Below are 144,179 nucleotides of genomic sequence, written 5' to 3'. Positions count from 1 at the left end.
CCAGGGTTTTTCTTTCTCCAAAAAAGGTTGGAAGCTGTATTTGATTCCTTTAATGCTCTCCATTAACTACACCTAATTTTACAAATACTAATTTCTCATGAATGGCGGACTGCTTATCGCTCAGAGTCATATCCTTATGAAGAAATATTAAAAAGTGAGTGGACCCCTAGCTGTCTGGCATTTCGGTCATATAGGAAATGAAAGACTCATGACACTTGAGTGTTAGAACAAAAAGGGCATTTGCTTATTTGTAATACCCAGGGCACCGCTCTGACCAGCCAAGCTGGAAGGACGAGAGCTTGGCAATAAAACACAAGGGCATTGGGCACCCTCCCCGCCGTCCCCGCCACCGCTCACCCACCTATCATCCTGCTCTCCCTCCCCGCTCACAATGAGGAGGGAAATGATGCGTTAAACACAGTGGAGCCACTCATTCTATAAAACAGCCCCATGAAGGAGAGGAGATATTGCCCGTAAAAAAAAGAGGCAGATATGACAACTTGTTATTCACAGTTCTCAGACACTGCGCCTGTTGTTTTACGACATGAAGCTCCACAACTTGACACAATGATGAAGCTGCACACAAAGCACACCTTCACAAAGCAGGTGGAGGCTAAAATCAAGTAAGTGTCTGGTCATTATTCTGACAAAATGGACACAAGGAGGGCCCTACAAGTGACATCCTGGGATAACATTTCAGAATATGTAGCTTTCTGCTCGGCCTGCAACACCATTTCGGAGCTTTTTTGGATTAAACTGTGTAAACAAGCTAATGAATCTTCTTCAGATAGCTTCTCTCAAGGCTAAATGGACACAGAAACAGTAGCGCCATGAAATGAGTCTGTTTCTGTTGATATGAGAATTTCCAAGGTGCCAATTCCTTCTGGAAGAAATCTCGGAATCAGTTGAGGAAACGGCCTTATGTGGTGAAGTAAATATGTCTGTAAATAGTGGACTTAAGTGGGAGTGGCCTGCGGTGCTGTGCATTCTGGGAGTTGGTGTCTTTCATCCACATGAGCCAAAAAGACACTTTCTGCCTTTTTACGGCCAAAAAGGCACCAACTTCAAAATGTATTTCACTTTTCTACTACACATATGACCCAATGTCAATACAGATTCATGTTTCAACAGGTGAAGTTTCCCTTTAACTTTATAGAGGTAGGTCTCTGCCAGTGGGGGGGGGGGGGGGGGGGCACTATAATTAAATGTTTTTTTGTAATTACATTAAACTGGCTGTGGTGGCTAGACTAACCTTGTTAGCTGGATTTAGCTGTGCTACAAGCTTTCTCGTATCATCAGAAATGGTATGAATGTATGACATACTTTACCGTCGTCACAGAGATACCAGACAATTAAACATTTAATTTCGCTTATGAAAAGGGGACATTATAAGTATTAAATCATTGAATAGTTCACTCACGTTGTCAACAAAAATAATGACATCAGTACATTTAACTGCCGTAAAGCAAGTCCACCGGTAATAATCTTACATTTTTACAGCCTATGGTAATTATGAATGAATCATGGTGGTGGAAAATTGGTGATTCTGGAGTCAATTATGAGTAGTAAATGGCGGTGGCCTGGCACAACGCTACTCCTGAACCAACACTTCCTTATGCCGCGGCATTAAAGTGTGGTACGCTGCTGTTTCTGAAGGGGCACTTCCATGTGCCACGGCATGTAAAATGTGTTATTATTATGTGTTAGGTGCCGCTTTTCGATCTCGGCGTCACTCCATGAAATGAAAGAGCATCAAGTAACAGTGTTTGCTACTACAGTTTTTATCTTTTTGCTCTGTGGATTCTGTAGAAGGCTCTCAGAGAGAAGCAGGTATATAATGCAGAAATGTCTTGCATACAAAAAAACAATATAAACACGCACAATACCAACACTGTAGAGGAAGCACAACTCAAACCGAAGAGTTGAAGCAAGAGCTGAATCACTAAACCTTACTTGAAAGTGTGAAAAGAACAGAGTAGGTGGAAGTAGAGTGTCTGAGAGACACTGCAGTTCTTCTTCTTGTCTTATTATAATCGTTTCTTCTTCCTTTTATTCCACCCACTGCTGGATAGCAGTCACTTCTACTACTTTAAAAATTGTTACGAAATCTGTGTCTCTATAAAATGTCTTTCACAGTATAAAACTGTGGTATGGCTAGATGTCATTGAAACTTGATCCATTTGCATTAAAAAATCACGGCAATCGTGGTGAATTCATGTCTTCATCAAAGCCAATCAAACCTGATCTTTAATTTCATGAGTAACTTGGTTTCAGAACAAAAATCAAACTTCTATTCCCCTACTCAATGTCACCTGAAGCCAGTCGGGGTCTGCTTTCAGCCAGAGATCTTTGGTGAGGCAGGACTGTAGCTCCATCAACTTCATCAGAGTGCTACATCGTCTCTTTAGCATATCACGTCACTTACAGGCGTCATATTCTTCCAGTTAAATTTTTATTATAACCATATCAATAATTCAATCTCATCATCTTAATAGTTTTGTGCCAGGACCTTCAGGATTTAGATCAAGCTGCTCATGAAAAATAAGGTGCGCTGGATTTAAAAAGGGTACAGCCGCTATTCAGTGTGACAGATAGACATTTAATCAACATTTAAATAGATGTAACTTCAGATTGAATCTCTGCAGAGTCCCAAAGTCCAACTTTGAAACAGGACATGGAACAATACTATAGCACCATCACAGCACACCTGGTTTGAAGAAAATGGACTCTTCTGAAATCCAGACCTTTGGCGTAGGACTAGGATACCTGAGCAAGCGCCATACCCGGAAGAACCCAAGCCAGCTTGCCTGTCAGGCCTGTCCATGTTGAATAAAACAACGAAGATTTTGCTGGAGTCCGTGTAAAAAATACACTTCATATCCAAACTAATTGGAAGGCATAGTGTTCATTCAATTTGCTACATAGAAAATGGAGAAACATTGCAATTCCAGTTTCATTAAGCTGCAGGGCCACTTCTCACTACATGCAGAAGAACAGGCTGTTCATAGAGCCTCATCATCTATAGCGCAGACTCATGTTTGGACACGTTTCATCAGGTCTGCAATATGATAAGTAATATGATAAATTATTGTGTAATAATGATAAATAATATGACCACTGTAATAAACATGCAGCATTCAGTACATATAGATTTACATGTGGGTCAAACGCAGGTATATCACGGTCGCCCAAGGGGGGGCCTCCTAAAGATTATGCTCCAGGCCCCACTCTAGCCAGGTGCAGCCCTGTATAGCTGGGTCTCACCGTTTCTATCAGAGCAGGTTATGGGTAGAGCATCTGAAGTAATTGCTAGCAAGAGGGGAAAAGGTATGCCTACGCAGTGCGGGACTAATGTGAGCTCAATGATTTGTCCTCCTCTAAATTGCTTCATGCTAAAGAGTTTGTGCCTTCTTAGACATTTTTTAGGGACAGAGTTTTTCTTTTCTTTGCCTTGTTTTGAAGTTCCTAGAAGTTCCAAAGGCGTGAGTCTTGATCTACGTGCTGTCCTGTCACAATTAGCTTGTTTTGCCTTATTTTATGTTGTTATTGTTTTGTCTTGTGGCTTTATGTTGTTGCTGTTGTGCACTTTAAGAAATAATAAAAAAAGAAGAAATCTCAAATATATGTCCCCCTACTAAACACTTTTAGTCATTGCTGTCTGCTTTAAGAAGCCATGTTACCATCCGTACTAGTAATACACACTACACAGCTTAAAGAGCTTCAGCTTCATTGAGGACAAGTTTATTTTAGTTCAAGCATGTCAGATGTAGAAACAGAAATTATTGGGGGCTATCTTGGGATTGTCATTAGCTTGATGGCTATAATGTAAGGATAAGTTAAAAATGAATGGGGGGAAAATACAATAAAGGACCAGATTTGAAAAAAAAAAATTCTATTTAAAAATATCTGCTTTATATATTTTTTTTAAGCAGAAAAGGTTTCCATTTTTTTCCAGCCATTATTCGGTTATCTTTTGTCTTTTTTATGTTCTCTGTCAGACGCACATATTCAACCAAGAAAATGAAAAAGATATTGACTATTTCTAATTGCCCTGAGGATAAAGTTATAAAGATGTGTGCCATTCTGATATGCTGTAGTCTTCACCGTTTTGCCCAAGGGGTCCCTAAAGTCGTCACCCAACAGTGAACAGACAGCAATATTAAATTTTGTTCTCACACACACCGGGGCAGCTAATGAACCTGGTCACGGCTGAACGCCCGTGCAGAATCACGGCACATTTAAAGTCTGTTCCCGACATTTGTGCATCCTCCACTTCAGTAGGTGCGACATTCAAGATGAAAACGACCTGGTTACCAGCTGCTCGTGCCAAACCGCTCATACCGAACCCTACTCCTGAACAGTGGTCTTAATGACGAGACTCTATCACTCAGAGAACTATGAGTCAGTTGGAGCAGATTGTCTGCAGCCTCCAGACAAGACAGTTACATGAAAGCTGGGCTGTTTGTTGTGCAGACAGCGATAGCGTCAGGCTCTATTGATTTAGCAGCCAGCTCCTGGCATAATCAAAGCCCATCCCAGAGGCGGCTCCGTCACTGCTCCACTGCACTCCAATCATATTTGCGCTTGATCACATCCCAAAGAGCTTGTCACCTCGGTGTTTTGTGACACTTAAACCCGATATATACACCCCCGACTTGTAAAATGGAAGTTGACCTTCTTCTCCTCGGTAAACTGCAGGCGCCAGTGGACTCTGAATGAGATGTTGTTTCAGCGTACTTCTTACTGCTTTGTATTATTCCACTATAACCCACCAAAAGTCAGCGTGGGACAAACCCTGCCAGGTGTGGTAAATTTAAGTTAAACAAAGGCTTGTGGATAAGCAGCCCTGAGGGAGATCATCTGGCATGCTTTTATACTGACTGCACATGGCGTTTCACGCTATTTCAAAGCACAAGCAAAGGAAGTAATCAGCGGCACGTTTGCAGCTGTGTTGAGCAAACAAGACCATGTTAGGCACATCCAGCCAGCGAGGAGTGGATGCAGAGGATGTTTGCTTTGCAGCGTTGTTGGCTGAGACAGGCCTGTAAATAAGCAAGAGCCTTGTTTAGAGAAGAGATTCCCTACCTTATGGTGTAAACACACAGATGTTCAAGTTGTTTTGCTATAGAGGAAAGCATGGTGGACCTACTGCAAAGATAAAGGCAGACAGTCATGCGATATCTTCTTTTCAGCCCCCACCCCATCCTCTAATAATCATACTGTGACTTTCTGGCTAGTATGACCATCATAAGAAAACAACTTGTTTATTGTGTGGGATAAAAAAAACAAGTATGCAGACACAGTGCTCAAGGGAATGAAGCTTTGATGTGCTCTGCAGTGAAGTGAAGTAGGTCTAAACTATATGATTAATTATTGAACCTTGTTTTCTGGATGTTCCATGATATTAAAATGCTCAATTATGAATGTTTTCCATGGAGCTTTGCATTATGCTGCACAGTGCAGGCCCCCGTATGTAATATTCTGATGCCCTGGATGCATTTATTTCATTGCTGTGTTTGCCAGACTGTAAACATTGAATGCACGTCGTCTGGGGAAATGGAAAGAATTACCTATATAGAGCAGGCAGCGAAAACAAGATTTGCTCAGCGTTAGTTGAAGCTGTCGGGAGTGTTCAGCATCAGTGAGTTTGAACCAATGGAAACTCCTCAAGAGACAAAGCAGGAATCTCTCTCCTGTCCATCCAACCGCCCCAGACGGGCATTATTTAGCTTCTGGTCGTCTCAGTCTATCCTTTCTCAACTCTTCACCTGCCTTTGCAATCCTTTTCTTTCACGTTTCTGCTGCCTTGTCTTCGAATTCACAAAGTAAGGGCTTGAGGATAGTTTTCAAAGTTGTGAAAGTTGTGTACATCTTAAAGAAAAGGTAAGCTAATGCTTTTTTTTTTTTCCCTTTTGCTGCAAATTCTACAGCGATGTGTGTTGGACATTTGCAGTTTTTTTTTTCTTCCTTTGGGCAAATACAGCCTGTTGGCTCAGAAAATTTCAATGAAGCGGCGCCACAGCTCCGTAACATCGCTGTGAAATGGAGCATGTCACATCCAAGCTTGACCCTGGAAGAGGAACTGATTGATAGATGGTCGGCTGGATTAATGACAGACAGCATTTCACTGGAGACTGGCTGGCAAGGAGACATCTCCGGTAAACTGTGTACGGACCGCCATTCCAGCCGGCGTGCCCCCTCCCGTCATCCTGCATCTGGCTGCTGGGGCAAGTGATTGATGGCAGCTGTCACTCTGCTATCCGCTCCACCTCGTCACCCCCTGCCGGCTGCAACTTCTGCCGTGGTTAGAGTCCATCTCCCTCTCCTGGCAGGTCTGACAGAGTGGAGCCACTTTGAATCTAGGTCTCATCCAGCCAATAAACGACGGCAGCTGCCCTGTCTTTGCCTTCAAACCCGTGCTAGAAAACTAACAAGGGGGGGGGGGGGGGGGGGTGTACACGAATCTTACATTCTGAGAGAAGTGTCTTTGATTTCTTAGAGTGAGTATGACATTTGCACATTGAGATAGACACATGAGGGCACTGATTTCATAAGGGTAGGCCATAACCCCTGGTGGGCCTTGATGTTACTGCCAGTGGGCCAGAAGAAGTTATTAAGAAGAAAAAAAATCAATCTTGAGTCCATAGACATTATAAAACATGATCTTAGTGTCTGTGACCCATTGTTCTCTGAAGAAGCGTTTTGAAGCCGGATGATTGGTTGTCACTATATTGGAAATCTATCACCTATCTTATGATCAGTCCACATAAAGGAAAAGAGGAGGCTGTGAGGAGAGCCATAAGCCAACTGGCAAATGGCTACAACGCACCGTCCTGTAAAAAAGTAAAAAAAAAATATATGCATAACTCTTAGCCTTGATCTAATAAGAGCAGAAGAGTAACAATTTACCCATCTGTATAGTTTATACCAATAAAGAAATGATCCACAGTAGAGACCAAAACCATTTTAAGAACAAGGTCGTTTCAGCCAGCCTCAAGTGGACACTCCAGCAACTGCAGTTTTTGCAGTTTGCTTGAAATCGATCATCATTTATTGTTGAACAACAATAAGCTATGAGCAACTTTTCAAGTCTTCCATCAGGTCAGCTGTTAGCCATGAAGAACTTCAGCCACAGACTTCTTATATCTGTGTGATGCCTTTGTTCACAGTCTCACTAACAACTGGAGAAGTGAAGCTGAGCTGGAGTTGAGCGACAACAGAGCGGGTTATTTGCTTCCACGCAAGTGTCTGTTTATAGTCATCAATTAAATCAAAGGGCAGAGTGCATGAGATGAAGTGGCGCAATAAAAAAAATTACTGATGTGTCCCTTTTGCTCCCCACAAGGACTGTTTTCCTGCATCCAGCCAATGCCCATTGAAACATTAGTAACCATTATTGTTCAGTTAGTACTACTCTGACTCAAACCAGAAACCTAAACATTTCTGATACCAACATATTGTCTTGCATCTACAGATTCTGCATTTTTATGTCGAACAGGGATTAAGAAATTGCTGATCATTCCACACAGAACATGGTCTTTCTCAAGCAAACCTGCCTGTCTGGAGACTGAAAGGCTTTAAATGTCATTAATTAATTAGTCTAAGTATTGTAAGATCACAGGCCTCTACATCTACTTCAAAGGAAGCATAAAGTACTTTCAATTTGCTGGCAGGGTGGAGAAGCAGAGGAGAGGAGTGGAGAAGACTTACACTTACTTTGTAAAGAAAGTCTAAACAGGTGCCCACTGAAACATTTAAGCTCACACGTATTAAAGTGAACTCCAGACAGACATGGCAATCAGCTGCTTTGGCTGTATATCAAGGCACATGGGTTGTCATATAGACTGCAAATGCATCCCAGTGCATCTTTAATCAGACACCAGAGGCTAGTGAAATCAATCCTGACCTGGATGGTAAACATAAAAAAAAAACCCATCTGTTTGGGTATAAAATGAGGGTAGATTTTGGTTCATTTATTTGCCTCGGGAGGTCTTTGCTTATTTTGCATTTTTCTTGGTTTTATGGAAAATGCGTGATTTGCTCAAAATTTGCATCCCCCAGTAGGAAATGACATATGCTGTTTCTAATAACAATCTTTATCACACACCTTTAAAAATGGTGCTGGTTTGAATCATGGCGCTTGGTTTGCCATCTGTTTTCGACCTCATCAGCCACACGCCTCTTCTGGATGCCAGATGCCCATTGGCTGAGAGCCACAGATGCACACTAAACACATGACATCTTCACTGAAGGACAACATACATGATACAGTATACGGACGCAACAACGCACCTTAAAACAACAAAAGGAAAGGCAGTAAAATATGACTGGATATGAGCAACGTTAAGCGACGGTGCAGTGTCACTCTGAAGTGTATTTGCTCGTAACCATGAGGCTCCAGTGAACTTGATGATTCATGAAATTGATGATTGATGATTGTCCATAAAGTATCTCCATATACCCCATCAGACAGGGCCAGACTGTATAATGATTAATCTACCAGTCTGTCAATAACTCACAACCTTCTGCCTGTGTGCACACTCGTTCTACAGAGAAGTTTTACATGTTCATGTGACATAAAGCAAACCTAACATGATAAAGATTTGTAAGGCTTGCTCATTTGTCTGAGTCTAGGTGGACAAATTCAGAGGAATTTGTGATTAGCTATTTAGATTCAGCATTTAATTGCGATTTTAACAAATACTGGTTTGACAGCCCAAATTAAAGACACATTATTTTCAGGAACAAGCGGCAACCTCCCGTGTTTAAAAATTAAGCCAACACGGGAGTGCAAAGTGGACGCTTGAGGAACTGCACGTTTTTTGTGCTTCCACACTGACTTAATTTTTCACCACTGTAGATGTAGAAGTTCCATACACACCCAGTGTCAAAATGTCCAGATTGACAGAAGATACTAAGATGATTTCAGGCTGTAAAAAAATGACTTGTGTCTGATAGCTCAATATCAGCTCACACTGCAGGGGGGTGAATTTTTCACATACGTCTCACATTCGTTTTGATTTCTTGGGGTCTGACTGATTTGACTGCATTCGGGTGCGCTGTAGCTGTTTTTTTCAGGAGGCTTCAGGTCCGCCCTCAGCTTCAGCTCTTTGCCTGTTCTGTGGAATCAAAATGTTCTACACTAGGTACTGACAGAATCTTCAATCTCCCATTGAAGAGAGATATCAACATGAAAAACAGAACACTATTATCAGCACAGAAACACTGCAACAGTGAATAGTGTCTAATCCCTTTTGATCAGACTGGATTGGCTCTATTTTTCCACATTTAAGTTCATGGATCCTGGCAGGAAAAATAAATTATGTGCACATAAATGAATGAAACTTGAAAGCAGGATGAATAAATAACAAGTTGTTTCTCCTGGAAAAACAGCTGGACCCCTGTGTGTGCCTTGAAATTCATTTAACAAAGAAAGTAAGGGTATTTGATTTGTGAAGCTTTAAATTGGTCAATAATTGTTTGAATTATCAGCATGAACAGATGTGTTTTTAGGACTTGATTATGAACATCTGGTCAGCCCCATTGCAGTTATCAACACACCTTAAGAGCCAAAGCTTGCCTGGTAAGAAACAAGTGCATCCCCCAGAGGAGGAAAAATAGGCTTTGAATTTGTAGATGAGTGATTTTCTAAAATCTTCCCACTTTAAGTCAGTTGCTGCGTCAAGTGCAGGTAAAGACAGTGACAGTTATACTTCCTGTGAGGAGTGACAATCCTCCAAGCCATTTGGAATTAACTGAGAATTCATCTACTTTTCAAAAAGTCAAAACAAAGTGAGAGTTTGTTTATCCAATGGCCTCCAGTCGCAATGCGCCGTATATCTGAGGGTGAAATGATGCCTATTCTCACCAGACTCAGTTGTTTGCAGCCGATATTGCAGGTTACATGCGCGCATTCCCTCTGGTGACTTTCGTCGCAGGGGGATTAAAAACATAAATATGGTCGGGGAATCCAATAACCATGTGCAGTGAAGAGAGAATATGCATCATCTACACCTCGCAAACACAAAATGTCAGCAAGCAGAGCTGCAGCTGTAACCTTGGCAATGACAATAATGGCTATTAAAATGGAAATTATGACTGCTTCCCCCTGCAGGATTACCATGTCTGATCTGTCTGTGCAACCCCATACTGGAGTCATCACTGGCTTGAATCATAAACACTATAATAGTGTGATCATAACGCCAGCGCAGCCTGAGATTGATCACCTCGTAAACCTGGTTTACAGAGTGCCATATTCAGTTTCAACAAAGGCTAGCCATGCTAAAACAATGATGCTACATTACAGTAATTTACAGAGCAGGATTAGCTTTTGTAGCGATGAGTTGCTTCTTTTCAAATGGAAGCCGTATTGTTTTTCTTCAAGCTATATCATTGGTATCAAAAAACATAAACAGGGACTGTCTCTGTCTTTGAAAGCCTGAACAAAGGTTAATTTTTGTTTATTTGGATCCGCATTAGCCGCGACCTAAGTAGCAACTACTCTTCCTGGTGTCCACTCATACAAACACAATCCACACAAATGAAATGATTACAAGTCCAAGTTATCTGATTTAGATTGTACCGTGAGAGTTATCATTCATTGTTGTTTTAATGGGCATTGGCTGCACACAGCTACAGTCCACTTGGACGCATCCCAACCAGCTGTAATGCAACCCAAGAACTCATCTACGGTCAACTGATGACTTATGTAGCTACCATTTTCATATCTTTGCACAGAAATCTGCATGGAAGTGCAGCTAACAACCTGCTCTTCGGCGATGTCTGTTAACTCGAATGTTATTTTCTCTTCTCAAATTTGTAGTCAGACTTTAAACAACAGAAAACACTATCAAGGAAGTCTTTGCTGGTAGTCCTTCATTTCTTAAAGCTGACTACACCAGAAACCACTAAAAGTTGGCCATGGCTCCCTGAGGCTATCCTCAGACAAAAGCCATAGGTTCTCAGATTGGTGACTGTTTATTGTTTTACCAGTGACAATGCTGACGTCTTATGTTAACTCTATGGAAATAACCAATCATCTTGATGGCCTCGTTTACTTTTGTAGCACACATAGGTGTCAGTAGTAATTTCAGTCTGTTTCATAACCAGTAAATAATGCCTTGCTGTAGGCTTCATTCAATGTTATGCTATTCCAAAACAAAGGGTTGACCTTTAGATGTAGAGCTGATCCTTTTGATTTAAACTTTCCTGGTTAATTTGGCCTCTAGGTCTGCTCAATATTCAAATAAAAATGTTGACCACATTCCTGCACAACAAGTATGAATAAAAATGGCTGCAGTGTGAATAAAAGGGACACCACTACTTCTCATTTAGATGAACTGCTTAATGTCTTCAGGAGTCAAATGTTTGTTTTGGGATCGTGCTACTTGTTCAGCCATCGACGGGCATTTTCTGCTATTGGATAAATGGAAATTGTATTTGACAATTGGTGCATGTACATTATGTCTCTGTGAGGAGCCATCTGCTAACAAAGCAACCACTGAGCATCTGAGTGGCAAGAAGGATGAAATTCCTGCATCCATCTCTGTGGTTACACAACTGCTGATCACTGAGAAGTGCGCGCTTAAGCATGCAATAAAGCGCCCGGTGGCTGAATGCAGGTCTGCTGAGGACAAGAGCAAGAATGCATGACACGGGGGATACGGAGCGCTGCTGGCAGACTCTCCAGTCAAATCAATACAAATGAAGATGTCTTTTTGAAATAGGGTGATGCCCCCCCCTCGTCCTGTTTTGGCTCACATAACGGATCAATTGGACGTGGTCGTGTGTGCGGCAGGTCCACAAACACAAGTCACTTAAGCATAAAAACTGACGCTCCCAGTGTTCTTAGAGATTTGTCCATTTCATATCGTCTTCCCCTCCATATACGGGGTGATTGGACATAAAGCTTTCCCTCTTATACCTTGTTATTTACACTCAGTAATTCTACAGGATCTCTAGAGGCACAGAGAAAAGAGGTGTGTGTGTGTGTGTGTGTGTGTGTGTGTGTGTGTGTGTGTGTGTGTGTGTGTGTGAGTGTGAGGATTTGTGTAAAGGGATTTAAGTGCCACCAGAACAAACAAAGCCCGAACACAGCGCACGTTTAATAAGGTGCATCAGCTTTAATGGTGGTAAATATTAACGCTGATATCAGTTTGGATTTGGATTAGACGTATTATCATGAGAGGGCGCAGCGCCGTAATCAATGGGAGAATCAGTGTTGGAGGTAATTACAACTGCTACATATCACAGAGTTTATTCTGTTAGCTGGGAGAACTGCAGTGCTTTCACCCCGTTTACAGCTTTTCATTATCTCAGTTACCATATTGTCCAATTCTAAGACTAAGAACACCTCTACTGACACTCGTTGTACAATGCATGGATAACACATGCCGGCAGATCATTCGTTAGCTTTTTAGTGGATCATGTTTGTTGTTGTGGGTATGTGTGGGTGCTTTTAGTTTCCACTGAAATGTCCCTGCAGGGAACAATAAAGTAAATGTTAACTCGTTTCATTTTCAAATCTGAGTGAATTAAAACATCCAAGGAAAATTAACAAAATAGGAAATTGATATGGAATTAAAAATTAGATTATAATGTGTTGAAAGTTGTGTTTCCAGCCAAAAAGTGAATGAATGGAACTTAATATGTTGGTGCTGGTTTCCTGAAAATAGATGCAGCGCAAGCTTAAATCCTGATAATAAGATCATTATTGTTGTATTCTGGGGCTAAATAGAAGCATTTTACAATGCAAATATGTATTAATGTTGAGCTAATCTTCTAAAGAAAAACAGTGTTGTACAGCCCCAGACATCAGGAGAAGGTGTCACATCACAGCTCAGGAGGTAGGGCTAGCTTTGTTCTTGTTTGTGTCTTTAAGAGGCTGCAGAAAATACTCACCAATACAGACAGTTTTCTCACAGTTAAAAATCACTATTATCCCCTTTAAAGCTGTTGTCAGCTAGGGACAAGGAATACTCCATCAAGCTTCAGGGAATTGTAATACTCCCACACAGACAGTGCAGTATTGAATAACAGGCTGATTTAAGTGCCCATCACGGTTCTAATTGGTTTCCTCTGGCTCCGTGTCTGCTCTGCTTTCTCAATCTCCCGCTGAGGTTCTGACCATCTCTCTTTATCTGCCTCCCTCCCCGAGGCATCAGGCCCATCGCTCCTGCTCTGCTCGCCCTTACAGTACTGCCCTGCCTGCCCTTATATCTTCCGGCCTCCTTCCCTCCTCCACAATGACTCTGATTAAAGTAGAGCCAGGTAGCTTACATTGACTGCAGCCCTCGTTCAGCACCTTTTTGACCACAGATCAGCATTAACCAACCGTTTCAGGGACATGTTGTTTTTCCATGGCTGGGTTAATCACCACAGTGGACGTCTTGATTAAGTCCTATATTGATTGAGTTGAAACGGCAAAGTAAATCTTCAAAACTGTGCTGCCAACACCAAAGAAAGAAAGTGCTTTCTTTGTATTACAGATTTGACTCTTGTTACCAAATCGGTGCGTGGAAAGACTTGCGTCAACTTTGTGTTGGTAGGAAAGGGGACTATGATGCGTTACAAAAATGCATATGGGATAACATGCAGGAAGGATTTCTACTATGCATTCCTTGCGTTCCTTTTGTCCACACTTCCCAGTGGCTGAGGTGGAGGTCGGAGCAGGAATGAGGACGGCGGTGGTTGTGGGAAAATGAACATTTCTGGTGCGCACCATCTAGTGCTAACGACATCTGGTGCACACCAGATGTTGCCTTGTTGTGTCGGGGCGCTGGTGTCCTGGTGGTTGGTGTCTGTGCCCATACAATGTGCCGAAGCTATAGTCCACCAGATGGGCAGCTCAGGTTCGGGTCTGACCTGTGGCACCTTTCCTGCATTTAATTCCCTACTTTCTCTCTCACATTTCGGACTCTATCTGCTGTTGTGTCTCTAAACAAAAGCCTTAAAATCCCCCCCCCACAAAAAAAAAAAACAAACAAAAAAAAAACATCTTGTGTGCACCAGAAACTATCACAAGTTGGTATTGCGCACAAGACACTTTCTGGGGCTCACAAGAAAATATTGCATGTACACTTTTTTGTCGGCATGACAATGAGATAGTTTCTGGTGCGAACACTCTTAAATTTTTCTGCCCATGTCCCCTTGGAGGCTCCATAAATAAAAGATTTTAGGAAATTTTTTTATTTATTTTCTCGTTGAAGCTCATCGAGGATTTTCTGCTTTTTTTGTCGCATTACATCAATGAAAATTCCTTGGAAGTTGATCTGTTGGTGTGACAAAAACATAAATTCCAAGACGTCAGCTTGAGCATTTGAACAGTTGACTTTTCATGGACTGAACCAAAACCAAACAAATTATCAGCAGATTAATCCACAACACAAATCATCTTTAGTTGCACCACTTTTCTGAATAGATGTCACCGGTCACATCTGCTTTCCCCTGAGGAAATAAGAAACATTCTCATATTTTACATATAAATATGAAAATGCCTGGGTTATAATATGCATGATGGTGCATGGAACATTGGTGCATAACAGCAGACAGGGCAACCTGGGCCCCGCGTTCGGTTCAAAAGGACAATATCTGACTCACAATGGACAGTAGACACCACAACGCCACCACTGTGTGTACCGAGGCAGCATGACACACGATGTGGAACAAGGAAATAAAGCTCATTCAAGTGGAACAAACCTCAAATCAACCGTCTGTGTGTCCCAAAAGTCAGACTGCCTTTCATTGTCGCTGGAGCAGCTGCAGGCCGAGCAAAAATAACTACAGCAGCCAAAGTCATAATAACCTGACGTACACTGTAAATGTTAACATACATCGAAAAGTGCTTATAAATAAAAATGTATTATTATTATTACATATCTCTGTCATTACGTGTTTCTTTATATCAGTTGCTGTTTTTTTAAAGGAGGAGGTATCCTAAGGGACTTCACCTGTAGCAGACTTTTCAGCACTTAAATGTTGCTATTGCATCCTCATTTTGTTGTTTGTTGCATGTTTTAAAATGCTCCAGCCAATGATTATTATCTATGTTCATGAAAACTCTACTTAACTCCATTTAAGACACTGAAATGTAGGAAACTGGCAGAAAAGTCCTCTCACAATTCCCTGGAGTTCTTCTTCAAATGTGTCATTTTTTCCATTAAACAACAAAATCACAATATTGGTGCAAGGTCAGAAATGAGAACATTTTGGAGAAATATAAAAGTTCCTATATGGACCTAAGGACTAGACAAATTTCAACCCCAATGTGTATTGTAAAATGAATGCAAAATGCAAGCACATATAAATATTTTTGCACTTTTTTCACATTGATTGTTATACGACCCGGCTCTTAAGCCCTGAAAAAAAGGTTTTTAACCAAACGGTGGAAGGTTTAATACCAAAATACCACCAAGATACCACAACAATACAACAAAAACATGGTGCAGGTCAGGAGCTGTGGTGATGGAGTGACGCTCAGGAGAGAGTTGGAGGTTGACAGCCCGATCTTAAATAACTGGACATGTCTGCCCAGGTGTGGCGGAACACAGCACTTATGTCTCTTGTTTCATAACTTGGAAAACTATATTGTTTGAACAATGTCCCATCTAGTAACATGGAGGAGGTGGGGTTTATTAACTATACTGCAGCCAGTCAGCAGGAGGGGCTCTGAATTTGTATTGGCCTCACTTCCAGGCTGCTGATGCTCCGTTCATCTTAATATACAGTCTATGCTTTTCTACTTTGTGTTATACTACTATCGGGGGTTTGTTCCCCAGCTCCTGCAGGTGCATGTCTGATGTGTCCTTGGGCAAGACACTTAACCCCAAATTGCTCCTGTTGCTTCTACAGCAGTGTGTGAATGGATTAGTTAATACTGATGGTCACTTTACATAGTCGCGGTGTAAAAGTTGTGTAGTTAAGAATTCACAGCTGCCTCAGCTAACAACTGTGTCCCAGATAAGAAAACATGAGTGGTTTAATAAAGTGTGTTAAGTCCACATGCTTACAAAGGCTTCCTCGTCTTCCGTTGGGTATCAGGTGATTGACAGGAAGTAGAGCGTGACATATTGTGTGCACTGATGTAAAAAACACTCTGCAGTGAAGAAAAACACACACACACACAAACAGCAACAAACCCGAATTTAGGCTCAGAGTTTGCTCTGAGGAATTATTTCACACAGTTGAAAGCTGTTTTTGTTACTGTGTATATACTGTACAAGATGGAATGGCAGCAGACCAAGAGGAAAATAAGATCTGTTATAAATGCTGGTTGAATATTTGAAGAAGAGGAGGAGCACTTTATGACAATGAGTATCATACCAGTCACATTAATAATGATTTAAGTTTTCCTCAGTTTTGGGATCACTATTCGGTACAAGTTCGGTTCAACAGAAGAAAGTAATAAAAAGTCCCAGATGTATTTTTCTGGTTTCCCAAAACTATTTTTAATTGAAAGTGTTAAGAGTGGTTTTACCCTCCCCGATCAGGAGATGATCGATGCCCCCTGATTCAATATCGTACAGGTTTTAATATTTACGATCAGAAATTCTTTTGTGTGAGGAGAACATCTAGGATGGCCAAGCACACACTCTGTGAATTGTCACTTGAAACACAACAATAGCCAATCAGGAAGCAAGCTGACCGAAGCAGGAAGCACAACAAACACAGCCATGGCAATGACAGCAAACGCAAAGCATAAAGTTTTAGCATTAGAAATGGAGGACCAACATAATGTAACGTATTATTTTTTCAAGTTTGTCGTCCACCATGTTTGTCTACTCCTAAATCACCTTTGACCTCGCAAGATTACAAGGTTTGAGAGTCAATTACCCGTTATACAAGGAGAGAGGCGGTGACGTTTTCAGAAGTTTGACCTCTGGAACCCAGTTTCCAAACCTTACGTTTTCAGACATCCAAAATGCTGTTTTCGGCTGAAATCACTGGGCCTTAGTTTTCCCCTCCTTATTCGTGCCCAGTCTCCTTCACTCTCTGCCCACCTGCCTTGGATGACCAATCAAAAGCCCAACTTGCCACCTACAAAGCCTGCCAGCCAGCAAACTTCCCCGTGGATCACTCTGTCACTCCCCAGTTCTGGACCCCCACCAGCTACCCCTTCGATATCCACTACAAGCCTTTTTTTAATAAAACACATTTAATAACTTTTGTTATAACTTTTTGTTTTGTGTACCAGGCTGTAAACATCAACAACGTTTTTTTTGCCAGTAATGTGTTTGTGACTTCTGGTGTTCCTGGAGCCAGACTCAAGCGGACACTTGATGGCTTCATTTTTCAAGAATGGAGGTTGCCGCTTGCGTGCAAAACAGTAGACAAACTATTATAGGATTGAAACAAATCAATTAAGGAAAAAGCTGTATGTGTTCGGGACCAAAACCAAAGTTTTGTGAAGCCAAAAATAAAAAAGTTGGGAACCACTGTTCTACTGGCTTCAGTGTTGTCATCTGTCAATGATTATTTGTTGGTTTTTCTCGTAAAGTTGTATAGATAATTCATTCTTCAACTCTTATTGCACTTTATTTATTTATTAAACCTGATTTCCCAAAGTAAGGTGCCAAGGCTGCTTGTTGAAGTAAATGCACATTTATGATGGAAATGTGTATGAAATGTGTTTGCCTCTGTTTTTCTGCAGAGATGAATATGGAGATGCAGCACGTCATTGCTGTTCACACTGTTGTTTTTCTTACTAGAATAAGGCTTTGACTCAGAAGGACAATCTCCTTGAGACTAAAAGACAGCAGTTCCAGTTTCTCGCTCGTTCTTTCAGTCTCTTTTGAGCTGTGAAAGAAAAGTGCAATCTGTTTCAGTGATTACAACAAACCCACAACACTGAAGGGCTGGTAGCGTCTTACCTCCATTTTACAGGAGCCGTTTCTCCAAAATGCCTAGTGGCATCTGCAAACTGGAAAAAAGAGAAACAATTCTGAGTCAGCCTTGGTCTGCTTTGTGGTATTTTGTCTATTACAGAACATAAAGATATCAGTGAAAAACTCTTATCTCCAAAGCATGAAGCAGCTCAATGATGTTCACGAGCTGCAGAAATGCCACACACAATACCCAGTTTTGATGTTTTCTACCTTAAAGCTCCTGTGAGGGGTTTATGTTGGATTTGAAACAGACTGAAATCAATACTAATACCTATTTATGATCTTCAAAAGCAAAAGAGACGATCAGCAAGTTGGACTATTTTTATCTTGTAATTTTCTCGTTCGAGTCTGCACATCAGAGAACAACGTAGAGGACATGGCTGCAACTTTACTTCTTTTGTAGATTATTTTAAGTCATTTTAGTCACATACAGCCATAACACTGTGTGTTTTCTCGATAATGGAGACGAGGATCGACTATACTCCATGTCCACACTGGTGTCTGTGCTTGTGCGTGTCCATGAACTGTAACCTGCCAAGCGTCACCTCTTCCAACCATGCCAGGGCCAAGGACGTGTACCGAACAAAGCCATCACGCTGGTCAAATGAACTGGGCTTTGAGGGTGAAGTGTGAGTATGAGCTAAGAAAACAATCTTAGAATAATGGAAAACAGCTGTTCTAACCTTATTGCTTCTTAAATGGCCAGTGTCATGTAGCAAAAGTCACTCGTCATGCTTTGGGACCAGATATTAAATTCAGCTGATGTGAGGCTGGAAAATTGTGTCATTTCCATATTCATTTGCATGTCACAGTGGATCTGTTTCAGTGCGATTCTGCTCAGCTCTGCATACATTGCTAAATATGAATGTCAATGCCTGTAAAGGTTCACTTCAGGACTCATGTTGAGTCGCTTTGTCCTGTTTATTGTTCTTTCGGTTTACAGAACTGACCCGTTAAGAAATGTTGTTTTAAGGTTCATATGAAGGTCAAAGGATAACTGAGCTACAGAACAGCATCTGGGGAGCTGAAAGGGATTCAGTATCTTTCTTTCAAGGACACTTGAGGAGAGCAGATGCTTGCTGTCAGTCAGGCTTCATCCTAACGACGTGTTAGAGCTTAAACTTATGTGTACGATATTCCACTATTGAGAACAGTCAATAATGTGTTATTGTTGTTACAGAATGGATATTTTGTCATGTAATTTGTTTGTTATAAATATTTAACCCATTGCAACTTAAACATTTTCTGCATTGCAAGTGATAGTTGTTTTTTCTTCTGTGGTGGGGGGGGGGGGGGGTGCTTTTTATGTCTTTATGTTAGAGGTCGGACAATGGAGTCAGAAACAGGGGAGAGAGAGTTGGGGAATGACATGCGGGAAAAGAGCCACATGTCGGATTCGAACCTGGGACGCCCGCTCTTAACACTAACCACTAGGCTACCGTCATCGAAGTGGGATTGTATGAACTTGTCAATAAAAGTGTATTAACCACCGGTAATGCCAGTCAGCGTGACCACTTTAAGAAGAGGCCGGCTTGAGCCTAGACACAGAAGCCAGGCTTTCTGCAGGCAGGGTCATGTGCACCACGTAATTTAGTTAATTTCTTGAAAACATGTTGCTCCACCTCTCCACCTCCTACTGTGTGTGTGTGTGTGTGCTTTTTTTTCTGTGTGTGTGCGTCAGAGTCGCTGTCAGAGGACTGGATCCAGTGTGTGATGAAAGAAGAAGGGGTTTAGATTTAAAATGAAAATGAAATAACAAACAATAAAAAGTACAACTGTTTGATTTAAAGAAAAAAATATAGTCAGTTTCATCCAAATTTGTTCAGCCGTACAATCTGCTTTAACTAGACTCAGCTTGAAGTGAAGAACAATCAGAGTTACAGGCTGCTGTACTGGATATCATCATCCACAAGACGTCTCATGCATTAAAGTTCCCGAGTATGCCATTTAGAAATGTTCCCAAAATACGTTCCTCATTCTTTCAGATAATTTGTAACAATAAATACATGTTAGTGTATTTGGGACATTCTTCTTTTACACCCTTTATATTTCATTCTAATTATTACATGTCCAATCAGGGTTATTTGGGAACCATAAGTTGCCATTTCATCTTTTGAGATAATGTCCAAATGTTTTTCCTGCTGAGCTCGCCCTACAGCTGCTGATGTGTTCTTTGATATGCGATAAATCTCTGGAAGTTTAGAAAATGTCACAGTTGTCAAAGGACTTAGCATTCCTGCGAGCGACATGGCTATGTGTGGATTCTGAAATGCCATGAAAGTGTGAATCCTGTGCTGCATATAGACTCCATTATAATGACACTACGCAACCTTTTTAATGAAACTAAATAAATGATTTCAGAGAAGTTGGAGCCTGTCTGTTTTACTATCATGCAAATGGTGATAACTAATGGAAACAGTGAGCCCTGGAGATTAAAACAATTACTATTATTGTTAGAGACGGGCACACATGAAATTGGCGAGCCTGCCGCTTTGACGAGGTGACAGAGAGAGAGAGAGAGAGAGAGAGAGAGAGAGAGAGAGAGAGAGAGAGAGAGAGAGAGAGAGAGAAGTTAGGAAAGCAGAGGGGGAGAACAGGCCAAAGGCGAGCTGTTGAACCATCTCCATCAGGTTAAGTGCTTAAACTCCTGACAGTCTGATTGCAAATGAGGTCCTGTGAGCTCCCATGAGCTGTTCTGTGACAAGCTGTCTCTCAGCAGACCACCAGCAGTCTCCCATGCCGCCTGATGATCAGCTGATTGTGAGATCGACAAGTGTGGCGCTCTAAGCAGCAGCTCCCTCCTTTCCAAAAATGGTCGGCTCTGAAGATTTGTGTCACATGGAGTATAATAGGAACTCTACGGTCCAGATGTACCCTGAGGGGGTGAAATCTGGACCATCTCTCCTCTTCTCCGTCTTTCTCCTGGAATGAAGCAGACAGCCGTGGAGATCTGGGAAGAGGAGCAACCTCTAAAAGCCTGCAGCGATTTTATCATTTTGTCTGTCTGACATTAGATTTTTTTTTTGTCAACCTCACCGGTCTGCTCGTAAGATGACTGGGGCCGCCCCGATCTGAAATCGAAAATATAAAACGTGTTCAATATTTACGTTTCAAAATCCTGTTGTGTGGGGAGAACACCGAGGACGGCCGTTCACTGACTCTGTGAATTGCCACATGGAACCGAACAACAGCCAACAGGGAAGCAAGCTGACTGAAGCAGGAAGCACAACAAACATTACCATGGCGACAACACGAAACGCAAAGCATGGAAAGCAAAGCAAGTTAAATGGACGTAATGAATTCAGGAACAACTTGTTGATTTGTGGCAACAACACGATTGTTTATACGTGTTGTCTAAAACAAACCACAATCCAACTGACAAGGACAGAAGAGGGACCAAAATGTTTACTGTAATGGATGTACCAGCTAACAGCTAGCTTGACCATCATGATAGTTGACCACGCAAGATTACACGTTTAGAAAGTCGAGACTCTGGTTGTCGGCAAATGAATCGGTTAGTGTGTGGTTTAAGAGTTAAACAGTTTTGAAATTGAGAGAGAGCTTTGCATAAATGTGTCTGCTAGATGAGTTGTAGAATTACTTACCTTCGGCGGGCACAAGGCGCACCAAAAACAGTTCCTTTTCCTTTTGAACAGCAGGTGAGTGAGTATATTTGACTAGTATAAGAAAGAAGTATGAGTATTATTTGTATAAAAAAACCACTTGTTCAGCATGTACATGACAAGATCAGCAGACATAAAAGGTGTGCCACTTTGTCCACAAGGGGGCGCCAAAACTGACACAAAGTGAAAGGTCCTCACAGGAGATTTAAACTATAAAATCTGAACCCCAAAAAAAGTAATTAGCTCTAGAATATACTTTCAAGTGAGAAGCTACATATTATACCCACAGAACATTGAAACAATCAAAAGAAAAGAATTAAAGCTATTCTGTGAAAGTACACAATATACATCTGTTATGATGCATTTGAAATAAATGGCATTGTATGTGCACCATGTTTTATTGATTTTTTTTATCTATGCATGAAGAGATGTCTTGGAAAAATATCAGTATATTGAAATATTCATTTGTTTCATGAAAAATAACAAACATCATTATTTCATGCTCTGGTAAGTTCAAACTAAGCCTGTGTCATGTCGTCTATCTATGCTCTCCTATCTGAACTTTAAAGCATGTACAAGAAATTATTTCAGCGTTTTACGAGTATGGGAACCAAAAATAGCTCCGTTTAATATTGAACTACAAAAAAATCCCTTAACATTTTATTCAAGATTAGCAAAGCTCTTCAGTGGGCTGCATTTTTATATTTTAGACTACACATAAAAAAAATAGAGTATGCTAAACATTTAATCTCCGCTCTCATTGTTTTCATCCTTAATGAGCCGAGGCAGACCCAAATGGATTTTACATCCCAGCAGCTGTAATTATCAAACCAGCGTTTCGCTTCCTAATATCAGAGCAGTTCAGAGACGTGAGCTGCTCCTCCAGAGATACTTGTTATGCTCCGTCTGCCAGCTCGGCATGCCCTCATACGTCCTCTTATTCCTTCTGTCTCTTGGTGTCTCTCCTCCTTTCACTCTCTGTCTCTCTCTAGTTTATAGCCCAGAATATTTTGTGACTCTCTGAACACCTTTCTAGCATAATTCCCCTCACACATCTCTGAGAGCTTGTTCTTATTTTATCTTTTTCCCTTAACGGGTCTGAAACGTAGACACCTCGACGCAGAACATCAGAATCTCATTCAAAATATCAGAATGTCCTTACTGGGGATTGGTATTTATCCACTCTTTGCCCGCACCGTTACGCAAATGGATTTATCTGTCATATAGCTGCATGCTTCATAAGTACCAAAGATGTAGCCTCAGTTTTACCTTGTGCATGAATACTAAGTTGCTGATGTTGTAACTGCAGGTCAGCTCAGGTGCTCCTGTCACAGGTGGAGGCGATGCACTGCAGAGAGGTCCTACCACAAGTTTGTAGGGCTGAGGAGCCCTGAAGGCACAGGGGCATGTGCCTGCATGAATGTGTTTCAGAGAGGCAGACAAGTATTTAGAAAAAACTAACTTTCTTAAAAGTCTGGTTCTTCAAAGATATACTTTTTTCAGAGCAGACATTTTTGCAGGACACGCACTGTGACTGTATTTGCCACAGTCTATGAACATGATAAATGTAGCACTTAAATTTGCCATTCATTTTTCAACTGTGGAAATGAAGCCTCGAGTTGTGCGTACCAGCCGCCGACATGTTGGCTTACTGTAGCAAATGTTTGGAGGAGAGGGTGGAGCTTGAGAGCCACAATGGGTTAGCATAAAAGTTATCATAGTAGTTAACACCCAAAGGCTAATAAACTAGCTAGTGAATGAGCTATAGTTTACCCTCATGTGTCCCTCAGAGAAGAAGCCGTGAGAGCTTATGAAATCTAATAACCTTTCAAGTCACTTACCCGAATCCATGGTGAAAGTGACCGAGGCAGACCACGTAATACTTACGACATGAAAGGTATTCTTTATTCAGTCTAGATGATAACACTCATTTTGAGCAAAATGATTTGAGCCTGAAGTAAAACTAATTAAACCATAAAAAACAGTACAGCACAATAACAAAATTGGGGTACAAGAAAGTAGCCACATCCCCTTTCAGAGAGGGGCGTGGTCAGACACAGATCACTTTCATTTACAGGTTCCGACACAGGAACAGCCTGTTCTGAGCAGGACTGTAATAGAGGGTATGCTACTGGAAAATACAGGATTCACTGATTTTTAGCAAGAAACTTCAACAAAATGTTCTGTCAAACTCTGAGGCTTATTTTAACTTGTTGAAAAGCAGTTTTACATGTGATGTGACCTTAAGCATAGTACATTTTAAGTACAGCAGTCGACTCATTACTGACATTCCACCAATAATAAAAATAGACTTGTTAAAAAAGACTACTTGCTGTCTTCAAAACCCAGTGTACAATTGTATTGTATCTGTTTTCTTATTGTTTATTTTCTCACTCTGTGATCTGAACATACAGCCAGCTGTCAGCTGCTAAGTAGTCCACTTAGTAAGCAGCTGACAGCTGGCTGTGTGTTCAGATCACATGTATATACAGAGTATAAAACTGATGTGCTGAATAAAGAGTTTATAGCTAATGTTGATTTTCAACCTTACATACAGCATGCTGACACTAGTGAGCCGTCAGTATGCTGTTTGCCTGCTCATGTTGCAGGTGAAATCTAACGGGCAGAGTGAAAGATGAACACACACAGCCCTTGTTTAGCAGAGCCTTATGCAAGTGAAGATGAAACTTTCACTCCACACTCCTGAGGTTCACACCAGTGTTTCACTGATAGATATTTGATGAGTTGCCTTGGAAAGAGCATATTCTTTCCATTGTTTTGGTTTTCCGAGTGCATGTGTGCATTGGATTTTTGATGAGGTGAGGTTTGTTTGGTCGGGGGAGTGAAGTGAAGAACTGAACACTTCTGTTTAGTTTCTTAGTTTGTAGACATTAAATACTGCGGCTTGGTCGGCAGTCTTACCTTTCAAACTCTGCAGTGTAGGTTGCCCTTTAGCTCATTTTTAGAGGCATCAATCTAATGTAACATTTTTGGTTGGCTGTCAAGTTCAAAAGATAAATTGTAAAGAGGAGGAAAAGTCTACTTAGTAAAGACATTGTAATGGTTGGAAGCGAAGAACAAACTTCCAGGAGACATGGGTTTTTTTCCAGTTTGGAGTTACGGAGAGATTCACCACTTATCTCTTTGCTGATCTTGTCATGTACGAGTGCATAGTGTGACAGCCGTCTGGCATGTGTTGTTGTGCATTTTTTTCCTCTTGTATTACATGAACATGTAATTGGTAGGCGTGGCTATACAACTGACATCCCTATCCATCCCTTTACTTTGCCACGCTCCTTTGAGTCTGTCATGATCTCCATGAGTGGGGTTTCCTGAATCTCATGCTACCGCCATTAAAGGGTAACTAAACCCCACATTTTCAGTTGTACTGCTCTACCCTGGAATTTAAAAAAATGCCTTTAGAAGGTCAATGTATCAACTTCGAGAGGGAGGGGGGCAGGGGGGTAAGACACTCACTCCTTCTGCCGCAACATGATACAATGTTTGCCCCTCTCACACAAGTAAACCCCTATGTGCTGCAGGCTGTGTAAGGGACATACTGTACATGCAGCTCTGAAGTGAAATGCAGACACCAGATCTCAATAGATCAGTTTTACAAAATATATACACGGAAATATTTTTATTCATAACATGTAGTTTACAAAGTCACAAAGTATTATCAGAAGTGTTGAGACACCTGTGTGACTCATGATCCTTGCTGTATGAGTATGTCAAATTATTCTCATTTAGGACAAAGCACTGCAAAAAGGCTTACCATTATTTTATTATATTCATTTTTCACAGTTCCTACAGACATCTGGCATACCCCAATTTTGTGCAGTGGTGCTGGGAATACCTGGGCCAGCATATCAGGGTGGTCATCCCGTCTTGTGTTGTCACCGCCTGATGTCCGCTGTAAAGCTGTGCAACCCCAAGCTGCTACTGCAGTCGGGGCAGAAACTGCCGACCCATCCTGGCCACTATCTAATGAATACTCTAAAAACTAAATGTTAAGTCAAACAACTAACTAAGTTTCCTAAAAGTCACTGTGCTAAACTACGAGCTAAAGCTAACCTACAATTAAAAGTAAGCCACTAGCTAACTAATATTGATAAGATCTAACAACCAATCCACTGCCTACAACCTCCAACTAACTAAATGCAATAAACTCACAACTCTACAATCTACACTAAATTAATCTATACTAACAGCACAAATCAACTACTAAACCAGGGGTGCCCAACCATTTTTGAACCAAGATCTACTTTTAAAGTTACCAGTCTGCCGAGATCTACCAGTCCACATAGTGAGCCATAGCCTTTACCGACAGCCTACAAACGCATTTAATACTCAAACAACAAACAGAAAATAATAAATGAGAGTTCTGTAAAAAATAATGCAATATCGACATACTTTTTTTTAAACTCTTATTTTAGGGTAGGCTACAATTTAATATTACGTTTGTATTTATATCACATATGTTTTCCCCTTAATTTAGTTTACAACAAACAACTTTAATCTGTGTGGAGATGTTCACAGACTACAGCAGGCTGCTGTGAGATGATGTTGCTTTTGTTAAATTAGCTGCAGACACGGTGAGAGTGAACGGAGTAAAGTCCAACCGACCGTTTGACCGGGTCACGTGTGTTCCCGCCTCGGTCCGTAAAGATCACGGATCAACTGTGTGCTGTAGCACTAAAAGTAAAAAGTAAAAAGGTTCGCGGGGTGGCTGGCGCTCCAGTGCAAGTGTGTGCGTGTGCGTGTGCGAGTGTGTGTGTGTGCGTGCGTGCGCGCGTTTGCGATGTTTGTTGGTGTGTCTCGTCCCCCGCGATGCTCACAGTCATGACAGCAGAGAGGAGCAGAGAAAAGTAGCTGCAGCTTCATCAAATGCGCTTAATACTCGTAGCATAGTTTCTATATATGACTTTTTGGTAAAACATTTACCCCCCGGTTTTACCTGCACGTCATTGCGCATGCCTGCACTCTCTCTTGCGCACGCTCTCTCTCTCTCTCTGTCTCAGCCGCTCGCTCTCTCATGCACGCAGCAATTTCATGAATAAATGAAAAATTAAATACAAACAGGTCGGAAGTATACTTGGCCTCCCAACACAGGTATCGTGTGTGGGAAAAACTGCAATGAGATGAAATTGAAATCACTTTTCTATTTTACAATTGTATTTTATATTGACTAAACATCTCGATCGACTGAGAATCAGTCAGCGATCTACCTGTCGATCGCGATCGACTGTTTGGGCACCCCTGCACTAAACCAATAAGCTATTGATCGCGCACATGATTGCGCAGCTCTCTCAATCCACTTGACTCCCGACAGTTTGCTGCGTCAAGTGACGAGGCTTTTATAGGTTTGGTGACATAGGCATGTACTCCACAGCCGTTAGAATATTTCAACCGGTAGAGAGCAGTCACTATGCACATTTCTAACATGATATTTCGAATTTCTATACTTTGTACTCAAATGTCGAGATTTGGACTTGAATTGATCCATAACACTACTTAATACTCAAATACAGAGGTTTATAGTTGAAAAAAGTGGTTTTGGGGTTTAGTTACTCTTTAACAAACATCTCAAGCACTAAGAATCTTTGCAGAAGAAAATGTCAACTAAGGATGTATTTTATGCAGCTTGCTCTTATTCGCTTTGACAATAACACGGTGGCAGTCTTAATAGGCGGTAAAAGTAACTAGAAATAGTGAATCTTGTGGCTTTTCTAGCTCATATAGAGGCTTTAGTGTTCATTTCAGTCTGTTTGATTACCTGCTAAAATCTCCTCACAGTAGCCTTAACTTGTCTATATGGTCTTTCCTCAAACTTATCAAGTACTATCAGGCCAAAACCCACTCAAACTGCACCAACCAAGTGTTAATTATTGATATCATTACAAGAGGTCACCTGACTCTGTCCCCATCCCAAACTCAGGAATTTTGTAGTTCATTTCTTTTCTTTTCTTTTTTTTTTACTGCATTTGTATTATAGAGAACTTGACTGCAGGGCTCTGTAAGTGCGAAGCTGACAGAGGGTAGGGGTGTGAGTCTTTCAATATATCACAATTCAATTAGATTTGGATACTTGGGGTACAGATTCCATCAACCAAGAAGCTGCAAATTATTATTTAACATCAAAATGCAAAATAAAAGACTAAGACCATAAATATCAATGGAAAATCATCAACTTGTGTACAGGGGGCGTGTCACTTACTTTGACCGTAACACCAGGAAGGTTGCAGCCTTTTAGAAAGGGGAGTTTTCCTTCTAGTGATGACCTGTAAAAACAGCCTGTAAGTGGTGGTCTGGACCGGTCTTGATTTAAAATCCGGAGTCCGCCCAGTCCGAGACTGAGACAAGACCGAGTAAAAATGCTTTTGATTTCCGAGTCGAGACCAATATCTTCAAAAAGCCTGATTTAGAGTACTACAATTCTAGTATGAAAGAAACAATGAAGAAGCATAAGAAATAATTGATTCCGATTTTCCCCCTTACCCCCCACTAGAGTTCTATATATAGCTTTATTTTGAAGTGTAAAAGTTTGGTACGTGGGTATTTTTCTAGCCTATCATAAATACACGCTTAAATAACAGGAAATCATTACCAATGACTAATGAACCATTCAAGTCTAAGTGAATGAATATGTTAAGGTAAAAAATAAGTTTTTAATGTATTAACAAAATCAGTAATGATAAAGTATAACCACGTCTTTCATATCAAAGGGATCCTTTTATTCAACTAGTTGGGACCAAATGGATCCGACGCCTCCATGAGAATCTCTTCCAGACGATTAAATTGATTGGCGTGACCTTTGGGGTTATTGAGAACCATCGAGTTACCGTATTTTCCGCACTATAAGGCGCACCTTCAATGAATGGCCTATTTTAGAACTGTTTTCATATATAGGGCGCACCGGATTATAAGGCGCATAGAATAGAACGTGTTTACAACTGAACAAGGCTGGGAGATATTGTGAATATATAAATATAAATACGTATAAAACGTAGCGTATAAAACTACAAAAACAAAAGTACATAAGATGATTTCCCCAAATAATAAATTATTTCTTTGACGTTTCTCTTAACTCTCAAAACGTAGTTTTATACGTAGTGCATTCACAATAACTCAACGTTGTTCAAACGTTAATGTGCATATTCACAATATCTCCCAGCCCTGTTCAGTTGTAAACACGTAAAAGAAACACAGTCTGATACCGCTAATTCAAACGTTAGTGCAGGGGTGCCCAAACAGTCGATTGCGATCGACAGGTAGATCGCTGACTGATTCTCAGTCGATCGCGAGATGTTTAGTCAATATAAAATACAATTGTAAAATAGAAAAGTGATTTCAATTTCATCTCATTGCACTGTTTCCCACACACGATACCTGTGCTAGGAGCCCAAGTATACTTCCGACCTGTGTGTATTTAATTTTTCATTTATTCATGAAATTGCTGCGTGCATGAGAGAGCGAGCGAGGGAGCGAGCGGGGGAGCGAGAGAGAGAGAGAGCGCGCAAGAGAGAGAGTGCAGGCATGCGCAAGGACGTGCAGGTAAAACCGGGGGGGGGGGGGGGGGGTAAATGTTTTACCAAAAAGTCATATATAGAAACTATGCTACGAGTATTAAGCGCATTTGATGAAGCTGCAGCTACTTTTCTCTGCTCCTCTCTGCTGTCATGACTGTGAGCATCGCGGGGCACGAGACACACCAACAAACAACGCACACGCGCACACGCACACGCGCACACACACACACACACACACACACTTGCACTGGAGCGCCAGCCACCACGCGAACCTTTTTACTTTTTACTTTTAGTGCTACAGCACACAGTTGATCCGTGATCCGTACGGACCGAGGCGGGAACACACGTGACCCGGTCAAACAGTCGGTTGGACTTTACTCCGTTCACTCTCACCGTGTCTGCAGCTAATTTAACAAAAGCAACATCATCTCACAGCAGCCTGCTGTAGTCTGTAGTCTGCATTATTTTTTACAGAACTCTCATTTATTATTTTCTGTTTGTTGTGTGAGTATTAAATGCGTTTGTAGGCTGTTGGTAAAGGCTATGGCTCACTATGTGGACTGGTTGATCTCGGCAGACTGGTAACTTTAAAAGTAGATCTTGGTTCAAAAAAGGTTGGGCACCCCTGCATTAGTGCATAACTCAACATTGTTCAGTTATGTATAACACGTAAAGCTCACTTTTTCAGTTCATTCCCCGTCCACGAATCCCTCGAATTCTTCTTCTTCAGTGTCCGAATTGAACAGTTGGGCGAGTACGGCATCCAACATGCCCGGCTCCCTCTCGTCATTATCCGAGTCAGTGTCGCTGAGCGCCGTGTGCAACCAGTATGGATCAACCAATTAACCAATTGATCCATATATAAGGCGCTCCGGATTATAAGGCGCACTGTCGTTTTTTGAGAAAATTAAAGGCTTTTAAGTGCGCCTTATAGTGCGGAAAATACGGTAATAAAGGTCGCTTACTACAGAAGCTTGAGTTCTCTTTCATTGAACTAAAAGAGGAGTCACGGTCCATGGTCTCTTACCTTAGAGTATTTTTTATTTATAAAGTGTAATTTCATCTCTTGAAGATCGGTTGTAACCGCAGATGAAGTGTGAGATGAAGTAGAACCCCCCACCCAAAAAAAAAAAAAACTAGCACTTAGTAAGCTTTTATCACCTGCTACACGTCAAGGGACTGGATGTTTGTTTTCCCTCTCTGAGGCACATAAAAAGTGTTTCCACTGCAGCAACATTTATGTATAGTAATGGATTGTGGGTGCAAACTGACAAGGATGAAGCTGCAATCACTTTCACGGCTGAAAAGAATCCTGTGAGCGCTCGCTGTTAATGTGACCTTGAATTTATTGTGCTTGGACGAGCTACGTAACAACCTAGAAGGAGGCAGACTGCTGCAAAAAGAGTTTGCCCACCGGCATCAAGACACTGGGGTCTGTGAAAGAATCTTTGGATATTCGCCACGGACTCAACAAATGATCAAACCTGCAGCTGTTTTATCTCCATCTGCAAACAAGATCTGCTTTTGAGGGATGGTTAAGTAAGCCTAGTCAATAGTGCGCTACTTAAAGAAAAACTAAGCAATCAATACTGCTTTGCAGTCATTAGAAAGTAAAACAAGTTCTCCGAGTAGCTTACAGCATTTAAATAGGTATTGTGGAAAAAGTAGACTTGAGTACAGCTGTTTGATGTTAGATATGTCGACGGCAAAAGAAGAAATCCTTCTAAATCACAAGCCAAATAAAAGAATAACACCGAGCAACAACGTAGTTCATTTTCCTTTCAGTGTGTTCTCATGAGATAAATAAAGCTCCACCTCTTTCCCTCCCCGCCTCCTCTTAATTGTCTTTCATGTCCTTCTTTCGAGATCTCAGAGCAACAAGAAAGGATTAACAGAAAGAATTATTGACTATTTTTTACTTTGAGGCGAAACAAAGTGCAAAAGTCCAGGAATTACTTCTCCCCGACCTCGGAGAGCTCGGGGAAGAGGGTTTCTGTAATCCTTGCTATTGTGCGATGGAAGTGGTGTCTCATTATATTCACACCAGCTTACATTAGAATTCACTGCCCATGTTGATGGAGGTCAATAAGATCAGACTATTCACCGAGCCTTTTGTCGCTATATTGGCATTATTTAGCCGTCGAGGGCTAGATTTAATTAACTGGCCGGTATGTTCGATCCCCCAGAGTCTGAAGGGTTTAGCATCTGGTCATTACATGTCCAAGTCCAACTTTGTCATTACTGTCCATTTGCTTTATTCTCCCTCTTTATTAAATTACCCTCCTTTGTATTAATGGGTTAATTCAGGCTTGAAAATGGGGCTTCATGTGAGTATTTGTAAGTGTGCCCAGGACGCGGATAATCTTTTCTGCTTTTCTGTGGGGCTAGAAGGACAGCCCCGTGATGTGGGGGCAATGGCTGTTTGAGGCACTTTTACAATAATGTGATCAATGGCGTTAATGGAATCCGACTTCCATAAAGAGCTAATGTTGGTCAGCTTCTGCACACTTATTTGCATGGAGAAGGCTGTGGCATCAAACACACCGCAGAGAGCCATCTGGAACTGCGGCCTAATGGCAGCTGCCCGAGCACGCCATTCTCGATAAGTACTGTTACTGTCGCTAAGCCAATCAACATCTCACAAGGAGCCCACTGTGTGAAGGAGGCTGCCAGTGACTTGGTCTCAATCTCATATTTGTTGCTCCCCCCCCCCCCCCACATGTGTATTATGAATCATCATTTCATTTCATTCTGTTTATCACAGGTCCTGCTCTCACCTTTGAGAAATAAATCAGTTTGACTAAAATACAGAAATCTGTCATGTCATTTCATGTTAAAGCTCCTATGAAGAGTTTTTAACTGGCTATGAAAAAGACTGAAATGAAAATGAAATGAGCACAAAGACTGATCCAAGATGGCGGCGCGCACGGATGCTGCGGCTCACGGCTCTCCTTTTTGTGCTATTTTCTGTGTTTTTCGTTAGTGTTTTATGTGAATACTTGTGCAAATCGCTGCTATAACAGCCAGGACTTAGTCGACATTGGTTTTCGGCACAAGTTACCAATCACAGGCGACTTTCAACACACTCACAATATACCCGACGACGTCACGAGACCACTGGGCTCTCCGTGGATTGTTATCGGGTCCAGCAGGCGGCGGAGACGGCGGAGGGAGAGAAAGCAGAAGCGAGGACGCCGGTCAGGCCTTCTTGTGGTGAAACTCAGGACACAGCCACACAAGCCTCCTCTGCCCAGTATGTTCCTCACAAACGCTGGAACTACAAATGGCTGGGAATCGCTATGTTCGTAACTACTGTGTTATGACTATAACTGAGACCTGGCTTCACCCGCGGATCCCCGACGCTGCAGTACAGCTAGCAGGCCGCACTCTCCACCGCTGGGACAGAAACAAAGACTCTGGTAAGAGCAGAGGAGGGGGTCTTTGCATTTACGTGCAGAACGACTGGTCCAACAATAGCATAATCATAGATAAATACTGTTCCCCGGACATTGAATTCATGTCAGTTAAATGCAGACCATTTTTCTTACCCAGAGAGCTAACAGTAGTGATAGTTACGGCTGTATATATACCTCCGGATGCTAATGTTAGCACAGCTCTCTCCACCCTGCTAAACACAATAAACACACAGCTGCGTGCTCACCCCGATGGAGTTCACATTATAGCTGGAGATTTTAATCAGGCAAACCTTAAGACGCTTCTCCCGAAATTCTTTCAGCACGTTAAGTGTCCAACCAGGGGTGCAAACACACTTGATCATGTTTATTTTAACATCAAGCACGCATACAGAGCCATACCTCTCCCTCACCTAGGCCAGTCAGACTACCTCTCTCTGCTCCTTACCCCGGCATACACTCCTCTCAGGAGGAGAACTACACCCCTTACAAAGACTGTAACAACTTGGCCTGAGGATGCACTTTCTCAGGTACAGGACTGCTTTGCTAACACCCAGTGGGATGTATTTCAACATCAGGACCTGGCAGAACACAGAGACAGTACTGACCTACATCAAGTACTGCATTGAAAATGTCACTGTTGAAAAAAGCATCCAGGTTTTTCCCAACCGGAAACCCTGGATGACCAGCCAGGTCCGAATGCTGCTTAGAAACCGCGACTCTGCCTTCAGGTCAGGTGATAGAGCGCTGTACAGTGCTTCTAGAGCCGACCTGAAGAGAGGAATCAAGGATGCTAAGTCGGCCTACAGGAGGAGGATAGAGGACCACCTCTCTGACAACAACCCACGACAGGTGTGGCAAGGCATACAACAAATCACAAACTTCAGGGGCTGCAACATCACACCTGGGAACTCAGACGCCTCGCTGGCAGAGGAGCTGAACTGCTTCTTCGCAAGGTTTGAGAAAACTGAGCTCCACACAGCCACACCACCTCAGCCTCCACCAGCACATAGCACCGTCACACTCACTGTACAGGAGCACGAAGTGAGACGGGTGCTAAGAGCAGTAAACCCCAGGAAGGCAGCTGGCCCAGACGGAGTACCAGGGAAGGTGCTCAAAGCCTGTGCAGACCAGCTCTCACAAGTCTTCACCTGCATCTTCAACCTCTCCCTGTCACAAGCCACCATTCCATCCTGCCTGAAATCAGCCACAATCATACCCGTGCCCAAGAAATCAACCACGGACAGCCTCAACGACTACCGTCCAGTTGCTCTGACACCGGTCATCATGAAGTGCTTTGAGAGGCTGGTTTTACACCACATCAAAGCCAGCCTTCCTCAGACCTTCGACCCACACCAGTTTGCTTATAGAGCAAACAGATCCACAGAGGACGCCATAGCCATAGCTCTCCACATACGACTGTAGCCCAACCCACCCCGGTAACACCATCGTCAAGTTCGCAGACGATACCACTGTGGTTGGACTAATCTCAGGGGGAGACGAGTCTGCATACAAGGATGAGATCCTGAAGTTGACAACGTGGTGTTCAGTGAACAACCTGGCACTGAACACTACGAAAACAAAGGAAATCATCTTCGACTTCAGGAAGCACCGCGCAGACCCAGCTCCCCTCCACATCAATGGTGTCTGTGTAGAGAGGGTCCAAACCTTCCAAAAGTTCCTGGGCACCCTCATCTCTGCTGACCTCTCCTGGACTCCCAACATCTCTGAGATCACCAAGAAGGCACAGCAGCGCCTGCACTTCCTGAAAGTGCTCAGGAAGTACATCCTGAATGAGAAGCTGCTGGTGAACTTCTTCTGCTCTTCCATCGAGAGCCTGCTGCTGTACTGCATCACAGTGTGGTACACCAGCTGCACTGAAGCAGACAGAAAGGGGCTTCAGAGAGTAATAAACACAGCACAAATGATCATCGGCTGCACACTCCCCTCACTTACAGACATTTATAACTCCCGCTGCCTGAACAGAGCAAAAAACATTGTAAAGGACAGCTCACACCCTGGCTTTCATCTGTTCGACATGTTGCCCTCTGGCAGATGCTACAGGTCTGTCAGAGGACGGACAAACAGACTCAAGGACAGCTTCTTCCCCAGAGCCATAACCACACTGAACCTGAAAATGCGTTGACCGTCCCACCCTCACCACATACTGTGCAATATTTATTTTATATTTCTGCAATATTTTTTTTTTTATAATGTGCAATATTTCTTTTATATTTCTGTAATATCTTGCATTTCATACTGTGCAATATTTCTCTCATTTTATATTTATGCAATACTTTTACATTTCATACTGTGCAATATTTTTTTTTTATTTCTGCAATATCTATTTATATTCTGTTATACTTATATTCTGCTACTACTTGTAAATAACTCCTACCATACATTGCCCATCTTACCTGAATGAGAGTTCCTTTTTTTTTATTTTCTTCTTTTGTTGTTTTTAGCTGTGGATGTTTGTATGTGTGTGCACTTTAAGGTGAAGCCAAATCATTTTGTTGTACAATTGTATAATGACAATAAAGACATTCTATTCTATTCTATTCTATTATTTCTATATGGTTACTTTTAATACCGCTGCTGGGGGGAGTTGCAGCACACTGTCAAAACAGCCTTTTTTGACATTTTCCACAGAAAAGGTTCATGATAAATCATACATTTGACTGTAACAAGAAAGCAGGATTTTTTTTTTCCATTAAAAAAAACACTACTTAAGGTATGGTGGACAGCAGGTTATGTTGCACGCCCCATGTACAGAGGCTATAGTTTGGGTTCAAATCTGACCTCAGCCCTTTGCTACATGTCATCCCGCGCTCTCTTCTCCAAACGTTTCCTGTCTCTCCAAAAAAAATATTTCTTGGGCCAATTTTGCCTTAATTGGACAGGACAGTCCAATTAAGGCAAAATTGGCCCAAGAAATATGTATTTTTCAAAAACAATCCACCACTTATATGTACAGGACAAATCATCCAAGACCAGTTATGTCTGAAATTTATATTTGCTGTTAGGCTCACCTGTGTCTGATATCCCTGTGACTCTTTTTGTGATTTCACATTTTGTTGGACTGTTTTATTTTCCTTTTGATATTTCATTTCATGCACTTGTTTCCTTAAGCCTTTTTTTTATCCTTTTCTCTTTTGAATTTGTTCTCAAAGTCCTTATGTGTTTAACTGTAACATGACAACATTTCTAAGCTGGACAGGATATAACAACCTGGACAGGAAGTCAGACAAGGTAGTGCCGTTCAACGGAGCAAAACTGTGGTGCTGACGGACAGCGGCGCACACGGAGTATGGGGATTGGGGGTGATTCTCCCACAATCATGGCAACCTCTTAAACAAGAACGCAAACAAACATCCTCTAAGGAAGAAACATCGTATCCCAAAGGATATAAAATGAGCAACAAATAAAATAGAATAATAGAATAGAATAGAATTACTTTATTGATCCCAAACTGGGAAATTGTGCAGCAGGTTACCCAACACACAATATGAGTAAAAAACACAATGTTAGCAAATTTAAACACAATAAAATATTAAATACAAAGTAAATAAGTACTAAAAATATCAAAACTAAGAATGTAAACATATACAACCAGGATTTAACTAAGCATTACTAGTCTTAAATAGGAAGATTAAATATGGAAGATTGAATGTAAATGTCCAAAAAGAGAGTCGTAAATGGTTGTAAATTAAATATGAAAGAGAAACACTATCTGACTTGATTTTGACTGCAGAAAAGGAACAACATAGTTGGACTTTATCAACAAGTGTCTTTCCTAACATATCTTTGGTCATTCTGCTTCTCTTTCATAAGAAAAAAAAGTGTTGCTCATTTTTATTTTGTCTCCCTCTATGCAGCAGTGCTTCCTCCATCTAAATATCTTTATTGGCTTCAGGATTGGTTTTTACTGCATTTGGCTCACTCCTGTTTTCTGATTCATCCCAGTGGCACTGAGCGGAGAGTGCTGAGTGAGTAATAGAGTGCTTGTGAAGAGCGACGTGGGGGACATATGCATCTCTTCTGCTGCAGTTTAGCTGCTGCTAAAAAGCTGCTGCTGGCATCGTCCCATGTAGAATAACACAGCACAGATGTGTGAATCTATACATGACTTCTCATGTGTGCAGGAATCTTGGCGAAAACCTTTACAGTGTTGTATTTATGTAAAGAAGATCTACTACCTTTTTATTTGATTTAACGCTTACCAGTTACTGTATTAATGGGATTAAATTCCAAACGATTGAAGCCAAAACATCTTGAATGCCGTCTTGTGACTGGGCTGCAGTACAGATCATAAAGCCCGCCTCCTCCATGTCAACAAATGGGACATGGATCAAGCTATAAATTCATAACACAGCACAAAAACTTTTTTCTCAAACATGGTTTCTATCTTTATCGTTAGTTCATATCTTGCTGATTCATGTCCAAGTGTTCTTTTTTTTCTGAGGAGTTTAGTTTCAATCCAAGTTTTTTTAATGCTATAAAAGGGAATGTAACTTCATGATTGACAGCTCTGGTGACAAATGTGGCTCCTAAAGTTCTATATCTGGTTGTCCCCTTGGGGTAATTTGTCTTAGACCCTGTTCTGCACACATTAAGCCAGCTCCACATCAGCAGCAATAAATAAAAACAATAAAAACAAACATCAATCCAAATGCACCACATGCAAGAGACATTGGACTTTCCATAACCTTCAACATTGGCTTTACATGAAGCTGTTCTTCTCGAACTGTGCCAAACTGTGAAGTCTTTTTTTGGGGTGGGGTGGGGGGGGTCAGTATCAGTACCTTAGCTGTCATGCCACTTCCAAAAATGAAAACAATATTTTGGCTTCACCTTTCTACAAGAGTAGGAGATGCCACGTCCATCTGTATATACTGTACAGTTAATGATCCAAACTGTCAATACATGTGTATTCTTGTTTTTTTACTACCCATTATAAAGCTCAGATACACTTTTTTGTGGTAAATTCTTGACAAACAACATGATTGTTGTTTATTACAAACTCTGTCAGGAAATTTGAGTCTTTCTTTCCAAGGTACCAAAACACTTCTGAGAGCATAACACTTCATAAACACGTTGAAATAGAAGGAACAAAAATTAAGGGGCAAAATGTGACAAAGAGTCGCACTGCAACAGCATCTTCAGCTGGAGCAGGACAGAGCTTTTACTGCAGTATTTTCTTTTGGCAGTGTGTGAGGCCTTATTATTGCAACAGAAGCCAGGAATCCTTAATCCACAGGGGTCTCAGCGGGAAGGAAAAGCTTCTTGAACAATCCCCGTTCTTGGAGCCTGTGGTGAAATCCAGCGATCAGTCAACCCTGAGCCCCTGAGCCTCCTGAGGGTCTGGGACTGAGGCCAGTGTTTTACAATGGCCCCGGTGCACTGCATGAGGATAAAGAGAGGACAGAACTGATAGGGGAAGAGACATATAGAGAGAGAGAAAAAAAAAAGAGACATAGATGTAACGATTGAGAGAGAGAGACAACCAAGGTCTGCTGGGAAAAAAACATCATAACTCACAAACATAAAAAAATTGGCTCAACATTGGTGTATTCATAAAAGCTGCAGGGACACAAGAGTGGGTGTTGATTTTGCACAACGCCTACACACACATCTCAACATATATGTGTGTGTCTTGATCAAGCCAGTGCATTGGTATCTGGGAAGGCTACTTTACACAAGCGACCATTTTTTCTGAACAAAACGCTTCTTTTAAACTCCACCGTCAATGTCATTCAAGTCATCAAGGTCTGACAGGAAACCACAGGAGGCCATTTTGTTCATTTTAAAACAGTGATTTAGAAGCCATTCAAGCTGCACTTTGCATAATCATGCCATGGTACTTACCAGAACCTTCTCTTCCACTCTGGGATGTTGTTGAAATGTGAATGGACTGCCACATGGTTTTACACAGCTTGTAAAAAAAAATAAAAATAAGAAAAGGCAGCTTTTTGAAAAATAGGAAACCTTTTTTTTTTGGGTGGATTGATTGCTGGCGTGAAAACACAATCCTCTGTTAAATGTCACATACATTATAAGCTGTGCTGAGATTTGTTTTAATGAAAGAACAGGATTTTAAAGGATGGAACTGGCCATCCTTAGCAAATAGTCACAAATCAACATCGGCTAAAAATATCCCTTTTAGTGCGGGAACACACATTTTCACACTGAGCAGTCACTACGCTCATGTGAGACAAGATCCTGCAGAAGATCGCATTTATTCAGATGCCGTTTAGTTATGAGACCTTTGACTGCAGCTAACGAATGAAATTACATTCGCATGCATGGACACATTTTACGAGCACATTGCACTGTCCGGTTCCCAGAGACCCAAAGGTTGACCTCACATTTCTGACCATTACAGTTTTGAACTGCATGTGAGAAACAGTAATACAGCGGAAATGACTATTTATTTACCAGGGTGTTTGTTGTCATGGCTGATTCATTCCCTGATCAACAACGTACCGACGGGGAATTTTGGGGAATATTTTGTAAGACACACTTTTAAAAGAAGAGTTAATAAAGTGCTTTGACAAACAAAGTAAAAACAGAATAAGCAACAGAACAGAACCAAAACTTGTTCAGATGCCGCATTAAATTATATTGAAATTATCAATCAATCGCAAGATATAACAAAAGGACTAAAGATGTAAAAACACACTAGATAGGAAACAGAGTCAAAAGAGTTGAAGTAATAAAAAGTCCTTTTGGCTGTGGTGGAGGTGGGAGCAGGACGGCGGGTGGAACATCCACCTGATGTTCATAGGCTGTAAGCTGACTCCTGAAGAGTCAACAATTCTGTATGTAGCTCAGAGTTACACCCAAATGATTAATGTAAGTGCCGATAAATGTAAATCAAATGTAAGTAAATAGCGGCATTTTGTTGGGACTGTCCATTCATTTATCAGTTCTGGTCAAGAATTTTTATTTTATTTTTTTCTTGTGGTTTATCAGATGACTTTCTCTCCCTTCATCAGAGACTTTTTTTCAGTTTTTACAGCAGATTTTAACATGTTTACAGCCTGGTAAAAAATATAGGTGTGATTAGTATTGTCATCATGGGCATGAAATGTACAGGGGGTGAATTTTCCTCCATTAATATTTACAGTCTATGATTTGGGCTCATGTTGACAGCATTTGTAATTTTATATTGATTCTTTTGGGGGAGGGGTGTGTCCTGTTCTTCAGGTTTTTTTTACATATTCCAATTATTGATGGCTTTACTTTACCACTTAACTGTGGATGATATGTGATGATATGTATGCCTGTGTCCTTCACACTTAGTTAAAATACATTCATCTTAAATATTTGTACCCCATCTCCCCGTGTGTACTTCTGTGTGTGTGTGTGTGTGTGTGTGCGCGAGTGCGTGTGCGTGCGTGCGTGTGTGAGTATAGTTGTGTGTATTCCTTGGGTTAGGTAAGGGGCTGGATTTTTGTTTGGCTTATGTTATAATGAAAATGTGTCAAAAAAATATCTTAAATATCTGTAAAGTCTTAAAATCAGGTCTTATACTACTGTAGAGCCAACAAAGGGAAGCCAAGACTCAGGTGATGTGTGATGTCGTCTGTTTACTGTTCCGAGCTTCTGCAGTCTGACGAAATGTGAGGCGAGTGAGTGCTCTTTTGTTTAGGTCTGATTTTGTTCTGATGAGTCATGCGTCTGTTAGACAGTTTCATAGTGTCCCCTGCATCAGTCTTTTCATTACAATCACTGTAATTACACATTCAAGTGTGTGCAGGCACAGAGGCCTGATGGGTGGTCATCAAAGCTCATTTGATCCTCCACCAGAGGGCAGTGCTAAGTGCTCTCTTGACCTCAGAGCTCTGCATGACTCCCGGTGGTGCAGTGGCTGCATCCCCTCCTCTACTTCTGAATGGTGTTTATCAGGTTGTCAGGACACATTTCAGATCATTTTGTTATGAAAAGATCAAACAAAAAAAGCCACAAATTTCAGCAAGTGTTAATTTTCTCCAAATGTTTCTCAGTATTTTCTGTATTCCTGCAGCGTACAATTTAGTAGGCAGTGTGCAATTCGAACTTTCAGACAGTGTGGGATAAAAGTTTTCTTTCCTTGACTCTGCACGGTTTACAAAACCTTGTTTCTTTTTCACAAAGTCTAGATGGGAGGTGCTTTGGATCCCTGCCAGCAGCCCTTAAAAAAAGGAACACAAGAACAGAGAATGCACAGAATCACTGAGAGCTCTGAAATTGAGCCTTTTTAAAAAAAAAAAATAATCGCCTTGTCGCACTGTGCTAAGCTTTGTATCCGAGTGTGTCTTTTGTGTCTGAACAAGTCCTGCGCAAACACAAAAGGCGGTCAAACATTTTTCAGGCTCCCAGCAGGTTTCTTTAAAATGTCAGAGTAAAAAATATGAAAGATGCTGGTTCTCCACATGGCATCCTCAATCAAGGTTACAGAAAAGAAGGTAATTAAGCCGTTTAAGTCCCCTATGAGCACCATTAAGCTCATTTCTGCTCATGACAGGAAAACCTGGACCAATGACAAGCTGGGAAAATTACAAGGCTGCTTTAATGAAGTATTAGAGCTGCTATTTTTAGAGAAAAAAAAACTCCTTAGCCTCTAGACCTTTATATAAACACTTTTTTTCAATTGCACATTAGCACTGTTACAAAAACATGTGTGTCAATACTTTCTTTTTGGATTTAATAATTAATAAAAATTATATGACTAATGTGCAATGCTGTGAGGTGAAACAATGTCCTGTTTATTTCAGCATGTGTTTGCAAAGTGACATATGTGTTGTGAATAGACTATATAAAATCATGGACGTAACAACAGCCCCCTAAAAGTGAAGCCAAAAGATTTAGGGCTCCCCCTACTGACAGACCGCAATATGGGAAACAAACCACACCTCCTTCAGGTCAACAAATGGGTCAAACTTTAAAATTCATAAACACACTTCAAGTATTTTATTTCTGTCCTGATAGGTTTAGTTTCAGTTACTTATTCGATTCAAAACAGAGCGGATCTAATGTCATGACTCACAGGTGTGCTGCAACGTCCTTTTCCACACCTGTGAGCTTGTTCAGGCAGACATCTTGAGCTGCACTGATTTCACACTTGAGGTGCGTCATTATCCACAATCACTTGACAATACCTCCCAATTAGCGGCCTATTTAAGCAGCGTGATTTCGAGTCTCTCTTTCCCTTTGCCAGCTATGACTGGCACCCGTGTACTCCACTCTTCCTCACCCCCACCACAGCATCCACATGTAGGCTCCAACTTTAAGATAATTTAAGATACCATCCCATCTCTCCTCAGATTTGTAGATGTCAAATAAAACTGCCAGGAGTGATGAAGTCAGAGTCTATAGATACCAAACACAAAACATGTTCCGCTGCTGCAATTCAGCCTATACACAATCCGGCATTGTGTACAGGGGGGGCTTAATGTTTTATTTCAGAGGTTAAAATCTCAGCTATTTTCCTGGCTACTTTATAGTTGACAAAAAGACACCAGAGCCCGGCCGGCTGGCTATAGGATCCCTTTAATGGTACAATCGTAAACTTCTGGATTTATGTTAGTTGCTCATATTTAAAAATATGTGTGAAGCTAAGCTAGCTGACTCGCTTTTTCAGATTTCCATTATCTCCCACACACAAAAGTATTATAAAGTATAGTTTTTTTTTGTTTTGGAAATATGTTGAGTCAGTTAAAGTAAAAACCGGTAACTAAAGCTCCGCTCATACTGTATGAGCTAAATTGGGACTGAGCATTCACAATTGTTAATAGAAAACTCCCAGAGATGGACATTGATTTCAGTTTTCAAGCATGGCTTATAATAGCCTATAAACACAGGCAAAAGCACTCTCTCTCTCTCACACACACACACACACACACAATCATCATCACAACTTACAAGCACTTAAATGGTAACAGATATGCCCTGTCAGCTGGAGGTCCGCAGATCTTTAATGCAAATGTTACTTTCATGATAGGTGGGGGAAGACTGATGTTGCCATGGTGATTTTGGACACTGTCTGTCAGTTTGTGACACGCTATCTGGCTGAAATTTCAGATCTGACTTCAAAATTAGTCGTAGGACTCAAAAATGGTGTCTAAATCAGCCTGAAATCGCACAGTGTGCGCCCGTCCTAATGCACAGCTTGCACTCTCTCCTGTTTGTTCTGCTTGAGGAATGGTATGCAGCACATTACTTATTGATTTCAGGTGAGAAATCAAAGACTGTTTTCTCTTCACTTCAAACAACAAACGCCTCACCGTCTCATGTGCTTTGACTGCTCTTCTGTGAAAGTTTCAATCACTGCCTGCCTCTCTGTGGTGTGTTGAAAAAACCAGCAGCCTCGTATGCCGTCATCCTCCATGCTGCATATTTTCTGCTTTAAAGCACAGTGATGTTCGGAACACAGCAGGGGGACTCAGTGTTACAGTAACAATGTTTGCCACCCCTCTCATGCTTCCTTCTATTTAGCGAGTTCATATGCGAGCAGCCGAACGTCTCGCATGCCTCTCTTTATCAAGTGAAACGGCGTGTGAAATCCTGAATTTAGCTGTGTGTACATGCTGGCTCTGGCGCACAATTGATTGTTGCAAAAGATTTGTGTCCCAGTGTCACACTGATGATCTGTTGGCTTTGATGGAGGGGAAAATCAAGCTTTGGACAATCAGCTGTGGTGTTATGCCTCGCAGTCTTGTGCTTTTCTCAAGACATGGAAAAGTTTTTTTCTGTAACGCAGCAGGCATAAATCCTGGAATTTAACCACAGAAATCTATCAAATTCAGCACAGATTCAAATAGAAACTATAGGTAGTGAATTGATGCTGGTCAGTGAAGCTAATAGACTTTGATTCCCCATGAAACAGAGGAAAAATTAGTTGCTTTTGGTGTCTTTGTCAGATGTTTATGCTGTTTATGCGCTATCGTTATATTTTAATAGCTCTAAGTCTCTTTTCATTAACATTTTATCCTCCGTTCTCCATGCATCTTTGTGTTTAATTTCTCCCCTTCCAGAAGCATCCTTTAATACCTGCAGGATCCGCATCTTACCCGCACCCCTCAGCATCGCATTAGGGACGGAGATTCAAAGTCACAAAGCTGTCAGGGAAAAGATAAACTATAATATATAATGTGGTGAGGATTTAGCCAGGGAAGCCATTGCGCCTTTGAAAAATACATGCTAATAGAGATTAAGACTCTGGAATAAAGTTTTACAGAAAAGCGCAGAACCCCGTTAAGGCTGTGCTCATTTATTATCGAGTGATATCGCTGGAAAGTGTTTGATTGGCGAGCTTAATCCTCTTCTGTCCCTCAGCAAACATCTCGAAACAACTGATTACTAACCTTGGAAGAAGAAAAAAAATGAAGGTGACATAAATAGCGTCTCAGGAATAAACAACATAGAAGACACAACATCACATATGAACACACGGCAATGACTCGACTATTTTACACTGATGTCATACATCAGCTGACATGAGAATGGCAAATAAGGTTTCCTTGTTGATGGATTGATATTAAAAAAAGGGGCTGTAATAAGCTTACAGCAGGGATGAAAGTAACTCTTGACAACCAGTGTCTGTTAAAGTGGCAGCAGGAAACAGAAGCCTGTAATGATGTTTTCCATGCTGGCTTATCAAGAGACAAATGTTGGCTGTTGGACACAAGGAGCCTTTGATAAAACTCTCACACTACATTTTTTCGGCTTTAATACTAGGTAGAAAAACCACTGTGGGTGCCGATCATGCAGCCTGGTTCATATTGATTAAACTTCATTATAATTATTCTACAGCTTCATATCGCCTGCTCAACATCAGGGCCACAACCTCACAATCAGAATCCCATCAACACCTCCCTGACTTGTTTATCTCACTTTGACGCCTCTATCTCTGAGTGTGTGGGGGGGCGTACTTAAGATTCATACAGCTCAAAATAGATTTCTTTAAAATACTCGTCCACCGAAATAAAACATACCCATAGAAGCCTGCAATCCCCAGTGTAGGTTTTTTGTTGAGCTGTTCAGGAGTGAGCCCACGTACAGAATTTATAGACAGAAGCTGGAATGCTAATCTTATTTTAATACTGTATGTGACAAATTCCTCTCCGGGTGGAAGAGCTCCTTTCTTGGACAGAAACACTTAAAATTCATACAATCTCTGTGTTGCATCAGGTCACGAGAAGTGAGGGAAGACAGGGTGTAAAAATAAAGTCAAAAGGAGAGATAAGGTGGTTTTAGAGAGGTCATTGTATTGATGTAGTAACTATTATCCTCTCTCACTATTTGTTATATCAATCAATCTGTATTTGTATAGCCTCAAGCCATCTCAAGCAGGTCTAGTACTCTTTCTATTATCATTTACAAAGATCCAACATGAATCCAACATGAGCACAGCACTAAGTAACATTTAGTAAAGTAACAAGAAAAAACTTCATTTAAACCACGAACAGATCCTGTGTTGGGTTTGTAAAAAGTAAAGATGCAACTTTTGATTAATGTGCAGTTTCTTTTTCCCTTTTCATCATTTAAAAAAAAAAAAAAAAATAGTCAAACATGTCAAATCTATGACAATCCTCTTTGATAAATTATTTCACTGATTGATCACTTATCATTTTAATTGAAGTTCCTGCAATTTTTACCTTTTTTCTTTGTTAACTGTTTTGCACCAAAATACCAATTTAAAGTTCTTGTATGTGTAAATTTACTTGGCAATAAAAAAAAAACCTTCTTATTCTATAATGTATTTTATATATAATATACTTGGTAAGGTAATCATCATGTCCTTTTGCACAGTTTGGTGTTCATAATTCTTTAAATGTCAAGTTAGTTCTTATCCTAAAACAAACCCTTAAATTCAACATTTCATTGAGCGGATGTTTTTATCCAAAGCAGTGTACATCAGAGAGTAAGTACAACACCAGCAAGGCTCTAGAAAAGAGGAACCACGTTCAGTAAGTGCAAATGAGCTTTAAGTCTGATCAGACACACAAGTGTTCGCAAGAAGTGTGAAGAGGCAAAGCACAACATTGACAACTGTTCTTGAGAGTTCTAACCAGCATCAAAACCATCCTAGATATTGTTATCTTCATTACCAAAAAAAGCATCAACATTATCATCATCATCATCATTATTAAGGTCATAGGTATTCATGAAAGAGCTGGGTCTTTAGCTTTTCCTTAAAGATGCAAAGGGACTCTGCAGATCAAATGGGGGGGGGGGGGGGGGGGTGTGTCAACAGAGGAGAAGAGTCTAGTTAGAGACAGTTGTGACCAGACCTGTTGTGAAGGTTGGATCAGTCACCTTTCATTGGCAAAGTGTAGTGATCGGGAGGGAGTGAAGACCTGGATGATGGAGTTTAGCTAAGGAGGAGCCGTTCTTGTCGTTGTTTTCTGAACGAGCAGCAGAGTTTTAAATTTGAAGAGACCTACCCATCTACACCACCCTTTAGTGTTTCCTAAAACTAAGTAGCGATTGCATCAAGGTACGCTTAAAGTATTCTAAGGTTTCCCAGTGTCTGATAATTATACTGACTAATAATGAAACTTTTCGCCTTCACACATCAGCTGTACTGCTTTTGCTGCAGTGTTTTGCTGGGTTTACATTGGAGTTAACTGAAGGCCTTGGGTCATGGGTTCCTTCTTGAAACTGTTTGAGTAGTGAATGCATGAGGGGATTACATGAGTTATATACTTACATACAATAGTGTATAATTTAAGTACATATAAGTACAAACAGTGAATAAAAACAGCCTGAATGTATCTCATTTACCATGAAAAACCAACACAAACCTCAATTTACCCAAGATTTAGAACTTTCCTCTTCCTTTTTTCATCTGCTATGGCTGTCCTACAACAGTTCTTGATGTTTAACAGATGACACTTTGAAAGTAACCATCTTCACCACGTATGGAATTAACGTCACCGTGAACTTTGCCCCTCGGCCTGCTGCTTTCTCTCACCGCTTCTCATCAAAGTGTTAACCTGTGCTGTTAAATGGCAGGGGCAGCAACCTGCAAACTCCACACACACACACACAAAAAAAACTCTTTCCACTCATAAAACCCTGTTCAGCAACATACGCTCAAGGCTGATGCGGAGCATTGATGTTAAGCATGTGGTTTCACTTTATCTTCAATATAGGTTGTCATGGAAGGGGAACAAAAAAACGACTAAGGAGTTATGGATTAATGCGCTTTAGAAAGTGGGCCATTAAGAGACTAAAAAGTGGGCTAAAAAGTGCTGAACAGGCATAGAGAATGAATATTTCCTGGAAATGATTAAGAATCTCTATGAAACGGGTATATTTTCCCACAGCAGGATCCCTACTACAGCCAACGGCACTAAAAACTCTTTGTTCAGAGTCTATTTGATTATTACTGTGTTTCAACAGCAGTAAATCATGATGATCAAAAAAGACCATTGTGATTATACAGTATTTGTCTCAAGTTCTTATCCTAACAGGGTTTGGGGGAGGAGGGAAAAAACGTCTAGAATAACATTGACATACTTGCTGCGGTTTAATCAAGTCTGGAGCTTTGTGAGCATTGTGTTGCACCAGCCAGACGGCTGCAGCAACACTGAGATGAGACACGAGAGCGTGTGGTGAAAGCTGAGATGATTCTGCACAGGATGACTCGAAAGGTGGTGTTTCTGCAAAGAGTCCCGAGCTACTGCTCTGTGTGAAAACTACATCCTGCTGGGAGAGAAGTTAAATCTGATGAGAGTGTCTGAGCTGTGTGCGAGCTCAGGAAAGATACTGAGAGATTAAAGTGAGGTTGTATTGTCACAGAGTACAATCATGTACTGGAAACTGTTTGGCAAACAGTTTTATTAAACAGTAAATTTAGATTTTTCTTTTTTTTAAAACATAATAAGACACAATCCATCTTTTGGTTTAAAAAACATTCTTGACATTATAACGAGTCTCAAGGGAGGTACAGTAATACAGAGTGAATTTTATGCTATGATGAAGTATGTTTGGAACGTACCAGATTCATTTGAGCTTCAGATTCATTTTGGAAAACATTTTTCCATGAAATTGTGGATTTTTTGGATCCTCAATGTTTGAAACCAGACTTTAACTCAGTATGTATGTAAAGAGAAAAACAATTACAGTGATAATTCACTTTTTTTTTACACAGAAAGTGGGAAAATAATATGTACATAACTTTTTTTTGATCATTTATACTTTTTTATTAACTTGAAATGAAAGGACTGAGTTACCCAAGTTCTGCCTTGGCAATTTTCATCAGGGGCAGATGTGCTATTCAGACATCAAGATGGCTCCAGCTGGGAGATTTTCTTGTTTTTTTCTGGTGATGGGTCAACCAATCTGGCATTTGCCAGAGTTGCCAGATTGCGATAAAGAGCCTCGTTGGACCTCATAGTTGATATCTGAAGGACAGTTATTAATAACTATGGAGCTCCATAGAGCCTTTCAGCCTCTTTTAGGTTTGTTTTGGTATTCAGACCTGTAAACTCAGCTCATCATACTCATTTGTAAATCGAGACAACTTATTTGTGTATAAAGCTCAGATAAAGTCACACTACTATCTATTAGATGATCTTGTTGTGTACATGTGTACAAGGATACCCTGCTGTACTTCAAAGGTGAAAAGTATCACTCATCAATAATCTCTGCTGTGGGAAATGTAAAAAAAAAAAGTATTTCTGCAGCGGGCTGTGTATTGCCCAAAGACTGTACATGGACAAGTCTGTTACTGCAGGGGGTGCAGGGGGCTTTGGAGTACCATCAATGACAGCCGCTATGCTGGAAATGCTGTCTCACCCTAACTTACAGTCAACCTAACGACAGGCTGATTGCTGGAGCTGAGGCGGGTCTTAGGCCTCCTAACATACCGTTATCACGCCCGCCCGTCAATCAGGTCAGCTGTGCGCCTTATTGTTATCCTTCATAAAATCAAAACAGATGAGTTATCAAAAAAAATTCAGCCTCTGTAATATGCCCAAATACTCAACAGTAGAACCAGCTACCCCCGCTGTCAACCACTCAACTCTAAGCTGTTATTCTGTCCCCAGGTTGGCTCTGCCACCGCTTATTCTGCTTTATCCAGATCCACCGGGATGCCGCCTCTGCCTGCTTGGTGATGTTGGCGATCAGCTGCTTCCTGGCCAGGCCTTCAATCCCAAGCAGTCCAAAAGCCCTCCAGAGCGACTGCCCTGCAAAACCCCTGCAGCCAATCTCCACCGGCAGGTTCCATGCCTTCCATCCATTTACGCTGGCAGCACAACAACTACATTTCGCCGGTAATCCTAAAGCAGTTACAAAAAACATCAACAGATTTAAAAATGACACGAAATCTCAAAGGCCAGTCCACAAGACAGCACACAGAAAAGCTCACAAACAGTTTTACAAACATGATGTACTCATGTGACATTATAGAAATATGCATCACATGAACAAAGGCTTAATTGGTGACAGACTTCACAACGTGGTTATACTGCTATAATGGAGGATACGAAGAAGAGTGCATGCATCTGTAAACAATCCAGTTCTCAAATGATTGAAAAAGGCTTTGCTGATGTTTTTATGAGGTGGAAAATACATTCAACATGTTTTTTTAGACCTTAAGGACACATATATGATGTACTTTGATGAGAATACTTGCATGTAAACAAAACATTGTTTGTTTACGATGCAGACGCCACAGGACACCATTAAACAAAGCACATCTATGAATTATTAAGCCAACAACAACTTTGTGAATTGCATCAGTTCACTTTTTTTAAAGGCAGGATCGCATACATCTACTTGCATCAGATGAAGTGTGTTTACTAAAGAAGGCCACGGTATGCCTCCTGCCTGTGCTCTCACATACATATACTGCAGGAAACCCACTCATATCAGTGGGTGACATCCCTGCAGGGTAAATTATGCATCCTCAGGGAGGCCAGAGTATGTCATCGGTGCAAACGTTTGGCTGAAGCTCAGAGGGAAGCGCTTTTAATTGTAGCTCATGTCATGCTGAAATAATCAGCAAGGCAGCAATGTGTGGAAAGGTTTTCTTCAATAAAGAGTGTCGTGTTACAGGTGCCATGTGTTATTTTACAGGTTTTCTTTACAGCTACGATTACTTACACACCTTTGAAGAGTAAAGACATGAGAGGACTGCTTCGTCTTGGTGTTTGTTGTTTGTTTCAAACAAATGAATCAAGGGCACCCTCAGTGTGGGGCTGCTGTGTTGTTTGCCACTGGAGGTGCTGTTGATCCAAAGAAAAGATTTTGCTTGAAGGAGTTCTGTTCTGCAGACATCAGAGGAATCAGATGAAAGCTTAAGTCCTGTGTGGATATCAGTTCCTGCCATGAAAGAGGAGAAAGTATTCAAACTTTCATATATTTTGGGTGTTTGTTGCGATCTACTTTTTTCTATTTAATATTAAAGCCTCTGCAATGAGTTTTTAAATGGTTATGAAACAGACTGGAATTAACATACATATCTCTTAATGGCTGACAAAAACAAATGCAAACATCAGCAACAACATTATAACTTCTACAGTACACTTCGCCTGTAACCTCTGCCAGGGGGGTTGGTGTCAGTAGAGTACATACAGGCAAGCTGAAGGCTTTTTACATTTTCCACAGCTAAGATTCTCATTGAATGATGCATATGACTTTTAAAGAAAATCAGGAGAAAATATTTTTTAAGAACACACCAACCTATGCAAATCCAGGATCAGCAGAGAGATAGGAGATTTCACTTTGTCCACAGGGGGCGGCAAAACCAACACAAACTAAAAGTTCCTCTCAGCAGCTTTAAATGTATTCTCCTCCCCATTATCATAACGACTTTTAAAAAGTCTACCTTTTATATTATTTGCATCGTTCTTTAAAACATATTGGAATGATTGATCCAGTTTTATGTGCCAACTAATTTGAAGAGGATTTCTAAGAAACTGTTTGTTCAGCTGAAAAAGAAAACCTTCGATTGAACTGCACATGTTGCACTCAGCAATGAATTACAGCCGTAAACTTATACCACACCTGAGAGGAAGTGTTTAGAAAATTGTAATTGTATTCCCATTTCAGCTATCAGAAAGAACGAGGAATAATTTGCGAGCCGGCTGACTGTGAGACAGGTGAAATTGAACATGCAGGCTTTGTGAGTGAACTTCAGGGTCTAATCTTCGCATCCAACCAGAAAATACTAAACCCTGTGAGGAGCGTGCTTGTTCATTACCAAAAACAAAAAAAAGGAAAGGGAAGTAGAAAGCAATCAGCAGCACTCCCTACCTCTAAGGACTCTTTCTGAGTGCATAAAGCAGGGTACAAACAACAAGATAATCCGGCCGATTTTGGACCAGATTCTCCCCTGCTGTAAAAAGTCTGCAAAGTCCTGATTTTTTGACAGTTCTAAAGATAATATTAACAGATTTTCCTTTGCTGTCGGGTATGTAATGAGTAATCAAGAGGCCGCAGTAAAGCTCTAGTCCTTGACGCACCAGTCACAGTTTCGATTCTCGATCCTGACACAGTTTGATGCACGACATCCCACACTCTCTCTCTCTCTCTCCATCCATTTCCTGTCTCTCAATATCTGTCCTGACAAATAAACCCCCCACCCCCTCAAAACGAAAAACCGAAAAAGAACATCTGATCTCCTGTTGTGTGTTCCTGTTGGAAGCCGGGAACACACAGTGTGGATTGTCACATTTAAAGCTCGCCTTGTTAGATGTACAGCCCATATTTACACCATCTCCGTGACTTCATCGAAAAAAACAAAAAACATTTTATGTTAATGAATGTTCAGTGAAAAGTCTGAAAACTACCATTAATTATTCTTGCCCACCTCCTGAGTCGGGTCTGACTGCGAGAGATTTCCAGTTGTGGGAGTGTGGACTTACTTGTTGTGAGTGTGTTTTGTGCTGATTTGGTGTTGGTCAGGCTTAAGATAACTAAGTAAAAACGTTTCCATTGTTTGCAACCTATTAATGCAGAAGAAATACTCAATGCAAATACTCAATGCAACTTCAACACATCTGACCTCTATTCCACATAATAAGTGCAACCTTAATTAGCTTCAGGCTCAGGTTTGTTGAACAAAAGCTTAAAGAACGAGACATTGATCAAAGAAAAAGACAGAGAAAAAAGAGAGTGGGGCCACCTGATTTGTCTTTAATTAAAAGAAAAAGGGTTATCCTTGGAGAATGCAGCTGCAGGTCCCTGAAGGCCACTTCAATTATTGAGTGAGACAAAAGGAGGGAGAACTACAGGACTGACAGACAGGCAGGGAGGCTGTGTTGCCATGTGGGTGTTTGATTTGAGGGCTCGTACAGGAAGTATGTCAGTGAACACATTTGTGTGTGACTGTGTTTGTACGTCTGTATGAGTGTGTAAGAGCAGGGGCAGAAGGGAGAGGCAGTATATGATTTTCCAATCTTTGAGAATGCATGTGTCTGTGTGTGACTGTGTGTGAGTGTATAAGTGTACTGGGGAAGGCGGGGGGTTTGAAGGAGGGCGTCCCTCCTGTGGTCCCTCCCCAGCCCTGCCCCTTCACATAGAGGAGTATCCTTTAGCAGGTCCCAAAACTGGAAAACTCATTCAGTCTCTTTTGAATGGAGTGTCTTTAACGTTGGAGTGGAGGACTTAACTTTTCAGCACGCAAACATGAGAGCCCTGCATTCGGTCCTGGTCGGTGCCTTCCTGACCCTGCTGCTCTGCCTCCCCAGTCCCGGTCGTGGAGGTAAGTGCTGCTGCAAATCACTCTCTTAGTGCCCTGCTCCCCCTCTGTCAGGGATGCACTGGAGGAGATCAGATCACTGTCCCTGTCTGACGCTTCCCAAATGCATAAATCACAGCAAGGCGGCTGATGAGCTAATGCCTCAAACTTAAGCCAAACAAACTTTCACTGAAACTTGCACCAAAATAGCTCGTAGAAAAAGTTTTTTTTGAGTAAATTCCCTGTTTGTGCTTGATTTTTCTGGACTTTTCTGTTGCCCTTCTCACAGCCTTTCCTTTTCTTAGATGAAACTCAATACATGAGGGGGAAAAGATGTGCCAAGGGTCTCACCAAGGATTGAGGCAACATCTGTTGATTTGTCCTCTAATGGAGAGGGGGGGTTTTTTCAGTCATTGCCGGGCCGAGTGTGTGAGCGAATTTACCTTGAGAATGTTTGCGTTGAAAGCGTGGTGCCAAAAAGGCAAAGAGGGCAGTGAAGTTGTCGAGCCCTTCTGCGGTTGGGAGGTGAGCTTAGGTCCCTCTGCCGGCAGCAATGAATGGCTCTTTCAGATGGAAGTACACAGTTGCAGGAGGCAGAGCTGCTCCTTATCCAGGCAGAGAGGAGAGATGAAAGTGAAAGAGGGGGGAGAGAGAGGAAGAGGAGGGGGTGGGGTGGGGTGGGGTGGGGTGGGGGAGCTGGTAAAGGAGTGAGAGAGGCAGTGTGTGAATTCAGGAGGGGGATGCTGGAAGGCCAAGGCTCATACAATGCCCCCATAGTGCATGAAGTCAGCTACAGATGTACCTTTCTCAATGTGATATGATGCAGTGTTGCGTCTTCTTATCCCTGCTGAGTGTCAGTACAGTTAGTGATGGAGGTAAAAACCTCCATCACTAACTAAATGTGTCCCGCACAAGTTCAAGCAAGAAAATGATCTGATTTTTATGCTCCAAAACTACTGATCTCATTGCCTCAGGATATCAAAATGGCAAGCGAGGGAAAATAAAGTCATAATCCCTGGTACTTCAGTGGTCATTTTGGACTTTTTATTATTTTTTTATTTATTGTTTTTTTTTATTTTCAGGTGGCAACTTTTTACAACTTTTTGTCAATTTCTGTTCTTATTTTATGTCTATTTGTTCTCATTTGAAGCATTTTGGGTTGCATGTACATCGGAAAAAAGTTGGGACAACTCTTAGGGCCCATGACTGCAAGGGGCCCTTTTTATTTTTCCTAGGGCCCAAGATACCTGGTGGCGCCCTTGCATGTTTGTTTGAAAAGTGCTAAGGTTGAGCAAGTGAGAGTAGAATGTTTGGGCGAGGCAGATCCGGTATGAAACGTTGTCGTCGAACAGCTTTACCAACTCACCTCAGCACAAAATTGTACATATGGCGAGTTGGCAGCAATCGGCCTTGGCCATATGAACAGCTGTGGAGCTCTTTTGTCTTCCCCGCCGGCTGTCAGATCTTCAATCTCTCGCTGCAAATTCCACTCCAATTAGGTCCGGGCAAACCTCTCTCTGTGAGTGTCTCATTGGCAGCTAAAGTGAAAGAGTGTCTCTTGATCTGTGCGGAGGAGTATCGCCTTGTTTCGGTGGCACAGAATCAAAGCTCAGCTGGAGAGCTGGATCCAGTTATTCTTTCATTCGTGATCTGTTCCCCACAAGCATGAAAAGAGTCATCTGCCCTTCTGTCTGCTCATTTATAGATAAACCCTGCTGACTGGCATGACATTGACACCTCCGCTACAGAATTAGTCGTTCACTAAATAAGTCTATCTAGAGGGATGTTTTGCATCCTAGTCAGGTTTTGCATACAGTAGCGTCATAGTTAGAGTTATAGAAAGCATTGGCTGGGTTAAACCATGCAGGAGATCCAATTTCCACAAATGTTACACCAAATCTTCTCCTAATCAAAATGATGGCAGAAAAAATAGAAAACTCTGTGAAGGAACCAGTTCTCCTCGTTTAATTATCTGCTGGCAAAATCCTTGCAGCCTCAGTGTGAACGGGACTCACCCACTGACCCTGGAGAGCTAAATGCTAATGTTGACCAGATGTACCAAGTTGCTGATTAGATTTTGGCCCCCTGCGCTCCACAAAATAGCTGCCACAAGCTGTCGGGGGGATTCTACCACCAGCTATCGAGAACGCTTGCAGAAGGTTTCATTTTTTTGCTGTTTGGAATGTTAAGATGTCACAGGCCATGTGCCACAAGATGTCCACATCACTTAGGTGTTCTACAAGATATTTGCAATCTTCCTCCACCTGCTGCTACTTCAGGAAACATCTTTCAGGGGTAGGTCTTCTCCTGTAAAAACATTTTCCAAGAGTTTTCTTGACTCCCGCCCTACACCATTGAGCTTCCTCCACCCACATAGCAGCCTCAGAAACCATTAGGATGCAGTTTGATTTAAAAGGGAGCTCACTTAATCAATTCTATAATCTTCCCTTGGAATATATGAGAAAAATCTAAGTAGATGTAAGATTAAGTATTTGTCAGTACATACATCTTAGCATTCACATTGAAGGCCTGCCTTTAAAGCATTATCGTGCGTGACCCTTGATACAACATTATTGCACTGATAACACCCATCCAAGACATGCCAAAGCCCTCAAGATGTTTCATATCAGTGGACATCGGTTCCCAAAAGCAGCACATCTTATATTTTGACAGTGAAAGTAGCAGCAGGGCTCTGTATTCCGCAGCCACGTGAAGCATTTTTGTTCCCCCCTCGAATCAAGAGATGCTCACTTTATCATGACTCCATCTGAAATTGAACATGATGTGTTCCTGTTCCCTTTAAAACAGCCTGCAGCTCAGTGTCATTTCAGAGGCCTCTAAGGCTGCTGTTTTAACCGCCACGGAAAAAAAATGTAAGGGTGGTTATTTCCAAGCTATAAACTGCTCTCCAGTGATTACGCTCTGTTTTGTTGGCATGGAAATAGGTGGTTGTTTATTTCTGTTTTTTGGTTGTTTGTTGATAAAAACACAAAGTTTAAGGTTAATCTGTATGGAAGCAACACGCTTCTGAGGAAGCCAGCACACGTGTGTGTGTGAAAAGAAAGTTAATGACTTCCTTTTTCTGGCCCCATTACCAATCTTTCTATAAAGTGTTTCTTGTCTATCCTTGTTTTGTTTTTTTGTCTTGTGTGCTTTTCTGAAAATCCAGTTGTAAAATATTGGCATTTCTAAGAATACAAAATTGACCTGACAGATGAACAGATGGACAAACAGATGAAACACAGTGAACAGAAAACTGAGTTTGCAGAACTAATGGTGCGGGGGTAAAACTTGTGCAATTTGTGTGAAGCAAGGAGCAATGAGAAAATATATTTTTTTAGGATAAGCATTGATTGAATTAGCAGGCCATTAATTGTAGATGCGTTCTTAAATTGGTCAAATAGCATATGATAAGTTTGACAGCATCCAGCAGCATCCACTGCAAACACTGTCTCGTAGTTTATGCACATTTTTGAGTGTTTTGGAGAAGTTTTGCTGCTGAATGTGTTTGCATTTTCAATTGCAAAGCTTAACGAGAGGATTTGCATCCCGAGACTGCATATGAGCCCGCTATCTCCCCTGGAGTATAATGTCTCCATGGTAACAAGGAAAAAAATAAACATACAATTTGCCTGGGCTTTGTGAAGTGTCTGCAACAAGGCCTCCATGTGTTCCTGGGGAGTTGGCAGGGAGAACCGTGTGACTGCAAGTGTCTGCACAGAGGATTAATAAATCCAATATTTGCATTGGGAAATTGATGAGATTAGTGTTGTGTTGGTCCCGCCGACACACTCTGTGACCCTGCCCTCACCTCTCAGTTTAAACACGACGCAAATGTTAGGACAGAATAGAAATGGGACAGTTGGAGTAAAACCAAACAAAAAAAATCAGAGTGTTTATAAATGCAGAGCAGAATGCACAGCCTGCTTTTTCTCTACAGTCTCCATATGTGACTAAAGAACTGAATGTCCCAAAAATATGTTGTCACTTGAACTTATGTGCGAAATATCTGGGAATGGCATTTAAAGGCTGGAATCATTTATCCCAGTTTGTTGTCTATGACTTTCATAGTACTAGGCATGTACATGATTTACAATGTTGCACAAACAACTGCACAAGCATAATTTATATTGACTTATTCATTTCTGAATTTCTGAATTTGTACAACAGCAAATTGTTTACTTGCTCCTGTGCTGTACAAAAAGTGAATTTCTTCTCCAACTTTACCTCAGACCGTGTGTCACTCTTGTTCTTTGGTACGCTTATTGACTAGCTTGTCCCTTCGGCTGCATGAAAATGAGACCCTCACAACATCATTGAGCATGGGAGAGGATCAATATTGATAACATTTCTAATATGATATAACCTCCTACACTTCTGCCAGCCTGGTGTTTCATCCGGCACTTTCAGAGAGAAAGTTTCAGTGATTCATGGTTTATTAACAGCTTTTTTTTTTGGGTTGGGGTGGGTGGGGGGGGGTTCTGGCCCCAAGGCAAAACATCATCACAAGAATCTTAAGTTAGCTGTATGGGCAGCCTGCCTCAACCAGCTCCTTTCCTCTCTGTAACTTCATTTTGTTGCTACAGGTAGAGTTTAATGTCTGACCTGCAGACACAGGATGGGCAGGATGTCTGCCCGGTGATTACAGTGCTGAACATATAATGGAAATGTGCATAGCGACTCCGGCCACAGCAATAACTCCTGTCAAATTGTCCTTGAGCAAGACACCGAACCACAGTGAGGTGTTAGTGCTCTGATAAGCATTCCAACTTCAATCTTGTGGCTGGCAAAAATGTGGCTTTGAGATGCACACATTTTAGGTTACTATAGCTATAAAGGACAATTCCAATTCAGCAAGTATGTGGTCTTACTTTCATAACTTTGGCCTTAAGTTTATGAGGTGAGATAACTGACTCACAGTGGTTGCTCTATGAAAAGGTCAACATTGGCCTAACAATCATACAGAGAGTAAATAAACCAAGAGTATTTCAGCCATCTTAGCTAAATCCAATTTATTTTGAGTGGAAACTAATATCGAACAAACCTATTATAACAGAAGGTGTGAAAGGTGAAAGTTGACTCATTAAGTTGGTCAGTAAACCGCCATGGATATTTATGCACAGTTTGGGTAATGATTTCACACGTCTTTGGTTGTCCTTCCAAATAAATTGGACTAACCTGGGGCTTTGTCTAAATAACCATCTGGGCAGCTGCCCAGGAGCCCCGGACACTGCAAAGTCTCAAAGGCTCTGTGTTCACTGTGGTTTTGTTCTTTGTGGTAATATGATCGTTTGGTTATTCTACATACACCTCTGAAATAGAATATTTAAGCAGTAATATTATTACAGCCATTTGTAGTTAATACATATTTGATGAGACCCTGCATTGTAGGTGGAAGCCAAAGTTAAAATGTAGTGTTACACCCAAGCAGCAACCTCCAGTGTTAAAAAATGAAGCCAATACAGAAGTTCAAAAAAGTGTAGTTCCTCCAGCTTCCACTTGAGGCTGTCCCTGATTTGACTGACAGGTGGGTGATATGCAGCTGTTTGCCAGGAGGGTTAAGCCCCCTCCCCCCCCCCCCCCCCCAACTCCAACTCTTTGCCTGATACTACTTTGATCTAAAGTTAGGTGGAGATGGCATTTTCAAGATGGCGACTGTCATCGTTCGGCTTCAAAGACCTATCCTCAGAAACCAAAGGGTGATATCACTGGGACTACGTCCATGTTGTATAGAGTCTATGGTTACACCTTTTTAACTGTAGATGATATTGTAGTTATGTAATGTCCTATCACAAACTCACTCCTTATTTCACTTATATAAACTGTAAGAAAAGAGAAATAGAGAAAGAGGGGTTAAAAGGGGGCCCATTAAAATGACTTTTTGTCCCAAGGAACAACGATAACTTATTCTAGCCCTGCCTTAAGGTTTCTTTAATTCAATCTGATCGTCTAACTTTTTTACAATCTGACTTCTTTGCAATGTCAAAATGATACATTCACTTGGCAACTTCAACTTTATAATTACTGTCAGAGATGACAGCCATAAAATTAAAAAACTAGACCAAAGTTGTAGTAAGTCAGTACAAAAGCAGAAGACATATGAAAGGAAGCTATCAAGTTTTCCTTCGCAGGGCTGCAGATGTGACAGATGTACAACCCCTCCAAATCTTTTCCCTCTGAATGTTATCTCTAGCATTGTTGTCATACTGAAAGCAGAGGACTCAGCAACATCAAAAGCCCATATTATAGCTCAGTTCATTCTCATTGTGATGCAAGAACTCTAAAAAAAACATGTCCCTCGCCCAGAGGACTCTATACTCTCCTGGCAGATGATCTTTCCCACATTGCTCTCTTTGAGGTTGCTTGCTGTCACCGGCAGGCTGCTCAGATTATATTTGAGGGCCATGATCTGCTTAGAGCCCATCAGACAGCCCACACACAGACCTCATTTAGCCCTGGGTGTGTACACAAAAGAGTTGCTGTACATAAACACAGGCCCAGATTATGTCTCGAGGTGGAAGGCCAAAGGGCATCTCATGGGGTGCTCCCATGTTGTTTTAACCCTATTCACGTCAATCAGATAAATCAGGGGAGGGGGGTTTTTACAGCACTTTAGTGACGGATGGTCTACACCCAGATTTCAGGTCTGTAAGTGGCATTTTGGATTTCAAATTGTTGTGAAACTGTGATTGCATGGTTGCCATGCAATTTAGGGAAATTCTAAGGACCAAGTTTTACCTACAGCAGCAGCAGCACAGTTTTAGAGCTGCATGGACCAAGAAGGAAAACATATAGTATTTTTTAGAGGACTACACTGCAATGAAAACAAATGAAATGCTTTGCTATAGGGCAACAGAACATTTTGCATCAAGTATACTCTTCATAATTGTCCACAAATATGTAGTTATCAGTTCTGTGGACAGCAAGGCTTTCTCATGCTCAATGTATTCTTACATGCTAGCATGCTAAGCTTCAATCTCCAAGGCAGAAAACTGAAGTAGAGGGGAAGTGGCAAAAACTGCATTTCCTGATGTGGCCACTTGAGGCTGGCTCAAATAGCAAGTCAACATAAATATATAGAAAATGCACAATTGTACAGCAGTCAGCATGTACTGCATATACCCTGGTTTTGGTGGTTAGAGCTTATTTGCTCTTTTTGGTTTTTATATGATTGACAATAGTATTTGATCAATGCTTACAATAATGTAGAATTAATGGGTCAAACTGGATGGTTTCAAAGTCATTACTTGTGCAGGTTTATCTTAACAAGGCCATGAGTAATGTATAATTCACTTTTTGATGGCTATCAATGGTCAAAGTAAAAAGTTTTCATCATTTGAGGACCAAAAACATGTGTGCAAATATCTTATGACACGTATTCCTATGTGGGGAAAAGAGTTTAACTATTTGGGACAAAAGTGGTGAACAAAGGGACACAGCCAGCGAGAGACTAATCCAAAAGTGGACACAGGAAAAGAGTTTGGGACACAGACCTATTAAACTTGTTTTATTTGCCAAAAGCTTGACATGCTCAGAAATCTGGAACAGTAGATTAGATTTGGTTCATGATATTTTTGAGGATATTGAGTCTCTGCAGCAGTAGGCAACAGGATGAAAATAAGATTATTTTTTGATTACTGAATATAAAAAAGAGAGAATACACTGCAAAAGCATCAGGACTGCAGAAACTCAAAAAGAAAAACATAGCAGACCCAGAAGCACCACACTGATAAAAAGAAATGCACATACCTGTGGAAACACAATGGTGCCAAGACCTGCAGTAAAACATATGAAATCAAAGTGTGTGTGTTATGACCGAGAGAATAAAACAGGCTTCTATTCCTCCCTCACTGCAGCGACTGAACTCTGCATGTTTATTTTTGATAAGAGCTGTTGTGGAGTTTAGTGCCCAAAATGAAAACTCCAGAGAAAATTCTCATCATCGCAGAACTGCCAAGTTTTCAATAAGCAGAAATTATGCATGACCAGATGTCCTGATACGAGTGGCCTCTGTGGGTTTGTCCTTTTTTGAAGAGAATTGTCTGCTTTATCATTTTTTGGTTGAATGAAGAGAAATCAGTTCTACTCTGGCAGCTATTGTTTCTCTTATCCATTGAAAATAAATGAATAGAAAAGAAGAAAAACAAATATCTCCTTTGCCCAAAGGGAATATATGGAATCATTCAGTCAGTTTACTCACTTATGGTTTACGCACAGCTATTTCCTTCATGTTTATCAAGAATGCCATCAGCCAGTGATTTTATCAGATATTATCAAACATTCTCATATGAGGTAAATTAATGCCTAAATCAGATTCAAGAACAATCCCTTCTTTGTAGAACACTCTGCATCGCATGAAACTCACATGCCCTGATCTGTAGAAGCAGACTGCTGTGGCCGATGGGGTAACATAAGGCTGCTAAGGCACTGGAAAAGCAGCGTGAATCATGGGAAATGTTTCCAGCGTTGGGCTGATTCATCCGAGATGTGTTAGGAAAAGCCTGAGGTTTCCACGCCAACATCTGGAGCCGGCTTTGGTCAGTTCGTAACAAGCCAAAACTGGAGGCTTTAATCAAATTGTCCCACTGCTTCCCTTGCCTAATATAGACAAAAACAACCGTGCTGAAAGAATGTGAGTGTGCCGCAATTAGCCAAGATTTGAAGAATGCTCAGTGTCAGATCTGAATCTTGAAACAGGGGACTGTTAGCTATAAGAGTTGTTTGATATTTTCTCTCTCTGCAGCTCTCCAACTCTGACAACTTCTTGGAATCTTTTTAACAAGTAGACCCACAGAAGCAGACCATCAAATGAGAAAGCAACAAACTTGTTAATCTATTGTTCTTATTGTGTCTCATACTTACAAGCTTGTTTCCTAACACATATCTCTATCCCCTGGGGACTCAAGTCTGCTAACTTTACAAGTCCAACTTGGACAGAAGCTCACACATGAACATGACTCACAATTTTAAATAAAGAGAAATCCGTTGAGAGTGAGGGGACTCCCTCCAACCCAGAGGGTATGACTCATAAGCACAAGGCTAATCATGAGACATCGGGCTCCAAACTTATAGGTCTGGTGCTTATAATTAGTCCAAGACTCTGAAGAGTTATTAGCCTTTGCTCCAAGGCGAAGGGACTTAGCTTTAGCCGCAAGGTACTGGTGATAGACACAAGATGTTTCTACTTGGTTTCACAGGCAAAGTTGTGACACTCACACAGTTTAGAGTGAAATATCTGACACTGATAAATACATTTTTGAAAAAGTCCACTTATTGTGTTTCAATGAGGGTGGTTATAGATGTGAAATATGAAAATCTAATTTTCTGACCAAATAGCCTAGCTAGTCTTTCTGGCCGTCATTTCTACAACTTTGCACCTTTTGCAAATGTGATTGTTCTTCAAGTCATTTTAGCTACATAACTTTTCCACGCAAAACTGTTTATTTCATTCTTCAGATTTTACAATGTGTGATGGTTTTAGAGTCTGAAGTCATGCTAGCACATCTGTCAGATTGTACCAATGTAGTGCTAAAAGCAGAATTCTTGCCGAACTAATGTTTTTTTGGCTTCTTATTAGTTCTTGATGCTGAGAAGTTGAGTGAAGTAACTTAGCTTAAGCTGAAAGGTGCAAGTCTTAGAAACAAGATGTTTATTAGTGTGATTGGGCACAGTTAAGTTTTGGAATTCTAAAAAAGTCTGATGTCAAATATTTGACACCTAAATGTTAAAGTTAGCAATAACATAAAAAGGGCAGAATTCCCATAACTTGGTCCATTGGCATGCATTCTCTTTTTCTCAATTGTTAATTCTCCTTAGCTACAGCATTTTTTTAATACTAAATATATATTTACCAATTGTGTAGACTTTACCAATTGTGGGCGTCTTGGAGTCTACAGCCATGCTAGCAGCTTTGTCTGGCTGTACGTAAACATAGCAACACGTTAAGCTAAAGGCTACATCAAGCTATCTCTATTACAATGGCATCAGCCGGCAAATGTATGTTTTTTGTGCTTCTAATTAGTTCTCTAAACCAAGAAGTTATTAGCCACAAGGTGCTATCAACATGACACAAGATGTTTTTACCTAGTGTGTTTCACAAAGTTTGACACAGTTTGACAAGGTTTAAAGCAAAACACCTGATGGATAACTTCCCCAAATTAAGTCACCTAATCGTCTTAATATTCCATGGTAATGATTTTAGAGTAACATTATAACATACAATTTTTTTATCCAGCTAGTCTGTGTTTTATTTTTCTCACAACATGGCAGCAGAAATCTGCAGTTAGTAGGGCCACTCTTCACAGCATGCTGACATGAAGACAGATCAGCGTCAGCTCCCATACTGTTGAAAATCTGAAGTGAAGTGTTCTGAGTAATTTGATGCCAGACGGCCTCGTTACAGACCGGGTTCAGACAGAATCAAGGGGGCTGGGGATAGCACCAGGCCTGGGATCAGGCAGATGACAGTCTGGAATAGCTTGCACCGGATAAATATAGCCAGACGGGAGAACCAACAAAGGAGTATGTTGCTTCACACGGGGTTGTCGAAAGAGGGTCTAGGGTGGGGTTAGTGTGTGAGTGTATGTGTCTAAGTGTGTGGTTCACAGAGACCCCAGTGTTAGCGAGCCAGAGCCAATGTCGTCACCTCACTGGTTATGAGGGCCTAAAATAACCGCAGGAAATGATGTGTCCCATGAAGTTTGGTTTGACTGACTGTAGGCCGCCTGCAGTAGCATGAAGCAGAGAACAGCTGAGGAACACGTCACTGGTCTGCCGAGCCAAAGAACCCAGCTTCTTGTGCAATGATGTGTGGAAAACTAATGCTTAAAAAAGTTTAGTTTTCTAAACTATTGTCACTCATTACAAACGTTTATGAGATTATTGATTTTTGCATTAGTGATACAATAATAGACATTTTTCTCAGAGTCTGCTATCTGCTGTTTTCTAAAATGATGATGCTCAGTCATTTGTAAAAGCTGTGGTTGAGTCAGATATCTAAATGTTTGTTGAGTTAAGAGTACATAACTCATGGATAATATGTTTAACCTTATCTGTACAAAATGGCTGTTTACAAATACTGGGAAATTTCATAATAGTTGGGATTTAAATGCAAGATGAGCTGAAGGCAAATGGAAAAGTTACACTTATTAGACATTAGACTGAATAATGACACATTTTATATTTGACACGGTTAGAGTTAATGTAGCACACTACAAACCAATAAATATGAATCAAAAGCTTTGCTTAGCAAGCGCAAAGACTGAAAAAGGGAGAAACAATGTGGCTCTGCCTTGAAGTAACAAAATTTGCCTCCCCCACAACTCTTAAGCACACTATATTTCATATCTTCAAGCATTTTGGGGTTAGCATTAGCGATAGAAAAATGGTAATGCACTCAAGAGATATGTTTTAAGTCAAGTGTCTTGGCTGCAAATTTGATGGCGTGGGAGATTTCAACATACTGACTCTGGAAAACATCAATAAACATTTGAAAAAGGGAAAGATATGCTGAGAATGTTAAACCAATTGGAAGGTCTCCCTCACTTGTTGTTGACTTTGGGAAGAAGGAACCCTGTGAGCAGGGGCGTAGCCAGAGGAGTGCCAGGGGTGGCATGGGCTCCCCTTAAAATCTAATTGGCAACCCCAGTTGCCAACACAAAATCCAAATCTACTTACTTGCCTAAATTGAACTATGTGTATCTTTCTACTTAGTACGTTTTGATGGTTCATAGAACTTTGACATACTGTTCAGTTGATGTTTTTGTGCTTTCTTGGCTCTAAATGACCTCTGCTGAACTCTCTATGTTTATGATGACTGCCCTGTAAAGACAGTAATTTAAAACTCCTGCTTTAAACAACACAAACTGTGTATACTGTATTTCAGAGAGACAATGACTGACTGTAATCCCAAAGAAGACAACATGTGCCGTTATCCACAAAGAGTGAAAAAAAAGGTTCCTTCAAAGTGATCAGTGTTCCTTTTTCTTCTTCTCCAATAAATGTATGAAGTAAACCGCACACTGTTTTATCCTCAAGCTTCTACCTGAATGTCCGAGGGTGATTGAAAACATCCTTCTTTACCGAAGGAAAACATTTCCGCCTCACGTTTCACAGAACGCCTCGGAGCACATATTTGTTTTTCCGGACATTATTCCCGTTTTATGAGTTTCGGGGAAACCAAGCTCGAGAATGATTACATGCTTGATTAAGTAAACAAACAGAGAAGGTAAATATATTTCTTCAAACTACTCTATCTTCCAGAAGAAAACAAAGGTTTTGAGAAATGTGACAAAGGAATCTGAATCTTTGACCGACGTGACAGCAGCAGAAGCTGAAAACAACCGATCAGCCAAACCAGAAGTAACGCAGATTACAGGCAAGAGGAGCGCGTATACAGAACAACCAGTATTTTTGTGGCCAACAATGCAAGCTGATAGACCTATACTGTGCCAAACCAGGTCATGGGAATAGACCACAGGGGAATGTAAAGATGCAGAACAGAGTAGCTGACCATGTGTGACCCCGGAGCATCCTGTCACTTTATGGCCAAAAAAGCATTCCCAAGCTTCTCTTCATGACACATCTCTATTGTAACAGTGACCACAGAGGAGACACTCTGGATGCTTTAAACATTGTTGAGTTCAGTTTAGATTTAGGGACCTTAATTGCATTGCTCTCAGACTCATTTTGCTTTTATGGTCCTCTGAGGAGGACAGTGCAGTAGATTTAACTACCATGCTGACACAAAAGCTTCTCCTTCTTCTTTTAAAGCAAACCAATGATACACATGACCTGTTAAGGTATTGCAATCTGACTGCTATGTGGTCCAATCCTTGTTTAATAACCTCCAGAGGCTATATAGCTAATTTGCAGTGTGAAAGAGCATTTTGCTGCAAATAAGGGTACCAATAACCATTGGATGGCAATTAGCTTAAGGGCAGCCTGAGGGGGAAAATTGAACTTGCTTTTTCTGGTTCCCTGATTTTCTAATGCATATTAATTTATTAGAAAACCCAGCAAGCTCCCCCTCCTGTTTATTTGCCCTCGCTTTATTGAATGCATAAACAGACCTTGTAGATGCATAAACAGACCTTGTAGATTTATGGAAAGGAAAAATGTTCAAGTTAAAACAAATGTGTTATGTAACCAGCAGAGGACCATTTAGTCAAGGTTGACTGAGCGAAAACTCTGGTGTGCAGCGTTTACTGTAAGTCCTGAATACTTAAAGATAATTTAGATCCTTGAGGCGTTGAACTATCTATTAAAGAAGTTTGGAAGAATCTGTTTTACCCCTACTGTTTTAGAGTGTCATTTCTTTAAAATTAAGGAAAATTAAGAAATGAAGGTGTAGCCACAGACTGCGGCTGTAGCCCCTGATAATGGGCCTTCTCTCATTGGAGAGGATTGTATCACAGTTTGGCAGTATTTTGATCTTTAAAATAGAGATAAGTTGTTGGTAGGCTGTGTCACGTTAAGCATAATCCTGTTAGCACTGTTAGTGTTTGCAAGTTTAACATTATCTACCCTCAGATGCTGTGATCCCCCTCAATCTGGAGCGGTATCACAGTTCATCACACAGTTCATCAACTGTACAAGATATCCTTCCCCTCAAATTAAGTGGGCTCCATTTTGACCGTTTTCTTGGTGATTTTTTACCTTTACACCAGTTGACTCGTCTAAATTTGAATATCTGTATAATTGACTAGGAAATTAGTCACTAGGAACAACCCTAGCATCATATTTGGGTTAGGGGTTAGGTTTATATATAAGATATTTTGATGTGTCTGGCCATTGACCAAGCTAATGTATTTAAAGAGTTAGGAGGGTATAGGGAGTAGGAGCTCAGCCCAAGAATAGGCGGTTTGGCGTTGATTTGAAACAGGCACACAAATCGCTACCGTCATAATCATTTTGAAACTGTTATTTTAAGGTACAATAGTTGCATAATGTTGCTTTAAGTCACTGGTTTCCATCTGTGAAAGGCCATATACCCATAACATTACCACCATCTGCTCTTTCCACTTCAGCAGGTGACTGCAGCTTAAAGCTATCATCCTTTTTTTTTTTTTTTGGGAGTCGACTAATTAGCCGGAGTTCAGTCTCAAATCGGACATGTAGATGAAGAGGAGGAGACACTTTTAATCAGGCTTAACTTGTGAGACATCATGGATGGGTGGGGGGGGGGGGGGGGGCACGTTTGAGGAGGGTGGGTCCAAACCATTGCACACACAGGCTTCTGCTCCACTTAGGCAGAGTGTGAAAGAGAGGTCAGCACTTTAAAATAGAAACATCAGATCGCTAATGTTTTTCACTTTGCAACCAAACATTATCAAACCTCATCAGTGTGTCAGGCGGCGGCTGGGCTCGGAGAACTGATTGGACAGAAATAGAGTTTGATAAAAATCAGTCATAGTGAGAGAAATGTGAAAAGTTCCGAACAGGATGTTGAGATGCTTTTTGCAGAAATCAAAATTGGCCTTCGGTAGTTTGCCATATTGTGCATTTTGGTGGAAGTCTAAACACTAACTCTCTCAGCAGCTGTTATTGCAGAGAAATGGTAGTGTCATCCAACATGTGAGCACAAATATTTTCCTGGCAAGTAAACGTGGAATAAACTGGATGCACTGCCTTGCCAAATTGTAGATTCTTTCCCAGACGTAATTGAACATTCTTGTCAAAGGTAGAGAAAAGTGTCATGTTTTCTTAAAGGTTCCCTGTGTAGTACTACTGCTTTTGTGATGCGTATACCCTAAAGTGAAAAGCTTTTTTTTTAGAGTAATCATCTTATTCAAGCAAAATAATCAGCTCACAATGACTGAAATTGCAACCAATCAAGAGTTAGCCCAAATAATAGTTCATTGATTAGGTTTAATCAGGAGACTGCTTGTGAGAGTTTCACAATCTAACACAAAAAGGCTGATACTTCAGGCAAACACTTCTGCTAGCAGCATCTAAATAAACGATAGTATGTCCTCTTTAAAGACATATAGACATCCCTGTAACCTTCCCTTCTCCTCTAATGAAAATCCTTTAGTACCTCTTGTAGCTGACTGAACATACTCCACTGAGCAGCAAACTCTACCTTGCCAAGAATGTCTTCACAATATTATACCGGGAACGCTCAACCCCCAGATGTCACTACCCAAAAAGAAGGCTGTTTTCAGCAGGACACCTACTGTATAGTGCTGTGCTGAGAAGTGAAATTCAGTCTGTACTGGAAATGATCTCTGGTCTCTAGAAATGTAAAAAGTAGTACATTACAGGCCATTACCTGACATCTGTCTTTGTGTATGCAGGCCAGCATTCCTGGGCCTGTTGTTTGGCTGAGTGGATACAGTTTGGGAGCTGATGCAGGGAATTTGCTCGGCAGTACCTTCAAGTATGAAATGAAATGTTAAACAGCTGCACAGAAGTCGATAGCAATTTTGGTCTTGTTGAAGATCTTTTGTTGTACAAAACACAAAAAAAAGGAGCTGTTTGGGAGTTTTTGATTTGTGCAAACTACTTTTAGAATTTCTGCTGAAGCTAGTAGCAACTAGCATATTATTCAAATTTTTTCTCCATTGGAGGGGCTTAAGGTTTACCTGTCCAATACTTTATACCACAACAATACAATTTCACAACTACAAGGAAGAATATTTAGAAATAGGGGCGCCGGATAGCCTGGCGGTTGTGTTGTGCGCCCCATGTGTGGAGAAAATGGTCCTCAATGCGGCGGCCAATCTAATAAAGGAAAAACGGCCAACATATTTTTTAAAAGGATATCGTGAAGTAAATGGATATTAAAGATTCAAAACAACATGTACATTCTGGTTATACAAGCTTAGGTCAAACTTTCTGTTTCGTGCCACCTTCTGGTGAACATTTGCAATAGCCAATCGATTATGACATGTCTTTAAATGTACCATGTCTGACATTGTAGTTGTGGATGCTAAATCCATGCTGCAACTTGGTGGTTACAATGTCTTCTTTATTCATTTAGTGTCATGTGGTAGACAGCTAGCACTTGTTGATTAGAACTAAAGTCAAAGTGCAGCTGAGTCTGTGGGCTGCATCATTAGTTCATGCTTTATTAAGTTTTATTCATTTTTGGAAAACCCTAAAATTCATCCCAATAATAGAGCTACAGTTCAGGGAAAAACAAGAGATAAAAGATGCCGTTGTGATGATTTGCTAACATTCTTTGACGATCTACCCTTTAGCTTTCAGGCCATTCCACTTCCAACCACAAAAGTAAAGTCCAGGGAGGAAATGTTGGCGATGTCCACAGTCTGTAGGATTCATTTTCTAGAAGCCATAAAGTCAAGTGCATTCCAATCTTGCGGATGTTGAGATATTTCACAGGAGAGGTCACACCATGTGTTACAGAGTCCAGTACTTTCATGTTCAAGGGTATATCAAAGATTGCAGACAGTACAATGTTCAAGCAGGGATGCACAAACTCACCCATTACAACGCCTACATCCAGTCAAATATTCCATCTGAGTCCATTAAACCCTGATCTAACACACTGTGACCCCCTCATTATCAGACAGCGTTTTTCCAAAGCTGGTGGTTTGAGCCCTGCATTACGGGGGTTATGTGAAGTCCTACCATCAGATGCATTCAGTCACACACGATAATGGTTTTACCTTGACCAGAGCAGACCTCCTCAGGCCTTTTTATAAAAAATGTGAGTCATAAAATATTGATGGTAGTCTCCCCGTGAACTCACTGCTGACTCCTGAATCACGTCCCTTCCGAGTGAGGTCATTTGGAAACAAAGTTAGCGGCCCCGAAACAGTCTGTCTAAGAGGAGAAATAGATGAGTTGGATGAAATGTACTGTAGCAGGCTGTTGTGCTGGATTTATGAATGAGGGTTTAGCTGTGAGCACTAGTGTGGTGTTACAGATAGTATATACTTCCTTCCTAGAAGAATTGAGCTGCAACATTGTTAAGAGAAAAAGCGTGAAAAATAATTAAATCATGTAAAGCTAATGTAAGTCATGGGAAGGAAAGTCTCCTGTGTGCACATGGCTTGATTTTAGGTAAGACAAGAAACACATAATATGTTAGGAGTATGCTGCTGTGGTGCAGAGTGTGGACATGTTATTGCCAAATTCAACAGAACCATCCCTGCTCAGCCCCGCTCCACCCTGCCGCGCCCTCCTCTGTCAGCTCCTCTCTGTGTCCTCCTCATCGGCCAAGAAAGGATGGAAGAAAAATATGACTTATTTTTGGTACATATATCAACAATGACATGCATGATTTTATTACAGTCAGATAACAATGACAGACTTGATAGTCTGCAGTTTCCAATTCCAAAGAGGCAGAGAGAGGTCTATATGATAATAAAAAGCTACATCTTATTTCCTGTCTTTTATTCTCCTGGCTTTTTTCCACTACTTCCGACTACCTTTGTCCAAATTCTGTGGTTTTATGGATTCCATCCAATGATATCCCTCTAAACTAACAGGAAGTTATGTCTGCCTTTGTCCAAGAATTGTTATATAAGCAACATTTGCATTGGGATTTCTCAGTGTGCAGCAGCACATCCTTCAATTAATTAACCAAATAAATAAACATACATGTTCAAATACGGCTAATCAGCAATATCCGCTACAGTAAACACATAAAAAAAATAACAAACATGTGAAGGATATGGGTGAGAGCACAGTTCTCCTCATTTGACTTTATGGGAGTATAGCATGCACCACAGCACCCTGCAGAACTGAGAGCCCGGACAACAAATGGACTTTTGTATCCCTGCAGTGTTAAACAGTTGGCTTGGAAGTCTCGCAGCTAAGTATGTTTATGACATTCACGCATTCCATACTTTTGCAGAGCGCTGTTATTTCCATGGGCCTTATTCTTGGTGGACTGAGCGCATCTGTAGAGCATCTGAATGCCAGCTGGATGGCATTGGACAGCCTTTGGCAGGATTATGGAGAATCAGTGCGTTTCAGAGCGGCATTTAGCAGTCAGAAGTATACAGGCTTCATTTGGCCTGTGGATTTCAATCCCTCAAACTCATTTAAATTACTCTGAATGTATTCATAACTGAAGGCCAGAACGCATTTACATCAGTTTCACAGGACCCATGTTATGAATTTTCAGAAGCAGCATATGCTGTGTTTCATACATGCCCCATTATATCATCTAGAACCCCCACACTGGCATATTAAACAGAGAAAGTAAATGGCTAAGACAAGTTTCGATTTCGCAAGCATGTACAGAATAAATACGGGACCTTTAAAGAGGACATATTATCCCCCTTTTCTGCCTTTTAAAACAGTCCCCTGTCGTCTAAATGAAACATCTGTGTTGTGCTTCGGTCAAAATATAACATGAATCAAGCACCAGAGGAGGCTTGTGACCCTGTATAAACCAGCTCTCTCAGAACGCTCCTTTTTGGTGTGTGTGTCTCTTTAAATGCAATGAGTCCCCCCTAAGCTTTCCCGGTAGATATCAATCCTCTGTAGCGAGAATAACAATGGAAGACCTGCGTAAAATTTTTGTTATTGGCTGGGGGTGGAGTCCATGGGTGGAGATATCAGAATGCAGAATCCAACTGTGACATCAGAAGGAGAGCAAATTTGAAACATAGAGTTTTTCTCGGTCTTGTAAGACTTGTGAAGACCACAAACAAAGGACTGGATGGGTTTATTTCACATTTTGTGGGTCGGTATAGACACTCAGGTTACCCAAATATATGTTGAAAAACACTGCAAAAGTGGATTTTTCATAATATGTCCCCTTTAAGTGAACTGTAATATGAAGGGTGTTTTATTTATTCTCATAAGGGTGTTGTATGATTTAGCAGGTCTGCACGTTCTTAGCAGGAGCCTTTCTTCCCAGCAGTCACCTTTCTCTCAGTGTTTTCAGTTAGAAGGACAGTTCAATGTTTGTTCCTGACAGCTCCCGAGAGCCTAACACGTTAAGTGCTCAGAGAATCAAAGGCTTGATGTAACACGTATATAATTTTGTTGTAAATTGCTAAAAGGCTTCTAATGGGGTGCTGTCGCATGGCAACGGCCGAGAGCGTCAATATCCGTTCGCAGTTATCCAGCACTGCAGCCAAAGAGAGATGATCAGTGTGCACAGGTTTACTCCCCCTGGACAAACAGGACAACACATGTCTTCAATGTGTCAACATTCACAGACTCCACACTTTACTGCAGCTTCTCATTGAACATGACTGTTGAGGTTAGTGCCGCCACATCAGATGAGTGAACCAGTTAAAAATAAAACACATTATTAAGGTCTAACCAATCCACTGTTGCACAGAAAGTGACGCTGTTGGAAACAAGACCAACGCCCTGACACTAGGCCAAGACTGTCTGGTGAAACAGCAGATCAGAATATTCAAGAAGCAGTTCTTGTCCCCCCCAAAATAATACATCTCTTGCTGCTCACCAGAAAATCCCCTCCTCCCACTGGGTACATGGCGTTCTTTGAGTCTCTTTGACTCTTTCTTTCCATGTGTCCTTTCCTTTGCAGCGCTCAGTCAAGTGTCAGTTGGAGCAGTTTTTTGAGGACACAAAGACTTCTTTTATAGTAGCCATATGAAAAATAACTTTTTTTTGCTATTTGTTTGCTTTCCTTTTTTTTTTGGTGGAGGCGTTTTCCTCCACAGCCTGTAAGGGATGGCCCCGCCCTTCTTCTTTTTTTTCTTCTTCTACGCAATGGAGTCGCCCTGCAGCTTATAAATGTTTAAAAAAGAGCCGTCTTCTCCCTGATCCAAAACCACCTCAAAGCTTGGCTGAGCTAAAGGACGAATGTAGTAAACAGAGCAAACACATTCCATGTCATCAGCTAAACAAAACGGCGACGTTTGTGCCTGCACGTTTGTGCTAAATTCACATGTTCATGCACACAATTGAGTTGCCTTTTGTTTGCCACACCTCATATGTTTGTTTTTTTTCATGTGGCAGAAGCATGAATGTCAATATGCTTTCCTTATGTCAGGTGAGTGGGGTGATGAGCACTCCACAGGAAAGACATTTTTCAACGCTTGGCTACACTTGGCTTCACATTCATGTGATTAGGCACACTCACACTGGGGAGCCAACAGTGTTAAAAGTGTTCTGCCCAAAGGCCCCTCATTGGACCTTTTTAGTGGGAGGATAAGACGCAACTCAACGATGCAAACTGACATCCCTGCAGTCATAAACCCCCTCCTCTTTAACCTTCATGCCACCAGCACATGCGTATGCATATGATATGCTTTCTCTTAATCGGGATGTTCTTTATCTGCATCAGAGGCTGTGTGTTTGTGCCTTTTTTTCTGCCTGGTGCAGATTGAATGGAGCGTGTCTGTGGCTCATTGGGAGGATTCTGCGAGAGCAGGAAGCGGGGATCGTCATGTGTTTGCGTGTGAATTTTCATGCGTGTGGCCATCTGAAGCTTAAAGACAGATGCATGAGTCATAGACCTTAAGCTTCCCACGATTGTCGCTGCCAAAATATTCATTTCCGTTGTTTTGTATCACCCATGTATAGGTCCTATGTTGTTCTATGAAGAAAGTTTTAAACAACTTGCTGGCCAAAAATGAGTTCAAAAAGCAATGTTTTTCTCTAAAAGACTTTGCTGGTGTTTTACGGCTACCCCAAATTCCTCAAATTTTGTCATGTGTGAACACAAACAGCCAAATATTCACCCTGACTTTAGCCTGATTTTTCCTGCCAGCCCCTCAGATACATTGGCAGATCTTGAAGTCAGGGTGAGCCAATTTGTAAACACAGCAAGAAATATTCAGGAACATTCACAGGAAAACAAAAAGTGGGAGGGGAAGGTGACATTTATATCACATGACTGATATGCTCTCTTTGCATGTAATGAAGCTGCTTCAAAGCCTTTTCTGCTTCTTTTCCACTCGTTCTTAGATACTGCAAATTGGTCCAATTAGACATAGCATTGATACAAAGGAGAAAACTGTGAATACAGTGTTGAAATTTGTCATATTGTCTGCAAGCATTTTTTTTACATCATGTCATGTGTCCTGTGACGCCCTGCCTTCATGTCCGTCAGGGAAAACTTCCCACTTGTCTCAGTGTTAACTAATCCATGTATATACATTCACAAGCCGCTGACAAAGCAGCAGGAGCAATTTTGGGCTAAGTGTCTCTCCCAAGGACACATCGACATGTGGCTGCTGGAGCTAGGGATCGAAAACCCCAACCTTCAGATTGAGAGACAACCTACTCTACCACTGAGACACAGCTGCCCCAGGAAAAAAAAAACAAGTCGACATTTTTGCATGCTTACAGAGCCCCCAAAGGCTCAGGTAAGATAAAAACAATTAAAAACTGTTTGAAAAACTGTACCCACAGTTTACAATCCATGTGCACGGCTTTGCAAACTGTCAGCACGGTTTCCTTGACTGTGCACACGGATTTGTTAACTGTGTGTTTATCCGTGTGCACATCTTGAAAATCAGTTTATAAAAACTATGTGCACGGATTTTCAATCAGTGGGGAACATTTCATGAATTTTCAATCACTGGGCAAGAAAGGGTAGCCTTCATGGGCTCCTTCCATACAAAAAAAACAGCCACATTTTTTTATATTTAAGTATGGTTTAGCCAATACTGTGCAGTAACTTTTAGAAGTTAGGAAACTAGATTGACCTTAAGTAGCACCATCTAAAATACTCACATAAAGAAGTTCTAAGAATTATATTGGCATGGTCAAGCACCACACCCTTAGTATGACTCAATGAAAGGAAAATAAATGTCATGCAGCCTTAAAAAAAACTGCTGACCGAAATGCATTATATGTGCCTGAAATAATCAGCCAAAGTATACAGCCTGCTATTTGCAGCAATTGCTTGTTAACCATTAATTACGCTGCCATTGCCAAGTACTCGCACATTATTCAATTAATTCAAATGTAAACTATCTCTGCAGGTGGGCGCCAAATATTCAGGAAAGTGTTGCTCTCTATTTTCCGCAGCTTAATCTGAGAGAGAGAGCACAAAGCAGCAGAGAATTACAAGTGATCTGAAAACAGGCTATGTTGTAATTGTCAGAAATGACTATAATTTCTTAGTGACGCCAGGTTTTTTCTCAGACTGAGCGTGGTGACTCTGCTTTTCCAAACTTTTCCAACATCAACATATACTATTCAGGATATTTTTTTTTTGCCTTCAACAGTCGTGTGTGCAACTTTTCTGTTCAAAGAAAGTGTTTTTTAATTTGTCAGGAATCTCATGATCCCTCAAAGTCTGCACCGTTTGAACTATAGTGACATCAAACCAGCCATAAAAGGCTCCCAGGCTTTTTTGTCTTTTTCGGTTCAACTTTTCTTTTTTGTAACGTCTGGGTTAAGTTCGTACGCAAGCACTCAGAAACTTACAAATTGGTTCAAAGGGATTGAGTCACTGGAATCAAAGGGAGAAGACTGCACACCCCGAAAGAGATAGAAATGATATCACCCACACACATGATGGGAAGAAATTGCTAATGAGTCTTTATGAATGTCTTACCCTAATAAGAGTATAATCGCGTTGGGAGCTGTGAAATCATGTGTTCACCCATTAGCAACAGGAACACACTTCTCAGTCTCTCCGATTAGTCCAAGAATGTCCCAAAAGAGCCGTTAGAGTGCACGCTGGAGAATGTATTTAAATCTGGAAGAATTTTAATTACACTGAAATAGCTTTCAACTGGTTTAGCTCGTGTTGTTTGGATGGTGAATTAATGGTTCTGTAAGCGGCTCTCGCTTCATCTGTAAAGTCTAAGAGGGGTAAATAAGCAGGCAACAACATTGCAGGTGATATCAGAGATTTTTTTTTTTTTAGCTGTAGCGAAAACATTTAAACATATTTAACGCACTTTGTTAGCCAACATAAAGTAAGGCTTTAAGGGATGGAATCTGGTCTTTATTTAACAGAAGCTGACATCTTTTTCCGATTGTAGCGGCTTCGGATTTAGATTCAAGTCTGTTGAATGTCGCCTCTTCCGATGATCAGTCGATTGACTTCATGGTTATGTTTTCCAAGCCTTCGTGTGACTCAAGGCGTCTTTGACAATGTGTGAAATATTTGAGTTTCTCGCACTGAATTAAACAAAGAGAAATCAGATAAACCATCTCATGACTCCCCCTCGCCAAAGCTTTGAAATGTTGTGACAGATGTATTTTATACGATGAAGAATCTCGGGTTTGCATTTGTTTGTTTTGATAATCTTTGAGACGAGCAGCAAAAGACCCAAGACTTGAGTTTTCTGGAAGCATGTTGCCATCTTGACGGATCATCCAGATCTGTAAAATACTCAAGGAGCTGATCCTCAGATTTATGATTACCACATCCGCCAGCATGGAATCTGATCCCCCTGTGAGGTATAAGATGTAATGTATGTATTTGTTCAGAGCATGTGGACCCTTGCTTCTCACACATATTGACATTCTGTGAGGTTTGCTTACTTAGCACCAGTGAACACATCTGCAGATGGTTTAGGTTTATACTGTATAGGAGGCCTCCAGACCCATTTCCCCGCCATGTTTTACAGGTGAAAGTATATCATCTTTGCTTTAATGAGGCAAGAAGAGAACAGAAAAATTTAATCTTCCTCCTCCTCCCAAATGAGCCAGATGGAACTTCATGCATGATAAGTCTCGTTTTGGAAAAAGTTCAGCTAGCCTTATACATGGCCAACATCCAAGTAACAACTAATAAATCACAATGAACGTCTTAGGTAGAGGTGTGTGCAGGAGGTCAAAAGGAAAGCAAAAGCTGCCTGAAGCATCGTAAACTCCAAAAATCTAAGATCCCTTAAAAAGGGATTAGCACAAATTTCCTGACTTTTTGGATGTTTGGCTCCATTAGAGAGATCAAGGTTTTTCAACACAGACTGAAGTGCTCCAGTTTATTTTTTAATAATCTTGAATGTAATTGTCCTTTATGCACACACAGTGATTATGACTGAGCAGAGGAAGACAATAAGTCATCACAACCAATGCACTGTTGATTAGAGGAAATCACTGTGAAATCAGTCCATTGTTTAAAGCTTCATTAGGCATATTGTTACAGCATTAAAACACCACTTTCTGAACCAACTACTGTGACTGAAGTGGGGCTGAAATAGAAAAAAGATGTGACAATTATATAAATAGAATGAACTATTTCTTCAATCAGTGACGAAAACTCTGGTGTCAGAGATGTAAGCTGTGTTTTCTTTTTCCAAGATGACACTTGAATTCTGAGCTTTTTTACCAATCATCATTATTTTGTGTATTGCCCCAAGTCATGAGATTCAAATTTTGGAAACAAGAACCCCCAATAGAGGCTAATGTTGTATGTGTCCTATGACTCATAACTGCCATGACATACTCTGCACACCCCGATATCATCTCAATGAAACAGAAATTGTCAGACTTGACATCTTGATTCACACTACAAGGCATGAAATTATCAACTGGGGCAATCATCTCTTCTGGGAAAAACATGTTTGGAGTCGGAGTTTCTACAGAACAGTCTTTATTCATTCTCTGGATCTTCAGACACTTAATTATTCAGATATGGTGGGTGGAACTTGATTGAAACATTAGAGCCAATGCAGTGTTTCTTTACAGTAGAATACTCTTAATAATACAATCTTTGACCTATACTTACCTTTGATATAAAGCCATCTCTGACTAAAAAGGAGCTAACTGAGTTCTGTATACTGAATAACAAATGTATGTTTAAAACACCCTTTGCGACCATTTCTGGCTGCTGGTGAAGAAAATCTCCACTGTTTTCAAAGTGTTCGCTCAGTAAGTCATAGTCTATTTTTAACCTCTTAAAGGTGATCCAGGGTGTATACATTACTGTAAAATTGACCTGTTTAACAAGAGATGTAGTCAGGGTGCACATGTCCATAAAACATTAAGAGAGGGGAAATGGAGAATAAAACAGGTGAAGGACGGAACATTTGCTCCAGGGGGAACAATTAGCGGTAAAAATGTCATCATGGCATACTTTTATTTATCTACAGGGAGCAGAAGGAGAGGCTTTCTAATGCAATTCATTAACATACTTTCAAGCTGGTAAGCAATTTGTTCATAATATGCTGCATGCCAGTCGTACCTTGTACCATAACATCTTGACAACGTACGTATTACATTTGGACTGTGAAGTATTGGAGTTCTCCCCTGCATGCTTAGCAGTACAATAACTCTTTTAAGGGTTTTTCAATGTTAGCATGACCAGCTAGCTACCTAACCCACCCAGTACTGTTACTTTACACGTCAACTCACACTCAACCTTCAATTTGTGTGTGAAAATGGTTTATGTCAAAAAAAGATCCCATTAGATTTGAGAAAATCCCTTGTGTAGTTTGTGGCAACAAGGCCATGGAAGCTATTTTGTCAAACTTTTGGCTAATGGATGCAACATTGTCCTGCTCTTTGTTGGGCTAATTGAAGATAAATTGGTCCAACAAATCCTTCAAATCCTTTATTTATTGAAAACAGCTAAACAAGTAAGGCATAAATTAAAATATAGAAACCTCTGTTGCATATTTAAGTCTTTGTCTTCTTTAAAGCTGATATTCTTTTCTTTTTTTTGTTCAAATAGTACATTTTGACCAAGAGCAGGACAACTGCATGAAAAAATGACTGTTTCAGGCTGTTTAAGAAGTAAAGATAAATCTTTGTTAAGAAGACAAAGATTTGTCCAGATTTAAACAACAGACTCACACTTAACAAGTAAAACCTTTTGTACAATCAATACTTGGAATTATGAGCCGTCTGGATACTTTTAAACCCTCAGGCGTTTGTGTTGATTTTTCTTCTTCAACCAATTCAAACTTTGCAGTGGTTATCTCTATCTAGCTCTGCTCTGTTTTCAGCTAAAAGGTTTGGTGAAGGCAAACATTGATTTGAGTCATGGGCTTTGTTTTAGCGTTCAGTCAACACAGGGACTCCGACTCAACTGAGACTTCGCCTCCAGCAGTGAATAAAAAACACATTCCTCACTTTCCCTTCTACCATCTCTCAGTTACTCGCCCCTGCGGATGATCCCTCTCTCACACACTCATTCTCATTGATGCTGTGTTTTAACATGGTGCTCCTTCAACCCCTGGATTCATCAAAGTCTGACAGCCTTGTCAATACCCACAACGAAAAGTGGGCAAAAAGCCATCAAGGGCCCTGGTGAGATCAACAAATGTGTTCATAAATCTAAATATAACCGAGGAGCTGTCATCATTGTACGTAAAAACTATGCGTGGCAATGTGGGTATTATGCACAAAATCTGCACAAGCCATCTGTGCTCATGGCATGTCTTATACCATCAAATTACTCATCCATGTGTGGCACTTTCATCAGTGCAGGTAATTGTGCTATGTCAAGATTAAAGATTTGTCCACCTGATGATGGATGAAAGGCTCACAGGATGCACAGATTTGGATTAGCGGAGCCGTTGCAACACAATGCTCGCAAATGTTCAGAACATGTGCTCGGAAACACAAGCCAGGTAAATATTAATGGATGATCCAATATGGCTCTTTTGTACTCAGACACAGCTGGCACTGGCTGTGAAATCTACTGGCTGTGAAGATCCATTGGTGATGTTGGTGTTGACTGCAAGCTCAAACATTTGTTAGAATTTGTTAAAACGTGTTACTGTTTTAATTCAAAAAGTATGTTTATTGCATTAATGAACAAACCCTGCCCCATAGTACCGTACTGTAATGTAAGTAAGATAATTTGATGATTGGATATTTCTCAGAGTCACACTTGACCTTTGTTTCTAGTAAGTTACATTTTAAGTTTTTAGTTTTAGTTTTTTTACGATCCTTCCCTAACAGCATGCGGCACGAGCGAGCGTTGATGACAAAATCAGCTTAATTCTATTAATTCTATCTATAACACAGCAGTAGGTGCTAGCTCATAGCTTTTAGCCTAACTAAAGGTTAAAAGACTTGTAATAGTTACTAGTTTTGGAGATACAAGGTCAGTTGTCATTTTGTGAGTGTTGAATTTGGCGACACTTGTGGGAATTAAAACAGTCACTGCTGATTTTGTCCTACATGTGTAAGTTGTGTTTTTAAACAACAAATCATTTCCTTCTTTCTTTTAGTCTTTGAGTGAATCACATGTTAACAGTCTCTGCCATGGGAAATGTAAAACATAAAGGCAGTTTGGGCAGCGGGATATTAATCACTTTGTCTGATACTGCAGCCGTTTAAAGCATTAAAAATAACTACAGTACATAACAGTTTATCTTAATGCTGATGGTCTTGCTTTTTAGGCCACAAAGAGACATCTGTTTTAATTTCAGTTTGTTTCATAGCCAGCTAAATACTCCTGGAGCTCAAAAGTAATCATTGAAAACCCTTGTCACCATGTTAGGAATAACAAACACTGTCAAAAAAAAGCCAGTTATTTTTAGAGAAGGCATTAAAACTACTTTATTTATGTCAAGAAAAAGATGAAGGTTTGGGCTAATTTTGCATGTTAGTCACCGGTGTTGAGGTATAGGCTGTAACTTATGTGTACTTGCTTATGTGATGTCACTCAAACAAGTCAACTTCCAAAAATGTATTTAACAGTTACAGGTTTCATAAAGAAGCCAATCAAGTTTGATGTGAGTGAAAGTCTTGTGTTTGATCCATCCACCCTCACCGCCACTCAGGATTACCTTTCTTGCTCTTCACACTACATCATCTGACTTGAATTGCCAAAGAGAATACTCTACTATAAAGGTACATATCTCGAGAAAAGACGCTATGGGCCCGTGACCAAACTTCTTTGTATGATGTGTTTGGAATAAGATGTCCAAACATACCTTAATCCCAGCCAATTGTCACTGACAATTAGTCCTTGTATCCAGTTTTTGGGATATTTGCTTTGACTGTTGTGCAATAGTTGTACTTTCAGAACTCATGCCTCTATATAAACCTCAATTAATAGCAGTGCTGATCCTCTGTCATCCTTGAGGTGGGGGGTACAGATTAGGAGGAAGTTTGATTTCTCTACAGTCTCTACACTGTAATGCATATGTTTGTTTTTTTTCAAACACATTTTAGTCAGCCATGCCATTTGGGGGTTACACAAAGAAGGATTAAGAGCCACTTCTCTCAGATGAAATGAAGAAATAACACCATAATCAGTCAGAGACAATGAGGTGCATTACTTGTAATTACATCTGTTGGAAACACAGAGAAGTTGTTGGAACAACAGCCCATTTTAGCTCCCTGCTCTTGTTATCATCTAAATGCAAATGGGGTGTAATAAGGACCTTGTCGGTCTATATGCTGAAGTTCTATGCCAACTTAGAGGAACAGCAAAAGGAAAACAAGCTCTCTGATGTGGCTCCCAATTTTCCTGCACTCACTGTTTGGATTTTCTTTCCCCAGACTCCCAGAAGCATGCTTCCAAGTTACTCCAGGACTTTTTCATCATATTTCTTTCTCTCTGAACATTTTGTCGTTCTAAATTTTTCTGAAGTTTTTCTTTGTGTGTTTTCTGTCTTTGAGGCATCCCAGAGGTTCAGAAAGCAACGATGAGCACAAACACGTGGCAATGCGGTTTTAAATGTGACTCATGACCATTGTCACATGTCACCCTTTCTCTCAGGACATTAAAACATGTCCTAACAACAACAACTAAACAAAATGTGTTTACTAGAAAAACAAAAACATTGGTTGTTCATTCAAAGGCCTGGAGCAATTTATGTTCATGTTTTTCCTCAGAATTGTTACAGGACTTTATCTATCTATCTATCTATCCATTCATCCATCCCTCCATCTCTCCGTCTTTCCATCCGTCTATCCATCCAACGATCCAGCCATAAAAACCTCAGAGATTGAGACTGAAGAAAACTATTCTAATGCCCTTTCAGCTGTTAACTTTGGTAACAATGTCAGCAACAAGTTGGTATCATACTGTAACACAACCAAACAATAACCATGCAAATTCAACCTTTTGGTATTTGGGGAGGAAAGTGAATTCAGTATCTTTTTCAGGCTTTAATTGGCGATACCTAAGACTAAACTACAAGGCTGTATCGGAGATCAATACTGATAAACATATTTAACCAAAATCAATTACCTGGACCTCACTAACATTTTGTTTGCAAAACAATAGCCATAAAGAATTAGAGTAATATGTTTATCAGTTGGCTGGAGGTTGGTGCAGCCATACCAGAAGTCATGTCTGGACTTCTACTGTTGCTACAGTACATCTCTACCCAGCCCAGATGCCAAAGGGTGTGAGTTATGTACAGTAAACACTGGGTTGTGTTGGAGGACGAACGTTGCCACGACATCGCTCCAGGCCCTCTGCGGTGTGCTGAGTGGCCAGTGAGTGATTTGACAGGGACCCAGAGTTTGTTTTCCCCTTGGCAATTTTGCCACCACATGTTTAAACCATTACCACATAAGTTACACGAGCTTTGAAGGCCATCAAAACTAGTGTTTGCGCTAAGTGTGTATTCTTGTTGTAGGCTGATATGCCATGTGTAGGCGTCAATGACTTCACCAGGCAGATGGCTCACTTTGTTTTTAGACTGTGAAAATTGAACTGTGAAAACTGACTTGAAAAGAAAAAAAGAGTCATGCTTGCTTCTCTGCCATTACCACTCTATAGAAGCTCTTGTGCAAGGAACTTGTTTAGTACATTGTTAGCGTCCAGGTGTGGGTGTGTGTGGTTGTGTGTAACTGCGTGCAGCAAGGCGTTACTGGAAAAAAAGCATTCACACTCAGTGAATATACTCTATTTAAAGAAAGGTTAAATAAACAAAGGACCCATTCACATTGGACCAGATATTCACTCGTGCCACTTTTCATACCACTGTTTTGACTGCTCTGGTTTAAGTCATACTACTAGATTACTTTGAAATAATTCAAATGCCACTTCCATAAATAAATAAGTAATACAAAAACAACTTAACTACATAAATAAAGCACTAAAAAATCTAAGGTTTCTCACTACGACTATTAACATTAGTTTTAATTAGCTGAGACATACATTTGTTCATAAGTAGGAAACAAAAAGGAGACTGTTTCTGTTTCAAATCACTAAAGGGGTTCTCCCAATATACCCACTGCCATCATTTTCCACTGAAATCAAGTCAGAGCTACAAGTGCTGAACAAAAGTGGACAAAATTGTGGAAAAACTGGATGTGTAAGTCTGAGCTGGAACACTGGAGTACTGTTTAAGTTTTGGGTTTTCCATGTTATAGGCTGTTTATTTTGGGTTGAAAGCAGCGGATAGACGCGGAGTGAGTGTACAGTACAGAGACAGGAAAAAGAGATGGGGTTTGGAGAGCTCCTTTCTTCTCCTGATTGAGAGTTGAGCTGTTGTAGAGAGAGAAAAAAGTGGCTGGGTGGAGCAGGGTGCGCCTCCTCCACAGAAGCCTAGTGGAAAACAGTTGTGTGAATGGCGGGAGACCGTGGGCTGACTCAGTCATCCAGCCAGCCACGCAGAAATGACTGTTAGGTTGTCAGAAGTCTAACTCACAATGGAGAGTGTGTGTAAGTGTGTGTTCATGGTTTCTAATATGTACATGGCTCAGTGCGGGTGTTTATGTTTGCACCATGCTATTCTGTCTTTGGGCGTGTGCACTGGAACGGTTTAGAGGTTGATGGAAGGGTTTCAGCATCTGGATAAAGCATTTATTTGGACCTAAATTCAGCAGAGTTGAGAGAGAGAGAGATGTGTCTCGAGGGTTTGGGGGGGAAGGGGTGAGATGTTGTCAGTGGGGGAGTCTAGTCTGAGCTTGAGAGGGTCAGTCTGCTGGCGTGTGCCTTCAGCTGGTTCTCATTATGAGGCTAATGTGACGCTCTGATCTCAAACACACACTGACTTTGCAGAGCCAGGTTAAAGCCGGATATGGGTTTTGGGAGGCCCCTTTCACTGCAGCTTCTGTATCACAGTTTCCCTCCTTGGAGCACAGAGAAGCTTGGGGCTTCAATTATAGAAAGGACTCACTATCAAATGTGGTCATGGAAAAGTGTAAAGCTGAACACTGGAACTGAAGTGACGATAGGACCTCTAGACATAGCACTTTTGTGTAGACCAGTGCTTTCACCGTATCACCTGATATACGTCCTTATTACTGAGCTTGGCCTAGAATGCTTGGTTATTATACACTTTGTAAATCACACATTATTATGTTTTTTTTACAGAACGAAATGTAAGTAGTGCTTTGCTACCGTTGTCGACCTTGTCTCTTGTCATTAACAAAAGTTCTCAGCAATACTTTGCCATTTGAAGGAACATATGGGAGAGTCATGTATAAGGACTCTTTGACATGTTGATGAAAGAAAGGATTAGGCTGCCATCTCTGTGATTGGTGGACAAACTTCCCAATTACTAAACCACCAATGGGTTCTTATTTTTACAGACACTTTACACATCCCCTTTGGTACCTACTTCAGACCTAAAAGGTATTCTTTGGGAGATGGTTTTGTTAGGACTCTGACATGTGCGTGAAAGTAGCTAAATAAGCAATCAATTCAGTGCTTATTGGACAAACTTCCAATTGTATAAGCCATTAACAGATTCTTAAACCAAGTCATCAAATGGCAGCATTTTGTCTACTTTGGTACCTCAGAAAAGCACAGTAGGCAGTAGGAAAAGTACAACCTTATTGCAGTGGTAACACTAGGATATGGTGTTGGCCCTTGTATTGAAACATTTGGATAATATTGAGATCTACATAAAATCTACAAATGTTCTAGTGTTTTTGATACATGAGACCCTATTGAGAAGTATATCCAAAAATGGATAAAGAACAAGAGAAAAGAAAGAGAGAATTTATGAGTTTATGACTGGGAACTATTTGGAGCCCATACAGCATACTGGTCCAACTTAAACACTGTCTCTATGAAGTGTTCCCCTTAACCGGATCCCAGCCAAGCGAGGTTTCTCAGGGTCCCGGTCCTAAATCTCATCCCCTCTGCTGACGTTTAAGTGGAATGATTTATGAAAGTGAGCTGCTACTCAGCAAAGTGTTTTCCAGCCCACTGAAAAGCCAATGTCACGCTGATAATTAGTGGTAGAGTGAGTGATGCCTGCACTCGTTCTCATAACTGCATTCATGAGGGCACTGTGAGCGAAGGCCGAATGGAGCTATTGATATGTCAGAAATTACTGTTTCCGGTGAATGAGTCAGACCCAGAGAGAATCAGGATTAGAGCAAACATACCTTTTCAATACAAGACAAAAATGAAAGAAAAAAATAGTCATGCATACTGTAGTTCTTTTTGTTTATAGTCAAATGTATTAGTGTTTCAACAACGCCTGAGATACTCTGAATAGTGAGCAAAAGCATACCAGTCGTATGTTTGATGGAAACATTCAAACCCACCGAATGACTGAGGGGAGAAAAACCTCAATAACTCAGTATGCTGACGCTAAGTGAAGTAGCAGGAATCGTAGAGAGTTGTTTGAGTCACAGCACAGAGACTCAGGCTAAATGAGAATGTGACTTCTTACGTCAAAGCTGGAAAACCCCAAACTCAGAACTAAAGAAACAACCCTTAGAAAGATAATTCATCAATTTATTTTGTGGTTATCTTCAATGCTCTTTGTGAAAAGGTTTGACATTTTGGGATGTTCAGTCACTGGCTCTCCAGACAAGAGTTGGATGAGAAGATCAGTAGCACTCATATCTGCACACTGAGTATAAAGCTGCAGCCCAAAAGCAATAAGCTTTGTGTAGCTAGGCTTACTTTTCCTACTGTATCTGCTGTGGTAACAATATGTTAATTTCTGTAAAAATACAATAATACACATTTCTTTTGCGCCAGGATAAACACACTAGATACATCATGACGTTGTTGGATGCATTTTTTAACATCAAGTTGATTTCCCCCCCTTTTAATGGCATTCTGGTTGTAGCTATAAGTAGCTACAGGTATAAATGTGATGCCAATTCTCAACACTAAATGAAGTATGTTTGTCGCAAAACTTTGAACAATTCCTTAAAAACATTTGTACAGTTGTGTGCTCCTGCATAACAACTTTAGTGTGTAGTATAGTTTTGACTTGGTTCATTTTTTTCTCAGTGAGAAGGAGGAGACATATCTACCAAATATCAACGATAACATAATCAAGTCAAAGACTGTTTTAACTCCTTCTTTTCATGTTGTAATTAGATTACTTATTCCAGTTAGTGAGAATGGATTACAATTGTGACTCTTGAGAAAGAGACATCTCAAAGCATTTCAGATGTCCCTGAAAACCTTCAAACCATGTCACCAACTTCTCAACAACGGATACTAACTTTAAATTGGTTTTCATGCGTTGCTCTGGCATTAGATTGCTAAATGTGGAAATTCCCTTTTTACTAGCAGATCAATGATGCAGGGATAAAACATAATAAGGAAGTGTTGTATTTAATCCTGATATGGCTAAACACAGAAGTGACACATGGTTTTGCTATGACTACAGAAACCTTTTATTTTAGACCTAACAGATCAAAAGACAGGCCCACTGAAAAAGGCACCAAAGTTTTAGACATTTTGGAAACAAAAGTAATTTATTTAAGAAGGAGGTCAGAAAGCGTGCAGCTCATGACGAATGGGAAAAGCCCTTTACCCAACTGCATCATGGGGAAATTAGAGCTTCAGTCTGGGGTCCAAAAATAACCCACACTGAAATCATTTGGTTTAATTATCCGTAGTAATCGGTAGATGAGATATCAGGACACAGGACCACTTTGCCGTCCAGTGTTGTGTTGACATTGTAAATAATGGAAACTTAAGAGCCTGTACAGTAACTGCTGTTCAATTTCCTCCTGTTATTACCTCGGACTGTCAGTGCAGTGGAACAAAGCCTGAGCTGTGTAACCAGCCAAGCATTACATTCAGTGCACTCAACTTCTTCTTTCACCTTTAGGCTTCTTTTTTTAACATGTGATAATGAGAATCCTTCACTGACATTGAATTAGATTCATTAGGATAAAGTCAGGTGTTAAGGTGTGAAAGAACAAAACGCTTTATGTTCTGTGAGCTGAGACATGAATCACTGTAAAGGCGACACGATTAATCCGCTGTTAGTGATATCCATCGCTATTTTGGCACTACTTTCTTCCTTCCTGTCGTGTCCCCTGACACGCTGTTCTACTCACTTTTCACATGGTGAGATTTAACACTGGAATTCATTACCGCTGTGTTCAAATGTTCCTCAGCACAGTCTATAAACAGTGGTGCTCGAGCTGAAGGAAAACAGAGACAGACGCAGCTACGCGCATAAACAATCACTTGTTTGAATGTTTCTTGCGAAACATGAATATAAGGGGGAAAGAAAGCGTGTGTGTGAATGAGCGCAGAGGGGGTCACTTGGTGTGAGGAGGGATACTGGTGGGGTATAAAGGGGTGGGGGGGTAAATCTCTGATGTCACGGGGGGATTATTTTAACAGGACCCACCCACTGGGACCTTGGCGGTTGATGGCTTCCGTAGCTCGGCTGTGCTGACACAGGCACGCTTTGTATTAGTCGGTCATAAACTACAGCAGAGCCCCGATTCACCACAATGCCTCTGTTCATGACTGTGTTTGTTTTACAATGTTGTTAGGTGAGTCCATCATCAGTCCAAATGTCATAATGACCAACGATCTCTTTGGTTTAGCCTGATGAGCCAACGAAATGTGAATTCGTCACACGCCTTGTACTCTACTGGAAAATTCAGTTGGAGTAAAGGTGTTTATGTTGTAACCTTAAAGAGGGGGAATGGTAGTGAGAGGGAATGAAGAAAAACACACACACCAACAGGGTACCCCGTCCACTACCTGGCTATGTTCTCAGTTCCCCGTCAGTTGCAGGATCATACAATGAAAAAAACGTATAAAACCGTGGCACACTGAAAATTACTTTACTGTGGCTTTATTTCACCTGTAGCTTCCTCAGGTTCACCCAGCATAAATGTGCATATTTAACAATTTTAAAACATTTAGAACACACTCAGTTTTAGGAGCACAGGTGTATCTTGTTTAACTTCTTATCTTAAATACAGTTTATAATATGTGTCTATTTTTAACTTAAATATTAAATTTTTTACCTTCTAAGTTACTTCTGCCATATGAGCTGTCTGAAGGCATGATGAACATTTAAATAAACATAACTAACATTAAAAGTACAACACTACAGACAAACTTATGTTGCCATGGCTGAATGCGATACAGCCTAGCCTCTTTGTCACTGTCTTCACTCTAGCAGCACTCTGGAAGTACGTAACTTTAGCTGGGTCAAGCAGCATTTCACAATAAAGGCGCCCAGGGCAGAGACGCTCATTGTGGATCGTTGTTCAACAATCTCTCTTAAGTACAGGGGGCGGTATATGCACTTGCTCCGGTTGTCAGCAATCCAGCTGACTTGACTTGAGGGACGATAATTCAAGTAACGAAAATGTGGAAAACCGAATTTACCAGAAGTTAAAGTTTTCCGGAAATCGTTTTTCAAATTAACGTTTGTGTCTAAACAAAATATATATTTTAGCCCCAATATTACCGATTTACAGATTAACAGATGTGGATCTGGAACCGCAAGGCATTACCAACAGATCACCGAACAATCAACCCAACTCATACAAGGATCTAAATAAACTATCTGTGTTCCTGTCTTGTTAACACTCACTGGGAAACCTTAATAACACATTTAAGTGTAGATTATCAACAGAGATTGAAACTGTATCGTTCTAAAAGGTAAAACTCTGACTGTAGGTTTTCAAAAATAGAAATCAAGTCTTGTCTGACAAATGTAACGTGTATATTTACCTTGTAGCTGAACATCTGCAAATGGTCCATTGTGTACCTCTGAAGTAGATAATATTTCTTTGTTCGTTGTAGCCTTGAAATATAGTATAGCAGAGTTTACATGAAACTGAAAGGCAGCCAACATTTGAGGGGAATGTTTTCACTGGCAGCTGAACAAGAGTACAGAGACCGTAAAGAGAAGGTCATGCTGAGTGTCTGAAGTATAAAACAATGATCTCCAATGATCTGATTGGATGTTGTGTGGCCCTTAAGCTACTCCTCTCCTACTCCTTACTTCTCTGATCCCTCCTGACGTCCTGATTTTAATCCTGTCCTATAATCCAGTGATGAAGGTGGGAAATGGCAGCAAATGCAAACATTTCAATGTCAGTGTTTTTGTACAGAGGTCAGTCCTCATCGACAAAACAACTCTGCCATAGAGGGGGAAAAAAGAGTCCTTCCTTTTTTAAGAAAGTCTATTTTTCTATTCATTTTGTTCAGAAACACAGCCTTTCAGAATCCCTCTCGCATTAACAGCACAAACCCAGACAACACTGAGCCTTTCACGTCCTGTTCCCACTTTCCCTCCCTTTTCTCACAGGTCCATTTTCCTAACCTGAAATTACATCACACTGCCATTCTCCTTTCACAGAGAAAGGTCATAATTTTTCTCTGCTGTGGCCCCCCAAGGTCTGTTGTGTAAGTGCGAGTTTAACAAACGGAGCAGCCTGAAAAGTTTTAATTATTACCAGGGAGGAGGCCACCCGCTGAGGCTCCGCAAGCTTTTTATGTATTGTACCTTTTCACTTTGACTAGCATTGGAGTGTCTCAGAGGGATGCAGAGGTAGATGGGGATTTGAAAAGGGACTAAAATGATGATGTGTTTGCTTTCACACTGACATAGCCTGGTCTGAGAAATGGCTCTATAAAGCTTGTAAAAGTGTGTCCCTGGGGACTTCTGAAAAGTCGGTAAGGAAGGAGGGGGTCTCTTGTAAAGCAGCGCTGTCAAGGTATGCAGAGTTGTGGCTCTGCTCTCTGCTGTTTAACAGTACTGGAGTTAGCAGTATTTTCCTATACAGACTGCCGTATTCAAACTGGGGTCTGTAAACATGTTGCATCAACATGGCCACTTATTTTCAGAGCAGCTAGTTTGCGCGGATTCGTTTGGGAATAATTTGTTGAAAGGAAATGCCTTATTCAGTGTCTTTAAAGTACAATATGTAGAATTTTATTAGAATTTTTTTATTGAAATATCCCAAAAAAATTACAAATTGATCAAACCTATGTTACATTTTTTTGTTGTTGAGTATGTGACAGCAAATATTTACTAAAGTTATCAAAGCCAGGGAAATCCTTATTTTAATAGTTGTAACGGGACGTGTCTTGTCATGGTCGCTGCCATGAGAAATTAATCACTGTGTTGTTTATCGTTGCCTTGGAAACACCGGATGTTACTTCAAAGACTGCTACATAAGGAAACGGGAATAGCTACTGCAAGCTGCTGTCCTGTTGCTGTATGTGCTGCTGTGATAAAAACATCAGGTAAACAATACTTGGATACATCGTTGGTAAACATATTCTCTTCCTCTGGTCTGTTTCGCCCGTTCATCCTGACTGAGGTCAACTGGTCTATGCCAGCCTCGATGTCATTTTTTATTATTGTTTTATTTTGTTTTGATTGAGAGCCCCTGTGTGGCAGAATTTACATATTGTGCGTTTAAGTGGATGTATTGGCTAAATGTTAACCCAGTGAACAATTCTGTCACCATTTAAAAAAAAAAAGTTGATCTCTGCTTTAGACTATCAATTGTTTTGAGTGCCTTGACACAACTACAAAATTCATAAATCACACTCATTTCATCAAAACATTATTTGTTGGATACTGTCTGTCGGAAAGTCCCCTTTCCAAGAAGCTATAATTAAGTCATTCAGTCAATCAATAAAATTGTATTTATATAGCACAAAAAAACATAAAATAGTGAAAAAAAACTATATATAAACAAAAATGGATTTAGAAGGAGAGACTATGAATGTGTAGCCCACTCATAACTTTCATTATTGATGTGGGTGGATTTTTTTTTGACTAATCATTCATCAATTTGCTTGTTTTTCCCAACAATCTTGATTTTTCTCCAAAATATTTCTTGCATAATTATAAACTGATAATTCATTTTAAACTGTTAAAATGAATAACATGAGTGCTGATAGGCCTGCAACTTGGCTGGGACAATTTGTTTCACTCCGCCTCAGCTGGGTGTTTTCAATACAGTTAACATTACAAGTGGATGGTATTTGTGTAGCCCCGGCTTAACTATGTCACAATTTTAAAAACATTCCTTTTATTATGAAAAGTACATACATGTAGTGGATGTGTATCTCAAGATATTAAAGGGATACTTCACCCGTTGAAACATGAATCTGTATTGACATTGGGTCATATATGTAGTAGAAATGTGAAATAATTTTTTAAGTTGGTGCCTTCTTGGCCAAGAAAAAGCAGAAAGTGTCTTTTTGGCTCATGTGGAGGAAAGACATCAAATCCCAGAATGCACAGCACCTCCCACTAAGGTCCTCTAGTTCAGAATCAGAAATACTTTATTAATCCCAGAGGGAAATTCGATCGTTATAGTTTCTCCAAAATATACAATATAGCAGTAGAACTATAGTAATAAAAACATTTACAGACATATTTATTTCAACACATACGGCCATTTCCTCAACTGATTCCAAAATTTCTTCCAGAATTGATCTTGGAAATTCCTGGCAGAAAACAGACTGTGTCCATAGGCAAACAGTGAGAGCACCAACACTACAAGTCCGCCCCAGCTCGAGCCGGCCCGGGCTCCTCGTCCTCACCTCCGCCGACAGGCAGGCCTTATGTCTTGTGTCGCGGCAGCCCCGCCGGCTAGTGGCAGCCAGCGCCCGCTGGCTAGCGCCCGTCGGCTAGCAGCAGGCAGCTTTCTCCATAGAGCCTGTTAGCATAGCTTCCAAGCAATATGGCGGACGTTAAGTTTCGATTCTGGGAGTGAGTTCCCACCCACTGATCTGTAATTGGTCTGTAGCTTCAGTGGTAGAAAATATGAGGAACTAGCGTTGTAGTTTCACCCCGCTAACCGCAACAATATTTCTAAGTCTGAAAAGGAGCTTCCAGTGACACAAAATGACGATTTTTGCGTCACTGGAAGCTCCTTTTCAGACTTAGAAATACAAAGATTTCCCATCTAAGGGGAAAATGAGGGCGGGATGCACGACCATTAAAAAATACTACCAGGTTTCTAATGATACAAAGCTTAATGCAAATGGGTGAAGTATCCCTTTAAGTAATTGATAGATGGTTAGAAATCATTTTACATAATATGCATAAAGAAGAGGATTGAAACATGACAAATGTAATCTTATATTGCTGTCTGATCAAGTCACTACGAAGGGTTAACTTTATGTTGTTGTCTTTGAGTGATTTGATGAGTTTGCAAGTGAGCCAGTCAGTGAACTCTATTAGTCCGTGAACTGACCAATCGGCTATCAGCTAGCCCTCGCCTTCTCTATCAATCTGATACCTCGGAATCACACAACAGACTATGATTTCACTGGCTGCATGATAAATTCAAACATACAAATACATTTTCAAAATAAAAAGTAAATAGTCAGTGCTTACCATGGAAACAAACAGTAGTAACAGTGTATAGGGGAATGTTTTGGTGTCTTGGAAACAGTCCAGTTTCAGTTAAGTTGAGGAACTAATTTTCGCTGATGGAGCAAAAATTACTTGTTTTTTTATTATTCCTTTTTAACTTCTATTTGCTGCTTTTATAGCTGTTGTGTAAAAGCAATATCAAACTTGAGGTTGAAATGTTGTACTGAATGCTAGAATTGTTCCAGCTGAGTCCCCTCACTGCTGATATCCAGTACAAAATCACTTCCTTTGGTCTGATAGTCCAATTGGTTTCTGTTTGCAAACATTAAAGGAAAACAAATGTTTATCATGAGTGCGTGCCATTGACCCCTGTGAGAGATGTAATGTTCATTATGGTAATAAACATGTTCTCATTATGTGCCATGTGATGAGTGCCAATATGCCCCTTCAAGCTCTCCATTCTATCTATGGTTAAAAACGCCCTCTCCTTTCATATAATTACACACAAAAGCCGTTTCACCCTCGTGTAGCAGGCAGATCCCAGCAGAGGAAACAAATGACCAACATGAGCCTCCATTTATAGTCAAGCCAACCGTGGTCTAACCATGGCTTACGCAAGTAGGCGGTTTGTTTGGATCCCAGGCAGTGTTACCATGGCAATAATGGTACAGAGGAACACACACTGGGTGTTTCTTACTTCTGCATTTCGAACAAGAATATCATATTATTTAAAACTGTAATGATGATGTAACGGCAATGATGTTGATGTAACGGCAATGATGTTTATGAAAAATTAGCTTTGTTTGCTGTTGCGTTTGTTTTTATACTGATCAAATTCCTTAACAGGAACTTAGACACATGCTTAATTATGTATTTTTCAAGGTTTATTGTGGGGCTTTGTATGCCTTTATTGTGACATAGGACAGTGTAGAGTAGAGTTAGAAGTCAGGGAGAGAGAGAGAGTGGGGAATGAGGTGCAGAAAAGGAGCCACAGTTCGGATTTGAACCCGGGCTGCCCGTTTGGATCACCATAGCCTCCAATTGAGTGCACGCACTAACCACTAGGCTACCGGGCCCCTATGTATGGATTTTAATGACTAATAAACATAGAATGGTATCTTATACATTGACTAGTAGTTAGCATCTCCTAATTTGACAAATTAAAACATTTTACTTAACACTGCCATCAATTGTTCTTTGTAGTCTCAGAGTAGGAAATTGGAAGAGAGTGGGGAATGACAAGCAGGAAAGGTAGCCCCAGGTTGGACTTGAACACGGCCCACTAAGAGAACTATAGCCACCGTACATAGGGCACCATGTTATATATCTGTTATCCCGTTATTACCAATTAACAACTTGTACTAGCTTCAAGCTAACAAACTAAGTGAGTCCATGTGTGAGAAATTGCACCCTTCCGGAGAATCATGCACCAACCACTACTGAATTAACAAAAGAAAAAGTTGGCATTTCGAGGGCTAAAGTCTATTCATGTGCATCTTTATCCTCCTAGAATATGACTGAAATGACTCATGAACACAGACAAGTCACAGGACACACAGTCGTCTGAGTGTCTCCAATCTTCCTGCATTTGTGGTCAGCGTGTCTCTCTTCCCTATATTCTTCCGGGCATGTGTTTCTAGATTGAGACCAAAGAAAGATGGCAAAGAGGAGGAGGGGGAGGAGGTGGAAAAGGGAAGGAAAGACAACAGGGTAATTCATTCAGTCGTCTGTGAGAGAGAGGAAGACTCGGTTTCCTCACAGCATTGTGGATACAAGCGCAGTCACTCATCAAATTATAGCCATCTGCATTGGCCTGAGACCAGCATTCTGATTGTCGCACAAAAAAAGCAGTGTGAGGAGGGGTGTGGTAGCTAAAGGGGGATCACAGACTGTCCTCTTAGGTGATATAAAGTCCACACGTAGTCTGACGCCAAGTATGGCAGCAGCTTCACAGCTCTCCTGAGGGGCAGGGATGATCCTTTTTCAGATAATGATGCCCTGTCAGCAAAAAACCGTCAGCAAGATCCCATCTAGCCAATCCTAAGAGCTTAGAAGATGGAGAATATAGCTTTCTTTTATGTTGTGGAAAACAGTAGACCTTCTTCAAATCCTTTCATTTGTGTCCATGTTTGCATACCTGTCAGCTGTTGTGAACACAGAGATGGTTTAAGCAAAGTGAGCGGAGACAAAAGCAGTGTCACAGAGCAGGGCATTTAAACAGATAGCACAGTGAAAATGTGCTTTCCTACATGAAGCCCATTCTTCTCCTGAGCTTCATTGGTTTAGCCCGGGAACTAATGAATTCCAGGTCCAGGTACACTGCAGAGAGTAGAGCTATTGTGTGCATCATTAGAAAATGTGCTTGTCTTCCTGAAGGCAACAGCAGCAAGCTGAATTCGAACCAGAAAATCCCCAGGCAGAATTGTCTTGGCATCGCTCTCTCCTTCAGCTTTTTATCCCCATGCTCAGTGAACAATCCAACAAAAGCTCCAGGTTTAAGAGCCATGGAGCTCATTGCGATTTTTCTTTGTTAATGCAATTGCCTGTAAGAAAGGAGTCTGTTCCCCCATTTTCCAGTCTCAGCCTGAAGGCTCCTGTGCAATTAGCGCTATTGTTGCATTTGCAGTACCTTAGCACCACCAGAAACTCTATGAACTGCGTAGCATAGTAGCCTCAGGCATAGTCAGTAACCGCTAACGACAATAGCCTCTGAAAAGTGACATTTTGAAAATGAATGATGTGTAACTGTGATAATTACATTTAATTCACTTAAATGATATTTGCATTTTGTGCTCCATTCTCAGTTTAAATTCCTGGAAATTATCACACTCTCAAAATGTTTCAGTTTCTAATGTGAAATATAAAGTTCAACATGATACATGTGCTTCTTGTCAGAAACTATTTCCTGTGGTGTGTGTTTTTGAGAGACATCAACATGCCGTTTTTTAACGCCATGTTTTTTTTTTTGGGGGGGGGTTAGCTACAGGAGACCGGTGTATAATCAAGAGTCTCTGTGTATTTGTCACTGTGCCGAGACAGTTCATCACTGACTTTGTTCATGACAGAGCAGCCTTGGAGCCGAAAGCAAATGCCTCTCTGTGAAATCACTAAAGCATGTGCACGGGCAAAAGAAAGCTTTGCTTTCGTCCTTGCTGACATGAAAATGATTGTCTTTGCTCACATTTCCAGTGTTTGTCGCAGATCTGAGGTGGAGGGGTTCATTTACAGGATGAGAAAGCAAAGGACAAACGTGCCCTTCAGTGTTTTGAAGTTGGCAGCGTGGCATTAATAAAGATGCAACACAGACGCACACTGCCCTTTAAAGGCACAAATAAACACCCTCCAGTACATGGACACCTTCTTAATGAGTTTATCAAATACTTTCTCCATTTTTAGCAATGTGATTGTTTAGTGTCGTATTTTGTTAGATTTTTTTCTTTGCGGCTTCAAGCCTACCTTCCTGCTGGGCTACTGGATGCTTCTGTTGTATTTGAGTGAATATTTTGATCCTCATAAACTCGTAGGAATGTTCTCTTCGACACAGCAGCATCTCTATCTGCTTCTCTATCCCAAATATTTCAAAGCGTCTTCATTGTGTGAGCAGAAGAATTCAATGTGCTCAGATGAGTTCCTGTCTCTTGAACTATTATCTGCAAGGGCTGGTGGGTGGCTAATGGAAAAGCCCCGTTTTCTATCTCTTGGCTAAAGCCATGGAAAACACATGGTGAGGAAACAGGGTCTTGGAGGCGGTCCAGTTCAATTTCAGAGCATGTGCGCTGGGAAATAATTGACTTCCTCCCCTGGTTTACATTTTGTCGAGTACCCCGGCGAGCACAGTCCGAGGCAGGTGGCTGAATTAGCATATCACTGGAAATGAGACAGCTCAAGCCTGGGAAATCCTGCACCCCAAGACTCTACATGCCCAGAAAAAAAAACTCTGCAGGGGTAATGAGTGATGTCTCAGTGAGAGAATCCCTTTGAGGCCAGAGGAGCTCCTCTTCAGCCAGGAGCAGCTGGGGTGGCACTTAATAATATAGATATCAGTCAAGAACAAGTTGAACTATAAAGTTACACTCAGAAAAATACTCCATCTAATTGGTATCTCCAACTTATCTCTAGAATTCACACAGTTGCTATCCAGCAATTTGGTAGAGATTCACACATAAAATACTTTCACATCTAGTGAGCAAAAATCTAGTGATTTTTTTTGTCAACAAGAATACAAAATCTGACTTTTTATTTGAAAGCGCATCATCAAAAAAACCTTTTCTGTGGATTTGGAAATCAGAGATAGTTGCTTCTACATATGCCTTTTGTGTTCTTGGTTGATGTGATGCCTCTATCTTACCTTTATACATTGTGTCCTATTTTCTCCCTTCACAGAATCCTACTTTGGGGATAGCCACTGCAGTTTACAGGCCGTCCAAGATGTCTCCACTTTCCAGCTGTCACTACAGATCAAGACGAGTCGGCGAAGTGGGCTGCTGTTACTGGCTGCAGGAATGGAGGACTACCTGTTTCTTGAGCTCCAAAACGGGAAAATACAGGTACAGAATGGTTCATTAAATGTCTGCAATAGTCTAAATATTCTTTGACACTGTAGGATAACAAAGGTTATACAATTTCAAAGTATTCAAAAATTAACTACATGAGCATGTAGGAGCATAATTTATTCACTTGGTAAAACATTGGTTAGCAATGTCAAAATAAGTTACCTGAAGCTCCTATGATGAGTTTTGATGTCTATTTAGGACCTTTAAATGCAATAGAGACCATCAACGACAAGAGTGACTACTTCTATTTTGTTATCTGATGTCCTGTCACTGTTCCCAGCGGGAGTGGTCAGATGATGTTAATAATAAAATGCTTCCAAAAGAGCCTTTCATAAAACTTTCCATGTCACAGATTAATTGTGAGTTGATTAAAGAAGGAAGAAGTTTTCGAATAATGGGGTCAACGGCGAGTACTCAAGTACTCATACTCATCCCTAATAAAGGTATTGATTCACTCTCTACTATAATCCCCAGCCCATCGTAAAAACAAATGTACTGGCTTTTTGGGCCTCTTCACTATAAGTACATGTTTTGAAGATAATACTGTACACAAAGTTGTGAAACTTGTGAATTTAAATGTAGTTTTGGGAGCTGTCAAAAACAAATATACGTCACACATTTTATGGGTGCCACTCTGAAAACAACCAAAATGTTGTTGTTTTTTCTTGTCGTCTTCTCTTATTGTCACTGGAATAAGATACTTTACTTTTTTCAAAAATAAATGGCTTGAAAGCTTCTTAGAGCAGCTGAATTAGCATTAGGTGTGATGTAATGGTGCTTCCTGTATATTACCTAGAAAAGGAAATATTTCTGGGTTTTCATGTGAAATCCCATAGTATGTAATAATGGTAAATATTACCTACAATTGTCTTCTTGACAATGAGCAGAAATACTGAAAAAAGTAATTGCCTTATCAGTCATGTATGTGTGAGAATCATGTCATTGGACTTTGGAAGTCAGATGTCACATAACACATCTACAATATGTTTTTTGTTGGATTTAATATTGAATACAATCTCTTTTTTTTGCCATAGGCTCGGATGAACATGGGTGCTGGCGAGGTTATACTGACTTCATCCCAAGGAGTACAACTGAACAACCTTATTGACCACATGGTGTCACTCTCACTACAAGATGGCAAGCTCACCATGACAATCGATGAGCTCTTCCCAACATATGTACCAGTGGACAACGATGGGGAACAGCTCAATATTGACTTGGGCATTTGGCTTGGGGGAACAGGAGACCTGGATGCTTCCTACCTCAGCAACGCCATCCCCCCTTTTCGCGGTTGCATGACTCAGGTCAAATTTGTATCCCATCAATTTGATATTCTCAGCTCTGCATTTAAACAGTGCCATGATACCAAGGAAGCCTGCAGCAGTGAGTTTGAGGCTGGTGATGGGGAAGCAACCAGTTTTAGCACTCCGGATTCCTTCATGTCCTTCCCTACCTGGAGCGGGGCCAGCAGCTCTCCAAGGGTCTTAGAGGTCCTAATGAAAACCACCATTGAGGATGCGCTGCTTGTTTTCCACCCTGGACGAGATTCAGACTTTATTGCTGTTGGTGTTGTAAAAGGCTTTCTCAGAGGTATGTTGGACCTGGGCAATGGCATGAAGGTCCTGGAAAACACCCAGGTGCAGCTGGATGATGATCAGTGGCACAGAGTAAAGGTACAGATCAGCCAGGATTCTTTTGTCCTCAATGTAGACAGCCAGTCTTCCTCCCTACCTCTTGACCCAGCGCAAAAGTTGGACTTGGTTGGAAACTTGTATTTGGGAGGCGTTCAGGGGAAAATGAAGGATGTCTTTCGTGAAAGTGGTTCCCTAAGTCGTGTAGAGGAGGAGATGACAGCTGAATCCTTCATAGGATGCCTGGGGGAAATTAAAGTAAACCAGAAAGACAGAAGCCTGCAGGATGCGTTGGTGACCAAAGATGTCCATGTTAAATGTGAAGGAGAGGACTATGACTACTCAAGTTATGATGATGTTGACGCAACTACAACGTCTCCTCCTGTTCTTTTTCGATTTGTTGATATAGACTTTAACGAACAGTATTGCTACCCAACAGATGACACACCAGAGATTTTCAGAAATGTAAGGAAACTTTTGGATGTTTCCCTATTGCTTGTGCCAGAAAGTGGGGATGGTGTTCTTGATATAAACCACCTTAAACCCACATTTGACCTCAGTGCTGCAGGAATGCGCCAGTCTGATATCATTTTTACTCTCCAAAATGATCCCTTGTATGGCATAGTTGATGTCAACACTAGCACAAGACGCACACGAAAGTTCACTCTTCTGGATATTGTCAACAAGAAAATTAAATATATGCATGATGGAAATGAAAGGAACACAGATCAAATCTCGCTACAAGTGGTTGCCACCAGTAATAGCTACCTACCAGAGTGTCTAAGAACTCCTCGCGAGTATGTTCTACCAGTTGAAATTCTTCCAGTTAATGACATACCACAACTTGGCGGAGGAGAAATCACAATCACAGAAAATGGCAGAACACGTTTGAGTCCCACTCTTATCAAAATCACAGATTCTGACTCCCGCTGTGATGACTTAGTAGTAACTGTGACCTCAGAGCTTGCCGCGGAAGTTGGTTACTTAGAAAATAGTCAGCAGCCAGGAAGAAGCATCTCGGAGTTCAGTTGCAGAGAGTTGAAAGATGGAAATATCTATTTTGTACACAGAGGTGGTGCGGCTGAAATGACTTTGGAGGTGTCTGATGGACAGTCAGTAAGCCATTCAACGTCTTTTAAGTTGTCCCTGACAGAGCCACACATGACGATTGTCACCAACACTGGCCTTCTCTTGTCTCAAGGAAGCAATATGTCCATTGGTATTCAACACCTCGCCGTCATTGCTCATCCTCGCAACGGAGACATAATTTACAACATCACTCAACCCCTGATTTATGGAGAGCTACAAACAATGACAAGTGAGGGAATGTACAAGCAAGTTACAACTTTCCACCAATCTGATCTGGATCAAGCCCATCTTAGATATGTCAGCACAGACTCCAGTGATCAGGAAGATGTTGTGGTGGAGCGGATTCAGTTTGACATCCACTTGGGTCAGTTCTCCCTCCCGAAAAACACATTCTTAGTCAAGATCATCCCTGCACAAGTGAAAGTTTCAAACATGGTTGCACTGGAGATACAAGCTGGTGAAGAGCAAACAATTGGACCTACGGAGCTTCAAGCAGAGGTAGCAGGGAAAAACCCAGCTCCAGAAAGTGTAAAATACATCCTTGTCAAGCCTCCAACTCTTGGTAGTCTACAATTGCTAGACAGGGAGTTGACTGAGGGAGACACCTTTACACAGAAAGATATTTTAGAAAGTGCTGTTATCTACAGGGTGCATGTTCAAAGAGCTGTGGATAGCACTGACCAGTTCCAGTTCAGAGTCCTTGCTGATGACCAGTACTCCCCTCTGTACACCTTACCAATTAACATCATTGCCAACGCAGATGCTCCTGCTTTGACCAACGAGGGGCTGATTGTCTTGCAGGGTGGTGAGCAGACTCTGAACAAAAACTATCTCTGGATGCACTCTGTGGGTTCTGCAGACTTTGTTTACACAGTAACACAAGGGCCAAAGCATGGGCGACTGATAAGAGACTCCCCACCCGGGCAGCCGAGATTTGAGGGAGCAATAAGAGTATTCAGCAATGAAGACCTCGAGCTTGACAGGCTTATATACAAACATGATGGATCCAAAACAAGTGTGGATGAGTTCTATTTTTCAGTAGTAGATCAAGAAACAGAAGGTTCAGATGATCAGGTATCAATGACGGATATTTTCAGGATATCTATCCAGTCAAAGAATGAGCACACACCTGTGAGGGTTGTCGATAAAGTCTTCAATGTAGCCCGCCATGGCCAGCGTCTGTTAACAACAGATGTCATCCAGTTCAAGGATGACGACTCGGGTTTCAATGACACCCAAATTGTCTATGCTCGCGAGGGAATACTCTCAGGCAACATCGTCTCAACATCTAAACCTTCACAGCCCCTGTTTCGTTTTACACAAGCTGACCTGCGAGACAAGAACGTTCTCTTTATCCACCACGGAGCAGATCGGGAAACCTTCTCACTGCAGGTGTCAGATGGCTTCCACAAGACCACCGCACTGCTCCAGATACAGGCAGGTGAGCCTTACCTGCGAGTAGTCAACAACACAATCATTGTCATTGATCATGGAAGCACCAAGACCCTTAACACCACCCTGTTGAGCGCTGACACAAACATGGACGTCAGGGACGACACTGAAATCAAGTTCCAGGTCACAACGCCACCCAGCGACGGCAGGATTATTGTGAGTGGGATTGAGGGTTCAGCATTCACCCAGGAGGATCTAAAAAAAGGAGTTGTGTCATATGAGCACAATTACGAGAGTCTGAGGTCCAAGGACTCATTCAGCTTCACTGTCCAGGCAAGAGGGTATTCTGAAGAGGGCACGTTCAGGATTAAAATATTCAAGCAAGGTTACCTTTCTGAGCCTGAGGTGAAAACCAATGATGTCATCATTTCCTTCGAGGGAGAGCACACCATCATCAACAAGGATTATCTCAAGGTAAATTTACTGATTCTGTGCTTAGCAAAACGAAATGTTTTTACTAATTGGTAGATTATTTTTATATAATGCAGAGCTACAGTTGAAACACACCCACTTCTTAAAGTCATTTTCATTCCTGACATGTAAATATACAGTGAAGTTGGAAATTGCTTTTAATCGGCAAGATGGCATTGAGTATTTACAAAATGTGGCAGTGATTATGAGACAGTACATTTCAAGTTTGTTTTCTCTTCATGAAATAGAACTTTCACATGACTCATTCAAGCATATACTGCCCTGTTTCGGAGCCCAGTCTCTAATCTACAAAATAACCACATGAAAGCAGGGCTAAATATGACTATACATGCAGTTTCTTCTTTGAATCTAGTTTACACACTAAATTGCAGTCTATTAAGTGAGGAAAACAGAGTGCTAAGCATCCCCCTGAGGAGCTTCCTAAAACCCGCTGTAATTTATAAGACAAGCCTGCCTGTACTTCATCTTGCAGCAATTAACGAGTTGAATTGTCCTTCTATCGAAAATAGCTTATTTGCTTTTTGTCAGAACTGTCACTCAAGCAGTTGCAAACCTATGTGCTATTTATGTCACATGTAGTTCCCCTGCAGTATTTCATAGATGAGTTTCATGAATGGATGACAGCAGTTTATATATATTGGCCTCTCTTAAAAAGTCAAGTATTGTATAATGTATGTTGCATTGTGTGGTAGCTTTAATAAGTCCAAAAGATGAGATATTTCATTACACAAGGGTTGTTACAATTCCAGGATTTTTTACTTAGATATGATACTAAGTCCTAAACGCCCGGGAATGTTGTTTTTATTACCAAACTGTCTTAATGGCACAAATTTGTTGGAAACATTTTGATACCAAACAGTTTCACCTGAACAGTATTTGTGCAATTTAGTTCTGCTGCATGCAGTAAGAGCAAGAGATGCAGCTTTTGATTAAAACATTTACGGAAGATCTGCAGTTTTTTTTGACAAAACATGTGGTATTGGAAACTGACAAAGTATTAAACATTTTGTACTACACATTGCTTTGTGCATTACAGCAACATGAAGGCTTTTCCTTTAAAAAAATCACATTTAGAGTTGGTGTTTTGTACAGTATTATATTGATGTAACAAGCCTTATAGAGCATTATAGAGAAATATGAATAATAATGAATTGACATTGTGTGTCTTTGCCTTTTAGGTGGATCAAGCTGATATTCTGCCTACAGAAATGGTGTTCACCATAAAAGACCCCCCTAATCTCGGCCACGTGGTCAAACTGACAAACAGCTCAGACAGCCCGACCTCACCTGTCCTCAGCTACATTCACTCCTTCACCCAGGAGGACATTGATCAGGAGCGCATTTTCTACGTGTCGGCATCAATCCAGGTTTATTGTCTTTCCCTTTATTCTGTTGTAGTAAATCAGATGTGGCAGCTTGCTCTCTCTCTCATAATCATACTGAGAGTAAAATCTGACAAAAGACGACCTCAGCCTCTGATGAGGCACAAGGTTTATTTCCTTAACTTATTTGAACATCCATCTCTTTCAGGGCAATGATGCCTTCACTGTGGATGTCAGTAATGGGTTTACTACAGTGGAAGACCTGGAAATCTCTGTGAACATCATACCCCGGATCATCCCCATCCAGACCTTCAACTTTACAGTGAAGGAAGGCCTCAGCAGGGTGATTAACGAAGAGATTGTTAACATCACTCACCCCTTCTACAGCTCAGCAAACGTTGAATTTGTTGTGGAAGAGCCACCACAGCATGGGGACATTCGCTACCTGCATGGAGACGAACTGACTTACTTTACATGGGAAGAGGTACGTACAAAAACAAACCTATGTAACAAAAGAAACCTATGAATTATATATTTAGTTACATATTCCAACAGAATAGGCTGTAACGCTAGAAAGATACTCTTCCAAATTTGTTGAACCATTTCAAGATCCAACCACCACAGCAGCCACAATCTACGCATTTTTCTGACCACCGACAAACTGATGACAACCCGACTGACTGATGACTGACGTTTCTTTAAGCCAAGGAAATTCTGAACATGTGAATGTGCTGCTTCAATCAATAAATTGCATCCCGACAGCAGGAAAAGTGTTTCTAACTATTTCGGAAGCTGCAGATTGTTAGATTTCAAAAGAGACCTTATGTCTGCCTTTAGTCTAAACGGATCAAAAACAGCATTCAATTTCCTTGGGGTATATGTTTTTGTGAATCCGTTGCAGTTCAATAGTTTAAGTAACCAGCAGTGCTTGGTTACTTGTCGTGCAAGCTGACTCAGAGCACCAAAAATCATCCCTTAATTGAAAGAAAAGTAGCAAGTGTGCAGTTGCTATAGAATTCTGTGACCTAAAATTCACTGAGATTACTTGAAGAATTCAGTTCAATTTAATTCCTTGCTGATTTACCAAACTAACTTCAAAATAGCTTCAATATACAGCCCGGTTTAAAAACAAATATGGAATAACCTTTTAATGTTGTTTTTCCTAAGTGTGTTTGTATTTCCACTCCAATTCAGGCATTGTTATTGCGCCATTTTTAAACCTTGTAAAATCAAAGTTAAGTTTTTTATTTACCAAATGATTGGCTGCACAAAATGGTAACAATATGTGTAGCACATGTATTGCCAATTTCACCAAGCTATTGGACCCTGTAACTAACATTTTAAGGTATCATTTTATTGGATTAGATTGATTACATGAATGATTTTTTCAGGAGTCAATAAAACACACCTGAATCTCATTTGAACAAAGATTCTTTTATTTTTGTCACTCTGGGAGCCAAAACTTCTCCAGAACCCCCCACCCCCAAAATAAATTATCCACATCTCAATAACTCCGGGGAGTATAACAGCTTCTTTTCATAACTACAGCATGGCGGTTGTTGAAGATGATTACAAGAACAAAGCTTGATCATGGAACTTTCCCCAGTTTCTACTCAGCGCTGTTTTAGATTTGTTGTGTTGAACAAGAAAGAGAGGAGGGAGAATCTGCTGCAGCACAGTTATCTGGTCTCCCTCCGTGCGGTTCAGGGGCCCCAGCTTTAGGAAAGTATTAAAAATGCATGAGTAGATACCGGTGGAAAAACCTCATGCATTCTGAGAGGACCACATAGTTTAGTGGATGTAGTTAGAGGCGTATCTTATAGCTCCTACATCTAGCCCTGGCCTGCCACTGCTCCTCTCGACTTTGCTGAACCATGGTGGAAAATCTGACTATGCCGTTGGACTGCCTGAAGCCAAAATAAACTGGCACGGTATATTCCTGTAATAATATGTGAGTGCACACGAAACTCCCGCGCTTTGCGACTGCCAGAATCGCTCATACTGTCTCTGAAAGATCCCCATATTGAACTGGAATGGCTCTACTGCATTGAAATGGCTAGGTCTGTAGCGGGGAGGCAGAAATGAACATAGATATCATCATCCGTCATGAAAATGTCAAGGAGAGAAAAAAGCTTTTTTTTATTTTGCCTCTTGGAGATTTTTTATTGTTAGTGCATTGGGTGTACTTTTTCTGTTATCTTGTACTGTTACCCTCACGTTGAAACAGTTCTCCCAAATGAATACCACATTGAAAAATACATTTCCAAGCCTCGGTCTGCGCATCATTTAAACCAGATGATAATTGTTCCAAAATGAGAGAGGGATACATTTGTACTCTTTGTACGATATTGGAGTGCCTTTTCCGTAAGGTCGATGCTGTTTCAGGCACTACTGGGCACTACTGCCCCCCCCCCCCCCCCACCTTGGGGTGGTTTACCAAGGTCATGCAAGCTTGCAGTAAAATTTGGGTTTTGAGCGAGAGAAACTGAGAGTTTCCCATGCAAAACATCTATAGGAACCCCAACCACAAGTATTTGAAGCAAAGTACGTTCTATGTGGCCCAGATGTGTCACATAAGCATTGAACCCCGAGTCAGACAATGTGAAGCATTCTGTAACCACAACGCTGACTGTGATTTATTCTGACTTTGAACAATTAAGTCACAAAGACATTCAGTAACATTTGTGATGTTCACTTGGAACCAACTTGAGGAAAAATGGGGAATGGGAAACACTTTGCTCGAATACACCTTTGCTTTAATCGCCTCCATAGGGTCTCAATTAGGTCGTCCATCTGTGGAAACCTATTAAAGTCCACACAGGCAACTTTATTTTTAAGTCCAAAATGTTTTCGGAAACCAGTTGTGCAAGCTCCTACAGTTTAAATTTCAAATTTTTCCAGAATCCAGTAGGCACACAGTATAGACTTAAGACTTTACATCAATCAAAATTGAAAATGAAATAAATACTCAGCTACTTTCAAATATTGACAAAAGCATGAGTCTTTCTCTAATGGCCATGTGTCCAAAAACCACCCACTGTTTATTGTCCCAGCAAGCAGACTATTTGTCTCGCCGACTTTCTCCAATCAGTAATGATGATGGGGGTTGTTATTCCTGAAGGATGCCAGTCATATGGGATCCATTTGGCACTTCCTGCCCTCTGAAGCACATCCTCTCATTGCAGGAGCTTACTGGATTATGACTAAACAAAGTTCCAACTGTCCTCTCTGCAGAGACCAAACCTGAAACTCTGAATGTGTCAAAGAGTGTCCGAGGATAAGGCTAGGTATAGGCAGATTATTTTATCCAGATATGAGTCCATGAGTGAGAAACAAGAATAAGAGGATGCTCGGTGCTGAGATTCCTCTTCTGTTTGCAGAAAGTCAGCTGAGTTGGCTGCAGGTGCTGCTTTCTGTCAAGTTCAGTTGACACACTACATGACTGATGTCTTTGTGCATCTGGTTACCCTCAAGGTTTCATCCCACACGGGGGATTCTCCTTGTTGACGTGCTGCTCCAAGACTTTAAGACCTGATTAAAGCCCTCATATAGGAACTTTCTATATCCCTTTTATCCCTTTGTCAACTTCTTCTATTCCCAACTAATGTATGTTAATGTTGCCCTCATTCATGTCATATGCGCCACCATGAGGAGCCATAAAGTTGTGACACGGTGAGACAAATAGTCAGGGAAATATGTTTGGAGTGCCTTGTTTTTTATATAATATCAATACTTGGCACCAGTGATTTAATAATTGTATTACATAACCAGGATGATGATTGCAGTAATGATGACATTGTGTCCCAGCCTCAAGTGAATAATTAAGGCTAGCTGAACAGGATGCTATTTTTCTCTCATCTACTTAAAAAACACAGAGAAACTTTAATTCATATACAAAAATGTTCCATCAAAGGCAAGGCCTTATGCTAAGCTAGGCTAATTTTCGGCCATTAAAACACTAAATAACTGTCATTGATTTAGAACCAGAGTCCGAAAAAAGACATGTTGGAAACATCTTAGTCATTGCACATTTATTTGTGTGAAAAGCTTTCTAATGAATTATATTGTGTCCAAGCAGATTTAGTACACCATTGTTATTGCTACATACTCACATAAGTCATGATAATATTAAGTAATTCTGTGGTCAACATTGTTATTCAAGATAAGATATATAGATTTTGTTTCCCACATGAAGTTTGAAACCCCTCAGATCAAACAAATTTAAACTTGGATCGAACCAGTTTTTGCCTTCATCACGTACATGTCATGTACTTCAAACGGAGATGATAGGGGATACAAACAGGAACTCCAGAGATTTACTGCTTTTCATAAAGTTGGTGGACTCATGAGGGTTCAGATTTTTAAAACGCTGAGGGATAACGGAGGCAGCAGACAAAAAATACATTCTTGCTTTTCAGTCCTCGGGATTGGTCTTTGTCCAAACCAACCACAACTTTTTCTTAAATACTTAAAGTCTTTTAAAAAACGCCAACATGATTCAAACTACACTTTGTGATGCAGACTGTATGCTATTAATCTGTAGTCTCCAAACAAAGGTGGGATAATCGAGTCCCCCAGAGCCACAGACGCATTATAAAACTGCTTCACAGGCTCAGTAGTACCCCACATGATTTGTTAAATCACACTAACGAAGCAAAATGTGTGAATCAAATAAGGAAATTAAGGATTTGAGTTGGAGGATGTGTTTTGAATATGAGTTTCCCACAATCCTTATGGGAGCAGGATGTGTTCATTGATTCTCCAAAGCAGTGTTCTTTGTGGGTATTATGGGAGACGTAGTCACCCTTTTTTAGGCTCAACCAGACCTTCACCTATTTTAAGATGTTTTCTCCCACTCAGGTCTGATTCCAAACTGAGTGACAACTGGATCTTTTCTGTCTCCCTCAGCTGAAACTTGGACACATCTACTACATGCATGACAGCACCGAGAGCACCGAGGACAGCTTTACACTTTCTGCCTCCATTTATGAGATTGAGCGCCGGAGCCTCCCTGTCACCATCGCAGTGACTGTCATACCAGTCAACGATGAGCCGCCCAAACTGACACGCAACACGGGACTGGAGGTAATGCTTTACTCTTTGAAAGTGCCTTTGCTGTAACTTCCTTCTTGATGGTTTGTGGGATAAAAATGTTGCTGTGAGACAATCTTTTATGTCTATTAAATGTAAACTCTGTTTGTGTTTCTTTGATAGTTCTTCTGTTGAGTCAAACTCAACAATCCTTCCGTTTTTGTGACGAGGAAAGACACTTTTTTATTGCGACCTTTCAAAACAAGGGAATGAGGTTTTTATCATAAAAGATGAAACTATAGAGAAAATAATTTGCTTCCCTGCAGGTTTTTATCAGTCTCAGTGTTCAGTTTATTCGATGTTGCTTTTGTGCATGTATTTACTTTTCTCCTGCAGTATTGTTTAAAGAAATAGTTCAACTTGTGATTGACAGGCTGTAGGCATTCCCTCCTGCTCCAGACTTTGCACGACTGCTCTGATGCTTGAATGAAATATGAATGAATGGAAGATGAATTGCTTTATAATGGCTGATGAGATTTAGGAGTTTAAATCGGAGTCATTTAGTAAAACTACCTCGAAATGTTTTCAGCTTTACTGCTTCTTGTTTATGTAGTTTGATTTTCTGACAAAACACGATGTGAATTAAATTGTTTTTTGATCGTTTATAGAGAGCAGAAGCAACCAACCAAATTGGAGCTTAACATGAAAAAATCATAAAGGTTTAAGATAAAATCCCAGTTTGAAGAATTAATGAACTCTGAATGAACTCAGTTTTTATTTCTCAAGTCTATACTGGAAAGTTTGAGCTGCAGTCTAGTGTCATGAATCCTGCATGAACTGAGAATAAGATTCACTTGCAGTAAGTACAATAAATGCAGAGACTTCTTACTCGGACACAGAGGGATGCTGACCTCTCAGGCGATGACGCATGCTGAATCAGTGCAGCAGTGGCCTCCACAGCAGTTTTGTTGAAACAAAGAGCCATAAAATAGAAGTGAATTAGCATATTCTTAGCTTGACTGCTCAGAAAAATGTGAATCATGTGCGCTGCATAAGCATACGAGGGCAGTGATTCACTACTGTATGTGCTCGGTGCAGCGCCAAGCAGAATTTCAGGTATACAGTATCTGTGTGCGTTTTAATGAGGCCTCCAATTCGCTGATATATCAGTTTGTACTGGAATGAGAATAAGAGGATGAAGTTAGATTATCACAGGGTTTATACTTATCCCTCTATAGTTCACAGATATCTGTGTTTGCTGTACATGCAAACCTCACAATAAAATGATGACATGTCAAAAATAGAAACATGCCTTAGAAGTATAGAAAGGATCGGTATTTTAATCTGTAATCGTAGATTGCTTTAACTTCTAAGTAATATTTATCAATCTGTGATTCCATTTATTGAAGCTAATATAATTAATTCTCATTGGTGCCCATCCAGAATTAATATATAGGCTATGTATGTATGCACCTTGTTAATCCATTAACAAAGACAATTCTTTGGCAGTTAATCAGTTAATTCCATTAATAACGAACTTAAGTAAACAACGCTAACGTTAACCGGTGTTATGGTTTTAAAAGTGACCGTGTTAAATGGCAACTTTCTGCAAAATGTGTGGTTTGCATTGTGAAAGACATATTTGGTGTTTTTATCATCACAATTACAAATAAAGAAAGCAGAAGGACTGTTTCCGTTTTCAACATCTGTTGTAACTATATTAGCCACAGACGCATTCAGCTAAAGTCACCAGTTAACATGGTCACTTTTAAACTGTAACACTGGTATTATCAAAAAACCAACCAAAACATCAGCTTTTTGGAATTCCAATAGATTGAAGTTCTTGAGCGGCCATGATGACTGAGGGTGCAAATGGCCTAGTAGTGGTTAGGTCGCTCCCTGATAGTCCTCCAAGCGGGCAGCCCGGGTTCAAGTCTGTCCTGCGGCTCTTTTCCTGCATGTCATTCCTCACCTTCTCCCGATTTCCTACTCTATCCACTTCCTATCAAATCAAAGGCAAAAAGCCCAAAAATTATTCTTCACTTAAGTGTCGCTCCAGAGGTACCTTCATGTAGGCCAAGCAGGGTGGTTCAATCGCTAATGGAATAAAATAAGTCAAAAAGATCTCTGATATATCCAAAATAGTGACTGACAACATAGAGGTGTCAGCATTATGTTTTACTGTTAACATTCTCTACCATACCTGCTTCATACAGCTAGACATGAGGAGTCTTATCTAACGTGTCTATCGTGTCTCAATTTACAAACAATAACAAAAACTTGCATCCCTCCATCTAAATGTGATGCTCAAAAAAAGGTGCTCCTGTCTACCACTGCACTGCTACATCTGCTACACTTTGAGCAGACCTGAATACCTTCATTACAACAATGTCTGTTTGTTGTCCAAAGAAAGGTGTTTATTCAATAACACTTTATATAATTGGATCTACAGCAGGTTCACGGTGTGTTTGTTAAACGCTTTCAAACTGATTTACGTCAGCCTTGAAAGGAAAGTTTGAATGGATCAATAAAGTAGATTCTACTGTTAGCGTAGGCAGGGAGTTGGAAAAAGGCAGCAGTAATCATCTCACAAAACTGGAAACCAACTGTGTCATTCAGCCCTCCCTGCTCTGCCTGTGGCTCCGCGTCTCCCTGGCAACCCGTATTTTTGGAAAACCAAGATGGTTGACGAGACCACGGATTTCTGGCAGAGTGAGGGCGGCATCCAGTCCCTGTGCCTCCTCTGCTGCGGCTGCAGAATGTAACATAATGATATGTGGATGTCTCCACACTCAGAGCCAGGGCTGACCCAGCTGCACTGGGATTGATTTAAAGCAGGAAGTGTGTGTGTGTGTGTGTGTGTGTGTAGTGACCTCTGCAGCAGATGATCAGACATGATGACTAACATGGCCTCGATCGGGCTCTGCTCTGCTCAAGCTCACTCTGATCCCATTCAGCCTGTGCATAGGAAGCAGCTGGTCTTAATTAAGTGTTTTTAGTTTCAGTCTGACTTGGCCCTTTCTGTGCTCTTCTCTAAATATTTGTGTGTGTCTGTCCCTCTGTGTCAGACGCCCACTACCTTTTTGACCACTTTGTTGTCTGTCTGTTTAGTTACCTAGCTCTCAATATATGTCTGCGTCTGTCTAGGTGGCTGAGCTCATTAACTATTTATCTAACTAACTTTATATCTATCCAACTCATATATCTCGTACCAACTCATATCTATAAAACTGACACATATCTATCTAACACATATCTATCAACACATATCTCTATAACACATATCTATCTAACACATATCTATCAACACATATCTCTATAACACATATCTATCTAACACATATCTATCTAACACATATCTATCTAACTCATATCTATATAACACATACCTATCTAACTCATATCTATATAACTCATATCTATATAACACATACCTATCTAACTCATATCTATATAACTCATATCTATATAACACATACCTATCTAACTCATATCTATATAACTCATATCTATATAACACATATCTATCCAACACATATCCATCTAACACATATCTATCTAACTCATATCTATCTAACACATATCTATATAACACATATCTATCCAACTCATATCTATATAACACATATCTATCTAACTCATATCTATCTAACTCATATCTATATAACACATATCTATCTAACTCATATCTATCTAACTCATATCTATATAACACATACCTATCTAACTCATATCTATATAACACATACCTATCTAACTCATATCTATATAACACATACCTATCTAACTCATATCTATCTAACACATATCTATATAACACATATCTATCCAACACATATCTATATAACACATATCTATCTTACTCATATCTATATAACATATATATCTAACATATCTATTTAACACATATCTATCCAACACAAATCTATCTAACACATATCTATCTAACACATATCTATGCAACACATATCTATCAAACACATATCTAACTAACTCATATCTGTATAACACATATATCTATCTAACTTATATCTATATAACACATATCTATCTAACTTATATCTATATAACACATATCTATCTAACACATATCTATCTAACACATATCTATCCAACACATATCTATCAAACACATATCTAACTAACTCATATCTGTATAACACATATATCTATCTAACTTATATCTATATAACACATATCTATCTAACTCATATCTATATAACACATATCTATCTAACACATATCTATCTAACACATATCTATCCAACACATATCTATCAAACACATATCTAACTAACTCATATCTGTATAACATATATATCTATCTAACTTATATCTATATAACACATATCTATCTAACTCATATCTATATAACACATATCTATCGAACTCATATCTATATAACGAATATCTATATAACACATATCTATCTAACTCATATGTATCTAACACATATCTAACTAACTCATATCTATATAACACATATCTAACTAACTCATATCTATATAACACATATCTAACTAACTCATATCTATATAACACATATCTATATAACACATATCTAACTAACACATATCTATATAACACATATCTATCTAACACATATCTATATAACACATACCTATCTAACTCATATGTATCTAACACATATCTAACTAACTCATATCTATATAACACATATCTATCTAACACATATCTATATAACTCATATCTAACTAACACATATCTATATAACACATATCTATCTAACACATATCTATATAACACATATCTATATAACACATATCTATCAGCTCACTTCATGTCTATTTATCACATATGTATCTCATATCTAGGGTTGACTGTGGCTCAGTTGGTAGTGTCAGTCATCTCTCAACCAGAAGGTCAAGGGTTCAATCCCCAGTTCCTGCAGCCACATATCCTTGGGCAAGACACCTAACTCCCAATTGCTTCTTCTGCTTAGTCAGTGGCGTGTGCATGTGTATGAATGGGATTAGTTCATTCTGATGGTCACCACATACCTAACTCTGCCATCAGTGTGTGAACGGGTAAGCTTGGGTAGGTGGCATGAGGTATAAAAGTGCTTTGAGTAGCATCTATCTATCCATCTATGTACTGTAAAATAAGATACGTTTCTATTTTAAAGAGTTCTGCTTTTCTTGCCTTTACGGTAGAGATTGTCACACAAGACATTACTCAGCCAATCAAATGCTTTACTAAGAGCAGGCGTTGCATCTACGTACTTAGATAATAACTGGCAATGTTGCTATTGTCTTCTTAAAGACTTAATATGAAATCATAGATTTTAACTCTGATGCAACCCTTACTTTCCTAATGTTGTGTATATGACCAGTGAGTGATAAAAACGTTTGTATTCTTGTTTTATCTGACATTGTAACACAGCAGGAGAGACTTAAAGCAGATATTTGGTTAGTTTGTCTGTCTCTCAGAGGGAAAAAACAAATGGAAAACTGTCCCCTTTATTCAAAGCCAACTACAGTTTAAGTGCTGACAACGAACTATAATCTTTCTTGCTGTTGTTTTCCAATACTTTGTGCACCTTTCTCACACTCCGACATTGAGCCAGAAACACACTGGCGTGTCCTGCAGAAAGACCGGCCAAGATTTCAGTTGCCAGGTCAGTTTGGGATACAGCCTCAGACGTCTGGTAGTCCCAAACATTTAGGAGGCGGTGGTATCCTGTTGAGTCATCAGCAAACTAAGTCATTCGCCTTTGGCAGCTCCTTCATTACTGCCTCCAAATGAAATATCAGCCATTGTGTCCTCACCAAATTAAATTTGCAGCCCATCCTCTTAGGTGCTAAATACATTGATTGTTATATAAACCATCAATTTGAGAGTCCATTTTCAGATTACCTGCCCTAGATTGCTGGTGTGTGGATGGAGTGTAGAGTGGGATGACGGGGCCCTCTAGTGTTTGACGCTGGGTTCTGCACTGTAAACATTGGAACTAGTTCTGACAATACTTTGAACCAAATGATTTGACCCAATTTGAAATATTTACGTATAAAAGCTGTTTTAAAGGGTAAATTCTGTCATGAAATCAAAGCTTTTGACTTGAATGAGCTCCTTCAGATTTTTACTTGTTTTTTTCCCTAGATCAAATTTCATTTCCTATAGTTGATGATTAGCTTCTGCATTTGTGTATTAATCAGTTTTCAGCATGTTTTTACAGAAATCCAATAATTCTTTGACACAATTTCCTCATCATTTGTTTTAAGCGCAAATGCCCTTGAATTGTCAGAATTTATTGACAAAATGTTTAAAAATAATAACATTATTTTGCAGTAATCACAAAAATGTATTTATTTTACAAAAGCATCCAAGGGATCTCCTGTGTTTAAGTATCTTACAGATACTACAAAGCACACTTCTCAACCACACAAATCAGGGATGCTGCATGCATGTCAAAGGTGAAATGTGCTGCAAACACCAGGGGGGGGGAAACAATCTTTCTCAGTGTGATACTCATCAACACATACTGGGGTTTTAAAGGAATGACAACGAGAACTTTCCAAAGAGAAACTTTCTTTATCTTGTCATTATTTCACAACCCTTCTGGAAAACAGATGTTTAACGGCATCAGCTTTGTTAGTAGCGGTGGAAACATTGTGAGGCACTTCATGGGATTCTGCTCACAACAATGCTCCGTAATGCGCAGAATCTGGCCAGGTGGGTGGTGCTATTATCAGCTAAGTCATCTCTGCATATAATGTCCAGAAGGGCTATGAGCCTCTTATTTCTTGATCCAAGGAGACATAAAACAGAGAAAGGGGAAAGTAGATAGCATCTGCCTCATCCACTGTGGAGCATGCATGTGGGATAGTGGGTGTTCTGCCTTCAGGCTAACAAATCCACTTCCACCTCTTCTAACAGGATACATATTTGGCTCAATAGTTTTGGGCTTGGTGTGCACGTCTAGAAAAAGGGTGTGCTCTCGGACAAACTATCAGCTGCTGCTTAGGGAAGGATTCTCCAAGGCCTGATATCAGGGGTTCTCAGTAGATGCTTGCTGGTGTTTTCTGATATGTTGCGGCTCTATGTTATGTCTGAATATATCCCAGCGACCTATCCGTGACTTTAAGTGATGCAGAAAAAAAATCATTTCCAGTGGGAGGATGTGACATTCTTCCTCTGAAAAGTGACATGCCACCTGCTGAGCTCACCCAGACAGGTTAACCCCATTCTGTCACCATGGTATCTGACACATGAAGGAGAAATAATCCATCAGACAAGATGAGTCCCAGTCTGAGTCCCTCATGGCTAGATGGTCACCTGAACCAGTCAGAATCTGGTAAACAGTTTCTGCAGGAGTCTCATGTGCAGCAGTCCTGGTGGAGCCGGGGACTTCCTGCTGACTTCAGTTGGCGTTGCATACCTCACAAAGTCATACAAACATAACTGTTAAGCTTTAGCTGCTGTACTTCAGAGTGTCTTGTCTGCAAATGCAAGCTGCAGGTTGATGATCTACTGTATGTTGATGATCTAGGTATTATCCCAAAAAATAGCCACCTACTTACTTCCAAAAATGGCATCCCATGCTGCCCAGGAAGCAGTCAGATGACTATATTCAGTGAGAGACGACGCTAAAAGGGGAATTTTGAAACTTGTCATTAGACAAAACACTTACTTAGACTTCTAACAAGAACACAAACTTTCAGCCAGATTTATTATAACGCTCCCCTGGATGTCTGAATATATTTTTGGCTTTAAATCATGGCATTTTAAAACCTTATCCATCGTTATTCAGCTGCAAAACAGTCCTGTTTCAACAACATCCAGCCAGTGCCGATATATAGTGGAAAGTAAAGTGTGCTTTCATTTTTATTTTAACTGATAGAAGACGAATTCTTTTGCTAGATTGCAATTGCTTTGCACCAAGCGGTAACCTCCAGTGTTGAAGCAGAAGTATAAAATCCTGCAGTTTATCTAGTGTCTGCTTGAAGCTGGCTCCAGGAACCCTAGAAGTCACATACACACCACAGCCAGAAAAGCTGTTTTTACAGCAGAAATTAACATGTTTACAACCTGGTATAAAAAAAAATTAAATAAGTCTGATTAGTTATTGCCCTCATGGGCACACACTGTATCCGGGCATCCGTTTCGATTTTATGAATGATACGTGTTATCAAGAGTTAGCCGCGTAGCTGACCTGGCAGGTGGGCTTGGTGTAGCGGTTTGTCAACACGTCTCAGCTCCAGCTTTCAGCCTGTCTTTAGGTTGATTTGAAGTTAGGCTGAGACAGGATTTCCAGCATGGCGGCGGCTACCGATGAGCCTCCGGAGCCCCCTGCCTTTACAGATGGGTGACATCACTCAGGCTTTGTCCATTCATATTTACAGTCCATGCTTTGCACATGTTTATGTCCAACTTTTTTTCTTTTTAATATACACTTACGACACACATGAACTGCAGTGAGTAATCATTTAAAGTTGAAGTCAAAGTTTCTTGCACTTATAAACTTCACATAACTATGCTGTTCATGTTAGAGCCTCCCTTTAATGACCTCTGCTGTCACCGTACATCACTGTAGAAATACAAATGTATAGCAGCAGAGCAAGTGTGTCATAACCATGAAAAGCACTTCATTTCACTTCAAATTAAACCCTACTTGTCTGCAAATCGTCAGCGGTTATAAAGTTATCATTGGATAGGAACAAAGACGTTATCTAGCAGCTCTGAGAGCACAAAGTGTGTGATGATGGATTACATCTTTGAAGTGTTGGCGCTGTGAGTCGTGGTGATAGAGGTTTGACGGAGTGTCAAACTGAATGGGGTGTTGTGAGCAGTCCTCCGTAAGGCAACTTAATTATACACTTGACGACACATCTGTGATATTGAACTGGTCAAGATGGGTCTGAAACGCCAGAAATGACACCGACGACGACTAAGAGAGACAGCAATTGTGTCGGTTTTTACAGAAACTTGACAACATAAAGAAATGTTACATCCCATGGTGTATGAAAGAGAAGGATATTGAGCAGATTTATTTTGGCCACATAGGCAGAGTGGCTCCAGTGGTGTGATGTAGTCCTCTAATTGTGTGTCCTCTAATTTCCTTCTCGAAGATTTACTGCTGTGTTACTGTAAAATATGGAACATAAATTATGGTCCTTTGATTAATGTAGAGAACCTCTAATGTTCATCTTAAGGTCAAATTTTGAACTAGTCCAATATTTCCTTTAATGACCAAAGACCTTTAAAACGGAAAACCTTTCACATCATCAGCCTTGAGTTAATTAGCAAACATTAGCATGTTAGCACAGGTTTGGCTGTATGTTGAAGAAATCTGTTTGTTGTTTGTCTGTTTTTTTTTTTTTAAATGAAAACTTGCGCCGGAGGAAGGATATACATTGCTACACCTTTATACTTACTGAATGACTGGTTGTCATGGTAGCAACTCGTCAAGCAAAAGACAGCCACACCCTAAACCATATCCTGCTTTATCTTCTGCATCACTGTTAATTTGGCGGTAGTTAAAATACGTATTATAATGTTGTATTGGAGTACACTTAAAATAAGTGATTGTGAAAATTATTTCATGAGGAGAAATGTTTTCTTAGTTATTTAGTTAAATAACTAGTTTTCTTTAGTTAAAATAATTAATTGAATAAAGTCTTAATTCCTTGACAGTGGAGCTGCCTCCTGCTGGCCAGTAGAAAAAGTGCAGGTTAAAGGCAGTTTTTGGGTTAACTTTTTGGGAAGCTGCATGGGGAAACTTTTTCAAACAATAAATGGTTTAAAGAAAATATCAACATGTTAGCATCGGTAGGAAAGATAACATTAGCATTTAACTCCACGCAATGCTGTGTCTAAGTACAGCCTCACAGAGATGTTAACACAGATGTAGACTCTACGTCTGCTTTTGATAAATGGTGGATATTTTAGTGACCAGTCATTTGCTGACATGGTGATTTATTATCTTCAACTTAAATGTAAGTCTCTGAATCTATGTTGGGATTAAATACCTGACAGTATAAACAACACTGAGTATTTAGGAAAATAAAAATCCAGATTCAGCTCTGTTGTAAACAGCTCCTGTAAATATGCAGCAAAATAATTGGGACATTTAAATTCTTATGGACAACTGTGTATATTTGAGATGTAAAATCGCACATTAAGCTCTGTAGCACATTCATTATAACAGCAGGAAGAGTAAGGAAGAGAGTAGATATTGACAATAAACATATTTTAAAAAGCAGCTTAGTCCTAGCATCAGCATTTGTTTTTTTTGTTTTGTTTTAAAATCCTTAATTGATCTTTTTTTTCCTACAGTGGTCTGTATCAAATTAGACAAGGATTAGACAAGTATTGGTATCTTGTTTCTTAACCTGAAAATCTCTCATTAGTCATCTATCTCATCTACTCGTTTTCTCTTTTCAGCCCACAAGGGCTGAGAGAATTACATCAAAATACAAAAAGCAGGTTGGGCTCATCAAAAGAGCTTTAACAACTAAAAGCATAGCTAGATAAGTCTTGACCTATGGGATATCTCATGGATGTCTTGTTCTAACATTTGCCACTTTTCTTGAACTTATTTCTCAATATAACTCTCTCTCTTAGTGACTGACTAAAGCTGCTATATCTACAACGTCCTCCCCCTCTTCCTCCTGTTGAAGGAGTGTTTCTCTTCATCCTGAGTCTTAAGAAAGAGGAGAACGAGCGAGGTATCAGAGGGTGAATGGCTTTTGGAGATCGATGCGTATACCTCTTACTGCAGGGCACCCTCGACTCACTCTCCTCTACTGATTCTGGCTCTTTAAGAATGTCTTTCTGGAGATCTGGCCCATTTCTTTCAATTAATGCTCCTTTCAGCCGGCCGACCATTAGAAGTCCATTAAAGCCCCTCAACCCAGGGAGAGTCATTCAGCCTGGGCTGCTGCGCTCCATCTTCTGATAACAGGATCGTCTGGCCTGCCACAGAGACACAATTAACCTTTCAGATTGTTACTTTGGAGCTGGATGTTTGTGGCATTTGTTTATTTCGTTTGTTCCACTTGGTTGGTTTTTAGTTTTGCTCTTTTCTGTTTCTATTGTAAGAAAATACTCAGATACTTAGCTTATTGTATTAAAGGTAATATTGTGCAGTCTGAAGTTGCTCGGCCTGTGATAAATGACATAAAACAAAGTAACACTCCCTGTAACCTCAGATTGAGTAATCTACACTATCTTTTCATCTCTCTGTCTTTGATATTTCACAGGTTCTAGCCGGAGAGGAAGCTGACATCACCTCCAGCATGTTGAACACCGAGGACGCTGATACCCCTGAAGAGGAACTGGTCTACAACGTGGAGGTGCCGACCAACGGGATGGTGGCGCTGAAGGAGGCTCCCGAGGAGGGCATCCTGAATTTCACACAGGCTCACGTCAACAGAGGGGAGGTCATCTTCATGCACGAGGGTGAGTCCGACACGTCGACTGACTGATTCTGTCATGTAATGTTTCCATCTTTTAAAGAAATGTTTTGATTTCTTGCATAATGTGTGACTATATGACCTTTACTGACCCCTATCTTAAATTCAGGGTATTACAAAAACAAAGGTTAAACTCACTTCTAAGATGTCAGACTTTCAAACTAGAAATCAAAATATGAAGAAGAAGATATAATTTATTAATCCCGCAAGGGGAAAATCTAGTTTTGCACTCTGTTGTTGAACATGCTACACACACATATTCTGGAATACACACTCCTATGGACATGCACTAATGGAGAGCGCTCCTGAGCTGGGGGGGGAATGAGGTGCCTTGCTCAAGAGGACCTCAGCAGTGCTCAAGAAGTGAACTGGCACCTCTCCAGCTACCAGACTAATACCTAAGCAATCACTTAAGTCACTGGTATTGATCAACAACCCTCAGACATCTATAATGGGTAACAAAAAATATTAATTTGCCCTTTAAATGTTCCAAAAAGGTGTATTTTTTAATCAAGCAAATTATTATAAAGTGTAAAGAATATTTTGAGTAAAAACTGGCATCAATAATTAGTTGTAAACTAGAGAGACCTATATACTGTATATCAAATTAATTCTTATTATAGGAATGAAGACAAGAGAAAATAATGAATGAACTGTTTGAAATGAGCGGTAAGTCACGTCCAGACTCTGTTCCCATCAGGTGAGGAGTCTGGAGGCTTCAGTTTCACCGTGACAGACGGCGAGCACACGTCTCCTCTCTACAGATTTGTTGTCACCGCCAGGCCTCTCACCATCACCATGGTAACGCAGGAGGAGCTCATGGTATTTCCAGGTAAGACGCCAAAAGTCCTTCAGGGTTTTAAGCCGTAAACCCGCAGTGATGAAAAGATAACAACAGTGAAAAGGCGAGGGGTAACTCGTTCAGCCTGTTCACTTTGGCATTTGGATCTATTTTTTGGGTTTTTTTTCAACCTTTGTGTTCATTCTGTATTCTATCTTGACATGCAAAACATGGACCAACAAAAAAAAAAAAAACATCATGCACGGCATGTCTAAACCTTCCTTAAGTTCTTACTTTTTGACAAAGAGAGTTTTGGGGTTGTTTAACTGCAGTTATGATACATTTTTATGGGAGTGAGTGGTCCACACATGTTCTTTATCAATACATAGTCAATTTTTACTACTACTGGTTAAGACAGTGATTCCGAGCTGTGGCTCCTTTCTTGCATGTCGTTCCCTTCTCTCTCACGATTTCCTACTCGATCCATTGTCCTATCAAATAAAGGCAAAAAGCCCAAAAATGAATATTAAAAAAAAAAAAAGAAAACATCACAACTTTTGCAGATGAAACTTTTCCGAAGTGGAAGATTTTTCATGTCAGCACAGGCCAAAGCCCTGCCTTTCATAAAATATAGCCTTTACTTTAATGCATGACACAGGAGATGAGCTGGAAGCTTGAATACAATTTTGGAAATGAAATTCTCACCGTCAGAAAAACTCTTCACCACATGATGTGCATGAGTTACTCTAACGGCAAATCCAGACTCTGCTTAATTTCACAAACTCAACTCCACTTCCAAGAGGCCATTTTCCACAAAATCATCCCAGCACTCAGAGGACCCTGTGTGTATGTGTGTGTGTGTGTGTGTGTGTGTGTGTGTGTGTGTGTGTGTGTGTGTGTGTGTGTGTGTGTGTGTGTGTGTGTGTGTGTGTGTGTGTGTGTGTGTGTGTGTGCTCACAGGAACCAGGCAGCCCATCACAAGTGCCAATCTGGGGGCTGTAACCAATGAGGATGGAAATGAGATAAGCTACTCACTCAGACGCCCCCCTCGTTTGGGGAGACTCATCCTCGCCAATGACAAGAACCAGTATGAGGAAATAACCAGCTTCTCTCAAACACAGGTAATTAGGTTTTTCTGTGTGAGGGTAAATGTGTGTTTGTTTTCTGTATGGAGAGATTTACCTTACTTCTCTTGACTCTCTTTGACTGAACTTCATTATAGTAATCCTGCTGCATTAAGAGGGTGCTAAAAGTTCAACTATTATAAGTTTCTTCCTTTCAGATAAATCCTCTTTACCTGAGGTTTCACATTACTTTTAATAGCAGGTTTATGTTACTAAGCAGCCATAGGTGTTCAAACCACTCCAGACATCTGATGATAGACCTTCCGACATAAGAAGACTTAATGCCCCTTAAATGTAGAAAAAAAAGCAGCTAATCCTTCTTTCAACTCAGACTGTGTTGAACAGATTCTTTTTTTTTCCAGAGGTGGAAATTAGGTAAAGATCACAGCTGCAGCTCTTTGAAAGTCAATGCATTCAGGTAGAAAAGTAAAGCTCTCTCAATTTAGATGAATACAGCTATGGCATAGTGTTTGATGACATCCCAGAAATGTGGTAGATGTGAAGTGCATCATCACCAGAAAACAAGAGCATTCATTTTGGGAAAATACTTTTTTTTTTATACTGTTAATCCCTGAGTGAAATTCTGGTTTACACTCTGTTATTTAGAGACATGCTTCTCACACACATAGACCTGAGCACTAGAGCTGTTGGAGGTTCGGTGCCTCGCTGAAGGGCACCTCGGCAGTGCCCTTGAACCTCTCCGGCTATCAGAACAACTTCCATGTTTTGTTCCGCACTGGGACTTGAATCAGCAACCCTCCGGTTTCCAACTCAAGTCCCTACAGACTGAGCTACAGCAGATATACTGTAAGACACTTTCTACAATGAACTGATGAACTCTCAATGAACTCTCTCAGATGTTTAGCAACCAGATGGTTGTTGGTTCAATCCCTGCTATGTCTGTCCACATGTCCAATTGTCATTTGGCAAGACACTGAACCTCAAATTGGGCAATTGTAGTTGAGTAGCCAGCAATGTGAATGCAAATGTATGGGGATAGTTAGGCCTACTATGGATGGGCAGTTGGACACTTTAAGTAGCAACCTCTGCCATCAGTGTGATTGTAGTGAGAATGGATGATTGTTATATGATGTGTGATATAAGGACTAGAAAATCACTATAGAAGTGCAGTACATTAGTTCTTAATGACACTGACAACTATGAAGACTTGATGTAAGTTTGAATCAAGTGAGCTTGTATCTATACATTTTAACAGATGAGATTTTCATAATCATCCCAAATACAGTCTTAAACTTCTCTTATATTACGGAGCAAATTTCCCTTTTGAGAGACAATTCAACTGTTTTATAAAGCTAGTAGAAATCACTTATACTTATATAGTCTAAAGACATTTGTTTTTGTTTTTTATAAACTTATAATTAAATGTTGTTTTATATACACTGTGGCTCTTTTCTATGAAATAATAACATCAATCTTAAGTTTCTACCAAACACCATCAGACTTCAATTTGTAATTTGCTTCACTTATATCACACTAAATGTTCCTCTTTCTCACCAGCAGAGGGCCTCGTTGAATAAAACAAAGTGATGCCTGTGCTCACATCAGAAAAAGTATTCATGCTCCTTTTACTCAAAGTTTCCAATTACATGTGAATAAATGTGATAACACAACACCCATGATGGCATATTATACATGTCATAGCTTTACATTAGGTTTGCACCACCTGCCGATGAAGTAACACTACGCTTCACTGTAAGCCTGCAGTGTTTTTAAGTCTTCTCCTTTCCTTTTGATCCATCTTTTTTGGTCATTTCCATTCCTAACATCTGAGTGTGCTTGGATGAGCAAGTACTTTTCCTGCAAACTGCTCTGTTTGAAGTGTGACCGAAAATCTTTATCCACATCAAGCTGAAATAAGAATTGGATGATTTGAGATATTCCGTTGCTTGTATTTGTGTGTGCATGCTTGACTTAAGTTCTGCTTGCTTGTGTTTGTGTCTGTGAGTGTTTGCAGTAGAGACAGAGAAAGAGGGTAGAGTAGAGTTGAGTTTAGGACACAGTGACCTCAGAGAGCAAACCACTGCCACAGCCATTTCAGCTCCTATTTTACTGTGGTGATTATAAACGCCAAAGGAAAGAAAGCTGTAACATATCTGAGAAAACTAAAATGTCTTCAAAATCACTCTAAAGAAATGGCTGGCATTAAGCTGTTTCTGAAGAATGTCACAAATCAAGGTTATATTGAAAGATATTGAAATAAGAGCTTCTGCAGTTGATGCTAATTGATTTGATTTTCACTCACCTCAGAGGGCAAAACTGTCAAATTTAAAAGTGTAACAAATGTCATTTTGTTTCCTTGATACACAGCTGGAGTCAGGAGCGGTCTACTATGAGCACCAGATACCAGAGGAGCCTTTTTGGGTGGTTAGGGACTCCATCGAGCTCACTCTGAAATCACAGCCAGCCCCAGACGTTCGTCACATCCTGCCCATCACCGTCTCGTACTACGCTGCTCACAGCAACATCTCCTCACAGCTGTGGAGGAACAAAGGTAAATGACCCATAATAACACAGTTTATTCATATGAATGAATTACAAGTTTAAAAAAAATCGCTTATTTGATTCTAAATAAATGAGTGCAACACCACCACTGTAGCACATTTGTTATTGCATTGACAATACTTTGAGGTAGATGTTCAGTTAAAGTGATGCTGTGTAGCCCAAGTGCTCTGCCTGAAATAACAGCAAAGTGTGTGAACATTGTCTTCACCAATTGTTGCTGTTGGTTTATTGAAATTGAATAGCCAGGTGCGATTTTATTTATTTATTTCACTTTTAGGGGGTATGGTAGTTAGTCTATACCATACAGGTTGGGTAGAGTATCTCCTTATAGTTTATGTTTCTGTGGGATCCTTTTCCCCAAGCTAGTACTGTGGTCATCTGAACAATCATACTACAACACTTATATATCATAGTATCCTAAAGCAGAGGGCCTGAATTCCTAAATATTTACTACAGTGTTCTAGATTTTGAGAAAAGTCCAGTGTGGTCAAACTAACACTAACCAATTGAGGAGATTTACCCACCATTATTGTTTCAAACTGCTGCCTCTCTGTTGTTCATTTTATAGCTTTTACAGAGTTTTAGAATCACTAATCATGTACTGTGATTGGTCAATGCCTGAACAGTCTAATGTCATAAAGGAAGTCATCACTTCTATTTCTCCTGCTGCCAAAACAACAAGCCCCCTCCTCCATCTGTCAGCCTTAATGTACAGAGCAGCATTGTTTAATATCTACAGGAGAAAGCCAAAACTGGAAAGAATTGTTCTTATCTGAAATATAATGTAAAATGTTCTGTACTGTTTCCTCTCAGGTCTCGATATTGTGCAAGGCCAGAGGAAAGTCATTGACGATTCAATTCTTGATGCCTCCAACCTTCTGGCTAGCCTACCTGAAGATCAGCGAGCCGATGCTGATGTCATTTTTGAGATTAAGCGCTTCCCTGGCCATGGTCGTATCATCCTGGGCGGTCAGGATCTTCCCCGTAATGCTCCCACCTTCATGCAGGAAGATGTCATTCAAGGAAATGTAGAGTATCTCCATGATGACTCAGCTGCATCCTCTGACAGCTTTGCTTTCAGGGCCCGTCTAAAGTCTGAGGCTGGTGCTGTGGCCTCCCCTGCTGAATTGGTGGTCCTTGAGGAAATCTTTAACTTTTCAGTTAAACGTCGGGGCTCAGACCCTCCTGAACTTGTCACTATTGACATGCTCTTGGAAGTTCTTCAAGGCTCAATGACAACCCTGACAAAGAAGCATCTTAACACCCAAGACGAGGACAGTTCGCCTGATGAGGTGCTCTTCAAAGTGACCAAAATCCCGAGCAACGGCCAACTGGTTGACTCTTTCACAATGAAGCCCATCTCTGAGTTCACACAGGAGATGGTCAATCAGGGACAGGTGGGCTTTTTCAGCGATGGTACCCTGGCTGATGGATTTGTCGAATTCATTGTGTCAGATGGAGAGCACCAAACAAAGCCACATGCGCTCCACATCGGCGTCCTTGCTCGCACCCTGTTTCTTGACAAAGCTCCTGAGATCAAGGTGAAACAAGGCGACGATGAGACCCTGGTGACTGAGGAGATGTTGAAAGCCACTACTGGGGGCCCCGTCGAGGAGGACATACTTTACAAGATCACAAGTGTTCCAAAATATGCCGCTGTCATGGTAGACCGGCAGCCTACATCCGCTTTCACCCAGAAACAAATCAAAGAAGGCAGAGTCAGCGTCCGCTTTGTGAAGTCCACTTCACCTCGAGACAGTGTTGCATTTGTAGCCCGCAGTCGTGCAGCTAATGTCTCCTCTGTACTAAACATCACAGTCCAGCCTCTGGCCAATATCGCCCAGGATCCCCTTCTACCCCAAGGTGCTCTTGTCCAACTGGACAGGAAGCTCTTGGATGCAACTCCCCTTGCAAACAAGACCAAAACCTCCCCCTCGTTCACTGTCATCCAACAGCCAAGGGGGGCTCGTTTTGTGAGATCTGGAGGTAATGGTGCTGGTCAGCCAGTTGGCACATTCAGCCAGAAAGACCTGGATGAGGGCCGTGTAGCTATGGAAATCCTAGACAGCTCCTCTGGATCAAAGAGTGGTGTCTCTCAGGATGAGGCGCGCTTCCTTCTCAAAGCTCATGGGGTTCCTCCTGCAGAATGCGTGCTTTCCTTCCAGACTGGCCCCTACAATGCCTCTGGGGTCTATCCTGCCACCCTGCTGAGGATTCCCTCACAAACCCCATCAAAGGACAACAAAGACCTCCCTGTTGTTGGTAAATCCCCTCTTCCCACTCCAGCCACTACAACATCTTCAGGCACTGGCTCCCACGGGAGACCACATGTTTCCCGGCGTAGCAACTTCTGGTCTATTCTCATCCCAATCCTGGTAATCCTCCTCCTCTTGCTGCTGGCAGCCATCTTGGCCTACTACCTGATCCGTAAAAACAAGACTGGCAAGCATGATGTCCAGGCGGCAGTATCCAAGCCCAAAAACGGAGAGGTGGCCGGCACAGAGACTTTCCGTAAAACTGACCCAGCCAATAACATCCCTATGTCCAACATGGACTCCAAAGACGCAGACCCAGAGTTGTTGCAGCACTGTCGGACAACGAACCCAGCCTTGAAAAAGAACCAGTACTGGGTCTGAGACACTTTGACATGTGGACACAGAGAGAGTTGGATTCTTGAGTGTTCGCAATCCTCCTCACATCATTCCTCTCAGTATTAAAGACCTCTTGCCACAATAGTTTAAATGAAAATATTTTTTTGACCCCATTGGTTATTTACTTATCTCAGCATAACTGTGGACAAATTCTCAGGCAATGAAACACTGAATACCTATTGGCATAAATAAGAGGCAGTTTCTTAACTTAGGAGGCTTATGGAGGCGTTTCTATTTATTTTAGTTTTATCATTCCTCTTTGTCACTGGGCACAAATGAAGACATAAACATGTCACGTGTTTGCAAAAAGTATTTTTTAATGTGCCTTTCATTATATTCCATTTATCGTAGGCCGATAGTGTCCAGTTCAGTAAGTCTTGTGATCGTACATTTTAGATTTTGGTGCATCAGAAAAGTTGATAAGCCTTGTACATAGATGATGAGGTAAGTGTATGCTGTATTATCAAACAGATTGGAAAATGCTCCTTTGTGTTTTTTTCTTTTTTTTTAACGTTGTTTTCAAGCTGCCATTGTTCTTCAGGGCTGAATTCAGTTTATAGAATTGGTACAACATTTTTGGAAAATATGCTAATTCACTTGCCTCAGAAAGTTTGTTCGAAAGAATGATACCACTGTCATATCTGATTGGTAATTTTGAGCTACTAGGAGATGTTAGCTTAGCTTAGCTTAGCTAGACCTTTCAATTAGGAGAGATACTTAAGCTGTTTTATTGTTTGTTTGTATTTTGGGGGGGTTAAAACCATAGACTGTATATTAAGATAGACGGAGCAACAGCGGCCTTGGAGTGAAGCCAAAATATTTAGAGCTCCCCCTGCTGACTGGCTGAAGCATAGGCCATAAACTCTGACTCCTCCATGTTAACAGATGGGACCTGGATCGACTAATAAAGTTAAAATTAAAAGTCAAATCAGCATTATGTCTTTATAGTTGGTTTTTATCATACTGACTTGTGTCCTTGTGGTATTCTTTTTGTCTTAATTAGTTATTTGACATTTTAAAAAAAAGAGCGGGTGTAATGTCATGATTGACAGCTTTATTGACAAATGTGGCTCCTTGCAGAGTTCTCAAGCGGATTAGCAGAGTAGAGGAGGAAAGGCAAGAGTAAACACAACAAAAACTAACAATACAGTAATTACCTCAGTCAGCTCTCTTCTGTGTATGTCTTGGCTCCAAATGATGTCACCAGTGCATTTTGACTTCAATTCTGTACAACAGAAGGATACAGAGATGTGTCGTCCATATTAATATACAGACTATGGTTAACACAATCCTATAAAGCCCAATTATTCACATTTTTTTATCTCTTTTGTGGTCTTGGCAGGCCTAATGTTGAACGTTGTTTCTTTGGTAGTTACAGTTACTTCTTTTAACTGGGTAGCATAAATAGGCTGACTGCTTCCCCTGTTTCCAGGCTTCAAATTGCTAACTGTCCGCTGGCTGTGACTTCATATTTAAGAGCGGTTTCAATCTTCTCATCCAACTCTTAGACGTTTTGAGAACTCGGGTTATTGGCTCTTTTTATAAATATCCTTTTAACACACTCTTATATTTTAGATCTCTCTTTGAATTTAGTGTGGAAAAGTTGGTTTGTCATAAAACAGTTTGAATTTAATAAAAAAAACGTGTTGCAGCAGCTTGCACAGGTTTGATTGAGTTTAGCTCAGAGTGATGTCATCATGCGTTATATGTTATGATTCTGCACACTTCCATCTTGCTTGTAAATATTCACTGGACTGGCACAGCACTGACCACAAAACTACACAGTACACAGTTGACAGTTAGCAGACCACAGTGGGATGTTATTTAAGTCATGAAGGTCTTTAACACATCCTTATTGGCTGGCAGGCCGGGGTGAGGTCAGCTCAAAACTGAGTTTGTTTCAGATTCCAAGTCTGCAATTACGAATTTATAAAAACCGGTTGGTGCTGGGGTGGTTAAACAAATAAAATAAATGCTCCACTTGTTAGGTTCATTTAAAACAGAGATGTTGACAAAGTTTAAGTCTTCAAAGCTATTTTTGATGTTAATCATTCCATTTGTAAGCTGAATATGCAGAGCGGTATATATTGAATTTAAATGTTCGTTGTATTCTTTTAGACTCAAGATTTGTGTTTTAAGTTGAAACTATGCATAGCCTTGCTGTAAAATCATTCTTCTCTTGTTTCTCTGTGTCAATTATCTGTTTTTTTTAAATATTTTTTTAAACCAATACAGAAAAGACTTCATGTTCGTGAAACTGTTTAACCATTTGCTGTACATTTCTTTTCTCATTCTGTATGCTGATGACACCTTATTATTCGTCATGTACTGATTATTAAATATTCCTTTGCAATGGTCATTTTTCTATCAGGTTATAGGTTGTATTCTTTTCTTTTTTTTTCTCTTGACACCACAAAATGTTTGGAGCAACTTTACAAATTACACAGGTCTCAGGAAATTATATGTTTCAGGAGACTGTGTATTTCCAATGACAATATCTCCCTCAAAAAATAAAAATGGTCGTTCCTCCTTCAAGATCTCACTTCCACATCGGACTGGTTATATGTGTAAATATACGGTTTTTAAGTTGAATTTGTGGTCATGATTAATATCTTGAATATATATATATATATATATCATGCTTAATTGAAGGTACATGTAACTGCATTTAATTAGACTGATTAGGCAGAAACTATGCTGAGTGTGTCTCTGTTTGTATGAGTGTGTGTTTGTGCAGCTTCCTGTCTCTCCATCGTCTGTTATGCTTATTGAGAGTTATGTTCCTCATCTGATTTCATCACCACCGCTCTTTGTCATTATTTATTATTTCTGTCATCCCCAAAAACACCAATTCAGACTCAAGTATGTGTGCTTTGCCAGAGATTGATCAGAATTATGTTCACTGCAAGTGCCTTTCGAAGTGATCAAAGTAATTTTGAAGACTCTTGTTCTCGGCACTAATGGAAATAAAAATGTTCATGCAGCTCAACCTGTGTTCATTTTTTATGATTTTTAAGACTGATGTTGTTATAATATTATAAATGTTTTAAGATGAAGCATGTTTTATCACTGCACAGTGGGGGGGGGAGTCCATGTTTTTGAGCCTGTATGCATAAAAGACTGCATACTTAATAAGAACAACAGCAGTGGTTCTCAACTGGTCTAGCCTCAGGACCCCCTACAAACTCCTTATTGAGAAATCGCGACCCAAATTTCTGATATTTTTTAACCAATGAGATGCATGAACAATAGTGCAGTTAGGACCTCAAAAAATAACAGAACAAATGTTTTTAGAAACGCTTCTTCAAAGACTTTTGGACACAATTTATTTCCGGGCACACTTTCACAACCCACGAAAAACAACTCTGCGACCCAACTTTGGGTCCCGACCCGCCACTTGAGAACCGCTCAACTAGAGTTCTTCTGCAGATGTTTAGAAACAAAGTATCTTCTCATTGAACAGAAATTACATCGGTCTAGAGTTAGCCTGTCTTCAATGAGTGGAGTTAAAAAATTAACATTTTGAAATGAGTTATTCAACTTTTTATTTAATCATAATAACATTGTGTTGAATTGTCATTTTTTAAATTGTAACAAAGAATTTCCAACATAGACTTTTCATTATGTTGTTTTTAATATTTTTGACTAACATAAATACATCAGTCATGGGCTATATTTTTCATCAAGATAAATCTATAAAGGACAGGTAATACATTTATGATTTATGATTCTGGTAAATATATGAAGTAAACATTTTAAGATAAATGCATTAGGAATTAATTTATACATTTTTGTACGTCAAAAGACAATTGGTCATTGGAACATCTTCAATAAGGAAGCTGGATAAATAACAATCAATGATTTAAGGAGAAGGCATGAGGTTTAAATAGTGTTTTTATTCCCACTCCTTTTCAGATGTGGAAACTGAATCATGAAGTGTGTAACTTTTTTTTTCTTTATTCTGTTCATTTTTTGTAAATATTTTGTTTCTGTCTGTCCGCTGTGTGTAAGCTCATTTTGCTTTTTTACATGTTTAAAATAAATGTCAATAATTGATTGATTAAATCCTTGTCTGCTGAATATTTCCAGAGCTTGACTCGAGTTGAAGGAAAGAAAAACATAACCTTTTTAACTCCAAAATTTGAGACACTTTTTGATCCTTATGTTCAAATTGACAATTTAATACCATACAAAGCATATTCCATTTCTTAAGAGAACAAGTTTAAGCATTAGTTGTTGGTATGTTTATTTCAACATAGATCTAATGTAATGTTACCTTCATTACAGCAAAATACCAGCTAATGAAATAGTGATATAAACACTCAAGATTATTAGAAATAATAAAATCTCCTACGTCTACCTGGGAAACAACAAAATAATTAAAACACACTGATGTCTCCAGTGAGGGATGGGGGTAATTAAGGTCAAGAGAGAACTTAGACACAAGTCCCGACTCCATTTTTTAAGATAGAAGTATAGAATACAGTTTTAAGGGAAAGTCAAAGTGGCGTCTGTGTTTTAGTTGCAGTTTTATTTTATCTGCAGTCTTTTTTTGTTCACCTCTGGTTGTCTGTCTTTTACAGACCCTGTTAATGTATTTGACCACCAGGTGGCGTTGGGGTGCATACTAGCCTTTTAAGAAACCAGAAACGATTCTTGCAGCCATTCGTCAGCACTAAACAAGCTTCTCTCCATATGTCATTATTTCCAGTCAATGGCCTTTTGCTTTCAGTGTTTCTCTGAGCTTTTGACATTTTCCTGCTCTCCGTCTCTCTCTCTCTCCTCTCGGTGTCACTGCCCCGCCGCCGCCGCTGCTCCTTGCTGAGCGCTCACACTGCAGGTTTCATAAGCTGCTTGGCACAGCTGTTCCTCCACATGTGTCTGCTTATGTCATGGTATCTTAGCAGTCACTGTGCTGGGCATATCAACGCTTAGGCTGGGAGTTTGTTTTTTTATAGATTCATACAACACGTGTATTATTGTGCTTTAGTGATTTCTGCTGATACTGAACCTGATGAAAACTGTAGAGGAAATGTTACTGGAATGGAAATTAAACACTCACAATGATGCCACTGATGCATATAGTGAACATGTTCTTCTAAACCAAAATGTATTGAACAAGTATGAGGTCAAAACATATTGATTAGTTAATCAGTAAAAATAAAGAAATTAAACAGAATACAGTGATTTCAAAACCATTGCAACCCTGGTTTATTCTCTGAAGGACAAATAATGGAGTTATATCTTGAAATCATGGCAAGTATGATCTACAGGAGACGAATCTATCAAAGCAAAATTCAACCTTTTGTTTGAATTAAATGTCCCAGAAATTCAATACAGACACAAAGAAGTTGCTGAAGCTGAGACGTGCAGGAATGTTTCTGGCTGATCTGAAAGTCTGACCTAAATAAAATATAGCACAAGTGAAAAAAAATGTGGGGGGGTGCTTTCAAACTGCATCATTAAGAGGTGTTAAGGTGAAGAAGGTCTTCTCATTAAAGATCTGTTTGTGGAGTTGTTCAGATGTTGTTTATGTGTTCAAGGACAAAATGTTTTCCTTCTCCTGATAGTGATGGGACACATCTTCGTCTCCACTCCCACTGATGTGCTCGTACTGCAGAGCTGGATGTTTCCTATACCACAGGCAATTAGGGTCTCTGATTCCCTCAACATATCTATGTTTGTGTCAAGATGTTTTTCTTTTATGTAATGCAGGACACCACTTTTTTATGTGTTTGGCCCTGATTGTCACCAAGGTTAGCCAAGGTTAGCTCCTTTCTCCCAAAAGACTGAGAATGAAAATACACAAGGCAGGGAGCAGGAAGCATATTTGAAATTCCTTTCAAAATAACCTTTCAAAATAAAATCTTACACTTTCAAACAGTGAAAACCAGCTGGACTAAACAAAGTGTCACATTTGATTGTTTTGGCTTCTATTTCACGGTCTTTAAAGTTTGCTTTTAGTCTCAACATGACAGTGAGGAAAGATTGTACCATGCCAAGGTAAGTACAGTGACGGTTCTAGAGTCCGTTTGGGCCCAAGGCAAAAATCCTTTTGAGGGGGCCCTCCAACCAGGGTTCAGCAGGGCAATGAGATTGAATGCTGTCAGATGGGGTCCCCTCAGGGAGGTATCCTTCTGTCAATGCAAAAATTTTCACTGGCATGTGTTTGACATCTGTGAGAAACTTATATACAGACATAGTTTGCAATAACCTTCTGGATGTCTTAAAAGCAAAGCATCAAGCAATTAAGTGAGCATTATTGCAGCCTCTGTGAGTCTCAGAACATCAATCTTCTTGTTAACCTTTAATATAACCCTGAGCTGAGCTGAGCTGAGTTGTGTTGACTTTGGCTTCACCTATTAAAGGCAGCATCAGTGAAAAAGAGACATGCATTCCTTATCTGCACACTCCATCAGGCTCTGGACATGTAGGTTTCATGCACGCTGTTCCCACCTTCCTCTCACATCTCTCAAGTCAGTGCAGAAGTCACAACCTGAAAATAAAAACCACTGATTAGTGCATCACTGCTGACACATGTAGTCCTCCAATGTGTCGATGTCTCTCTAACTGTGTTTCTCAGAGAGTTCATGTTCCTTCTTATTTCGACATCTTAGCTGGTGTGAGGCTGGGAAGCTGCTGCACGGTCATTCTCATGCAGCGTGGGCGGGACTGTGCTGTCTTCTTATTTAGATTTCATCTTGATTAATTTATGTAGTAGGAATTGTTTTTATTTTAAAACTAACAGTTTATGCTGTATCATGAGTCACTGATGGACAACCAGGAGATTTTTCTCAGAGCTGCAAATGTCAAAGCTTTCATGTAAACATGGGCTCATGAGTGACATTCACTTGCATTTAGAGATCTCTTTATATGACTTTTAGACTGAGTTTTAATGTTGTCTGAATGAATACTAATTTCTTCATTTATAAACCAGTCAAATGCCTGTGTGAGGAGTATTTAACTTGTTCAGAAACAGACTGACATTATTTGTGTTTTGACCTTCACAAGCAAATAAGTTCATCAGCCACGAGTGACTTTTTCTATATTGTATTGTCCAATGCCTGAAACTTCTGACACAGAATAAGTGTCAATAGATAGTATGTTAGGCACACTGCTAGCTTAGTTGTTATCTCACGTGCCCCATGTACAAAGGCAATTGTCCTTGTCGCAGCGGCTATGGGACAGTGGCTGCCCTTTTGCTGCTTGGCATCCCCTACTCTCTTCTCCCGACATTTCCTTTCGTCCTTTCCAAAAAGGCAAATGGGCCAAAAATAACTTTATAATTTTTTTTTTTTTTTTTTTTTTTTTAAGAGAGCATTTGCAGCATAAGTTAGGCAGTATTCGGTTATTGTCAATCAAATGGATGACAGCCTCAGTACCAGGATTTCTTGTACTTGACATTTTTGTATTGATGCTACTGGTCATCCTTGCTCTTTGGTTGTTGTGATGTTTAGAAGTTGTTGGGTTTAAAAAAGAAAAAACAAAAAAAGTCGCAACCGTAAAGTGTCCTAAGATCCCTTTTTTTTATTATTCGGCACTCTACAGGTAGAACTTGAGTGATTAAGGTACATAAATTAATAAGATAAACAGTCAAATTCTTTATGAAGCGGGTTCTGAATCTGATTATTTCAGTGATCATTTCTGTGGTTTCTTTCATGTAACATTAAAGTGTCCTTTAAGATTTTCTGCATGTAACCCTGTGTTGGTCACACTAAGTCTATACATTCACAAAGCTGTCACAGAAGGTTGGAGGTGGGTCCCCGGGGCCATATGTTGGGGTCAGGAGAGCAGTGTAATGTGTTGGTCCGGGGCCAGGCTGATAGTCAAGCACAGCCCTGTTCTTGCAGTCAGCCCTGCACGGAGAAGAAAGGCCTTTCAGTCAGAGAGAAGCACACAGGCAGCTGGAAGAGGGACAAGTGATAAGAGTTTTTGTTGCTGTGTGAAAAGCCCATTAACCTCTGTACAGCCTTGTGCATGTATGTGTGCTCCTCCTTGTAAATGTCCATGTTTACAAAGGAAGACAGTGAAATCTGTGGGATTCAGATTTTTTTTTTCCTGACCAAAAATGCCTGCAAACGAACAACCAAACAAAACGACAAAAAAGTACATTACATTTATAAAGACAATAAGAATGAGGCATCATCATAAAACAACCTTGAGAGGCCACTTAAAGAGCAACTTAACAGTGACAGAAAATCAGTGGTTTTCTTATCTCTAGTGGTTTAACTTCTCCTTTCTGTATTGATCAAAAAATGTCCTCCGGGCTGTTTTAGTGTGCAGGTGGCACGAAGCAAACATCTGACAACAGTGTGCTACAATCATCTGGAATGCTGGGTGTGGTTCGATGTGCAACAGAGGGAGATTTTTAAACTTTTGCTCTTTAACACAGTTGTTTTAGATATTTTTTATATTAACAATAGATGACATAGATAGACACTTGAGTGTGAAAGGGTTCACTTATTGTGATGACCTCTAAAAACTGTCCCCAAAGTTTTGGAGTTCATCCGGTGTAGTGCCTTTAAGCTCGTTGTTTTGGTTGTACGATCTGGATCTTCACATTTTTTGTTTCACTGTCAGAGTTATACTGACAAGACTTTTCAAGACAGCTTTATTTTCGTTAATAAAAGTTCTGATACCAGTTTCGTCTTCCTGCACAGCACCAAACTACAAACAGACCAGTTCGCAACTTGCAAAAATTTCATTCCCATAGAAGTTGTTGGAAACAAAATCGGAACTAAAAGTAGAGACTTCCATTCACCAGGAGGCCAAATAAAAAATCTGAAAGAATATTTCTCAGTGCCTGCTGGCATGTAACATCACCTTTAAATGGATATAATATATCTAACCTACATTTTTTTAAGGGTTTCTTTTTAGCTGACACAAAACAAAATCTCTCACATATTTTCCATATCAATGTTTTAAAGTCACATAATGAGTATTGAAATGAAAATAATTCCCCAAAAAAAGATGTTTACAGAAGAATTATGGATTGGTTTGGACAAGTAATTTGGCCTTAAAGGTGCACTGGAGTTTTGGTAGATAAATGTGAAAGTTGGAGAAGTGTACATACTCTGTGATATATGTTCATACACACAGAACTATACACAAACTGTCCTCAGATGAAAAATGGTCCCTGTAACACTGTTTGAAAAAAAAAGTGCAATGTTGCAAAATGCAACAGTGAAACTGTAAGTCTCCTGGTAGCTTTTTAGCTCCAAACAGTGTTCAGGGATCCATTTTTTCTTTGAATAAAGTTTGCATGTTCAGTTCAGAAAATATAGAATAGAATTGTTTCACTTCTCCAACTTTCAAATTTCACTATCGAATCTACATAGTGCACCTTTAATGTGCTCCTACAGTAACATGGTGGTAGAGCTGATGGCTACAGTAGTGCAACCGGGAGTCTCATCCCAATTGTACCAGAAAGCTTTCCCCTCAGTACCTTCAGAGAGGTTTCTTATATGAAGTGTTTGTTTTCACTACGATTTGTTCAAACATTCCTCACATGACAGTCATCTGTACCACACCTACATGTATGTTTCCCACATCCCATCCACTTTCACATTTTACTGTGAATATTTACTAATTTATTTAAGCATAGTACCTTCTGACGTCTACCTCATTATTCATCTTGGCTGTGTGGCAGAACATAAATCATGTAGAGTGGCAGCTGAGACGTTAGATATGCTGAAGAGGTCATTTGAGAAGTTTCTTTTCTTTTTGCTCTGGGGAAACTTGTCACCATCAGGACTCATAGGCCCAACATAATCCCGTACGTCCACAGCTGCATTCTTTGTCTCGTTTTCAATGTCTCACAGTAATGTCCATCCAGGATTACTGGATTTCTTATACTGATCATTATCCCTAAACCTGGTATTAGCATGATTTTGTCTTTTTTGTCTTGTATAAGTTTTGATGATGTTGCAAACATCGGCGTGGCCCAGTTGGCACCGCCACCTGAAATCTGATTGGCCAACCCTAGTGTCACACCAGAATCCTAAACTACCCATGACTATTTGTCCAACGTTCACACCAAGATGTTGGGCAGTGTTTCAACGGGCTACTGGTAACTTTCTCTGCATTTCAAAGTCAACATTTTCTTTTGGAAGAACTTTACATTTTGACTTTGGAGATACATTTTCTTTTTCAATTCTTAAAGGGTTTAATTGTGGAAGATTTACATGTTGCCACTTACTTGTGTCATGATTCACATCGTGGCAGCCCTTCCTTCTCCTTTTGTGGTGTTGTTTGTCACTCCCTGTCTGTTAAATCGTCATGTGTCTCTCCCCTGTCTGTGTGAGTGTGGTGGGTGGGGTTCATGTTCCCAGGCGGCGCCAGGTGCAGCTAGTTGGTCATCAGGATCTAAACTACAAAGACTTCCCTCTGCTTCACCTCGGTGCCAGATTGTTTCATCAGCTCGTGTGGTTTGTACTCGCTTGGCTTCTCTGGATGACTAGTTCTCGTGTTATAGCTTGTGTAGCTAACCTGGTTTTTCTTGTCTGCCTTGCGCCAGATCGCTGTTCATGTTTTGCGTCACCTCACCTGTGCTTTTTGGACACCACACTGGGATCAAGGACACTGCCACTTGGAACCTCGCAGGTTGATTTGACGTGACTCCCTAGCACTTTTGGAGTCACGTTTGGAAATAAACCTTTTTGTAAACTTTATCCTGCCTGTATGAGTCGTGCTTTTGGGTCCAGAATTTGTACTAACCGTAACAATTTGTGTTATTTTTATTCATGCAAAAATTCCTACACAGAAATATAAGTATAAATATAAATTTAAAGGAAGAATGTGCGTCTGTCTGATCCAGTAGATGTCGCCGTTGAGCATCAGCATTAAACCAAAACAAACTGCTGTTTGGCGACACCTCCGCTCTCCTCCAGCGGCACACCTCCAACCCCTCTCCACTCGCGTTCGCACAAAGGAGTTACATCAGTTAGAAGGCACCATCATTAAGCACCAGTAAGCACAAGCGGTAAACTCATAGCTTCATATTGCACATAAATTGAAACAGAATGATCGAGACCTAAAAATGCTTACATGACATCCAAAAAAGCAATGAGTAGGCTATGTTATTCTTAACTAAAACAGCTTCATACATAAGGCAGTCCTGTCCATATAAACATGATATAAACACACCGCCGACAACAAATACAGCTGGCAGGACTCACGCTTCTCACTCATTGTATTTAAAAAACAAACCATTTATTTCCTGCTTGGCCAATTAACCAATGCGCCATCATAATCTTTCTCTGCCATAGGAGCTTATTTTTCCCCTCTTCTTTAATTTGTCTCTTTCTTGTTTTGCTTTCTTTTACACCTTATTGAGTATGTGTTCTTGTTAGCTTTATTGTTTTTGCTTGGACTACATTAATAGTATGTCTCTGTGTTACATGTTTCTCTTTAGGAGGGCCACTCGACAAGCCCTTCTGGGTTTATTTGGCTCCTCCAGCACATTTCTTTCAAAATGTATAGTTTGTTAATTAACTAATCATTATGTACTGTCTGTTTTTCCATTGATCTATTATGTTTATGGGGGTTTTTTTGTGCAATAAATAAATAAAAAATAAATAAAATTGTAGACAGTCATGACTCAGACAGACATTTACAGAGGATATACTTGATTTCTGCTGTATTTACTGTATTATATGTGTGAAATGTAACACATTCTTACTTAGTAAATATCTTATTTGGTCATGTCTGTGTATGTGTACTTCATGCCACCCTTCCCCAGTCTAAAACATCTGGACACACCCCTGCTCACACAGCCTTTTGAAACTTTACACTCAAATCTTTATCTGTCGACTACTCTCTTCTAGTTGAACTTTTCTAAGCATAAAAGAAAATAGAATGGATAGGACAAAAAAAAGATGACATAGCCTATATAATAAAGCTAATGAGACCTTAAATCCTGCAGGTAATGTTGTGTAATTATGTACCATGAAACCCTATATACTGTAGTCTGTCCTGTACACTTCCTCTGACACCATTAGCGAATGTCTCCGAGCTGCATTCCATTCACAGTGGGTTACTTATACCATGTAATCAAATTAACTCTTTGTAGGGAGGCTCCTACACACCACCCTGACCATACATCAAGTAAGCACAGAACAAGACAGGACTTTGAGATGTACCAAGAATCATTTATTTCAGACTTGGCGCCATAGCATGATTTACAGCTAAGCGTTCTCAGAAGTTTGCCAGTTAACCTTCACACTTTCATGTACATGTCAATGCACAAAAAATGTTTTCTGACAATTAGAAGAATATTTAACAGAATAGTTGAACATTTTGGGAAATACTTTTTTTTGCAACCCAGTCGAGAGTTCACAGAGAAGATTGATTGAATAGCTAGCTCTATAGTATTTGTAAATTAAGCACAAGAATCATCCAAACCAAAAGATGAAGAATACAACCAAAATCAGGCTGTGACTTTTGCAAATGTGAGATTGAATGATAATATAATTGGGTTGCAACGTTTTCCAGTTGATTTCCTGATTTCTTAATACTTTTACTGACAGTTAGTAGCTAACCAAACTGTAGTTAGTACTGTAGAGAATAGACTACAGAATTAAAAGAGAGTAAATGTGAACTTACTGTCGGGTCTTCACAATATCAGACGATTGTCAACGTCATCTTGCTGCGTCTGCTGAATCTATAAATAGAGCTGCTTACCTCATCTATTAAAAAGGTGATAATATGTCAATTTTGTCTTTACAGCTCGTTTCCACTGCCCTCAGGTGAACAGATGGAAAAGTGAAAATGACAGGTTGTGGTTTTGGAGAGTGTGGGAACTATTCCCTGGCCGTGCTTAGTGAATTCCTGGAGACTGACAATGATATTCCAGAGAGGCACGTTGCTAATGATGGCCTTATTGCTGTCAACTATACAATGGATTTATCCGTGAAATGTGAGTGCTTGTTTTTTTCTTCGAGAGAATGTTTGGGTAATCCCCTTACGAATAAGGTTTCGTGTTATGGCTTAACCTTACTATAGATGCATTGAATACAGGGTGCAGGACCAGTTTTGGTATTGAAGTCCAAGTAATATCGTCCACTAGCATTTTCAGCAGGCATTGGCTGTATGCAGAAAAAAGAGTGATGTGGACATAGCGCAGTTAGCAGTTATGCAATTGTGGAACCCAATAATTAAGCTCTTAATTATATATTAGGACAGATGTTTTCATTTGAGGGAAGCCATAGCCTGCTCTTTGATTTTGTCTGCATTCTCGCTCCTCAAGCTGCTTGTTGTTCACAGGGAAAATAAGTCAAGGCAGAAAGTCCTTTATTGCTAACTGCTGGCTACCTCAGGAGTACCAAGAAGTACATCACAGTTTAAAGTTGTTTTTATTTGTTAAAGCTTCAAATCAACTTTATTTGACTGCTGCCATCACGACCTGGCCCCTGATAAGTGGAAGACAATAGATGGATGAATGTACTTCTGAAGAAACACCCAAGAAACTTTTATTTTTAGAATTCAGGTGATTAAATGTCGATGAACTAAACACAATTCCTTACTCACTGACTAGTGATCCAGTTCCCCTGAAGTTCTCCTTAGACACCAGCTTGCCCTGTAGTCTTTACGCGGCTGATTTGGTTTCGCGTCCAGTGGAGCAGATGATTCCTCGTGTCCAGCACAGAGAGAGAGAGCTTCCCAGCCTCTCCTCCTCTGTGAGAAACACTCTGCAGTCACCCTGCTTTGTTACTCCCCCGGGCTGGAACACCATTGTCATGGAAATCTCTGTTGTGCTTCCCTTGTGTGTGTGTGTGTGTGTGTGTGTGCTTGTGTGTGTAATACCCTGCAGTGGGGTGGGACAGACTACACATTGAGCCAAGAACAACACAACATTGGTTTAATACTGCCGCCCGTCCAGCTTTCATGCCGCCCTCCATTGCACCTCATCTTTCTCCTCTCTTTTAGCACCCACCCTTAGTTGTTGCCATCTCTTCTTCCAACCTAATGCCCTAAAACCATGAAGAAAAGTCTAGAGTCTGGACTGGGCAAGAAGTTACATGGGTGGACCCCTTAATTCCCGAGCAGCTGGAAGGGTGGGGGGGGGGGGGGGGGGTTGGCTTTAAGATCTGGTATATGTTGTTGCTCTGTCCAGCTGATTGGGTGGAGCTCTTTTTCCAGGGTTTGTTGTGTCACCAAATTAAGCGGGGAAACAAATTGAAGGCTTTGGATTCTTTTCCTTGTTGGAGAATACGGCAAAATACTTCACACAGGCTTTTGTTTTTACAATTTTGCAGAACTTTCAGCCCTTTGTTTTCACAGAGTGGGGTTTTGGATGAAAGGTGAAAAGTTGTGCAAGTCCTCCCTGTTGATTTTGGAGAATAAAGGCAGCGAACTGTAACACAAGCTGAGGAAGTGTGTGCCTGATGTGGTTCTGATGGTGTAGCAGGGTGAGGTGATGGTCAGATCAGGGCGGGGGTTCGTGGTATGCAGGACCTTACGGTGAAATTATTTTAAGGTAGAGCCCCTTCTGGGAAATCACTCGGAGCCGTCTGCCTCGACTACTTTTCATCAGGACGTTGCTGCACAGACCACCACATAAAAATCCAAAGTTAGAGTATGAAAAAGAAGTAGATGTTCCTCTATTATATCAAGAACTTCTTTATAATGTAAACAGCATTTCAGGATGAAAGAATGCACTATAACATGTAATTGGTATTGCCTATTCACATACTGTATGAGCCTCACAGCAGGAGGAGGGGGGTGGGGGTCTCAGGAGGCAGAATGTAAAATGGACGGTGTGGAAATTGTGGACAAGGCAACAAAGTCCAGCACTTTGATGACTGATTGTTCCTTTATATTCATTTTAGGGTGTCAATGAATGAGCTAGGAAAGAAATACGGGAGGCTGGAATAGAGACTGAAGCTGCAGTCGAGGATGAAGATCACAGATTCTAAACATTATCATCTCCCCCGATCGCTTGTAACAAACTTTCTTGAATATTTCCCACTGCCCTCTGACATCAACTCAACCTGATTTAACGCAGAGATTTTACTAGGGGGGCTTGTAGAGAATTCTGGGTGAAAAATGTATTCGTTTGCATTCACATATGCAGCTCATACTGAAAATGTTTTAAACTTTTAGGAGTTTTGTAAATGTTTGTAAACGACATAAGCCATCTGAACTCAGAGAGAAAAATAAAAGCGATAACTTCTTGCATAGTTGCAGAGGACTATGAGAAAATGAGTCGATATTACTTCTGCACCGCAGGATTTTGTTCAATTCCCTGTTCAAGAACAGTAGACTTTTCAGTAGACTTTTCTGTCTGTATGTGCTAGGACACAGCCTTGCGTATAGCATACAGGCAAATATAACAGCAAAATGTTAAGTTTTCAAAGTTCTGCAGGGAACAAAGCTAGAAGAAAAATGTTATGAACCCTTGGGATACTGTTGTATGTAAATTTTGGTGGACAACACGACTGTAAAACAGCTGTGTGGGTTTCTAACATGATGTAATCGTAGCATCTGTTTCGCCACGAGTTCTTCCAAAGAAATAAAAAACCATAAAAAGTGCATGAAAAGGTTTATTCAAAAGTTATCTGGAAACAACAACCACTGTAAATGTCATTTGTTTTTTCTTTTCTTTTCAGGTAATGAAGAGTCACTGGGATCTGTCTAATTGCTGGTACGGTCTGTTCACAGTTTAGTCTCCAACCATCCAGGAATGCTTTAAAACCCACAGTCAGGGGGAATGTGAGGAAGAAAGAATCACAGAGGGGGAAAATGTTGGCCTTCACAGCCCAACAACCAGGGAGGAAAGTTATGCTTTTCCTTTCCACTTATCATGTTCCTGTCACTCTATGTTAGAGCTCTGGCATTTGCACAGTAATGTTAGCAAATTAACCAGTTCAGGCCTTTATTCTCCCACAGTTTCACCTTATATGTGTGTTTTTGGTCTACTTTTTACTCTTTCTGCTTCAGTGCAACAACAAAGAGGTATTTCACTTCAGGACAGGGCAGCTAAATTTGAATCATATTTGGCTAAAACTTATTTTTGTGTATTTAAGTAAGCCTTTCATCTTTTTTAAGTAGATAATCTTAAAGTGAGGGCATCACCTGAAATGGTGAGTGCAGAAATGCTAACACTTAAAGCTCTCTTCATCATTAATCATAATGCAAAATAGAAGATTAATCTTTTTTCAAGTTCAAGTCAGAGTTTCTTCTCATGCATTTGTACCAATTAAAGCTGCCTTAACGAGTATATCTTGTCTTTGTGTTTAGCAATGGATGTTTACTGTGAAATAATCGATTTTCATCGTTTCAAATGTGCGTTCCACTGTGTCTAAAACACGGAAGGCAATTGAAGCGAAACTCTAAACATGAGAGAAGTCGTACGTACTGTAAGGAAATAATCCTGGAAATATGATGAAGCAACACATACTGTACATCAGGGAGCAATGAGTCACCGTGCATGGAAGTCTGTGTTGTCGGAATGAAACCTTTTAATCACGCTTGGCTGTCTACTTTCTACAGTCTGATGTTGGTTTTCCAATGTTGACGTTTGCTCTGCCCAGATTAGACTGTCCCAGGGGTGGCAGGGTCGGGGTTGGTATCACACAGTCTGACCAAAGTGTTTGTAATGATGTCTGAGCTGAACAAATCATCACTAATATTCCCATGTCTTCTTAATATATCAAGACAATGTCTGAGGAGAATGCACACATTTTTATTGACCTGTTCAACCAAAATTTATTTTTTGGTTGCTCAGAATACATTTGTCCAGTATTTCATTTCAAACAAATTATTCTTCAAACTCATAGTATGTAAAGTTACAGAACATTATAACAAGCAAGCATACCACTCCAAATGAGCACCTTTGTTTTTATCAGTACATTGTTATTGATGCTGTCATAATTACGGCTTCACTATACATTGCACATGCTTTTCTTTCCTGTTTTGCACTCCCTGCCCATCCGGCTGTAATCATGGGTTAGTTTGAAAAACAGCCACTCTGAGCCAGAATTACTGAACCCGCAAAGAGTTTAATCAGCTTCACTTGTGACAACACCATTAGTGTCTGAAGAATCAGTTCTGCAACTTCTTTGATCGAGGACATTTCTGTACAAAGGAGGAGAAACTAATCCTGGCGATCCCTTGTGCATCAAGACTTATTTTTTTTCAACTGTAAAATTTTCCTGGTACAGCTGCTTCTTATGTCAGTGCTGATTTCCTTAAAAAAATCTTTTTTTCTTTTCTTTTTTTCTTTTAATTAAAGCAAATATATAACATTAAAACAATTTTAGAATTTGACTTAACCGTTAACTTTTATCACATGGCCACAGTAAAAGCTGGTGAGACGCTTTGAAACTGAGGTTGTGGGCACTGCCAGCAAAAAAAAACAAAAAATGCCTAAGGGATGTCACCCATCTGTTACCTCGGCCCTAACTTTCAGTCAACCTAACGACAGGCTGAGAGCTGGAGCTGAGGCGGGTTTTAGGCCACTTGACAAACTGCCCACCAGTGAGTTCCAAGGAGTCAAGGAGTTCCAAAATATGAGTGTTTGTGTTTGCAAGTTTCAGACCTGAAAAGTTAAAATGCCAAAATGAACACAGCTGTTAACTTCAAGTGACAGTTCACGAACCAAAGGCTCACACTGTAGCTGAGTGCTAGACAGCCTCTTCAGGGATATACTACATCCTCTTTGTCTTCAAAACAGTTTGACTAATTCTGGAAATGCCCTTCAAGCGAAATGTGTCTCTGTCATGATAATGTGATTGTAATGTTTTCACAAGGCTTACAAAGGACAGAGAGGAAGGAAATGGCTTGACAATTTGCAATAAATTGTTGGACACACCAGGAGAGACTCATTGGTGTATCAGAAAAAAAGAGATATGGCAAAGAGGATTTCTCTGGAGGGGTCTCTTGGGTGATTATTTTTGTGGCTTTTGTTTCAAAGAGCAGGAATTTTGTTTACAGGGATGGGACAGCGTCTCAGGAATGCAGACTGTGTTCTGAGGAAATGGTTGTTGTCTCCGGAGGGAACTTGGCTGCAGAGTCGGGGGGGGGAGAGTTTGACAGGGACAGACTTCATGTGGAGCACAAGGAGTGTGCTGAACTATTCTCCTTTCCCTCTAACAGACAATGTGACGATACAACATACACGTGTAGAGCCTCACACAGCAACAATACAAGCTCAGTTTGCATTACGAAATCAGCTAACCATGCAAACATCATTAACAAAGGTCAACCATGAGTCTGCAACTTTATGACCCAAGTCTTACGTCAGATTTAATGAGAAACTGGTTTTGGTTAACGTTTTTTTTTCTCCACAGAGACATGTTTTTGGATCTCAAATATTGGATACCAGCCCAGCAATTGGTGTAATCCACCATTTTCATGAACAGAATCTGTGTTTATTTTAAATGATGAAGGTAAACTGTCAAACTTGTATTTTTCCCATTGGAATTTGCGTTAGCTAGAATATTTTATTTCAAGATTTAGGTTAGCTTGTTTGGGGTGTGTAATGTTTTAATTTCTACAGTGTTTAACCTCCTGTTGACGATCCTTTCTGAGTAGTTGGTTTAAAGATAAAAGTAATTTAGTATAATCAGGTTGGTTGTGAATGTCTTTTGTGGGTTGAAGATGATAATGGTTAGAAATCTTCTGGTTATGAGTAGTAACAGACTTCAGAGCCTATATAGTAGATGCTGCAATTTGACAGATTGGAATTCTGTGACTCAAATAGAGAAGAAAAGGTGTAGAACAGTCCC

General features: G+C 40.4%; 1 protein-coding gene across 1 annotated transcript; it reads left to right on the top strand.

The window, feature by feature from the left end:
- The first annotated feature begins 52,018 nt into the window (after window positions 1-52,018).
- cspg4 (chondroitin sulfate proteoglycan 4) lies at window positions 52,019-128,440 on the top strand. The gene is made up of 11 exons (XM_020660184.3): window positions 52,019-52,149; window positions 95,811-95,974; window positions 97,015-100,566; window positions 101,763-101,951; window positions 102,115-102,390; window positions 106,815-106,991; window positions 118,160-118,358; window positions 119,073-119,204; window positions 120,114-120,274; window positions 122,606-122,789; window positions 123,614-128,440. Exons 1-11 carry the CDS (start codon window positions 52,074-52,076, stop codon window positions 125,434-125,436), a joined length of 6,933 nt encoding a protein of 2,310 aa, XP_020515840.2. The 5' UTR covers window positions 52,019-52,073; the 3' UTR covers window positions 125,437-128,440.
- Window positions 128,441-144,179: the final 15,739 nt, after the last annotated feature.

Source organism: Labrus bergylta, chromosome 7 (assembly GCF_963930695.1).
Source record: "Labrus bergylta chromosome 7, fLabBer1.1, whole genome shotgun sequence".
Taxonomy (NCBI): Eukaryota; Metazoa; Chordata; class Actinopteri; order Labriformes; family Labridae; genus Labrus; species Labrus bergylta.
The sequence above is the reverse complement of the archived record's forward strand: the minus strand, read 5'-3'. Positions and strand labels throughout refer to the sequence as shown.

What these genes read in the sequence shown, in the direction of transcription:
- cspg4 (XM_020660184.3), top strand. Translation starts at nt 52,074, where the DNA reads ATGAGAGCCCTGCATTCGGTCCTGGTCGGTGCCTTCCTGACCCTGCTG. An exon ending in GGAGCTCATGGTATTTCCAG is followed by an intron (nt 119,205 to 120,113) that starts GTAAGACGCCAA and finishes GTGTGCTCACAG; the next exon opens with GAACCAGGCAGCCCATCACA. An exon ending in CCAGCTTCTCTCAAACACAG is followed by an intron (nt 120,275 to 122,605) that starts GTAATTAGGTTT and finishes CTTGATACACAG; the next exon opens with CTGGAGTCAGGAGCGGTCTA.